Source organism: Oncorhynchus tshawytscha, linkage group LG16 (genome assembly GCF_018296145.1).
Source record: "Oncorhynchus tshawytscha isolate Ot180627B linkage group LG16, Otsh_v2.0, whole genome shotgun sequence".
Classification (NCBI taxonomy): Eukaryota; Metazoa; Chordata; class Actinopteri; order Salmoniformes; family Salmonidae; genus Oncorhynchus; species Oncorhynchus tshawytscha.
The window spans coordinates 38,368,823-38,486,812 of record NC_056444.1 but is presented as its reverse complement, the minus strand read 5'-3'; the positions used below and the strand labels follow the sequence as shown (position 1 = coordinate 38,486,812).

The following is a 117,990-nucleotide window of genomic DNA, read 5'->3' as shown; positions in this document are numbered from 1 at the left end:
GTGTCTCCGAAATGTGCACAGTTCCTAACCTAAGCAATGTCAATGCACTTTTATGAATCAAAGAAGTCTCCCAACTATAAGGTGCTTTTCTTTACTTGCTGTGCCTCGAGGAACTAGAGCAAGCGCACTTGTAGGCTAGTCGTTTCATTTGAAACAATACCCTGCATTCCCGCCATCACACAATTAGTGTTTACGCAATCCAAAAAGGTCCATTGTTAATCGCAATTTGGGTCAGGTGGGCATGATTTGAACTCTTGTTCTATTGCCAACATTGACTAGCTAAATAATCAAATACGATTTACAGCGTTAGACTTTCACAAGGCAATTTAGAGAAACTGATCGTAATTTTGGTGCGCATAGAAAAGAGTTATGGGTGCATTCAGGTGCTTGTGGTCCGGCGAATTTTCTTCACAATAAACAAATTCTCATTCTGTCCAGAACAACCCAGGGTATGACGCCATGCCATATTGTAACTACATCAAACATAAGGATCATAAACGTTGACACTGTATATGACATGAGCTTCATGATTTGGAAATGTTGCTGTAAATAATGTGTTCTCAGTCAATTTACCTGGTAAAATAAGGGTAAAAAAATGTATTTGGAAATGTTAAGTGCCCATTTGGCTGACATCAAAGCGTAGGCTATTATTGGCTCATCAACGTCTCATCTTTCAAAATACATGGAGTAATTTAAAATGTACAGCATTTTCCCCAGTCGGGCAAAATAAAAATGTGTTAAAGTCGGAGAATCATTGCTGAATGATAACATGGATATTCAGCTAGGGGGATATACACTGCACCGGCTAGATAGAACAGCACATTCCGGTAAAACGAGGGGGGAAGGTCTGTGCATATTTGTAAACAACAGCTGGTGCACGAAATCTAAAGAAGTCTCTAGATTTTGCTCGCCTGAAGTTAAGTATCTTATGATAAACTACAGACCACACTATTTGCTAAGAGAGTTTTCATCTGTACTTTTCGTGGTTGATTTACCACCACAGACGAAAGCTGGCACTAAGGCCGCACTCAGTCAGCTGTATAAGGATATAAGCAAACCGGAAACCGCTCAACCAGAGGCGGCGCTCCTAGTGGCCGGAGACACATGTACTCCACATACAGAGACGTGTACAAAGCTCTCCCTCGCCCTCCATTTGGTAAATCTGACCACAATTCTATCCTCCTGATTCCTGGTTACAAGCAAAAATTAAAGCAGGAAGCAATAGTGACTCGGTCAGATGATGCAGATGCTAAACTACAGGACAGTTTTGCTATCACAGACTGGAACATGTTCTGGGATTCTTCCGATGGCATTGAGGAGTACACCACATCAGTCACTAGCTTTATCAATAAGTGCATTGAGAACGTCGTCCCCACAGTGACTGTACGTACATACCCCAACCAGAAGCCATGGATTACAGGCAACATTCGCACTGAGCTAAAGGGTAGAGCTGCTGCTTTCAAGGTATGGGACTCTAACCCGGAAGCTTATAAGAAATCCTGTAATGCCCTCTGACGAACCATCAAACAGGCAAAGCGCCAATACAGGGCTAATATTGAATCGTACTACACCGGCTCCGACGCTCGTCTTATGTGGCAGGGCTTGCAAACTATTACAGCCTACAAAGGGAAGCACAGTCGCGAGCTGCCCAGTGACACAAGTCTACTAGACGAGCTAAATAACTTCTATGCTCGCTTCGAGGCAAGCAACACTGAGGCATGCATGAGAGCATCAGCTGTTCCGGACGACTGTGTGATCACGCCCTCCGTAGCCGACTTGAGTAAGACCTTTAAACAGGTCAGCATTCAGAAGGCCATGGGGCCAGACAGAATACCAGGACGTGTGCTGCGGGCACAGGAAAGGCTGGTAATCGCTCACATCAACATCATTATCCCAGAAACCCTAGACCCACTCCAATTTGCATACCGCCCAAACAGATCCACAGATGATGCAATCTCTATTTTACTCCACACGACCCTTTCCCACCTGGACAACAGGAACACCGTGAGAATGCTATTCATTGACTACAGCTCAACATTAAACACCATAGTACCCTCAAAGCTCATCACTAAGCTAAGGATTCTGGGACTAAACACCTCCCTCTGCAACTGGACTTCCTGACAGGCCGCCCCCAAGTGGTGAGGGTAGGTAGCAACACATCTGCCTCGCTGATCCTCAACACTGGAGCCCCTCAGGAGTGCGTGCTCAGTCCCCTCCTGTATTCCTTGTTCACCCACAACTGCATGGCCAGGCAAGACTCCCAACACCATCATTAAGTTTGCAGACGACACAACAGTGGTAGGCCCGATCACAGGAATACTAACCGATTATAGATACCGATTATTGGAGGACCAAAAAAGCCGATGCCGACCAATCGGCCAATTTTTTTTATTTTATGTATTTGTAATAATGACAATTACAACAATACTGAATGAACACTTATTTTAACTTAATATAATGCATCAATAAAATCTATTTAGCCTCAAGTAAATAATGAAACATGTTCTGTTGACATTTGGTTTAAATAATGCAAAAACAAAGTGTTGGAGAAGAAAGTAAAAGTGCAATATGTTCCATGTAAAATATGTGCCATGTAAGAAAGCTAACGTTTCAGTTCCTTGCTCAGAACATGAGATCATATGAAAGCTAGTGGTTCCTTTTAACATGAGTCTTCGATATTCCCAGGTAAGAAGTTTTAGGTTGTAGTTATTATAGGAATTATAGGACTATTTCCCTCTATACCATTTGTATTTAATTAACCGTTGACTATTGGATGTTCTTATAGTCACTTTAGTATTGCCAGTGTAACAGTATAGCGTCTGTCCCTCTCCTCGCTCCTCCCTGGGCTCGAACCAGCAACACAATGACAACAGCCACCACATCGAAGCAGAGTTACCCATGCAGAGCAAGGGAAACAACCACCCCAAGGCTCAGAGCGAGTAGCGCACGCTAACTAGCCAGCCATTTCTCTTCGGTTACACCAGCCTCATCTCGGGAGTTGATAGGCTTGAAGTCATAAACAGCGCAATGCTTGACGCACAACGAAGAGCTGCTGGTAAAATGCACGAGAGTGCTGTTTGAATGAATGTTTACGTGCCTGCTTCTGCCTACCACCGCTCAGTCAGATACTTAGCTACTTGTATGCTTGTATGCTCAGTCAGATTATATGCAACGCAGGACACGCTAGATAATATCTAGTAATATCATCACGTGTAGTATCACCATGTGTAGTTAACTAGTGATTATGATTGATTGTTTTTTATAAGATAAGTTTAATGCTAGCTAGCAACTTACCTTGGTTTACTGCATTTGCGTAACAGGCAGTCTCCTTGTGGAGTGCAACGAGAGAGAGGCAGGTTGTTATTGCGTTGGACTAGTTAACTGTAGGTTGCAAGATTGAATCCCCCGAGCTGACAAGGTAAAAATCTGTCGTTCAGAACGAGGCAGTTAACCCACCGTTTCTAGGCCATCACTGAAAATAAGAATGTGTTCTTAACTGACTTGCCAAGTTAAATAAAGACGCACCCAAAAATACAGATTTCCGATTGTTATGAAAACATGAAATCGGCCCTAATTAATCGGCCATTCCGATTAATCGGTCGTCCTTTAATGGTTGCATCACTGTCTGGTACGGCTACTAATCGGCCCCCGACCGCAAGGCACTACAGAGTGTACATCACAGCCCAGTACATCACTGGGGCTAAGCTGCCTGCCATCCAGGACCTCTACAACAGGCGGTGTCAGTCATAGACTGTTCTCACTACTACCACATTCCTGAACAGGTAATCAATTGTCTACCGGGACTATTTGCATTGTGTGTGTCCCCCTACCCCTCTTATGCTGTTGCTACTCTCTGTATATCATATATGCATAGTCACTTTAACCATGCCTACATGTACATACATGTACATACTACCTCAATTAGCCTGACTAGCCCGTGCCTGAATATAGCCTCGCAACTGTTATCGCCTTGCTACTGTTATTTTTCACTGTCTTTTTTACTGTTGTTTTTATTTATCTATTTTTCACCCAATACTTGTTTTTACTTAAAAATTGCACTGTTGGCTAGAGCCTGTAAATAAGCATTTATTCGGCGCATGTGACAAAAACTTTGATTTGATTTTCAACGCGGCATTAGGTCACGTGTAGGTCACGTCATCGGTTCTCACGCATGTCTCGCACTGACCTGCGCATGTGCTTGCAAAAGTTGATTTTGACGAAAATGAAAACGTGTCAGCTTGTCACTTTCACGAGGTTGGCGTAATAACATGTTAGACTAATTAAGACATTGTCTCGAACCTAGGTTGTGCCTTTAGATTTCGATACAATTAACAACTAAGGAAGAATCAGCAGTTTGGAATTAATTATATGTAGGCAAATTAATGTAGGCGTACCAATTCCTTCTTGAAATATAACTTATAAATTCCTCATGAGCTTAGTTCAACTGTCATTTTAAATGTAAATGTAAACAAACACTATATTGCCTCAAACATTGAAGGGATTCGATTAAGCTTCCCCGGGTTAAACGGGCTATGTGGTTCGGACGTCATTATAAATACGAATTTGTTCTTAACTGACTTGCCTAGTTAAATAAAGGTTAAATAAAAATAATAATAATATGGCCCGTCACGTGAACGGATGTAGCTGGTGAGGGTGGCGCGTCCTGCTCGAATCGAACGGTAATATGCGCTGCTTGGTCATCTTGTCAACAGTGCAGCATGGTGCATCCTTCAGAAACATACATCTGTTTTCCACAAAATATATGTTAAAATTCAGTGGTGTTAAGTATTTTAAAGTATTTTTACTTAAGTACTTTAAAGTACTACTTAAGTCATTTTGGGGAGTGTCTGTACTTTACTTTTTCTATTTTTGACTACTTTTACTTCACTACATTCCTAATGAAAATAATGCACTTTTTTACCCCATACATTTTCCTTGACACCCAAAAGTACTCGTTACATTTTGAATGCTAAGCAGGACAGGAAAGTGGTCCAATTCACACACTTTTATCAACAGAACATCCTTAGTCGTCCCTACAACCTCTGATCTGGCGAACACACTAAACCACATGCTTCGTTTGTAAATTATGTTGGAATGTTGGTTGCGCGCCTCTGGCTATCCGTAAATAAAAAAATATCAAATAAAATGGTGCCATCTGCTGAACAATTCATAAAAATCGCCAATGGACAATTTACATTGACACCCCTTGTACACTGCTGCTACTTGCTGTTTGTTTGTCACTTCGCCCCCACCTACAGGTACAGATGACCTCAACTAGCCTGTATCCCTGCACACTGACTCGGCACCGGTGCCTCCTGTATGTAACCTCGTTATTGTTATTCTTATTATGTTACTTTTTATTATTACTTTTTATTTTAGCCTACTTGGTAAATATTTTGAGAATGTTTTTTTTGCTATTGGAACCAAGACTTAAAAAATAACTGATGTTGCCACAAGATGGAGGGAAAATTGGCGCATAACTAACGAAATAAAATTATGCTAAATCCAGTATAAACTAGTGTATAGCATTTATTTTACAAGAGACAAAATTAACACCCTACAGCACAAAGGCAGAGTCATGTTTTAAACGCTGTAAACACAATGGAAAAATAAAATGCCATGTCTTATTTAAATATTGAAATAGCACGGGCGACCGAGAAAACCAAATTGATCAAATGTTTAAGGCCAAATTGACAAACAATAATGCAGACACTAGGGATGTGGGTGAGCATGCGGCTCTGGCCAGATGAGATCTAGTCATTGTTTGTGTGCGTCTGTAAATTGTTGTTCATATGTATAGGCTAGTGTATGGAGTAAAAAAAAGCTTACATTCACAGCTATCCATCAGTCACATTTTCGGATTGTTCTGGTCAACAGAACTACACCGAACAGAAATATAAACGCAAAATGCAACAACTTCAACATTTTTACTGCATTACAGTTCATATATAAGGAAATCAGTCAATTTAAATAAATACATTAGGCCCCAATCTATGGTTTTCACATGACTGGGAATACAGATATGCACCTGTTGGTCCCAGATACCTTAAAAAAAAGGTAGGGGTGTAACGGATGTGAAACGGCTAGCTTAGTTAGCGGTTCGCGCTAAATAGCGTTTCAATTGGTGACGTCACTTGCTCTGAGACATTGAAGTAGTAATTCCCCTTGCTCTGCAAGGGCCGCGACTTTTGTGGAGCGATGGGTGACGATGCTTCGAGGGGTGACTGTTGTTGATGTGTGCAGAGGGTCCCTGGTTTGCGCCCGGGTATGGGCGAGGCGACGGTCTAAATCAAATCAAATCAAATTTTATTTGTCACATACACATGGTTAGCAGATGTTAAAGTTATACTGTTCGGACATGGATAAGAAAACCAGTAAGTATCAGGTGTGACCACTATTTGCCTCATGCAGTGCGACACATCTTCACATAGAATTGATCAGGCGGTTGATTGTGGCCTGTGGAATGTTGTCCCACTCCTCTTCAATGGCTGTGCGAAGTTGCTGGATATTGGTGGGAAGTGGAAGACGCTGTTGTACACGTTGATCCAGAGCATCCCAAACGTGCTCAATGGGTGACATGTCTGGTGATTATGCAGGTCATGGAAGAACTGGGACATTTTCAGCTTCTATTGGGTACAGATCCTTGCAACATGGGGCTGTGCATTATCATGCTGAAACATGAGGTGATGCCAACGGATGAATGCCACAACAATGGGCCACAGGAGCTCGTCACGGTATCTCCATGCATTCAAATTGCCATCTATAAAATTCAGTTGTGTTGGTTGTCTATAGATTATGCCCATACCATAATCCCACCGCCGCCATGGGGCACTCGGTTTACAACTTTGACATTATGCTAGGGGAGACCAGGGAACTCAAATAGAAACCACGTAGAAAGCTTTTATTCAATGTGGTTAGCTGCAACAAACACTCAAACTGGACAGTCTTATCTCAATCTCTTCATTCAAAGACTCAATCATGGACACTCTTACTGACAGTTGTGGCTGCTTTGTATGATGTATTGCTGTCTCTACCTTCTTGACCTTTGTGCTGTTGACTTTGCCCAATAATGTGTGTACCATGTTTTTGTGCTACTACCATGTTGTGTTGCTACAATGTTGTTGTCATGTTGTGTTGCTACCATGCTGTGTTGTCATGTTTTGCCGCCTTGTTATGTTGTCGTCTTAGGTCTCTCTTTATGTAGTGTTGTGTTGTCTCTCTTGTTGTGATGTGTGTTTTGTCCTATAAAAATTAAATCCCAGGCCCCCGTCCCCGCAGGAGGACTTTTGCCTTTTGGTAGGCCGTCATTGTACATAAGAATTTGTTCTTAACTGACTTGCGTAGTTAAATAAAGGTTACATAAAATAAAAAAGTAAATAGTGTCTGTCTCTACATGACCAGGAAGTTTTATTGAAATCCATCCATATTTTTATAGTTTAACTTAAAAAAAATTTTTTGACACCTCATTTTAAATTTGTATTATTGACCTGTGAAACGTTCCCCATGTATTTAATCATATATCATTATGTATGTTGTTTGTATAAAATATTATTAATCTAACTCCAATAATCTTTTCATAAATAAGAAAAAGACAAAAGGTGTTACTTTGAGGTCTGAAAACATATTACAAACTTTAATTTATGATTGAAATGTCCCTTTATGCTCAAATCTGGGGCGGCAGATAGCCTCGTGGTTAGAGCATTTGGGCCACTAACCGAAATGTTGCTGGATCGAATCCCCGAGCTGACAAGGTACAAATCTGTTCCCCGGTAGGCCGTAATTGTAAATAAAGAATTTTTTTCTTAACTGTCTTGCCTAGTTAAATTTTTAAAAATTAAATGATATTATTATTATTATTGTTTTTTAATCTCTCTGCCCCATATCTCACCTCAGCAAAAAACGCCTCAAGAGGCTTTGTGGTATAGACTATTGAACACCAGCGCTATCGTGTGGTCAATTGATGCACCTGCCTAGAATTGGACTTAAAATTAAAATGCTTAAAAGTAGCTGCAACACAATTATCAATATTTACTACTATTTATAAATTGATGTTTGACCAAATTCAATGAAAAATATCCTATCAATGACAGAGTCAATGCATGAATTCACAATATTCACATTCAAGTTCACCATAATGCTCTGTATCCGGTATGATGTTCCATCTTGGTTAAACCAGAACAGGCCCAGGCACGGTGGAAGAGTGTCTCCTATACCTGTGCTTTGATTTGTGTACATTTCCTATTTAACCCACACAAGGTCTTCAGTCACATCCAAGTTTTGTGGTTTTAAGCATTTATGGTTATTACAGGATTATATGGTTATTAATTTGTTTAGGCATTTTGTTTAAGGTTTTGATGCTCAATTGTCTATTATGAAGAATAAGATTATTAGATATATAATAGGGCTGGCGCCAGACACAGATTAAGTTTAGTCCTTGACTAAAACACCATTTCAATGGAGATTATCCATTGAGCATGCATTTTCGGCCAAGACTTAAACTGTGTCCAGTTAAACCGTCCCATAGTGATGCACTAAAGTCAAATCTTCTCTCTCTCTTATGAGAAAAAATATATAGGCTATTATATCTTGTGCCAAATTGCCATAAACGTCTACTCTATAGAATCTATTGCGCTCCATGTTCTGATCCTCTTCCTTATTGGCCCTGCTCGCGAGGCTAATTAGATATTGACCGCCACAATGTCCGTAATCACTTTTATTGAGACTGGGTCCCTGGCACCGCACACCATAGAAATAGGAATTCGAATACTTAATTTATTTGATTTAATATGCTATCTATGCCGTAGACGGCCTTGGCTGTGTCAATGTCTTTGAGCCTATGCCTAATGTATTTTCTCACTGGTAGAATTAAAATTATAGCAGTTTTCCCCGTTTTGGCGTCAGCTTCTTAAAAATCATGAAATAGGCTAGTTGAATAATTGTACATTTACCATTAGCCATATCGTAATTTCAATTAGGATAGTATATTTTCCTTGGCATTAGGGCTAATTTAATAAAACATTTAATGAATTGCTTTATGAGGTTCGGTTTAGGCATGTCCTTTAGATCAGGGTTTCCCGAACTCGGTCCTGAGCCCCAGTGCCGTGTATTCATGGATGCCATGGACCCCAGTGGAGTGTATTCATGGACGCCATGGACCCCAGTGGCGTGTATTCATGGTGCCATGGCCCCGAAAAAATGTAAAAACATCAAATAAGTTTCATAAGTTTCCTTTCATTTGCAGGAGGCTGAATTTATCTCACAGGAAAAAGCATCCGAGCAAGTGAAACAGCGCCCCTCTGTCTCTCTACATGAAGGTAGGCCATCTATCTGATGCTATTTTGTTCAACAAATTAACCAATCAGTGTTCCGCTAAACTGAGCGTGCTCAACTGTGAATGGTTCTGGCGCACCAAAACAAGTGTCAAGGGAAACCAGCTTGAATTTGGCGTCACTCCTATCAAATCCCATTGACATTTGCATGTCAACATCACACTTTCAAAATCTTTTTTATTTTTATTTATTTTTCAATTATAAAAAAATATATATTCTCCCCAATTTCATGGTGTCCAATTGGTAGTTACAGTCTTGTCTCATTGGTGCAACTCCTGTACGGACTCGGGAGAGGCGAAGGTCGAGAGCCATGAGTCCTCCGAAACACCACCCAACCAAGCCGGCACTGCTTCTTAACCCGGAAGCCAGCCATACCAATGAGTCGGAGGAAACACCATACACCTGGTGACCGTGCCAGCGTGCATGTGCCCGGCCCGCCACAGGAGTCGCTAGAGCGCGATAGGACTAGGACATCCCTGCCGGCCAAACCCTCCCCTAACCCGGACGACGCTCCTTTCAAAATCTTAGCTAGCAGTCATCATCATGAATCAAGTCGACAATCTACTGACAAATCCTTGTCATATGAAGAGAAATTATCAAGAGAAATTATAGATAAAACTTATCGGTGGTCATCGGCCATGGGACAAACATTATTACAACAAGTTGGAACTCGCAAATTCAACAATGAGGGATTTGGAAGGAATCAGTGGCTAACTGAAGGCATTGCAAAGCAATCACTAGTCTGCTATTCAGTGGAGTGGATGTGTGGTCCAAGTCTGGGTTTAAGGGTCTCTGTTCCAATCATAAAAGCATAAACATTCAACATTGGCCATGCTGTCAATCCAGCATGACTTATGATGCTTTCAAAACAACTGGAAACTTCATTGAATTCAGGACAACTGGGAACTCTGAAAAAAACGAGCTCCGACTGGGAAAATACGTTTTGAACAGTCATCCAACTCGAAATTCAAAGTCAGGAACTTTGGCCTCTTTCTAAAGCTCCAACCTGAAGATCACTAACGTCATGATTAAACCTTGTTTTTCCCAGTTGTCTTGAAAACACCATAAAATCAAGAAAATGCCAGGCTTTGATGACAACATTTTCCCACGAAGGACTGCTGCCCCACTTTCCTGTTCAAGTGAGCATAGCACAACAAGTAGAGTCCAAAAATGTATTGTATGGTGCTGCATACAGTTGAAATCGGAAGTTTACATACACCTTAGCCAAATACATTTAAACTCAGTTTTTCACCATTTCTGACATGTAATCCTAGTAAAAAGTTCCTGTTTCAGGTCAGTTAGGATCACAACTTAATTTTAAGAATGTGAAATGTCAGAATAAAAGTAGAGAAAATTATTTATTTCAGCTTTTATTTCTTTCATCACATTCCCAGTGGGTCAGAAGTTTACATACACTGAATTAGTATTTGGTAGCATTGCCTTTAAATTGTTTAACTTGGTTCAACCATTTCGGGTAGCCTTCCACAAGCTTCCCACAATACGTTGGGTGAATTTTGGCCCATTCCTCCTGACAGAGCTGGTGTAACTGAGTCAGGTCTGTAGGCCTCCTTGCTCGCACATGCTTTCTCAGTTCTGCCCACAAATTTTCTATAGGATTGAGGTCAGGGTTTTGTGATGGCCACTCCAATACCTTGACTTTGTTGTCCTTAAACCATTTTGCGAAAAGTTTGGAAGTATGCTTGGAGTCATTGTCCAATTGGAAGACCCATTTGCGACCAAGCTTTAACTTCCTGCCTGATGTCTTGAGATGTTGCTTCAATATATCCACATAATTTTCCCTGCCTATGATGCCATCTATTCTGTGAAGTGCACCAGTCCCTCCTGCAGCAAAGCACTCCCACAACACGATGCTGCCACCCCCGTGCTTCACGGTTGGGATGGTGTTCTTTGGCTTGCAAGCCTCCCCTTTTTCCTCCAAACATAATATGGTAATTATGGCCAAACAGTTCAATTTCAATTTCAACAGACCAAAGGATATTTCTCCAAAAAGTACAATCTTTGTCCCCATGTGCAGTTGCAAACCGTAGTCTGGCTTTTTTTATGGCGGTTTTGGAGTAGTGGCTTCTTCCTTGCTGAGCGGCCTTTCAGGTTATGTCGATATACTGTAGGACTCGTTTTAATGTGGATATAGATACTTTTGTACCTGTTTCCTCCAGCATCTTCACAAGGTCCTTTGCTGTTGTTCTGGGATTGATTTGCACTTTTCGCACCAAAGTACGTTCATCTCTAGGAGACAGAACGCGTCTCCTTCCTGAGCGGTATGACAGCTGTGTGGTCCCATGATATTTATACTTGCGTACTATTCTACTATTGTTTGTACAGATGAACGTTGTACCTTCAGGTGTTTGGAAATTGCTCCCAAGGATGAACCAGACTTGTGGAGGTCTCAAATTTTTTTTCTGAGGTCTTGGCTGATTTCTTTTGATTTTCCCATGATGTCAAGCAGAGGCACTGAGTTTGAAGGTAGGCCTTGAAATACATCCAGGTACACCTCCAATTGAATCAAATGATGTCAATTAGCCTATCAGAAGTTTCTAAAGCCATGACATCATTTTCTGGAATTTTCCAAGCTGTTTACAGGCACAGTCAACTTAGTGTATGTAAACTTCTGACCCACTGGAATCGTGATACAGTGAATTATAAGTGAAATAATCTGTCTGTAAACAATTGCTGGAAAACTTACTTGTGTCATGCACAAAGTAGATGTCCTAACCGACTTGCCAAAACTATAGTTTGTTAACAAGAAATTTGTGGAGTGTTTGAAAAACAAGTTTTAATGACTCCAACCTAAGTGTTTGTAAACTTCCGACTTCAACTGTAAATTATGTAATATGCCAGGAAGGTATGTATACTGTAGCTAAGAAAATAAAAGTGAATGTTGTGTAGTAAGCTGTTAGTAGCCCATGTGCCTCACCCTAATAATTTGGTCCCTTTTCCCCTCATAATTTAGCCTACTGTTCTGACCAGGTGGTGCACATGCAGCCTGGAGTCTGTTTTAGAGAAATTTCATCATTGAATATTGTAAGAACTTTCATTGTCTGCTTATGTGCACCTTTCTTTATCCTACAGTTCGGACTTGGTGTACAAAGACAATACTGTAAGAACGGCACATGTTATTAATTCTGTCACTGTGCATTTCAAAAGTGCTGAACAAATAGTTGTATTGACTACGTCCATCCTAGCTTGTTCATTAATATCTTAATCGAAATTACGGATAGCCTTTTATGCGCTCGTCCCCTTATGCCATAATTTGTACATCTCAATTGTCAGTAAAAAGCACATTTGTTTAAGCAAGTCAGCCAAATCAGCTATGTTTTTTTAAAAATGCAGTAAGTAAATGAGCCCGAATGAACTGTTTCGCTGCCAGACAAGGTTTCACTGATAGCCAGGTGTAACAGTGTTGGGACTGCTGTTGGGACTCTACTGTTGGGGCAGCTTTATGTAGGCCCTAACAGTTTGTGGGCACCGTTTGTCAACGTTATATTCCAATTAATGTATTGTTTAGTGTTGTGTTGTGTTGTGGCTTTGCTGGCATGCATGTACACAAAAATTGGTGAGTTTTCCTCTCCAAGATATACTTGCTAAAATCGCCACTTACAATAACCCAATACTTTCGTATTCCTTCATAGGCTACACTTCTAACGTGGAAACACTAAACAGTGTTGAGTAATCAACCTTCGTGCAAATTGGCAATTCTCCATTCCCAACTGTTCCCAACATTGATCCCGACCCCTTCGGTCTGATGCAGGAAGTGACAGTGGTATTCACAAACACATGTACGCAGAGCGCGTCAGTTGCAGCTCATATAGGCATACGGATGTTTTACAGTCAGAGTTCACGAGACTATCAATGTGTGTATGAGAACGGAAAAAGCGCGTAGGAGTTGTTCAGTTCAAACGCGGATGAGGTAGCCCAAGCACAAGCATAATTTCCGTACACGCACAGTTTACAACCATAGAGGGTTCACTAAAACATAGCCCAGTGGATTGGGAGTCACATAGGTCAGTAAACGAAGACACGGGCACATTTCCTCGGCTGGGGTGGAAGGTGAGAGCATTTTATCTCTTTATTGCTATCATATTTATCTCACTTTTGACATGAATGCTGTCGTGGGGTGATTATACATTTGGGTTCATTTTGTCAGCGTTAAAAATCCACCTGGCATTTCACTATTGTCAGCGTCGAGAGCCTACTGAGTTGCGCGTAATGCGTTTCAATGTCGCAACCTGGAGAGCGGCGGTCACGACTATAAATGTCGTATGAGTTATTGCCATTCATTCGCAATCTGTGTCAACTTAGTTCAATGTATTAACAGTTCCTATTGTATTTGTTTATTTGTCAGTGCAGCATTGGCAGCAGAAGAGAATGCAATACTACAATGACATGCATTTGATAGAACATTTCAAGGAGGTAGTGGTGAAAACGTATTATTATCATATCTAGAATGACAGGCAGAACGAATGAGAAACGTAATCGTCAATACTTAACAAATGCCATTATAATCCACTAAAGGCTATTAGTAAATATTAAGCATAAAGTATTTTACTATATGCAATGATGTATAGGTGATGCTTTCCTCGTCAATAGAGCACAGTAACGGGTAATTCTGTCATTCAATTACCACCTCAACTTACATATAACCCAAGCTCTGTTGGTTTTAAGTGATCTTGAACTTTCTGGAACTTACTAGAACTGAAGAGTAGTGATATTTATATTGCTCCCCCTAGTGAAGGTATCCTCACAGGTGCTGTTCTAGAGAATTTCTCATTTTCAATTTCTGTTAGATAGGATTTGCCAACACTGCAAACTAACAGTTTGAGGCAAGGCTTATAGCAGATCTTCCCAGAATGTATAGGTTTTTAATGTCTGTTTTACTCAGACTGGGAAGCTCACAGAGGGCATTTTTACTTTCTAACAGTAGTGATAAGTTACTTTGATTAAGTGATAAAACAGTCATTCATTTACAGTCTACTCTGTGATTTTTTGAGTTCTCTGTTAACATGTCGTCTGGTTGTTAACTTTTGGGCACTTAGTTTTACTTTTGGTCACATAACACTTTCAAAATGTCACATACCTCACCTAAACACTCTCATAAGCAATACTTCTAAGAGTAAACTCCCTGAAAGAGAGCACGGCTAAGCTTAAAACGTTAAAATACGGCTTTAAAGGGATAATCTGGTATTCAAACAACAACAAAGTCGGCACCCCGACGCTTTTTTGTCGAGGGGATGACGCTGGAGAAATGTAACCGCTCTCAAATGTATAGACAAAGCTATGAAGGCCCAGTCCTGGCAATTCTGCCGCCCTAGGCAAGGCACAAAAAAAGGAACGCTGCAAAACTAGAATAGTGTAGTTTACACTGTCATTCCGCAATGACATTTGTAGGGCTACTGTTTATTCATGCCACATTGGTTTGGAATGTTTTTTTTTCTCTTCCGAACCCTGGTTCGATTTCCCCCTTAGTTCGTTTGGACTGGTGTGAACACTATCCACACTCACCAAACACAGGAAAAGAACCAGAGGCATGCAGTATTATTGGTTGTTTGACTGCGAGCATTTGATGAAATGCACGCAGCACTATAACTTTATCTCTGAAGCGTTGAGTGAGTAACAGCGTATTTATGAGCACATCCAATGCAGATTAGGGTAGACGGGGGCAATACTGGGGTTATGCAGAATATAGCCTATTCACGTTGCAGTTAGTGGCTAGTACGTTGTTTCCTTCTGCATGTTGTAAGACCAAAGCGAAAGTAATATGAAGTTTGGGACAAGTTATGCATCTTGATCATCATAGATGGCTTTGATGTGAGCATGTTTCTATAATAAACACATTACTTGAATGAACACGTTGTTTTGTTTAGGCATTTTAGTTAATTTGACATTTGGCAATATGAAACCAAACTGACCAAATGGGGGGGATAATACAATTTAACAAATAATCCATCTCTGATTCGAACTAAAACTCAGAACTATGTGCGACAACGCAGTTGCATTGGCTTTAATAGTCCTGATTCCTGTGACTAATAATTTAGTCAATTTAAACTCAATGTCAGCTACCCAACTTGCTCAGGAGTTATCCCGAGCCTATTAGCAATGAGAATCCATGTGTTTACACAGCGGGAAATGAAGATGCAGCTCGTCAAAAAATGAAGATGCAGCTCGTCAAAAAATTGAGGCATACAAACTTGTAATCACTGATTATCATAACAATTTAGTCCACGGGGTGAAACTCAAGGACCGCAGTTGTGAGTAGCCTGGTTTTCCATTCCTTATTGTCCATTTTACTTTCACCTGTTTTTAGGATATGGTCATGTCATATTCACATCAAAGCACTTTTTGTTGTTGTTGACTGAGGGCCAGGTTAAGGTAAATTCACACACTGTGGTGATAGAGGATACAGAGCCTAGCTCAGTGTTTCAATGTCGTTTTTTTTTCACCAAAGAGGCGGCTCCTTGTTATACGCGCCGGTATTCGGCATATCGTTCCTTCCACAGACGTTGGGGCAGTGTTGTCGCTTAGTTCCTTGATTCCGATCTATAGGCTATTCATCAAAGTAGCCTATTTTGCATTGATAACCAAATATAATCTCAGCGACTGTTCAAACAGTAAACCAAACAACAAGAATCCACCCCAAAGGGTATTTTGTTTAGAAGTAATAACTAGTGGTTCCAGGCTATTGTGAAACGGGAGAACCTTCTCTAGCCAATGTGCTTTTTTTTCTCTCTGTGACCAAAACATGACGTTCTATTTTTAGCTGATATGGAAATTAATACACAAGCAGCACATCAAACTTGAGTAATGTTTTAGGTTACACCGGCAAGTATAAGAATATTTGCCAGTGCATATTTTTTAAAATTATAAATCTGATTATTTCACATGGAGATGTGGTAAGCTAAAAAGGCTTTTTATCCAGGCTAAAGCCAGCTAGCCAGGCTACCAGCTAGCTACTACCAGAGAGGAAGAGGCAAAGGGATAACTGGGCCCAAAATCTGTATTCTCTAGCAGGTGTTTTTTAATTTTTTTTTTTTTTAAATTGCTCACCAAGCTAGGAGTTTTTTTTGTGAGTTGGACCGGCAAGGATATCATGTTACCAAAAGGTAACACACAACGGAGTGAATCTTTTAGTAACCTTTACGCTATTTGAGCCGAGAAACTTGCATGATGTAAAAAGTTCCAGTCTCATGACATTGTCATAAATTTGATCTCTAGCCTGTAGGCTACAGAAAATGCCAGTCTTTCTAACATAGGCTATATGATTTATGTTAGATACTTTTTGGACGTAATGTTGGTGTAGCGCCGCAGCGTTGTCTCTCCAACAGTACCCTGGAGAGGTGCGCTGGGCATCAACAAGCTAAATATTTAGCGCCCCTGACTTTGGCAAGGTGGGCACTGCTTATCAGGGGGCGGTATCAGCATCATGCCACTGGATGAGATAAATTGTTTTTGGGAAGAATAATGTGATGTGTTGTTGGATGTGCGTCTTCGTCAATTTAGCTCGGAAAATGCCATACTCGTCAATCTGATGCCCTATGCGGCCGCCTAATCCTGCCCAATGGGCGGTCAGGCTCTGGAACCATCCATGAGATCAAAATGACAATTTTAACTTTTCTTTTAACCATCTAGTGTTTAATAACAATGGAGTAAAACAAGTTTTATATTTTGCATTCTGAAGGGGTAAGACAGTTGAACTAAGCTCATAAGGCAATTATAAGTTAAATTCTTCAAGAATCAAGTCCAGATATGGATGCAACAACCCCAAACACCTCTTTTTAAAAGGGAACCAGTGACAGGAGAGGGCCACCACCTCTGACCAGCACAGGACAGGAGTCCATGAGGATGCCTGAATTCTAGTGGGCTCACAATGACTCACAATTTAAAACACTATGTTTTGTTCCCTATGTCACAGAAACCACATTCTCACTAGAGGCCAGTTATACAAATCAGGTATCTTACATGCAGCCTACATACAGAAGTTATGCATGAATGAACTAAAATGTCTGATGTGTAGTTATTTGCATCCCCCACACTGCTAGACCCGACACGTACCATCCCAGACTAATGTGAATCGAAAACAAATTCGCTAGGCTTATTTCACCTGCATTTTACACAGAGGTAGGCAAATACTTTTTTAGGAAGAGCTAATGATAGTACTCCTCCCTAATTCTGTTGGCTAGGCTTACTTCGCTCTGTTCCCTCTAAATCTGTTTTCAATAGCTGGCAAAGATGTGAGTCATATTTTAGAACCTGCCCCGAGCAATGGGAACTGTTCCAGTAGCCTACTTCTACTACCTCTCGTTTACCAAGGCATTACTGATGAGGTTTGACTTCTTCATACTGACCCTGTACACGCTCGGGTTGTATAACCGATGTACAACGCATTTTACATCACAATGGTTATGATACAACTGATATTCTTGTGACAAACTCTGTTCGATCACTGCTTTGTCAAGTGTGTTGTAACAAAGGGTTGCACATTTTGGGGAATATTCAGAGGTGGAAACTTCCCGTGGAAATATACGGGAATATAGGGGAATTATTGGAAATATATGCATATTAATACCATTTAAATGTAGATGTTTTTTGCATTGGATAAATTTACCATATTATATGGAGACAAACATAAACCTTTTACCTTATCATAAGTAGACATAATTGCAAATTATTAAATCCTTCCAAATGAAAAAAACGTAATAATTTAGTTATGAATTGAACTTTAATTAAATGAGTTGACTCTTCACATGGGATGATTTCACTGAACAACAAAAGAAAGGGACTAATGAATGATCCCCAATGATCCATCGCTTCTCCAAAAACATACATCTGTAAAATGATACTAAAGAAACTAAAAGCTTTGGCTGTCTTCCTCTCAGGCTTCCGTGTCTTCTCCCTGGACCTCCTCAATGTCCACCTTTTGAACATCAGACTCTGAGGCCTCATCACTGTCATTTTCCAACCTGGTTGAGGATGGCTTGTTGTCAGGCTCAAAAAGTCTAAAATGTTCCCGGATGGCCTCCAATTTTTCAACCCTTGTATTGGTCAGCCTGTTGCGTGCTTTGGTGTGTGTGTTCCCAAACAAGAACCAGTTGCGCTCTGAGGCGGCTGATGTTGGTGGGATTTGCAGGATGATGGAGGACACAGGGGAAACAGCCTCAGATCCACAAAGTCCCCTCCACCAGGTGGCTGATGAGATATGTTGGCATGACTGCCATATTGCATCTCCATCCCAAAGCCCTTGCTTGGAAGTGTACTTCGCCAGACTGCCAAGAACCTTGAGACACCACCACCTTGAATGATAGGATATGAAAAGCCAATTGACATTTACTCCTGAGGTACTGACCTGTTGCACCCTCTACGACCACTGTGATTTATTATTAATTATTAATTTATGTATGAACATCTTGGCCATGTTCTGTTATAATCTCTACCCAGCACAGCCAGAAGTGGACTGGCCACCCCTCATAGCCTGGTTCCTCTCTAGGTTTCTTCCTAGGTTCTGGCCTTTCTATGGAGTTTTTCCTAGCCACTGTGCTTCTACACATGCATTGCTTGCTGTTTGGGGTTTTAGGCTGGGTTTCTGTACAGCACTTTGTGACATCAGCTGATGTAAGAAGGGCTTTGTAAATAGATTTGATTGATGACACCATAGGCCTTGTTCATCTCTGCACCAGACAGGATGCTCTTGCCAGCATACTTGGGGTCCAACATGTAACGTAAACTCACTCCATTCCATACAAATGTGCGCAACAGCGCAAACGAGGCTGCAAAGAAAACTAATGGGACTGTAGCGACTGTGTTGACTTCACCATCTGGGGTGGGAACTACGTTTCTATTCAAGCGTTGATCGACATGGCAATGGCTCTATAGTATTGGAGAAAAGTTGAAAAAACGGACCCTCCGTTACATCATGACGTGCCATGCAGTAACGTACAGCGTGCATAAAGCAACGATTTCTGTCTTACAATCTCTCTCCACCAGGTGTAGCACTTCTCTCATCGTTTAAAAACAAGAAATAGACAGTGACGGGGGTAAGGGGGGGATACCTAGTCGTTTTTTGTGTCATCACAGCATGCGATCATGACTCTCAAAGCCGCTATTTACTTCTAAGATCACTTTAGCACCGCCCTAAAAACCCGATTCAAATTCGACACAAACCTTCAAATAGGTATGTAATGACACATTATATAAACTCTTTATTGTGTTTAATTTACATTTTAGAGGCGATAAGGTGATAAGTTGGAGAGATCGAGTGAAAAAAAGCAGTTTTCCCACACGACATCTGTCCTCACTACCACGCATTAGTTTCGCTTCCCCACCCGCCATTTTTAAAAGACCCGATAGAGCTCATTGCCTTCTTGAATAATGCAGAGATGGGCATCATGAAGGTCTCATAATGGAATTTGTTGGAAAGGGGAGAAATTGTGCTTTACAATGGTATTGACATTACAGTTGATCTGGAAGTATTACGTTTTTTGGGCACTAAAATAAAGTCAATTATACGGACCAAGGCAATGTACAAAAGTGAGTGAGTTTACGTTACATTGCGGCGTGGGCTTCAGGCAGAAGTCTTCATGCTTTTTAATGTATTTCAGAACTGCAGTTTCCTCTGCTTGGAGCAAAACAGTGAAGTGGGCAGAGCAGTATAGATTTCTTCTCTTACATCTGCAAGCTGAGTCTGAACATCAGACAGGATGGCATTGTCTCCCTCAATTTGTGCAATGGCTACTGCTATAGGTTTCAGGAGTTTCAGGCTGCTTACCACTCTCTTCCAAAATACATCATCCAGGAGGGTCCTCTTGATGGGGCTGTCCATATCGGCAGACTGTGATATTGCCATTTCTTGGAAAGACTCCCTCCCCTCCAGGAGACTGTCAAACATGATGACAACAACACCCCAACGGGTGTTGCTGGGGTGCTTCAATGTGGTGCTCTTATTCTTCTCACTTTGCTTAGTGAGGTAGATTGTTGCTATAACTTGATGACCCATCACATGCCTAACCATTTCCTTGGCTCTCTTGTAGAGCTTATCAATTGTTTTCAATGCCTTGATGTCCTTGAGGAGCAGATTCAATGCATGAGCAGCACAGCCAATGGGTGTGATGTGAGGGTAGGACTCCTCCCACTTTAGACCAAGCCACCTTCATGTTTCCAGCATTGTCTGTCACCAGTGCAAATACCTTCTAGTCATTTAGGCAGGTTGCCATAGTGTTCTTGGGCACAGAGACTATAGTGGTCTGCTTGAAACATGTTGGTATTACAGACTCAATCAGGGACATGTTGAAAATGTCAGTGAAGACACCTGCCAGTTGGTCAGCACATGCCCGGAGCACACGTCCTGGTAATCCGTCTGGCCCCGTGGCCTTGTGAATGTTGACCTGTTTTAAGGTCTTACTCACGTCGGCTACATAGAGCGTGAAACACAGTCGCCCGGAACAGCTGATGCTCTAATGCATGCCTCAGTGTTTCTTCCCTCGAAGCGAGCATAGAAGTTATTTAGCTCGTCAGGTAGGCTCGTGTACTTGGGCAGCTCACGGCTATGCTTCCCTTTGTAGTCTGTAATAGTTTGCAAGCACTGCCACATAAGACGAGCGTCGGAGCCGGTGTCTTACGATTCAGTCTTATCCCTGTATCGGTGCTTTGCCTGTTTGATGGTTCGTCGGAGGGCATAGCAGGATTTCTTATAAGCTTCCGGGTTAGAGTCCCGCACCTTGAAAGCGGCAGCTCTACCCTTTAGCTCAGTGCGAATGTTGCCTGTAATCCATGGCTTCTGGTTGGAGTATCAATGTGGGGACGATGTCCTCGATGCACTTATTGATAAAGCCAGTGACCTATGTGGTGTACTCCTCATTGTAATCGGAAGAATCCCGGAACATGTTCCAGTCTGTGATAGCACACAGTCATGTAGTTTGGCATCTGCTTCATCTGACCACTTTTTCTATAGACCAAGTTACTAGTGCTCCCTGCTTTAATTTTTGCTTGTAACCAGGAATCAGGAGTATATAATTGTGGTCAGATTTACCAAATGGAGGGCGAGGGAGAGCTTTGCACACGTCTCTGTGTGTGGAGTACAGGTGATCTAGAATTTATTTCCCTCTGGTTGCGCATTTCACATGTTGATAGGAATTAGGTAGAACTGATGTAAGTTTCCCTGCATTAAAGTCTCCTGCCACTAGGAGCGCAGCCTCTGGGAGAGCGGATTCCTGTTTGCTTATTTCCTTATACAGCTGACTGAGTGCGGTTTTAGCGACAGCTTTCGTCTGTGGGGGTAAATAACCAGCCACGAAAAGTATAGATGAGAACTCTCTTGGCCAAAAGTGTGGTCTACAGTTTATCATAAGATACTCTACTTAAGGCGAGCAAAATCTAGAGACTTCCTTAGTTTTTGTGCATCCGCTGTTGTTTACAAATATGCACAGACCTCCCCCCCTCGTCTTAGCGGAGTGTGCTGTTCTATCTAGCCGGTGCAGCGTATATCCTGCTAGCTGAATATCCATGTCATCATTCAGCCACGATTTAGTGAAACATAAGATGTTACAGTTTTTCATGTCCCGTTGGTATGATATTCGTGATCGTACCTCGTCTAGTTTGTCCAATGATTGTACATTGGCGAGTAATCTTGACTAACGGCAGCTTTCCCACTCGCCTTTTCCAGATCCTTACGAGGCACCGTGCTCTGTGTCTTCTGTACCTGCGTTTCATTCTCTTGCTGATAACGGGGATGTCTGCCTTGTCGGGTGTTCTCAGTATATCCTGTGCATCCTGCTTGTTGAATGAAAAATCTTAGTCTAGTAGTGGTGTGGGCTCAATAGCATCTCATTAGTGCAAGATCTTGAGAATCAGCTGTACATGTGATGGAAGAATGTGTTGTGCATGCAGAGGGTTGCAATTCCATTGAAATAAGGATCATTTAACCAAAATATGCCACAAGACCCAGAATTGCCTTATGTGTATCCCACAAAAAAGGTTCAGTGTTATAAGCAAAATATATATATATGCCAAAATTCCCAGGCTTAACTTCCCATGGAAAATTTCTGGAAATTTCCTGGAAAGTTTCCGACCCTTTGCAACCGTAGTTGTATAAATAGGGTATGTATAGTGATATTGATACTAGTATGGGCTTTAGATAGTAATCTGTAGTTGATCCAGTCAAATAGATTTTATGAGCGTGTGGACACACGCCTTTTTTTGACATGCTGGCCCCATGGTGTCCATCCAAACTCAAACAATTAGTTCTCATTTTACCACATTTTAATTTAGAAATCAAATCAAACCTTCTGGGAAGATTGAATATCTTGGCACCCTTGTGTACTCACTGAATCCACATGAAAGATATTTTTAGTTGCTTTCATCATATATCGTCTTCATAAGCTTCCACCTTGAAGTGTAATTTGGCACAGCAGTACTAAAAAATAACTGAGAAATGGTTTTAATCTCGGAAACCCAGAATCAAATCTTGCAAGAGCGCTCTATTTAGGTTCTGGGGGGAGAGGTTTAGATGTTAGACTAGTGCGAGTGGTGGAACCAGGATGGAAATTCTTTGTTAGTTCCCACCTAGCTCTGCTCTGTTTGGATTCATTCTGCTCATCCTATTTACACACTGTATAAACTGTACAGAATATAAGCTTTTTTTTACACTGATATCATGTATGGTCAGTCCTTGCATCGATAGCTCTATCTATGAATTTGAGTGGTTACATTTCTCCAGCCCCATCTGTCTGGGCATTCATAACATATAGGCATTCATAACCTATAGGCATTCATAACATAAAGGTCATTAACAGGTTGTTACACTCACTTGTTGTATTGGGATTTTACTGCAACAGTGTTGTGCTGCCGTTCTGCAGCTCGCTGGTCACCATAGCATCTCCCACCTGTAGCACACGCTCCAGCAGGTATATCTCTCTAGTCACCCCCAAAACCAATTCTTTCTTTGGCCGCCTCTCCTTCCAGTTCTCTGCTGCCAATGACTGGAACGAACTACAAAAATCTCTGAAACTGGAAACACTTATCTCCCTCACTAGCTTTAAGCACCAACTGTCAGAGCAGCTCACAGATGACTGCACCTGTACATAGCCCACCTATAATTTAGCCCAAACAACTACCTCTTTCCCAACTGTATTTCATTTTAATTAATTAATTTATTTTGCTCCTTTGCACCCCATTATTTTTATTTCTACTTTGCACATTCTTCCATTGCAAAACTACCATTCCAGTGTTTTACTTGCTATATTGTATTTACTTTGCCACCATGGCCTTTTTTACCTTTACCTCCCTTCTCACCTCATTTGCTCACATTGTATATAGACTTGTTTATACTGTATTATTAACTGTATGTTTGTTTTACTCCATGTGTAACTCTGTGTCGTTGTATCTGTCGAACTGCTTTGCTTTATCTTGGCCAGGTCGCAATTGTAAATGAGAACTTGTTCTCAACTTGCCTACCTGGTTAAATAAAGGTAAAATAAAATAAAAATAAATAAATATATGGATCAAATATATTTGTCAATTGATAGTAGATGGATGTAATGTAGGATCTGACCTAAACTCGGCAACCAAGAACCAAATCTTGCGTGAGCGCTTGTGCCTCCCTTTCCGCAGATCAAAAGATACCAGGTGTAGGTGCACCCCTGTGAAATAGGAGTGTGGGATTGATGGACCCACATTCATTGCTCAGACACACGCATGCAAGCACAGAGAGTAGTCTGATCCTTTGGCTAGCATTACAAATCTGCCTGAGGGGCATGATGGGGGATGAGGGAGCCTTGGTTCAAGACATTGAGATGATTGTGGAGAAAATGAAAGAGCCAAACAATCATGCATGGATCAGTGTCCATGCCCCGTTTTCTTAAAGTGTCTCAGAGTAGGAGTGCTAATCTACGATCAGGTCGTCCCTGTCCATGCAATCTGATTTGATCATGACCTAAAAGGCAACACTGATCCTATATCCGCATTCCCATGATAAAACACTTCATGAACAAGGGCTCTGCTCTCAGCTGTGAATGTGTGCCTTGAGCACGACTGTCTTATTCACGATCTAGTTCTATTGGAAGGGAGCGAGGGAGCGGGACAGAAAGACAAGAGAGATTCATTATATTTCTATCACTGTTTATCAACGCTTGCTCAAACGGTCTGCTTTTTAATTCCTGGAACATTCTTGACCTTTTCACTGTCCACAACTAATTCCCAATCGAAACCCCAGTGGTGTGTGAGCCTTCATCTGAGAGAGGAACCGTCATCTGTCTGTTGCCATGTCTCTCTCTCACTCACTCTCACGCCAGAACAGAAAAGGGCACAGAGGCTATTAATAGCAAACAAACAGGATACAACTGGACTACTAGAGGAACTGGTAACTGATCGCTCTACAAAGTTGATTTCATTGTTTATCAGTTTGTTTATGTAGTTAAGAAGGCATTATTTGACAAATATAATTCATTTATCAGTTTGTTTTAAATCTGGGCTTGGGCCCATGTGTGATTGACGTTTAGTAATAAATATAGTTGACATGGCTAAATTAGCTTTGAACATGTATAGGACTTTCGTTGGTCGCTTTTTGTCCGTCTATCTTTGGACAACATGGGCTGCACAACGGTTTCAGGTTTAGTTGAGGACGAGGGCTGATTTGACCCATCGTTAGTGGAGTGGAATCATGAGCTGTGTTTGAAAACTCATACTATCCGCACTAACCATACTTTTTGTGACGTGAATTGAGTATGGACATAGTTAGTATGCCAGAAGTTCCCAGATGTTGTACTAAATTCACCAAAATACAAAGTATACAAGCAGTGGACACTATCGCTGTAGTTTTAGGGCCCATAATGCAATTCTTCAGAAAATGGGCATGGTTTCACAACGTTTTCTTATTTGAAGAAAATGACGGAAAATATGCATCTGAAGTCCGACGAAAGCAGATAAAATTCATTGTTTTAACTAATTATGACATGTTAAGAATATGTTGAGCAATGTAATGACTTTTCAAATAAGTTACACGTTATGTTGGCTGACAATTTTTTTTTACCTATGCTATCCTTACGAACCGCATAGCATTAAAGCAGTATGTAATAGAGGTTGACCGATTATGATTTTTCAAAAAGCCGATACTGATTAATCGGCCGATTTGTTTTACTTGTAATAATGACAATTACAACAATACTGAATGAACACTTATTTTAACTGAATATAATACATCAATAAAATCAATTTAGCCTCAAATAAATAATGAAACATGTTCAATTTGGTTTAAATCATTCAAAAACAAAGTGTTGGAGAAGAAAGTAAGAGTGCAATATGTGCCATGTAAGAAAGCTAACGTTTAAGTGAGATATATGAGAACATATGAAAGCTGGTGGTTCCTTTTAACATGAGTCTTCAATATTCCCAGGTAAGAAGTTTTAAATTGTAGTTATTATAGGAATTATAGGACTATTTCTCTCTATACCATTTGTATTTCATTAACCTTTGACTATGGGATGTTCTTATAGGCACTTTAGTATTGCCAGTGTAACAGTATAGCTTCCGTCCCTCTCCTCGCTCCTCCCTGGGCTCGAACCAGAAACACAACGACAACAGCAACCCTCAAAGCAGCGTTACCCATGCAGAGCAAGGGGAACAGCCACTCCAAGTCTCAGAGCGAGTGACGTTTGAAACACTATTAGCGCGCACCCTGCTAACTAGCTAGCCATTTCACATCGGTTACACAAGCTTAATCTCGGGAGTTGATAGGCTTGAAGTCATAAACAGCGCAATGCTTGACGCACAACGAAGAACTGCCGGCAAAACACACGAAAGCGCTGCCTACCACCACTCAGTCAGACTGCTCTATCAAATCATAGACTTAGTTATAACATAATAACACCCAGAAATGCGAGCCTTAGGTCATTAATATGGTCGAATCCGGAAACTGTCATCTCGAAAACAAGACGTTTATTCTTTCAGTGAAATACGGAACCGTTCCGTATTTTATCTAAGGGGTGGCATCCATTAGTCTAAATATTCCTGTTACATTGCACAACCTTCAATGTTATGTCATAATTATGTAAAATTCTGGCAAATTAGGCGACCCAAACTGTTGCATATACACTGACTCTGCGTGCAATGAACGAAGTGACACAATTTCACCTGGTTAATATTGCCTGCTAACCTGGATTTCTTTTAGCTAAATATGCAGGTTTAAAAATATATACTTCTGTGTATTGATTTTAAGAAAGGCATTTATGTTCATGATTAGGTACCCATTGGAGCAACGATACGCACCGCATCGATTATGTGCAACGCAGGACAAGCTAGATAAACTAGTAATATCATCAACCATGTGTAGTTAACTAGTGATTATGATTGATTGATTGATAGTTTTTATAAGATAAGTTTAATGCTAGCTAGCAACTTACCGTGGCTTCTTACTGCATTCATGTAACAGGCAGGCTCCTCGTGGAGTGCAATGAGAGGCAGGTGGTCAGAGCGTTGGACTAGCAAACTGTACGGTTGCAAGATTGAATCCCCCGAGCTGACAAGTGGAAAATCTGTCGGTCTGCCCCTGAACGAGGCAGTTAACCCACTGTTCCTAGCCCGTCATTGAAAATAAAAATGTGTTCTTAACTGACTTGCCTAGTTAAATAAAGATTAAATAAAGGTGTAAAAAAAAAGTTGGGCCAAATCGGTGTCCAAAAATATCGATTTCCGATTGTTATGAAAACTTGAAATCGGCCCTAATTAATCGGCCATTCTGATTAATCGGTCGACCTCTAGTATGTAACGTTACCGGTATGTTGGCTAGTTGCTTAATGTTAGTTGGCTACGAATACATCGAACTTGCCAGGCAGTATATTAACTAACTACCCAATATTTATTGACTTGATTATTCTCATACTTGATTATTCTCATAGTGGTATAGTCGTGGTGCGTTTTAATGGACATTGTTAATTGTGGCTATATACTACGATTTCAGAGCACTCTCACGCAGAATAACTAATAAATTTACGAACGCTCAACACCAGTTGAATATGGTCAGGGTCAGTAAACGTTGGCAAAAAAATGCCTAATTCAATTGTTGCCAGCAGCACAGTCAGTCACCAACTCTCTGGATAACATGAAAACAGCCAAACCAGCTCTGGTAGGGCGTGTAAAATGGTCAGAGTGAGGTGTTCTCTCATTTTGTTTCTGGAAGTAGCTAGCCAATGTTAGCCAGTTAGCTTGGGTGCTTGACTGCAGTTGAACGCTCGGATCAACCCTACTCCTCGGCCATAGCGTCCAGTGTGTGCGCTCTGAACACTCTGAGAGCGAAACTGTCACGTTCTGACCTTAGTTCCTTTGTTATGTCTTTGTTTTAGTTTGGTCAGGGCGTGAGTTGGGGTGGGTAGTTTATGTTCATTTTTCTATGTTGCGTTTATGTGTTTGGCCTGGTATGGTTCTCAATCAGAGGCAGGTGTCGTTTGTTGTCTCTGATTGAGAATCATACATAGGTAGCCTTTTCCCACCTGTGTTTTGTGGGTGATTATTTTTCAGTGTCAGTGTTTGTTCCACACAGGACTGTTTCGTTCGTTTAGTTTATTCACGTTGTTATTTTGTATTTCAGTGTTCAGGCAAATAAACATCATGAACACGAACCACGCTGTGCATTGTTCCGATATTTCCTACTCCTCCTTAGACGAGGAGGACCACGATCGTTACAGAAACACTCTGAATTTACGAAGAGACAATCTGACAACGCTCTGGATTTACGAATGCCCAGAGCACACTCTGGCACTCCAGATTGAATTTACGAACACACCCGAAATTGTCAAATGTCTAGTCATTTGTTATGCTAACAAGCTAGCAAGAGGTTGCATAGCAACCGCATCAACTTAGACGGTAGACGGGCGAAGCGCTAGTATGCTCAAGTGAAACGATACTGTCAGTTTACAGTATACTAAAATTAACTAATAGAATGTAGTGTACACTATGTCAGTATGCATATTTGAACACAGCTATGGTGTTTTGTAGTCATATATATATATTTTTTATTTTTCTTAATTACAATGACAGCCTACCCCGACCAATCCCTATCCCGGGACAATGCTGGGCCAATTGTGCGCCTCCCTATGGGACTCCCAATCACGGCCGGTTGTGATACAGCCCAGGATCGAACCAGGGTCTGTAGTGACGCCTCTAGCACTGAGATGCAGTGCTTCAGACGGTTGCGCCACTCGGGAGCAGTTAGTGGAGACATGTCAAGTTTGTTTTAAGATCATTTGCTGGCCATTGTACAGCATAGAGCTTCTCCCAGCGTAGATTAATCTGGAAACATCTGTGTCTCGCTCTTGTTCTCTCTCTAGGGAGTCATTTTGGGAGGCACACTAGAGCATAGCGCTGTGCCTCAGGTCTGTTCTCACTGCTCAGTGTCCATCTACCATTGGGAAAGGGAAAAGAGGGATACCTAGTCAGTTGTACAACTAAATGCCTTCAACTGAATCAGAGAGGTGCGGGGGGCTGCCTTAATCGACATGCACGTCTTCGGCGCCCGGGCAACAGTGGGTTAACTGCCTTGGGATCTGCTGTCTAAGGGACTTGCTGTCTAAGGGATGCATAGAAACCCTAACACCATGATTTAAGATACCTCTGTCTGTTAGTACATTGTCTCTGCTGAACAGCCTCATGGCTACCAGTAGGTAAGCACCTTAAGCTATTGACATTTTGTGGTGATCTTGCTCAATAGGGCGTGTGCCATTTTGATGACTGGCCATTTTACTGCGGTATTGTATTCGCTCTCGCTCTCTCTCTCTCTCCTAATCTCTCTATCTCTATATGTCCTGTTCACTGCTTCTCTCACTCTTTGTCTTTCTTTCTTTCTTTCTTTCTTTCTTTCTTTCTTTCTTTCTTTCTTTCTTTCTTTTTCTTTTTCTTTCTTTCTTTCTTTCTTTCTCAACACTCCCTCTGTAATTAATCAATACACTTTTAAACATTGTATGTGATTTCAAAATACACAGGGAATACCAGCCCTATTCACATAATGACTCCTAATTAGACTTAATGATTAGGTGTTGAACAATGTGAGGCCACAGTCATGAAATCAAGGAGATTTCTTCCTGTGTTGTGTGACGGATTTCCTTCAGCACTCTCTACTGTTAGATAGAGGGGGCGAATGTATCAAGCATTTTAGAGTTGGAGTCCTAGGATCAGGTTCCCTCTGTGTGTGTAATCTTATTCATTGTGATCTAAAAGGCAAAAATGATCCTAGATCAGCACTCCTACTCTGAGACGCATGATAAACACAGCCCATAATTTTAAGTGGTTTTAATGGGCGTTTTCCATTTTGATTTGTTTTATACTTAACCAAACTAGGACTAGACTAACATTGAAGTTGTCCAATATATAGAATTTTTCCTTTATATAGCACTGTAGCAATTTATCATTATAGGATCCATACCATATGTGGATTCATACCAGTATACCTTAAAAGGCAATATATTACCCAGCTCTAACACTAGGTATACATTATGTATGCTCTAGTCTATACAGTACCAGTCAAAAGTTTGAACACCTACTCATCGAAGGGTTTTTCTTTATTTTTACTATTTTCTACATTGTAGAATAATAGTGAAGACATCAAAACTATGAAATAACACATGTAGTAATCAAAACAAGTGTTAAATAGCCACCCTTTGCCTTCATGACAGCTTTGCACACTCTTGGCATTCTCTCAATCAGCTTCATGAGGTAGTCACCTAGAATGCATTTCAATTAACAGTTTTGCCTTGTAAAAAGTTAATTTGTGGAATTTCTTTCCTTGATGCGTTTGAGCCAATCAGTTGTAGGGGTGGTATACAGAAGATAGCCCTATTTGGGAAAATACCAAGTCCATATTATAGCAAGAACAGCTCAAATAAGCAAAGAGAAATGACAGTCCTTCGTTACTTTAAGACATAACAGACAGTCAATCCGGGAAATTTCAAGAACTTTGAAAGTTTCTTCAAGTGCAGTTGCAAAAACCACCAAGAGCTATGATGAAACTGGCTCTCATGAGGACCACCACAGGAAAGGAATACCAAGAGTTACCTCTGCTGCAGAGGATCTGTTCATTAGAGTTAACTGCACCTCAGAAATTCAGCCCAAATAAATGCTTCACAGAGTTCAAGTAAGACACATCACAACATCAACTGTTCAGAGGAGGGAATCAGGCCTTCATGGTTGAATTGCTGCAAAGAAATCACTAAAGGCCAATAAACATGAGCAATGGACATTAGACCGATGGAAATCTGTTCTTTGGTCCGAGTCCAAATTTGAGATTTTTGGTTCCAACCGCATTGTCTTTCTGAGACACATAGCATGTGAACGGATGATCTCCGCATGTGTGGTTCCCACCATGAAGCATGGAGGAGGAGGTGTGATGGTGTGGGGGTTCTTTGCTGGTGACACTGTTGTTGATTTATTTAGAATTCAAGGCAAACTTAACCAGCATAGCTACCACAGTATTCTGAAGCGATATGCCATCCCAACTGGTTTGCACTTAGTGGGACTATCATTTGTTTTTCACCAGGACAATGACCCAACACACCTCCAGGCTGTGTAAGGGCTATATGACCAAGAAGGAGAGTGATGGAGTGCTGCATCAGATGACCTGGCCTCCACAATCACCCGACTTCAACCGAATTTAGATGGTTTGGGATGAGTTGGACCGCAGAGTGAATAAAAAGCAGCCAACAAGTGCTCATCATATGTGGGAACTCCTTCAAGATAGTTGGAAAAGCATTCCAGGTGAAGCTGGTTGAGAGAATGCCAAGAGTGTGCAAAGCTGTCATCAAGGAAAATGGTGGCTACTTTGAAGAATATTAATTATATTTTGATTTGTTTAACACTTTTTTGGTTACTACGTGACTCCATATGTGTTATTTCATAGTTTTGATGTCTTCACTATTATTCTACAATGTAGAAAACAGTAAAAATAAAGAAAAACCCTTGAATAAATAGGTGTGTCCAAACTTTTGATTAGTACTGTACGTGCTAGGAATACATTATGTATGCTCTAGTCTCTACACGCTAGAAGATCTCTTATCTGTGCTGTTATGCGAGTGAGATTCCATCTACTACTCCTTTCTGAGGTTGCCAGGTTGGTGAAATTCGCAGAAGATGCTGAGAATACCATCTCCTCTGTGGTATGAGCTGCCAGGTCCAGGCCAGGCAAAACCTCCATGTGGTCTGCATTTTAATTCATCAACTATTTATGTATATTTGTTCCACTTCATTTAAAATCACTTCTACTCCACATCTGATTCTATAGTCTCACATGCTTGGAATGCGGACACACACATATATACACACACACACACAGTTTTCTGTGGAATCAACCTGTTATAAAAATGATTTAATTAATTTTCATAGTAGATGTAATAGATAAACTCGTTTATTTTCAGCAAACTTAACGTGTAAATATTTGTATGAACATAACAAGATTCAACAACTGATACAAAAACTGACATGTTACTAACAGAAACAGAATAATGTGTCCCTGAACAAAGTCAAAATCAAAAGTAACAGTCAGTATCTGGTGTGGCCACCAGCCTCATTAAATACTGCAGTGCATCTCCTCCTCATGGACTGCACCAGATTTTCCAGTTGTTGCTGTGAGATGTTACCCCACTTTTCCACCAAGGCACCTGCAAGTTCCCGGACATTTCTTGGGGGAATGGCCCTAGCCCTCACCCTCCGATCCAACAGGTCCCAGACGTGCTCAATGGAATTGAGATCCGGGCTCGTCGCTGGCCATGGCAGAACACTGACATTCCTCTCTTGCAGGAAATCATGCACAGAACGAGCAGTATGACTGGTGGCATTGTCATGCTGGAAGGGTCATGTCAGGATGAGCCTGCAGGAAGGGTACCACATGAGGGAGGAGGATGTCTTTCCTGTAACGCACAGCGTTGAGATTGCCTGCAATAACAACAAGCTCAGTCCGATGATGCTGTGACACACCACCCCAGACCATGACGGACCCTCCACCTCCAAATCGCTCCCGCTCCAGAGTACAGGCCTCGGTGTAACGCTCATTCCTTTGACGATAAACTCAAATCCGACCATCACCCCTGGTGAGACCAAACCGCGACTCGTCAGTGAAGAGCACTTTTTGCAAGTCCTGTCTGGTCCAGCGACAGTGGGTTTGTGCCCATTGGCGACGTTGTTGCCGGTGATGTCTGGTGAGAACCTGCCTTTTAACAGGCCTACAAGCCCTCAGTCCAGCCTCTCTCAGCCTATTGGACAGTCTGAGCACTGATGGAGGGATTGTGCGTTCCTGGTATAACTCGGGCAGTTGTTGTTCCCATCCTGTACCTGTCCCGCAGGTGTGATGTTCGGATGTACCGATCCTGTGCAGGTGTTGTTACACATGGTCTGCCACTGCGAGGACGATCAGCTGTCTGTCCTGTAGCGCTGTATTAGGCGTCTCACAGTACGGACATTGCAATGCATTGCCCTGGCCACATCTGCAGTCCTCATGCCTCCTTGCAGCATGTCTAAGGCACGTTAATGCAGATGAGCAGGGACCCTGGGCATCTTTCTTTTGGTGTTTTTCAGAGTCAGTAGAACGGCCTCTTTAGTGTCCTAGGTTTTCATAACTGTGATCTTAATTGCCTACCGTCTGTAAGCTGTTAGTGTCTTAACGACCGTTCCACAGGTGGATGGTCATTAATTGGTTATGGTTAATTTAACAAGTATGGGAATCAGTGTTTTAATCCTTTACAATGAAGATCTGTGAAGTTATTTGGATTTTTACAAATTATCTTTGAAAGATACGGTCCTGAAAAAGGGACGTTTCTTTTTTTTGCCGAGTCTATGTTAATTGCCTTGTAATTGGGCTGTTAAGTAATAAAGATTGCATAGTGTTGCTGGGGTGAGAGTGGGGGTTGATGGTGTGGTGATGGAGTGATGTTGACACTGAAAATTGATAGGGGAAGACAACGGCTTACTCTGGAGTTTATTCTCTTTTCAAAGTTGCCTCTCACCGGGCCATATTAACCAGGGATGAAATGGAAGACTTGTATCGGATGGAAGTATATTTGATTCTGGACATGTTTTGCCAGTTGCTCCAGGCTGCTTATGATATAAAGTCATGCTTATGAAAAGGGGTTACTTGGGTGTTATGGCTGTGGCTTCAGTTCTTAATTTGTCCTTCCCTAAGCAATTTTGAACGTTCAACCTTACTTTTAGCAGGTTATCCACTATACCTCATCTTTATGGGAATATTAGAGCTAATGTTAGCTTCAGTCCCGTCCGCCGCTCATCGCTTTCTCTCCCTTAAGAGGGCTCTATTTTCAGGGCAGTTGATTACTTTGTTTAGCTTTGCCACACTGTGAAATACCCCTGTCCCTCCCCCCGTCTTCTAGCCCTTTTGGGCCAGAGGGGAGGTTTCTTAGCTGTCGCACATGGCTGCATCTGTCATGGGCCCACTTTGCTGTGCTTTCCTCCTCCTTGAGTTCCTCCACATTGTATTTAGACCATGCTCTGCTCCCTCTGCAGAGCGACGGCTAAAGACTGCTGACCTAGAAGGAGCCACAGAGAGAAACAGCCATGACAGAATATTACCAGATCTTAGGGGTCCAGAGAAACACGTCGGCGGAGGACATTAAAAAAGCGTGAGTACCCCGGCATGTTGACGTTAGTAACGTGTGACACTCCGAAGGATGTAGTAGACTAATTATAGAAACGGAGTAGAAACCGATAGAGTGCTAACTGCAAGGCTTTCGAAAGTTTCCACTCTGCGCACTCTTCTTGTAAGCTTGCGGTCACACACACACACACACACACACACACACCCTCTGATCAATGTTCCCTATTGTCATTAGAGAACTGATGAGTCTTGTGCGTATTGTTGTTTTGCCAATAATATGTTGTGAATGACTGACACACACACACACTTTTAAAACGGCATCATGATTGTGAGAGTATGATCTGCCCATTAGTGCTGCTAGGCTTGTGGAATCTAAGGTATGCTCGGTTTTTAGGGTTTGGCTGAACATAAAACTAACTCAATTGTGAAGAATGTTTTTCCCCTATACTACTGTTTTTTTCCCCAGTTTTAGTGTTGACGACAAGGTAAAACAACCATCTTAGTCACTAAATGAATTGAGTAGTGGTAACTTAAACACAATCAGTCATACTAATTCAGTGTTTTTACTTTCATTGTTAGTGCTGACTGTCCTACATTTGACCTTTTGACTAGATAGATACCACCCCAGATAAAGGTCAAAAGGTTAGGTAAATTGTTTAACAACATCTCTCTGATTCAGTTGATACTCTTACCACTGGGCTGCCCACTTCTAACTCCAGTGCCGTCAAAAACTGGATTTTTTTCCTGTATTTTATATGTATTTACACACTGAGCTTGGAATAACACTGTGAAATTGTGAAAATGCACTTTTAGTGTCAGAGCTGTTTGAAAAGACCGCCGGAAATTCCAACCTGTTTTTGTGGGATGGCGTTTTGGCCTGCCTAGTGAAATCAATAGACCAATATGAGAGTTCCAAACCAATTTCAGCTAGTTTTCAATTTCCCCCTCCCCAATCAGACCACTCCCAGACTTTTTTTGGACCATTTTCATTGAAAACAATCACAGTAAGTTACTTAAAAGAGTTGCATATGACCTTTTTTTATTAACTCAATTATTATTGATCGCATACACCACCATTGGATAAGATCAATGAAAACCACAGTTGGCACCTCTGTGATAGTTACTCACACAATGAACTGAAGTAGCTTGCAAACAGTAGCTCTTCTGAGAAATCTTACATGTACAGGAAAAGCACTGAAGGATTTGTAGATAGTGCATTCGAAAGTATTCAGACCCCTTGACTTTTTCCCACATTTTGTTACGTTACAATCCATTCCATTCTAAAATGGATTAAACAATTGTTTTCCCTCATCAATCTATCTACACTCAATACCCCATGATGATTAAGCAAAAACATTTTTTGTTTTTTAATTGTTGCAAATGTATAAAACAACTATATGTATTCAGACCCTTTACTCCGTACTTTGTTGAAGCACCTTTGGCAGCGATTACAGCCTCGAGTCTTCTTGGGTATGACGCTACAAGTTTGGCACACCTGTATTTGGGGAGTTTCTCACATTATTCTCTGCAGATCCTCTCAAGCTGAACAGCTTGAGAACCTCTGAACAGCTATTTTCAGGTCTCTCCAGAGATGTTCGATGGGGTTCAACTCCAGGCTCTGGATGGGCCACTCAAGGACATCGAGACTTGTCCCATATCCACTCCTGCATTGTCTTGGCTGTGTGCTTAGGGTTGTTGTCCTGTTGGAAGGTGAACCTTTGCTCAAGTCTGAGGTCATGAGCGCTCTGGAGCAGGTTTTCATCAAGGATCTCTCTGTCCTTTCCCTCGATCCTGACTAGTCTCCCAGTCACTACTGCTGACATCCCCACAGCATGATGCTGCCACCACCATGCTTCACCGTAGCGATGGTGCCAGGTTTTTTCCAGACTTGATGCTTGGTGTTCAGGCCGAAGAGTTCATTCTTGCTTTCATCAGACCAGAGAATCCTGTTTCTGAGAGTCTTTAGGTGCGTTTTGGCAAACACCAAGTGGGGTGTCATGAGCCTTTTTACTGAGGAGTGGTTTCTGTCTGGCCACTACCATAAAGGCCTGATTGGTGGAGTGCTGCATAGATGGTTGTCCTTCTGTAAGTTTCTCCCATCTCCACAGAGGAGCTCTGTCAGAGTGACCATCTGCTTCTTGGTCACCTCCCTGACTAAGGCCCTTCTCCCCCGATTGCTCAGTTTGGCCTGGCGGCCAGCTCTAGGACGAGTCTTGATGGTTCCAAACTTCTTCCATTTAAGAATAATGGAGACCACTGTGTTCTTGGGGGACCTTCAATGCTGCAGTACCCTTCCCCAGATCTGTGCCTCGACACAATCCTACCTCAGGGCTCTACGGACAATTCCTTCGACCTCATGGCTTGGTTTTTGCTCTGACATGCACTGTCAACTTTGGGACCTTATATAGACATGTATGAGCCTTTTTCCAAATCTTGTTCAATCAATTAAATTTACCACAGGTAGACTCCAATCAAGTTGTAGAAACATCTCATGGATGATCAATGGAAATTTGATGGACTTGGAAATGGGATGCTCAATTTCAAGTCTCATAGCAAAGGGTCAAAATACTTATGTAAAGAAGGTATTTATTATAGAGTATTGTGTGTAGACTGTTTTGTCTAAATTAACCTTAGTGCCTGGACATGTGATGATGTTGCTAAAGTAGTCAAAAATCTAATAGAAAACAACGTTGCTAGCCTTATCATGTTGTCAAATGTATTTTAGAGAGATGGCAATATCATCAAAAATAGCAATGCTAACGTTAGCTAGCTAAAATCCGGTGGCCTCCCTTCAATTATAGCTAGATAGCTAACGTTACACTGCATCTAAAGTCAATCTGGCAACATCGAAATGACAAAAGGTTTTCCTACTAATTATCCTTTTGAATGTCATAGTATTTCCAATCCACTCTAATGCTCTTTTGAAATCTTAGTCAGCGCTCATTGACAATGCATTGAGTAGAACGCTCAGTCAGGCATAAGTTCAAAACGAACGTTAAAAACAATATTGTGACGAAACATGCAACCCATGAATCCAGCCCTAGAGATGACCTCTGAGTCTGGCCCATCCTCTGTTCCTCTGTGTGGCTGTGTGTCTATTGGGCTCTGATCAAAAGTTGTATACTATAAATGGGACAGAGATGCTGTCCCTTGCAGGAAGGGTTTAGTCAGAGAGAATTGCTGATTCAGCACAAACCTCTGTACTGTGCTGTCCTGGACTGCAGAGCCATGGAGTTTACACTGCCTCCCTGAAGTCTCCAACTTCAGTGATTTTTGCAATTCGTTCCAGTCATTGGCAGCAGAGAACTGGAAGGAAAGGCAGCCAAAGGAGGTTTTGTCTTTGGGGATGACTAGTGAAATATACCTGCTGGAGCGTGTGCTACGGGTGGGTGTTGCTATGGTGACCAGTGAGCTGAGATAAGGCAGAGCTTTACCTAGCAAAGACTTATAGATGACCTGGAGCCAGTGGGTTTGGTGACGAATATGTAGCGTGGACCAGCCAACGAGAGCATACAGGTCGAAATGGTGGGTGGTATATGGGGCTTTGGTGACAAAACGGATGGCACTGTGATACACTGCATCCAGTTTGCTGAGTAGAGTGTTGAAGGCTATTTTGTAAATGGCATCGCCGAAGTCAAGGATCGGCAGGATAGTCAGTTTTACGAGGGTATGTTTGGCAGCATAAGTGAAGGAGGATTTGTTGCGAAATAGGAAGCTGATTCTAGATTTAATTTTGGATTGGAGATGCTTAATGTGAGTCTGGAAGGAGAGTTTACAGTCTAGCCAGACACATAGGTATTTATAGTTGTCCACATATTCTAAGTCAGAACCGTCCAGAGTAGTGACGCTAGGCGGGCGGGAGGGCAGGTGCAGGCAGCGATCGGTTGAAGAGCATGCATTTAGTTTTACTAGCGTTTTAAGAGCAGTTGGAGGCCACAGAAGGAGTGTTGTATGGCATTGAAGCTTGTTTGGAGGTTTGTTAACAGTGTCCAAAGAAGAGCCAGATGTATACAGAATGGTGTCGTCTGCATAGAGGTGGATCAAAGAATCACCCTCAGCAAGAGCGAAATCATTGATAAATAAAGACAAAAGAGTCATCCCGAGAATTGAAGGTCCGGACAACAGGCCCTCAGAGTTCAGCGTGTCAAATCGATCTGAGAAGTAGTTAGTGAACCAGGCAAGGCAGTCATTAGAGAAACCAAGGCTGTTGAGTCTGCCGATAAGATTTAGGTGATTGGCAGAGTTGAAGGCCTTGGCCAGTTCGATGAAGACGGCTGCACAGTGCTGTTTTTTATCGATGGTGGTTATGATATCGTTTAGGACCTTGAGCGTGGCTGAGGTGCACCCGTGACCAGCTCAGAAACCGGATTGCATAGCGGAGAATGTATGGTGGGATTCGAGATGGTCAGTTATTAACAACTTCCGGCGCCGACAGAGATGGCCGCCTCACTTCGCATTCCTAGGAAACTATGCAGTATTTTGTTTTTTTATGTGTTATTTCTTACATTGTTACCCCAGGTAATCGTAGGTTTTATTACATACAGTCGGGAGAAACTATTGGATATAATAGCAACGTCAACTCACCAACATTACGACCAGGAATACGACTTTCCCGAAGCGGATCCTCTGTTTTGCCCACCACCCAGGACAATGGATCGGATCCCAGCCGGCGACCCAAAACAACGATGCCGTAGAAGGGGCAGACGGAGCAGTCTTCTGGTCAGGCTCTGTAGATGGGCACATTGCGCACAGCTCCCGAGCATACTACTCGCCAATGTCCAGTCTCTTGACAACAAGGTAGACGAAATCTGAGCTAGGGTAGCCTTCCAGAGAGACATCAGAGACTGTAACGTTCTATGTTTCATAGAAACATGGCTTACTAGAGACACGCTATCGGAGTCGTTACAGCCAGCTGGTTTCTTCACGCATCGCACTGACAAAAACAAGCATCTTTCTGGTAAGAAGAAGGGCGGGGGTGTATGCCTTATGATTAACGAGATGTGGTGTGATCATAACAACATACAGGAACTCAAGGCCTTCTGTTCACATGACCTAGAATTCCTCACAATCAAATGCCAACCAAATCATCTGCATAGAGAATTCTCTTCGATTATAATCACAGCCGCACATATCCCCCCCCCCCCAAGCAGACACATCGATGGCCCTGAACAAACTTCATTTGACTTCATTTGCATTTATTGTAGCTGGGGATTTTAACTAAGGCTAATCTGAAAACAAGGCTCCCTAAATTCTATCAGCATATCGATTGTGCAACCAGGGCTGGCAAAATACTAGATCATTGTTATTCTAACTGCCGCGACGCAAATAAGGTCCCGCAGCCCGCCCTACTTTAGGAAAAGCTGACCACACTCCATTTTGTTGCTCCCTGCCTATAGACAGAAACTAAAACAGGAAGCTCCCGCGTTCAAGTCTGTTCAACGCTGGTCCTACCAATCGTATTCCACTCTTCAAGATTGCTTCGATCACGTGGACCGGGATATGTTCCGCATTGCGGCGAACAACAACATTGATGTATACGCTGATTCAGTGAGCGGGTTTATTAGCAAGTGCATCGGCGATGTCGTACCCACAGCGTCTATTAAAACATTCCCAAACCAGAAACCGTGGATTGATGGCAGCATTCGCGCAAAACTGAAAGCGTGAACCACTGCTTTTAATCAGGCCAAGGTGACCGGAAACATGACCGAATACACACAGTGTAGCTATTCCCTCTGCAAGGCAATCAAACAAGCTAATCGTCAGTATAGAGACAAAGTAGAGTCGCAATTCAACGGCTCGGACATGAGAGGTATGTGGCAGGGTCTACAATCAATCACGGACTGTAAAAGGACAACCAGCCCCATCGTGGACCAGGATGTCTTGCTCCCAGACAGACGAAACTTCTTTGCTCGCTTTGAGGACACTACAGTGCCACTGACACGGCCTGCTACCAAAACCTGCGGGCTCTCCTCCGCTGCAGCCAATGTGAACAAAACATTTAAACGTGTCAACCCTCGCAAGGCTGCAGGCCCAGACGGCATCCCCAGCCATGTCCTCAGAGCATGCGCAGACTAGCTGGCTGGTGTGTTTACGGACATATTCAATCAACCCTTATCCCAGTCTGCTGTCCCCACATGCTTCAAGAGGGCCACCATTGTTCCTGTTCCCAAGAAAGCTAAGGTAACTGAGCTAAATGACTACCGCCCCGTAGCTTTCACTTCCGTCATCATGAAGTGCTTTGAGAGACTAGTCAAGGACCATATCACCTCCACCCTATCTGACACACTAGACCCACTCCGATTTGCATAACGCCCCAACAGGTCCACAGACGACACAATCGCAATCACACTGCACACTGCCCTAACCCATCTGGACAAGAGGAATACCTATGTGAGAATGCTGTTCATCGACTACAGCTCAATATTTAACACCATAGTACCCTCTAAACTTGTCATCAAGCTCAAGACCCTAGGTCTCAACCCCGCCCTGTGCAACTGGGTCCTGGACTTGCTGACGGGCCGCCCCCAGGTGGTGAGGGTAGGTAACAACATCTCCAGCCCGCTGATACTCAACACTGGGGCCCCACAAGGGTGTGTTCTCAGCCCTCTCCTGTACTCCCTGTTCACCCACGACTGCGTGGTCATGCACTCCTCCAACTCAATCATCAAGTTTGCAGACGACACTACAGTGGTAGGCTTGATTACCAACAACGACGAGACGGCCTACGGGGAGGAGGTGAGGGTCCTTGGAGTGTGGTGTTAGGAAAATAACCTCACACTCAACGTCAACAAAACAAAGGAGATGACCGGGGACTTCAGGAAACAGCAGAGGGCGCACCCCCCTATCCACATCGACGGGACAGTAGTGGAGAGGGTAGAAAGTTTTAAGTTCCTCGGCGTACACATCACGGACAAACTGAAATGGTCCGCCCCCACACAAACAGTGTGGTGAAGAAGGTGCAACAGCGCCTCTTCAACCTCAGGAGGCTGAAGAAATTTGGCTTGTCACCAAAAACACAAACTTTTACAGATGCACAATCGAGAGCATCCTGTCGGGCTGTATCACTGCCTGGTAAGGCAACTGCTCCGCCCCTCTGGCTCTCCAGAGGGTAGTGAGGTTTGCACAACGCATCACCGGGGGCAAACTACCTTCCCTCCAGGACACCTACACCACCCAATGTCACAGGAAGTCCAAAAATATCATATAGCTGCGGGGGGTGCAGAGCTGTTGGCTGCGGTTGGAGTAGCCAGGTGGAAAGCGTGGTCAGCCGTAGAGAAAGGAGGTGCTCTTATTCTCCATGGACTTTACAGTGTCCCAAAACTTTTTGGAGTTAGTGCTGCAGGATACAAATTTCTGTTTGAAAAAGCTAACCTTTGCTTTCCTAACTGCCTGTGTATATTGGTTCCTAACTTCCCTGAAAAGTTGCATACCGCGGGTACTATTCGAAGCTAGTGCAGTGCACCACAGGATGTTTTTGTGCTGGTCAAGGGCATTCAAGTCTGGAGTGAACCAAGGGCTATATCTGTTCTTAGTTCTACATTTTTTGAAAGGGGCATGCTTATTTAAGATGGTGAAGAAGGCACTTTTGAAGAACAACCCTGTAAGCAGTTAACAAGGTATTACAGCAACCCATGCTTTGGTTTTGTTTACCTGGCCACTGATTCAAATGCTAACTTTTTTGTTGTTGCATTTGTGGCACAAATCCAATGCATGTCAATGGTACCTATATTAGCATTTCCTCACTTCATATCCAAATCATCTATAGGTAATGTCATTGAGTTGCACAATACCTTTTTAGATGCTTCAGGATGATTTGGACATGATGTGTGAAAATGCTAATATAGATACCATTTAACTTGCGGATGTGTGCCTCACATGCTGAAAAGTTTTAGCATTTGAAACAGTGGACAACAAAACCAGTGCATGGATTGCTGTTATGCCTTGTCCATCGACTGAGGAAACCAGAAATAAATCATCTAGAACAACACCATCTAATGGTCAACCTACTAATAGCAGAATGTAGGATGGGACATAAACATAACTTAAATGACTAATTTCTCTGAACAGGAACCCCCGCACCCCACCCCACCCCCACCACCAAATTCACTGGGAATTCATTACATAGGATGAAGACCAATACTCCGAGCTGGATCTCCATACTACTTGGCAGACATAGAGAACTGATACTATATTCTTGTGGGGTTGGCGTGGCGTGTCCGTGGAAGGTTTCTTTAATTTATTTGGATTTGTCATGTCTGACTCATTGGATGTTGGGTACTATATTTATTGAATATTAAATTAATCCTATACATTTTAAAATAGCCCAATCAATTAGTAATCAATTAGCTTAGTTTCTCAGAGATCAATTTGTTTTACAAAATAATGTTACAGGAATGCTTATCTTAAATGTTTCTAACAACAGGAAAGAAATTCAATCGGAGATGGTGGGTGTCAAACCTCTTACTTGTGCTTTTTTAGGTGTATGACCAATGTGAGTCTTTCTGTGTGTAGATGATGATGTAATATAGTAGTGCTGAGCGATTAACTGAAATTTCGGTTATTTTTCATTTTGGCCGACGTCGGTTAAATTATTTGAATTCCATTGTAGTAGGGAGTTGTAGTTTCTAACAGTCCAATATTCTACATAGCTTAGCACATAACACGTTGTAATTAACTACAATGACCATAATTCATTGCGCATCTACTTTCCCGGTCTGTGTTTATTTTACGACTGCTACTACGGGAAGAGAGAAGAGTGCGCGATCGTGAGGTGATAAAGAGAGCAGCTGTTGTATTTCTACCTGAAATACATTTGTCAGGGATGGGCAACTTTGATGGGGGTGGGGGCCACAAAAAAAACAGAACTCATCATGAGCTGCGTTGCCACATCTATTACCTCCCCTGTTTTTAAAGCAAGTTTGCTGCAATTATACACATTTTGCCAAGGGGTGGAGAGAAGAATTTTCCCATGGGGCAGAGAGAAGTGTGCAGTTTCACAGCTAATTTCCTCCAATTCTACACATTTGGCCATAGGAGGCAAATGTTTACAGTTGAATAAAGCTGATGATCGATGGGCCCCACCCGGGCTGTAATTCGACCATGTTACTACAAGTTTAGATAGTCTAGCAGCCAGCTAATTTACCGATCTAAAACCATTTTAGCGTACATGGGCTAATGGAGTGACTGCTGATGCACAACCAAATTTGTAAATTGCACCTTGTGTATTCTAACTCTCAACTGTAAGCCAGCACCAGTTGCCCATCACTGATCTAACTGATTTGATAGTTGGTATTCAGCAGTCATAAAAGTATACCTTATTTTCTTTGAAGAACTACAAAATAGGGATTTTGCCAGACAGCATATGCACCAGCTCTACAGAGATGAGATGATTTCGAATGAAAACATAGTCATCAGATAAAACAAATGTAATATACACAACTGAAATATTGAATTTAATGGTTAAGCAGTAATGCACAGTCATTACCATCTTGGGAAATGTATTAATAGTTTTACTCTGTTACAGCATTCAACCCACATAACGCATAGTGCATATCAAATGATCGAAATCGAAAACCGTGATTACTTTTAAATAATCGAACCAAAATTGAACCGATCTCAAAAGGCACTAGTCGCTCAGCACTATAATGTAGAGTGCATGTATTTCTGCCATACTGTAGGTACAGAAAGCTAGCACTCAAGTGGCATCCAGACAAGAACCCTGACAACAAGGAGGACGCAGAGAGAAAGTTCAAAGAGCTTTCAGAAGCCTATGAGGTCCTGTCAGACGGTAAGAGCCCCCCCCCCCACACACAGTTTAAATGCTAAAATAAAATCAAAAGCTATCGTACATGTCCGGCATCACGGATACCAATACCACATCCGGTTGTAAAATAAAATAAAAAATATCAAGACATTTTATGGAGAAATGCTCACTGCTAATATAATAATGAGTGATTGCGACTTGTTATGATCTGGTGTCTAGAAATGTATGCTAGCTAGGTACACATAAGTGGTGTCTTTCTGCTATACACATTGTATTGCATGTGTCCGAGGTGACCTATTTTAAGAAATGCCATTAGTTTGTGTCGAGAAAGTTTAAAGATCTTTGATAGGAAGATGAGCGATTGAAAAGGGGCGGCAGGTAGCCTAGTGGTTAGAGCATTGGGCCTAGTGGTTAGAGCATTGATAGTAACTGAAAGGTTGCAGCGTTCTATCACGTGACACTACATCTACAATTTTAATTGGCTAATGCTTAACCTTGAACTTAAACGTTTTCTAATGTTTGCAAGTATGGCCCTTAGTTGTCACACAAACATATGATCAGTCACGTGTTGCTGCCAGATAGTGAACACACATCACTGTCTTGTTTGTTTGTCCAGAAAGGACCTGTTTGTCTGTCTGTTTCAGGACCAAAAATTATGAAATGTACTTGAGGTAGTGTGTGCCCCAAACGGCACCCTATTTACGATGTAGTGCACTACTTTTGATCAGGGCTCTGGTCAAATGTAGTGCACTGCATAGGGACTAGGGTGCCGTTTTGGACACCGTTATAGGCCTGAGAGCACAACGGACAACTGTAATGTCTTGATTTAGTTGTTCCTGTTATGTACTGTTCACCCGGCAACAGCAGCTAAAACCAGACCAGAAATTGTTATGTCAGGGCTGTTTGAGCTGTGGAGCACACACACTTCAACTTTCCTCTTTTGGTTCTTGTACAAGCCTTTGAGTAGTCTCTCTTGTTGTCATTCGGCTTGTTTCGTCTATCAAGTTCTGGGGTGGTAATTTAGGACTTTTATGGAAATGGCCTTGAACTTGGGCAGCGACGCTCTGTCCACTAACTCCCATGGCTTGTCAGCACTGTGCACCCTCCAATGTCTTACTATGGCTCTTCCCAGCATTTAATCCCCCTTTTTCTTATTTTCCTTATTTTCCTTTTCACTAGCAAACAAGAGGAACCTGTATGACCAATATGGTAAAGAAGGCCTAACAGGAAGCGGAGGGCGAGGAGGTAAACATTGAACATTACTCCTTGACGTTTTGATAGGCTTATCTAGGAGATATGGAGGTTATAAATGAATATAAAAGGACAGTATTTTATGATATGACACAATGTCTGAAATACCACATAAAGCAAACATGCCAAGGAGATGTGTATTTTCTTCTACCAATGTACAGCTCTATGGGGTCAACTTCAGTGTTTTACCATAAATCTGACAGGGCAATTACCGACCTCTCTTTTTTTGTTGTTGGGGGGGGGGGTGTGTCTGACTTTCAACTAAGCCATTACTGCGAGGCATTAGCTGTCAACTAAGTGTCATGCTACCGTCATAGTGCCCTTGAATAATTGAACTATGTTCAGATCGCCGTGTGCGCTTGTATGACCAGGAATATGTTGCTTTACCATCGCTCAATAACTCTTGTTGGAAATGTAGTTGATGATTCTGTCTCTTTCTCCCAGGAGGGCATTATCACAACGCAGATCACTTCGGTGGTGGGTTCACATTCCGTAATCCAGAGGACGTCTTCAGGGAATTCTTCGGGGGACGAGATCCATTTGCAGATTTCTTCGGTAAGTCTCTCCACTGAGGCCAGAGTGAGCGAGTGTGAGCAAGAGACCTCACTATGGCTTGAATAACTGAAGCAGGCATTGAGATTAAGTTTATCAACGGCTTTCTCAAGCGGTCTGCTTTTTAATTCCTGGCACATTCCTGACCTTTTCGCTGTCAGATGCCCACAACTAATTGCAGTTTTAAACCCCTGTGGACATGCTACTAATTGTGCACACATCTAGGTCAGCCTAGCTGGCTGGATAAGAGAGATTGGGCTGTTTGCTGCTCTGCCTGAGTGTTATATAGACGATATATATATATATATATATATATATATATATATATATAAAGTATAGTAGATTCGGCTATTTCATCCACACCTTTTGCTGACAAGTTTATAAAATTGAGTATGCAGCCATGCAATCTCCATAGACAAATAAATGACCTTACTGAAGAGCTCCGTGACGTCATAGGATGCCATCTTTCCAACCAGTCAGTTTGTAAAATTTCTGCCCTGCTAGAGCTGCCCCTGTCAACTGTAAGTGCTATTATTGAAATGGAAACTTCTAGGAGCAACAACGGCTCAGCTGCAAAGTGGTTGGCCACACAAGCACAAAGAATGGGACTGGCGAAGGCTGAAGCGCGTAGCTCTTAAAAATCGCTTGTCTTCTGTTGCAACACTCACTATCGAGTTCCACACTGCTTCTAGAAGCAACGTCAGCACATGAACGGTTCGTCGGGAGCTTCATGAAATGGGCATCCATGGGCAAGCAGCCGCACACAAGCCTAAGTTCACCATGTACAATGCCAAGCATTGGCTTAAGTGGCGTAAAGCTCGCCGCCATTGTACTATGGAGCAGTGGAAACGCATTCTCTGGAGTGATGAATCATGCTTCACCATCTGGCAGACGGACGGACGGATCTGGGTTTGACGGATGCCAGGAGAACACTACCTGACCAAATGCAGAGTGTCAACTGTAAAGTTTGGCGGAGAAGGAATAATGGTCTGGGGCTGTTTGTCATGGGTCTTGCTAGGCCCCTTATTTCCAATGAAGGGAGATCTTAACGCTACACCATACAATGACCTTCTAGACGATTCTGTGCTTCCAACTTTGTGGCAACAGTTTGGGGAAGACCCTTTCCTGTTTCAGCATGACAATGCCCCCATGCACAAAGCGAGGTCCATACAGAAATGGTTTGTCGAGATTGGGGTGGAAGATCTTGATTTGCCTGCACAGAGCCCTGACCTCAACCCGATCGAACACCTTTAGGATGAATTGGAACACTGCGAGCCAGGCCTTATTGCCCAACATCAGTGCCCGACCTCAATAATGCTCTTGTGGCTGAATGGAAGCAAGTCCCCACAGCAATGTTCCAACATCTAGTGGAAAGCCTTCCCAGAAGAGTGGAGGCTATTATAGCAGCAAAGGGGGGGACCAACTCCATATTAATGCCCATGTCATGATTCAGGGGAAGGTGAGGTAGCCTGGACCCTTGATTAGATACACACATACCCATACATTTTAGCCTAACTGTGGGGTAGCCTGACTCTCAGGACTGTGCTCAGAGTGCCCTCTAGCCTAACTTTGTAGTAGCCTGGGTGTGACTCAGGACGTTAGCAGTCAGTTGACCCTTCCTGTATGTTATTAGTCTTAGCAGGATCCCAGGCTGCTGCTGACAGACTGACCCAGCACCAGCTGGCATAATGACAGCCAACCATACAATAACCACACCTCTGGCTACAGGCTGGGTACTGTATAGCCATAGGCTTTAGTTTCAAATGTAAACCCCCATTGCATCCTTTTAGAGTCCCTTTCCAAGCACAGACTGGAGAGCATGGATGTTCTGGGTTCAAGTTTTACGAGCAGACAGGGACACCTACCTGAGCCAGGACCGTAGTAGTGTTCTGTGCCATCAGCCTACTATCCTCTTACTGAAAGCATTGAGGACATGCTGTCTGATGCTGGACACTGCCATCATGGGAGTAAACAGCAACAGCTGTCCTCTGCACTCAGTCTGTGCTTGCATCCAAACTGGCACCCTATTTTCTACAGAGTGCACTACTTTTGCCCCAAAACTATATAGGCCCTGGTCAAAAGTAGTGTGCTTTAAAGGGAATATGGTGCCATTTGGGACGCAACCTGTGTTTGAAAGATACACTGGGCATTTATACTCTGTAGAGTCATGATACATGGAAATGCAAACATCAACGTGGAAGTGTTTGCCTTTTCCTCAGATACAGGAAAAGCATCCAGCCTTTTCTAGTCTTATTTGTCAGAGCCATTTGTGTTTATGAAAGCGTTTCATCTTGTTAATTTAAACCAGGATGTTTTAACATGCACTTCCCGGACACTCATAAACCACACGCATTTGAGTGTTATTGTAACCTCCTCACCTCACATGTTTCATATGTTTACACACACACACACACACACACACACACACACACACACACACACACACACACACACACACACACACACACACACACACACACACACACACACACACACACACACACGTGTCTGCTGCTATTGCAACTGCTGCCAAGTTGTTTTTAATACGGAAGCTATTTTTGAAAGCATTACGGCTGAATGATGTAGGCTGTCCTATCCGTCCATTTTCTGAGGCTCGCCTCCATATTTAGAGCTCTGAACCGCAGATGCCTCGCAGTCATTTGTTATAAATAAGTATAAATCAAGGGACAACAAGATAAGAAGATGGGCCTGGAGGTTCAAGGGCTTTAATCCTAGATCTTAAATTATGTTAAGGTAAATCCCATTAGAAACATCTTCCAGATTTGGGTGAGCTTGGGATGGGCTGGCATTCTCCTTAAGGTCCATAGGAGTATCAATTCAGTGTGCAGGATGCAACTCTAGAGAAGTCGTCAACTAAACTATATCCTCTTCCTAACATGTCTAAGATATTAAACCACAATATCAAATAGATGGTCTGTGTGAACTGTGGAGATCGAAACATCTAACTGAAAGACATTACTCCTATTACTCTTACGTTCACAACACATATTCAAGAATTTACTTTTGTAATTGCAAACGTTTTATTTAATTGACTGTTTTTCTGAATGTAAATACCTTCCTAGAATAATTCCGGATCACAGCTCATTGTCCTTCACCTTAAACTCAAACCTCCAATGCCAATAGCAAAGACATGGCGATTCAACACAATGTTACATTGAGATAAGGAGTTTACCTCATATCTCAACACAGACATGATTTAGGAAATAAATGTAGCCAATGAAGTATGCCCAACTGTTGTCTGGGTAGCTCTTAAACATACATGAGCAGTTGCATCGTGTCTTACTCTTCACATAAGAAAAGACCCATAAAAAAAAATTAAAAAAATACTAGAAGAAGAAAATCCATGACATAGAAATGTTGACACCCTTCAACAGTTGAGCACCTTGAAGCTTGAACATAACACACAGTAAACCCCCGTTCTGCAGAGATTGCTGCTTTGAAATCCAAGCAACAATATGTTGAGCAAGGTGAAAGGTGAAAGGGAAAAGGTCCATACAGGTCATACAGAAATGGTCATACAGAAATGGTTTGTCGAGCTCGGTGTGGAAGAACTTGACTGGCCTGCATCGAACACCTTTGGGATGAATTGGAACGCCGACTGCTAGCCAGGCCTAATTGCCCAACGTCAGTGCCCGACCTCACTAATGGTCTTATGGCTGAAGGGATGCAAGTCCCTGCAGCAATGCTCCGACATCTCGTGGAAAGCCTTCCCAGAAGAGTGCATTACCACGTTTTATGTATTTATTGCAGGTCTTGTCAGTTTCAATTCCATCCAACTTTTTAAATAAAATAAATGGCCTGCTCTCTAACTTTGTTTGGAATGGAAAGGCCGAGTCAAGTTGACTGTTAACACTTACCCTATAAAACTGGAGGTCTTGGACTACCTCATATGAAGATGTATTACTGGGCTGCGCAACTGTGTTCACTTAAACAATGGGACAGCAGACTATCCTTGTGCATCCTTGAGGAGTATCAAAGCCATACATTTAATACCGTTTGAAAATACTAAAATACTGTATATTCACTACTTCGGGTCTAAGTCGTTGAAGGAAAGAAAAAAAAGACAATCCAATGATTCTCAATTCCATTTGCATTAGGGAAAATGTACATACATTCATGAGGTGGAAAGAACCAATATCGCCAGCCACCCTTATTTGGAATAACCACATCTTACAGACAACATTTTAATGACAAGACCTTTAAGTCCTGGGCCTTCATTTATCAATGTTGTGTAGAAAAGCTTCTAAATTAAAATTTAGAATGTTCGCAAGTACAAAAAAGTTGGAATTCATCATTTGTTCGTACGCTTGATTTACACACACCTGTAAGTATTTTGCCTTGATAAATCAGACACGTTCTAAAACACTGTGCTCGTGCACGTGAAGTCTCATTTACATAAAGAACCACCCTAAATGACCATTTATGGTCACAAACCTTCCCTTTAAAGCTGCAAGAAATGTCACTCATTTCTGTCCGCCAACATGTAGAAGACAAAGTGGGGGAAAAAACTTTTTGATCACTGACGTGGAAGCAAAACAAGCCATACTTTTTGGAGCCTTCAGCAATGGCTTGACAAATAAGATACTTTTTTTTTCTTGGGAGCAGGTTAGAGCTGTGGTAAATTCTGCCTTATCTGAGTGCAGAACAGTAAATTAAATGAAATGAAGAAATGGTTTGATTTTAAAACGTATGCAAAAAGAATGGTAATGATGATCCACAAAAGGGATATAAGTGCAACAGGAGGAGTGACTCTTCACTGTCTGCTATGGACCAGCGCATTGGCAACATAATTGCAGAGGTGTCTGGCATAATTTGTGAGGGTGATACTGAGGACCCTCTCCCAGACACACCAACTGATGGTAAGTCAAGCTTTATTTTCGCAACCATATTCAGACACGGACCACATCTAAATATTTTTTTTATTGAAAATGAAATATAATATGTATGTGTGTGTGACAAAATGAATGTAACAAAACATTAAATCTTGACAGATGTGGGTGATTTTCCTGACCCCTCATCCCCAGGCCTACCAGAAGGGTGTCCTCTTTGGCGAGCACTTCTGCTGCGCCGCATGTTTTGACTGATGCAGTCCTGAAACAACAAGAAGAGATCAACACATCAATTCTTGGACTCCAACAGCAGCTGGAGGATGTATGCAAATGGCCTGAGAGCGAGCGAGAGAGAGAGAAATCAATAATTGAAGGAACCTGTTGATTGTGTCAAACATGTGAGACTAATTCTGGTGCAATGTAAACGTGTTTTACTTGCTGATTTGATTACAATATTTGGTAGAACAGATACCGCTGTATGATGTTGACTCTGGTCCTCAGTGCCAGGGCCATGGGTGGTAGGAAACTTTCAGTGGAATGCCATTTTTGATTGTAATGTTGTGGAGCACACTGCAAACCTAAAAAGGTATATGCACATTGTATTACATTCACGTAATGGCATTTGACTGAATGTCATTTGAGAGGCAAACCTTGCTAGGCAGGTATTGCAGTGTGCCTCCTTTCCCAGACAAGCACATCCAACGCCCTTTCAGCAGGCCTACGGTGCTCTCTGCTGTTGTTCTTGTTCGTGCGTGATCTTGGTTGTACCTTGCCTCTTGTTGGTTTGAGGGGTTGGTGAGGGGAGTCAACAGCCATGTTTTCAATGGGTAGCCCCGGTCTTCTGCGGTTATGAACACAACATTCCTATTTTGTTTCCCAGTAGAGGTCTAACATGGCAAATAAAACCCTGTGAATAAAACATCCCTTACCAATAATCTGTCCATCCTCAACAGCTCCTTCCTGGAGGTTAAGGCCGACTGAACTGTTCTGCACAATGAATGAATCGTGTCCCACCTGGCCATTTGGCCACTACATTCAACAAAGCCGAATGTGAGTCACAGATGACCTGCACATTGACAGAATGGAAACCTTTTCTGTCGACGACGTTGAACTCGTTCAATGATGGTGCTTTACTTGCGATTTGGGTGCAGTCAATTGCTCCAATGACATTGTGAAATCCAGCTATGGTATGGAAATCCCTTTTCACTCTGGCCTGCTGCACAGCAGTGTATGGAAACTGTATGTATTGTGGGGTCAATGAAATAATGCCATGAATGACTGCAGGCAATATTCAGCTCATGGTTGGTTGTGAAATGCCAGACTGATCCGCAATCTCCCGTTGGAATGTTCGAGTGGCCAGAAATCCCAGGGTGGAGAGGACTTGGGTATGCCCCGGGATGGCATTGGTGCGTCTCGTCTCCCTTTCTAATACTGGAGAGAGTTGGTTGCAGATATAAAATCAAATATGATTGGGAAAACTAAAATCTAATAAGTCAAGCCTCACCCTCAGCAAAGAAAATCTGCATGTTCATTGAAAACACGCTCTCTGCTTAATGCAGCTTGTGCCAGATCCTCCAGCAATGCAACATTTGCCATTTTGGACAAGTCACAATGCCTCAGTGTTGCCTTTTTATATTATTTAACTGGTTTAAGTTGCCTCCAACCGTACATTCCACTCTTTCTCATTTCCTTAATTATTCAATTAGGCTTAAATGGTTTCATGTTTATGAAATCAATAGCACCCTGAGAAAACTATTAGTAGCTTAAGTATCAATAAAAGAAATGAATAAATGAATATGAATGAATAAACTATAACTATCTTTTTTCTTCATATTTTATGATTTGGTCCAGTATGTCAATCCTTTCTCTATCTGGTGGATGGTATCATTAGCAGTTTGACTTTCCTACCACAATGTGCTGTGCGTACGCACGGTCAGAGCTGTGCTTCAATTTCCGCACATTCTCAAGTATAAGTACCAATGAATAAATCCCACACCTTGCTTAGAAAGGATCGCACGCATGGTTTTACAAACATTTCTGTTCATATGCCACATTGATGACATTGACAACATCTTGAATATTTAACATGCGTACTATGACGTATCTCCACTGTCCTTCAATCAATTACAATACATATTTGGATTATCCGAGGCTGATTTTTATTTCCCTACAACTCAGAAATCGTATTCAACCACTTCAACTGGATATGGATGAACCTAAGGCATCTAGCATAGAAAAAAATACTGGAAGAAGCTGCTATGCCAAAGAAGTTGATGGCCAAGTTAAATCAACGGCTGATTTGAAGCTCTACCTGATGGTTCTGAACCTGCAAGGAAACAATGGGAAACAGATCTGAAGGAAGAAATTGAGGAGAACCATTGATCACAGATATGTGAAAATGTTCATACCTGATCCTACAACCTAAGACATAAACTACTGCATTTCATCGGACTTACTACACTCCTGCCAGAATGCACCCAGAAATGTCACATCTCTGTTGGAGATGCACAAAGGAACTCTATTACAGTGCCTTCAGGAAGTATTCACACCCTTTACTTTTCCCACATTTTGTTGTGTTATAGCTTGAATTTAAAATGGATTAAATACACACAATAATCCATAATGTCTAAGTGGAATTATGTTTTAAAAATTGTTTACAAAAAATGTAAAGCTGAAATAGCTTGAGTCAATAAGTATTCAACCCCTTTTTATGGCAAACCTAAATAAGTTCAGGAGTAAAAATGGGTTTAACAAGTCACATAATAAATTGCATCGACTCACTGTGTGCAACAATAGTGTTGAACATGATTTTGGAATGATTACCTCATCTCAATCAATACACCCAGTGTATTGATACTACAACGATACAGGCATCCTTCCTAACTCAGTTGCCAGAAAGGATTTCACCATTCGGCCAATGGTGACTTTAAAACAGTTAGTTTAATGGCTGTGATGGGAGAACTGAGGATGTATCTGTAGTTACTCCGCAATATTAACGTAATTGACCGAGCGAAAAAGGTACAGCATTTTTATTCTCCAAAACATCCTGTTTGCAACAAGGCACTAAAATAGTGGCAAAGCAATTCACTTTCTGTCCTAAATACAATTTGTTATTTGTAGGTACTTCTTAAGTAAATACCTGCAGTCAACTTGTGCAACAACTAGCTCACGCTAGTTCCCCAGAACAGTTGAGCCAGTCACGTGTTTGTTTGTAAAAAGCGGGAGAAAGCGGGAGCAGGTGAGTCTAACTGTGTATTGACAGGGGTCACGTTTCATATTGAAAGTCAATCGTTTTTTTTGTTTGTTGCTTCAATAGAGTGATCAGAGACGTGCAACTATAGTTTTCCTTCACGGAAAATATATTAGTGCAACACAATCAGCTGACAGCAGGAGTGCAACGCTATTTGCCTGGCAGTCACACGTTAATGAGCTTACAATGAAAAAGCAAGATGTCTTTTGCAAAAAAAATGCGTGGCCATCATCTTTCTAATGTTTATCACAAAGAATGTAGCCAGCTACATGTCCCAATGTTTTGCTTAAAGTGAATTTAGCATTTTACCTGAGAAAAGTAGGCTGAACTTTGAATGTTTCTTCAAGTGCAGTCGTAAAAACCATCAAGCGCTATGATGAAACTGGCTCTCATGAGCACTGCCACAGGAAAGGAAGACCCAGAGTTGCCTCTTTTATTAGAGCTAACTCTACCTTAGATTGCAGCCCAAATAAATGCTTCACAGAGTTCAAGTAACAGACTCATCTCGACATCAACCGTTCAGAGGAGACAGTGTGAATCAAGCCTCCATGGTCGAATTGCTGCAAAGAAACATTACTAAAGGACACCAAGAAGAAGAGACTTCCTTGCGCCGAGAAATACGAGCAATGGACATTAGACTGGTGGAAATCTGTCCCACTATCATTTGTTTTTTTTTAACAGGACAGTGACCCAACACACCTCCAGGCTGTGTAAGGGTTATTTTGACCAAGAAGGAGAGTGATGGAGTGCTGCATCAGATGCCCTAGCGTCCACAATCCCCCGACTTGAACCCAATTGTTATGGTTTGGGATGAGTTGGACCACAGAGTGAAGGAAAAGCTGCCAACCAGTGCTCAGCGTATGTGGGAACTCCTTCAAGACTGTTTCTCGCATGGAATAGCCTTTAATTTCTCAGAACAAGAATAGACTGACGAGTTTCAGAATAAAGTTCTTTGTTTCTAGCCATTTTGAGCTTGTAATTGAACTCACAAATGCTGATGCTCCAGATACTCAACTAGTCTAAAGAAGGCCAGTTTTATTGCTTATTTTATTCAGAACAACAGATTTCAGCTCTGCAAACATAATTGCAAAAGGGTTTTCTAAGCCTTTTTAAAATGATAAACTTGGATTAGCGTGCCATTGGAACACAGGAGTGATGGTTGCTGATAATGGCCGTCTGTACGCCTATGTAGATGTTCCATAACAAATCAGCCGTATCCAGCTACAATAGTCATTTACAACAATATCTACACTGTATTTCTGATCAATTTGATGTTTATTTTAATGGACAAAACATTTTCTTTCAAAAACGAGGACATTTCTGCGTGACCCGAAACATTTGAACGGTGGTGTATGTGCTATCATTTAATTTATGTCTAGGTATTTATATCCATCCATCTCGATTTATGTCTGTTGGGAAATGTAAACATTGGTGATCAATATCAGAGAAAGTTTTGCAATCTAGGTCTAATTACTGCTAAACAAATCTAGAGCCATCAATTTGAACACCTCATCCATCATCAATAACAAACTGGAGGGGGGAGGGAGATGTGTGTTGACGTGTGTGATATTAAACTTGACTGAGTTCTGTTTATAAAAAATGCATCTGCACCTATTCTTTATGCTGTGCACTACTTTTGGGCTGATAGACATATGCTCTGGTGACAGTAGGGCACTAATATATATATATATATTTATATATATATATATATATCCATCCATCCATCCATCCATCCATCCATCCATTTGGGATTCACACCCAGTTCCATTAGCAGTGGAGACCTCCTGCAATGGTGGGGGGTCGGGACATTGTGGTTGGGGTCACTCCATTTGATATGAAGAGATGGTTAGAGAGAGGCTTTATGGAGAGCTTCCATCTGGGTTTAATATGTCTTTAAGGGCTGAGGGGAGAGTGAGAGTCCTCAGGGTCCTCATGCATATACAATCCAATTGTTAAAACAAATTATGAAAATGACATTGTGGTGGATTGGAGAGTGGACGCAGGTGGGGATTATTCTATCTAACTGGAAGGGCAGGTTTTTTTTCCCGGCTCTCACGTCTGCCGCTATGGGAGGGAGGATCTCCCATGTAACTACTGCACATGTGAGACCTGCGTGCAAGAAACTCTTAACATGTTAAGGCTAGCACAAACCGCTAAATGATGTGAGAATAGCGTGTTACTATAAATCATTGGTTGATTAAGCCCGGTTGAAAAATGTACCCAAAACCCAGACATTTCCTTCCAAAAAGTCCATAGGTTAATGCACTTTAACCTTTAGGGGCACAGACATCAGTGAATAAGCCAACTCAGTTAATACACTGAACAAAAATATAAAAGCTACATATAAAGTGTTGGTCCCATGTTTCATGAGCTGAAATAAAAGATCCCAGAAATGTTCCATACGCACAAAAATCTTATTTCTCTCAGCTTTTAAATAGGCCACTCTAAAATTGTGCAGTTTTGTCACACAACACAATGCCACAGATGTCTCAAGTTTGGAGGGAGCGTGCAATTGGCATGCTGACTGCAGGAATGTCCACCAGAGTTGTTTCCAGATAATTTAATGTTCATTTCTCTACCGATGTCATTTTAGATGTATTTAGATGGGCCTATGTCTTTTTGTATGCTCATGGATCTCAGTTTTTAACTATTTGTAATTAACTTGAACTTGACTTAAGGTGTTGTCATTGTCTGTCCCCAATCCCCAGTGGACGATGACTTCTTCGGCGGGGGTCAAAGGCAGCGAGGGGTGAGCCGGAGCAGGACCGGGGGACCCTTCTTCCACGGTTTCGGGGGCTTCCCCCCCTTCGGGGCAGGCTTTCCAGTGTTTGATTCAGGTGGGCCTCCCCTGCAGCACGGTAATACTCTATTTCAAATATGCGTCTCCCAAAACTCTGGTTAAGCTTATCTTCCTCCTCATGGAAATCGTTACATAACATAAATCTCACTGCATATTCTAAAACGTGCTATTTCGATCAAATAATAAGCTTCATTTTGAGGTCAACATTTGCGAGTAAAAGCAAAGCAAAGGAAAATGGCGGGGTGTTTGTGTTATGGGTGTGATCTTGAGTGTGTGGGCCAAATCAAAGTTTTATTTGTCATATGCACAGATTAAGTCGTGTGTGTGTGTGCGTGTGCGTGTGTGTGTGTTTCACTCCTAGGTTTCACTTCGCTGGGGCATATGGGTGGAGGGGGCTTTGCCACGTTCTCCTCTTCATCTTTTGGGGGTAGCGGAGGAGGAGGAGGGGGGATGGGCAACATGCGCTCAGTATCCACCTCCACCAAGTTCATCAACGGCAGAAGAATCACCACAAAGCGGTACAGCACAGCTAGTCAGTCAATGTAATCAATTGTGTCACTGACTTGTTCTTGTCTTCATTCTGTGACCTGGGGATAGTTTCCTCAAAATAAAAGCAAACATGATTTTTCTAGGCCGTTGTCCTTTTCACTTTGGCTGTAGTCAATTCACCAAGACAGTTTTGAATATTGAAGAATTGTGTAACACTTAATAATGTACCCTTTGTAAACCCTTTAAAGTATTTCCAAAAACAGATATGTATGATTAAAATAACTCTCGTCTTTTATCCTAACTCTGCTTTGTCTCCTGCAGGATTGTGGAGAATGGCCAGGAGAGGGTAGAGGTGGAGGAGGACGGTCAGTTGAAGTCTCTAACCGTCAACGGTAAGGAGCAGCGTCTAAGACTGGATAACAAGTGATAACCTCTGCACAACGTTTGAAATACTCACACCTGACCTGGAAACAAACCAAACTAACTCAGCGTGACGATGCTGCTCAGGGTCGCAATCTTGGTTTCTCTCCTCTCTCTCCCCTGTTGACATTCGTAGTTCACGTGTAGTTCACAGCGAGGAAATGTGTTCTCATCTTAGTTTAGCCGCTGGAGCGAGGGACGATCACTGTATTTATTCCAGCTTTACCTTTTCGGGACCATTCTCTTACTAGGACCAATGTGTATGACTTTTTTTTTGCTGTACTGATTTTGCTGTATTAGAGTTTTTCTGTGGGTGGACTTCTTTACCTTTTAGTTCTAGAAGTCAGGGGCACAATGAGATGTACATTTGGACGGCTTTGCGTTTGTGCATTTAAAAAAAAAAAAAGTTATTAACTGTCAAATGATCTCAGCTTTAACCCTTTGCCTAGTTAAAAGAAAATGGAACATCTCTCTAACCTGTACACCGTTTTTCATGTTCATGAGCTTCAGATGACCCATTTTAGACACCTACTAAATGTGTATAGTATTAATGTGAACTTGTTTTTGCTTTTGTCTTTGTTTGTTTTTGAATACAAGTGTTGTTTTTTTTCAGCATGATTGCCAATGACAAGGCTGTTCAAGTTCGTCACCAACTGTTCCATCAGTTCATCATAAACCCTAAACAAGAGACTAAATATACAGTGCCTTGCAAAGGTATTCAGACACCTAGGATTTCTTCACTTGTTTTGTGTTACAAAATGGGATTGGATTTAATTGTCATTTTTTTTGTCAACAATATACACAACATACTCTGTCAAAGTGGAAGAAACAATGACTTACATTTTTTTTTCTTTAACATTAACAATATAAAATAATAAAATATAGTCGTTGCATAAGTATTCAGCCTCGTTCAGGAGTCAAATTTGGTTTAACAAATCACATAAAAAGTTACCGTGAGGTCCCTTACAGACAAACCACATGTTTCACATGTCACGTGGAATCATTTGGATCACATATGGATTCACATATGGATTCACATATGGATTCACATATGGATTCACATTTTCACGTGAGATTTCACATGTGATGCCCTGCAAACCAAAATGGGTCGTTATAATACACACACAGCGCTTTTAACTTACATTAACTTACAACATTTGAGCACGTGAAAACCCAGCTGTCAAATGTCATTTAGAATATTTTACTTTTGAAGTGCATCATTTACATGAATTTTCAAGTTAAACAGTCACAGTCCGCTGCAGGTTTTATCTAGTTCCCGGTTTGTTCCAGGGACATCCCCAAGGACATTCTTAGAACATTGTGTCACGGTCCCCTGGAGGTTTTATCTAGTTCCCGGTTTGTTCCAGGGACATCCCCAAGGACATTCTCAGAACATTGTGTCACGGTCCCCTGGAGGTTTTATCTAGTTCCCGGGTGTGTTCCAGGGACATCCACAAGGACATTCTTAGAACATTGTGTCACAGTCCCCTGAAGGTTTTTGTCTAGTCGCAGTGATCGTGTGTTCACGTGAAATTCATGTGTTTTTTTCCCATAAGGGGTCCACCAGTCAAGTATTGAATTTCAAGCACAGATTCAACAACAAAGACCAGGGAGCTTTTCAAACGGGTAGTGATTAGTAGACGGGTAACAATATTGAATCAGACATTGAATATCTATTTCAAGTATGACCTAGTTAATAATAATTATGCCGTGTGTTATGCATTTAACCACTCAGACACCTAAAAAAAAATAGCCATCCTTCTGAACTGAGTTGCAGGACAGGAATGGGACTGCTCAGGGATGTTAAGGGGGGCATTGGTGATTTTTAAAGAGCTACAGAGCTCAGTGGCTGCGATGGGAGAGAACTGAGGGTGGATCAACAACATTGTAGTGACTCCACAATAAGGACCTAAATGACAGAGTCATAATAAGAACACAAATATACAAAATATTCCAAAACATGCATTTTGTATGCAACAAGACACTAAAGTAATACAGAGAAAAAAAAGTGGCAAAGGAATACATGTTTGGGGCAAACACATCACTGAGTAACTGCCTCCTTATTTTCAAGCATGGTGTGGCTGCATCATGGTATAGGTATGATTTAACATGTGAAAGTACTGGGTTTTTCAGGATAAAATTAAATGGGATCAGCACAAGGAAAATCCTAGAGCAAAATCTGCTTCAGTCTGCTTTACACCAGACACATTGGAAGAGGAATTCACCTTTCAGCAGGACCAATAACCTACAACACAAGGCCAAATCTACACTGGAGTTGCTTACCAAGAAGACAGTGAATGTTCCTAAGTGGCAGAGTTAGTATTCCAAGCAGATCTAAATCAAAACTATGGCAAGACTAGAAAATTTGCTCTCAGGCCATGACCCCCAAAATTGACTGAGCTTGAAGAATTTTTAAAAGAATAATAGGCAACTATTACACAATCCAGGTGTGCAAAGCTCTTAGAGACTTACCCAAGAAGACTTACCCGTAATGATTGCTGCCAAAGGTGTTTCTAACATGTATGGACTCAGGGAGCTGAATACTTATGCAACTACTATATTTTAGTTATACATTTTTTTATGAATCTTTAAAACATTGTTTTTCCAATGTCAATTTTAAATCCATTTTAGTACCACTTTGTAAAACAATGAAATGTGAAGAAATCCAAGTGGTCTGAATACTTTTGCAAAGCTGTGTGTGTGTGTGTGTGTACTGTGTGTGTGTGTACTGTCTGTGTGTGTGTGTGTACTTCGTGTGTACTGTCTGTGTGTGTGTGTGTGTGTGTGTGTGTGTGTGTGTGTGTGTGTGTGTGTGTGTGTGTGTGTGTGTGTGTGTGTGTGTGTGTGTTTTTATACACTACCGGTCAAAAGTTTTAGAACACCTACTCATTCAAGGATTTTTCTTTTCTTTTTACTATTTTCTACATTGTAGAATAATAGTGAAGACAACCAAACTATGAAATAACACACATGGAATCAAGTAGTAACCAAAAGAGTGTTAAACAAATCAAAATATATTTTTATTTGATATTTTTCAAATATCCACCCTTTGCCTTGATGACAGCTTTGCACATCCTTGGCTTTCTCTCAACCAGCTTCATGAGGAAGTCACCTGGAATGCATTGCAATTAACAGGTGTGTCTTCTTTAAAGGTAATTTGTGGAATTTCTTTCCTTCTTAATCCGTTTGAGCCAATCAGCTGTGTTGTGGGACTGTCATTTGTTTTTCAACAGGGCAGTGACCCAGCACACTTCCAGGCTGTCTAAGGGCTATTTTACCAAGAAGAAGAATAGTGTGGCTATTTGAAGAATCTCAAATACAAAATATATTTGTTTAACCTCTCTGGGATATGTGGGACTTTAGCGTCCCACCTGGCCAAAAGCCAGGGAAAATGCAGAGCGCCAAATTCAAATAAACTTTAATTAAATCATTAAATCACACATGCAAACACACATGCAAGATAGCAAATTAAAGCTACACTTGTTGTAAATCCAGCCAACATGTCCGATTTCAAAAAGGCTTTTCGGCGAAAGCAAACGATGCTATTATCTGTGGATAGCACCTCCGTAAACAAAGAGAGAAACCATGTTTCAACCCTGCAGGCACGACACAAAACGCAGAAATAAAAATATAATTCACGCCTTACTTTTGACGAGTTTCTTTTGTTGGCACTCCAATATGTCCCATAAACATCAGAAATTGTCCTTTTGTTCAATTAATTCCGTCGATATATATCCAAAGATGTCCATTTATTTGGCGCAATGTGACTTGCGCAACGTGACTACAAAATATCTCAAAAGTTACCTGTAACCTTTGCAAAAACATTTCAAACTACTTTTGTAATACAACTTTAGGTATTTTTTAACGCAAATAATCAATAGAATTGAAGATGGGATGATCTGTGTTCAACATCGGAGGAAAACAAACTGTAGCTAGCTTTCTGGTCATGTGCCTCTATCTAACAGTACACTACAAGTGACCCTCGTTCTGAACAGGGCTACTTCTTCATTACACAAAGGAAAAACCTCAACCAATTTCTAAAGACTGGTGACATCCAGTGGAAGCGGTAGGAACTGCAAGAAGGTCCCTTAGAAATCTGGATTCCCAATGAAAACCCATTGAAAAGAGAGTGACCTCAAAAAAAATCAATCTGAATGGTTTGTCCTTGGGGTTTCGCCTGTTAAATAAGTTATGTTATACATGATTCAAACAGTTTTAGAAACTATCCAGACTACTAATACTATGCATATTTTATCTTCTGGGGATGAGTAGCAGGCAGTTGAATTTGGGCATGCATTTCATCCGGACGTGAAAATACTGCCCGTCACCAAGACGTTAACACTTTTTTGGTTACTACATGATTCCATATGTGTTATTTCATAGTTTTGATGACTTCACAGTTATTCTACAATGTAGAAAATAGTATAAATAAAGAATGCTCTTGAATGAGTAGGTGTTCAAAAACTTTTGACCGGTAGTGTATATGGACCGAATACAGGGAATTTTGGGTAAAAATAATTATAAAGCTTGACCATTTTTTTAAAGGTCTGTCGCAGTCACAATGAGTGTGATGATTCTGTTTGGCTTGAGTGACACTTTCACAGCCGCCCCAACACCCACTTCCACAAACTGTGTGTACTTGCTTGATGTCACCTGCTTCACACCAACACACAGAGAAAAAGGAAACCACACTTGCTGCTTTTCAATGAAACTCACACACTAATCATCACATCATACTCACAAGTGTTCATTTTAACCTACTAATAAAATACTTTTTCTGCTATGCTATTCGATTACACCTGCATTCTTACAGTGGTCCATTGTGTCATTCATTCAGTGATAGCTGTCTCTTCATGGACTATCATGATTTGTAATATGGAATTATTAGCTAGCTTCAACGTAAGATACAAGTATGGCAGTGTTAGCTGCCTTTAATCAAGAATGGAGTTAATCTCAACAACAGGTATGCATTCTCACACACACACATACACACACCCATCTTGAATCCATTAAGCTGTGTCCCATGTTTTTGAAGACCTCACTTGCCCTTCCTGTCTTCTCCTGTGTTGATGATGCATTTGCTTAGAGAATGGGAGTCATACACATGCTCACCTCCGTTTCCCCAGCCTTCACAGAACAGTGTTTGTGTCCCAAATGGCACCCCATTCCCTATAAAGTGCACTAAATAAGGAATAGGGTGTCATTTGTGATGTAACCGGGGTTGATGTAGCACTGGGCTGATGTGTTATCTTCAGATGCCGTGCATCCGTGCCACTGTCTGAAACTGGTGGCACAGATGGTGGTAGACTAGCAGCAGTGAGCAGAAGGGGTTACAGCTGTTTATTATGCCCTGGCCTGCGGCAGAAGGTGAAGTGCGTGTTTGTTCAGGGGCAGAACGACCGATTTTTACCTTGTCAGCTCGGGGATTCAATCTTGCAACCTTTAAGTTACTAGGCCAACGCTCGAACCACTAGATTACCCTGCCGCCCCAAAAGGAGGTTAGTTGATTTACACAAGCTTCGGGTGCATTTTTTTTAGAGTAGTTACATGATCGGCGAAAGCTGTCACTGTTTAGCAACAAGAAAGCAGAAAGAACAGGTCCCTCATAGCAGTTTACCATCCGGTTTGTTTTGTGTAAGAACCCTTATCCTCAAAGGAAATGTTTCTAAAATGAAGAAATAATACACAGGCCTACTCCTTATCTAACATTTTCTGTGGTATTTTTGCACATTGTAGTGAAACGTTTTGTAACAGAAGCGTTTCTTATTGGACAAGCTCAGGTAGTCGCTTCGTTTGTCCGTTTTCTTGCATTTGGTGCCTAGTGAATACAACCCTGCATTTTACGACATTGGCTTACTTGCACTGTAGCTACATTTTGTCCTTCCCTCAGCTGTGGCAGCCATTTCTCCCACACTCTGCAGCTCTAGACTTTTTTTTCCTTCTCACCTGGAGGTTGATTGAAGCGGTGGAGTAGTGCAGTTGACACTGTGGCTCTGTCCTTGTGGCTGGGTGACCTGTGTGTGTGTGTGTGTGTGTGTGTGTGTGTGTGTGTGTGTGTGTGTGTGTGTGTGTGTGTGTGTGTGTGTGTGTGTGTGTGTGTGTGTGTGTGTGTGTGTGTGTGTGTGTGTGTGTGTGTGTGTGTGTGAGATATGCTGACGAGTGGAGGACATTAGCAAACCCTCCACTGTGGTAGAGCTGCCGGTGTGCATAGAATCAGGCCCCAGGCTCAGTACCGGAATTATCACATCACTGTTGTTTAAAACGCTAACAATTACTGATAAGGCCTGTCATTCAATTGAGTTTGGCTATTACACATTTTCCCTCAGTGGGAAAAATTATATATTTAATGTCAGAAAAGCAGCTTGAATTTTGTCTTTTTGCATTTTAATAACTGCTTGAGCCAGGGGCAAATTACAGCTTTGGTATGAAAACGTAATCATAATTAATGTAGGGCTTGAATTTAGAGATTTTCTCAAGTGGGTAAGAAGTATTTTTTTCCATGGTGCAATAGCTCCTCCTGCTGACTGAAATCTGCCATTGCATATCTTTGTTAAACTCAATAGAGCAGTGTTTTTTCCCCTTATATTATTAATAATTGAAAATACATTTATTACAAATGAATTATGTATGTTGTATACAACACATGTTGAAAGGCCTAAAGGCAAGCCTGAAGACTGAGTGTAGCCCAAACCTTCCTCTCTCGCTGTGTTGTAGAATGTGTCTGGCACCAGGTGGCACTGTCTCTACATTAACAGGAGATGATGACATCACTCTGTTCTTTTCTACCTTCTTCAGGTCAACTGTTTTGTTCTTTTATACTTGTATTACTTGACTGCAGCAAACAACTTGTATTTGGTTAACGTACGGTAAAAATGTATTCCAGCTTAGTAACAGGTAGGCTATTTTATTTTTTTGGTGCTTTTTAAATACCCTGGACCAAAGTCAAAATCACACTGAACTACACACTCTGTAACCCAAATGTCTGACATGGCAGTATATATTATTTCATCATCTTAAGGGTGTGTATGCATTATTAAGGTAGATTCTAGGGCACGTGTCAAATTCCACTCAATTTCCTATATAGTGTACTACTCTCTGCATGAGTCTCACTTTGTGGTGACTAGCCCTACTGGTTTAAATACCATAACTAGGTGGAATGAGTGATGACATAATACTACTATCCATGTCTCAACCCACAAGCCACTTTATGGACAAGTTGCCAGCACGTCCTTGAGCCCAGGAGGATTCTATTGGTCTTGCAGTTGGTCATGCTGTTAACTTCCTCAAAGCTAAAAATGTGAAAAATGAACACCAGTAAGCTTTTATGATTGAAAACTGAAAGGTTGGATGATTTTGAACGCTCAGGTGGATCTCATGCTCATCCATCACTAATGACAGATCATGTTTTGATTTCCTGTCCCGGAGACACAAAATGGCTTCCTGGTTGCAGTAGGCGGCATCCTGTTTGAATTGCATTCCGCCCCGACTGTCCCCGCTGCCGGCTGCTTTATGAAAGATTGAGGAGATGGAAGCGAACACTGGAAATAACCCAGCTGTTGCCTAACCCTGTTTAAACAAAGGCAGAGACATTGCCTACATCGCAAATAGCATCCTATTCCCTATAGGGTGTACTATTATACAGGGAATAGGGTACCATTTTGCGACCTAGTCACTATATGTGTGTTCAGCAGTGGTGTCACCTCAGCAGGTCACTGCTGCTGTCTGTCTGTCCAGGATATATATTAAAACATGAGGTGGGAGAAACTATGGGGGGGGGTGTGCAGACTTTTGCATTGATAAAAGTAGATTACGTTGATGGGGGTGGGAGGTTGAAGCCCAAACAACGGTGTTAAATCAAATCCAGGCCTACGTAAGGTTTGGCCAACGCACATGAGATTTCAATTGTGTTTCTCTCTGAGAATAGCAGTGAGTGGTTTGTTTACACGTGTGTGTGATATTTTGTAGCTAAAGCTGTGTCAGCCTATTCATGATGAACGACAAAAAATGCCCTATTACCAGGCTATACAAAATCAAATACGAGTGTAATTTAATTGTATGTTAACTCTGTAAGACACCCTGCACAATCAATAAACCAACAGCATCCTCTAGGCCTACACCTTCTCTCCCAGACTCGTGGATAGAACATTTGGAGTGTAGCATAAGGTAACCAGTCCATCCAGTGTATATAATAATACAGTCCACACTCAAAGGTGATTACTAGAATTTGTTTAATGTTAGAGTATAGGCTAGAGCTAGACCAATTATGTACCAAATACATCTAAAGTGTTTTTTTTTTGGTTTTCTGCCGTGCACGATATGCGGTAGACTGTTTATTGTATAATGACACAATCATTATTTTAATCCTGTTTTTTTTAAATGTTTTGTCTCATATACAGTTGAAGTCGGAAGTTGACGTACACTTAGGTTGGAGTCATTAAGAAAACTCGTTTTTCAACCACTCCATACATTTCTTGTTAACAAACTATAGTTTTGGCAAGTCGGTTAGGACATCTACATTGTGCATGACACAAGTCATTTTTCCAATAATTGTTAACAGACAGATTATTTAATTTATAATTCACTGTACCACAATTCCAGTGGGTCAGAAGTTCACTAAGTTGACTGTGCCTTTAACTTCTTGGCACACCCATCCCGTTAGCGGGATCATTTTCGTCAACATCCGCTGAATTGCAGAGCTCCAAATTCAAATTAAATTACTAAAAATATTTAAGTTTCATGAAATCACAAGTGCAATATAACACAGTTTAGTTTGTTGTTAATCCACCTGGCGTGTCAGATTTCAAAGAAGCTTTACAGCAAAAGCTATCCAAGCGTTTATGCTAGGACATCTCTCTCAGCAGACAAAACATTACAAACAGCTAGCAGCAAAGTAGATTGGTCACGAAAGTCAGAAAAGCAATCAAATGAATCACTTACCTTTGATGATCTTCGGATGTTTGCACTCAAGAGACTCCCAGTTACACAATAAATGTTCCTTTTGTTCCATAAAGATTATTTTTATATCCAAAAACCATTTGGTTGGCGCGTTTTGTCCAGAAATCCACAGGCTCGTGCAGGTCATGACGAGCAGACGAAAATTCCAAATAGTATCCGTAAAGTTCGTAGAAACCTTTTTTATCATCATCCTCAGATTGTTTTACAATAAATAATCGATAATATTTCAACCGTAACTTTTTCAATAGGAGAGAGAGAGAGAAAATGTCTGCTCCAAGCTGTTGCGCATGCAAAACTCTCCTGGCACCCAGCCATCCACTGATGCGATGTGATCGTTCTCGCTCATTTGTCAGAATAAAAGCCTGAAACTATGTCTAAAGACTGTTCACACCATGTGGAAGCCATAGGGAAAGGAATCTGGTTGATATCCCTTTAAATGGAGGGAAGGCATGCAATGGAACAGAGAGGTTTCAGGAAAAACAGCACTTCCTGGTTGGATTTTCCTCAGGTTTTCACCTGTAATATCAGTTCTGTTATACTCTTTAGAGTGTTTTCTATCCTAATCTGATTCTATGCAATTCTATGCATATTCTAGATTCTGAGCCTGAGAAATAGGCAGCTTCATTTGGGTATGTTTTTCATCCAAACAGCAAAATACTGCCCCCTAAACTCAACAAGTTAAACAGCTTGGAAAATTCCATAAAATGATGTCATGGCTTTAGAAGCTTCTGATAGGCTAATTGACATCATTTGAGTCAATTGGAGGTGTACCTGTGGATGTATTTCAAGGCCTACCTTCAAATTCAGTGCCTCTTTGCATGACATCATGGTAAAATCAAAAGAAATCAGCGAAGACCACAGAAAAAAGTCTGGTTCATCCTTGGGAGCAATTTCTAAACGCCTGACGGTACCATGGTCATCTGTACCAACAACAGTACACAAGTATAAACACCATGGGACCACACAGCTGTCATACCGCTCAGGAAGGAGACGCGTTCCGTCTCCTAGAGATGAACGTACTTTGGTGCGAAAAGTGCAAATCAATCCCAGAACATCAGCAAAGGACCTTGTGAAGATGCTGGAGGAAACATTAAACATTATCAACATTAAAACGAGTCCTATATCGACATAACCTGAAAGGCCGCTCAGCAAGGAAGAAGCGACTGCTCCAAAACCTGCCATAAAAAAGCCAGACTATGGTTTGCAACTGCACATGGGGACAAATATCGTACTTTTTGGAGAAATGTCCTCTGGTCTGATGAAACAAAAATAGAACCGTTTGGCCATAATGACAATCATTATGTTTGAAGGAAAAAGGGGGAGGCTTGCAAGCCGAAGAACACCATCCCAACCGTGAAGCACGAGGGTGGCAGCATCATGTAGTGGGGGTGCTTTGCTGCAGGAGGGGCTGGTGCACTTCGCAAAATAGATGGCTTCATGAGGTAGGAAAATGATGTGGATATATTGAAGCAACATCTCAAGACATCAGTCAGGATGTTAAAAGCTTGGTCGCAAATGAGTCTTCCAAATGGACAATGACTCCAACCATACTTCCAAAGTTGTGGCAAAATGGCTTAAGGACAACAAAGTCCAGGTATTGGAGTGGCCATCACAAAGCCCTGACCTCAATCCCATAGAACATTTGTGGGCATTACTGAAAAAGTGTGTGTGAGCAAGGAGGCCGACAAACCTGACTCAGTTACACCAGCTCTGTCAGGAGGAATGGGCCATAATTCACCCAATTTATTGTGGGAAGCTTGTAGAAGGCTACCCAAAACGTTTGACCCAAGTTAAGCAATTTAAAGGCTGTGCTACCAAATATTAATTGAGTGTATGTAAACTTCTTACCCACTGCGAATGTGATGAAATAAATAAAAGCTGAAATAAATCATTCTTCTATTATTCTGACATTTCACATTCTTAAAGTAAAGTGGTGATCCTCATCTGACCTAAGACAGGGAATTTTTACTAGGATTAAATGTCAGGAATTGTGAAAAACTGAGTTTAAATGTATTTGGCTAAGGTGTATGTAAACGTCCAACTTCATCTGTATCGGTGTATGCTTTGCAGAAGCTCTAATATGTGTATGGATGTTTTGACTGAATCGTCGCCTTAGAGAGCGCTGTCCATTTTCGTTGTGTTAGGCTTTTGAAGCAACATCCACGATGATCATGTTCCACTCCGTTTCAACCTGTTAAACTTTTTCCTGCAAATTTATCAATCACAGTGAGGTGAGTTTTTAAAGCAAAATGCTGTTTTGATGACAGGTTTTGTGATCTGGTTTGTCAGAGTGGATGTCAGAGTGGTTAGAGGGACAACAGAGAGCTGAGTACCAAGCCATTAGGACCTGATGATCGTCACCGAGTTGGGTACTAGCAACACATAACCAGAGTGCATGAGAGGAGAATACCGTGACTCAACGGTCATGTGGAATTTTACTGCGGTCATGACTCATGACTGCCAGTGTGGCGGTAATACGGTCACTGCAACAGCTCTAGACAGCACATGAGATTGGTTTAAATTGTGTTTCTCTCTGAGAATAGCAATGACTGGTTTATTTCTATGTTTTTGCAGGTGTTTGTGTGTGTGTGCACACGGTGTGTGTGCGCGCACGGTGTGTGTGTGCATGTGCTGTGTGTGTGTGTCAGGTGTTGTTGTCAGTCAAACAGCCTATAAATAGACCTGTACACACAGGACTGAAACAAAACAAATGACAGGCACCCTTCAGACAATAGCTCTAAATGTATGCATGGAGAAGAGGGAACGTCTGCTCTGTAGTACCAATTAAGCCTTTGATCTCGGAAATAAAAGGCAGCCTTTATAAGTATTATAAGAGCTCATTGTCGTCATTGTTCTTTGATATTGCTTTGCTGGAAATCATTAAATGATAATGGAATACACTGCTCTGTGGTGCGGGAGTCTTATCGCAGAGGTAACCACCTCCATAATACAATCAAATGTTGATCCACAGAACAGGGACAATGTTGACAATGTGCTGCACAGCCTTGGATTCTCACAAGGTAACATGCAATTACGCTCCATTTCTCCAACGCAAAACTGATTAGATCTTCAGGCAGTCTGCAAAAGGGAATAATCACTTGGATTAGTGGTCTTTCAAAGCTGGAAGGAGCCAGGGGAAGGCCTGTAAACCACCAGTTGTGTTTGTTATTCCACCCAGGGGGATTATCACTCTGTGGTGTCAATCCTCCATTTGGGAAGTGGACTTTGGCATCTGATTTGTTTGGCAGCATTTAAAAGACTATTGCGCCGGCTGGCCAATCGCAACATAGACCGCAAATTTGCCAGGGTCTCAATTGCTGACTTCATGGTAATAAGAAGTCTATTCATCCAGTTGAAAACTGCATCTCAAATGTAACCCTATTCCCTAGGTAGTGCACTACTTCTGATTAGGGCTTGGTCAAAAGTAATGCACGATACAGGGAATAGGGTGCCTTTTGAGAGAAAGACAGTCTCACCGTGCTGCTTCTTTTGTCTCAGACGAGGCTTATTACAGCCTGAGTGAGGACTGGCTTTTTTCTTTCTGCTATGTCCGCAAATGGGATACGATTTGGAGCTGGATAACTATGGAAATGGCGCTTCAACAACTACTTAGATTGAATAATTAGTGAGAGAGAGAGAGAGAGGTCCTCCAAGGCAGTTTTTTTCCAATGCAGTTTATATCCAGTGCAGGTCTCTGGCCTGCTCTTATTCCAAGCAAGTTGGAATAAGCGCGTCGCCCCGAAGCACATCCACTGGTTTGATATGTCACTCTAATGACACGTGATTTGTTAAAGGCTTGACTGTTGGACATGATGGAAGGGTGATGGAGGGGGTTTGAAAGCTGGTGCAAATCTCTCGCTGAAGGAAAACCGGTTCGGCACGAGAGAGCATCTGGCTCCTTTATTCTCTACCCCCCGTAATTACAAAACACAATGGCGACAAAATCAGCCCGTATAATCTCAATGCATAATACGTCTCCCCTCTTCCCATATACGCTGCCACTAATTCAATATAAATGTAAATTACCAAGGGAAAATTTTTTATTTACATGACTAATCACAATAAAACAAACCCACATGAAATATGAATGAAGTCTATGGTTGCGGTATGAAAGGCTTGCTGCAGCCAGAGGGGATGTTTGAAGATATTTGTGTTTTATCCTCTTTTTGTTTTTCTGGCACAGCTACAGAGGTTCGACTCACACTTATGTCCTCTGTAGACGACATGTCATGAGAGGAGCTTTCTTGTTCTCACTTTGATTGTATTCTTTGTGTCAAGGATGTCAAAATGGTACTTAAACATCTCTATTCTGACCAGTCCCTATTCAACGAGCACAAAAGATGATGCCTATAATTGTGCTGTGTGATTAATACTGGTCAACACTCAGGCTTCATTTTGCGACATAAAGGAGATGCTCCCTCCCCACAATCATAATTCAAAGGTATAAAATGGATTGGACAGCTCAGATTCATCCACTTCTCCATGGGTGGCCTTTTCTGGTCTGATTCTCCCATATAATCAAATTGCCCTTCATGGGGAAAAAACTCGGAGTCAGAGCTGGGACTGTCATTCCCCTATCTCTACAAAGTAAAGGTAGTTTTAGGTTTCCAGATGTGTGTTCTGTTTGTGTAGCACATGGGGATGTGTGAAACTTCATCCTCAGCCTGAAGTGTTGACACTTGCGCACCGAATAGTTAACTTTCGATGCCACCGGCTCCTTAGACGCTTCTGAAAGGAGGTTACGTGTGCTTGTAAGACAGAAGTCCTGGGTTGGAGCCTCGGTGTGAGTCGAATCAGGAGAAAGTGGTACTCAATAAGTAAGCAGAGTAACGTCCTTTAACTAAACTGACTACCCCCACAGGTCTGGAAGAAGAGGACTGGCGACAGACCGCTTTCCCTGGTCCCCACTCCCACCAACGCTACCTGAGGAACACCTCACAGAGCCCCCTGGAGGAAGACGAGGAGTGCGGGCTACAGAGCCTGGGACTCGCCAGAGGTGTGTCCCCCAACCTAGTGTTCTCTCCTGGGGAGAAAACGTCTGCTGTGTGGAGGCCGCATAGAGAGACCCAGGAACAGGCCGGTTGTGAAATGTTTTGATGCAAATTTGCCTACATAAAGGTCATTGGTGTCTGTGAGCTGTGAGCTGTCTAGAGACTAAGGACAGGTGTTCTAGAGTAGACTGTAAAGCACTTTGTTATAACTGCTGATGCACAAAGGGCTTATCAAGTACATTTGAACAGTGGTGGAAAAAGTACCCAACTGTCGTACTTGAATAAAAGTTAAGATACCTTAATAGAAAATGACTCAAGTGAAAGACACTCAGTGAAATACTACTTGAGTAAAAGTCTAAAAGTATTTGTTTTTAAATATGCGTATCAAAGTAAGTACAAATCATTTTTTATTATTTATGAAGCAAACCAGATGTCCCCATTTTCTTGTTTTTTCAATTTACGGATAGCACACTTACACGAGTGAGTCCACCAGATCAGAGGCAGTAGGGATGACCAGGGATGTTCTCTTGAGAAGTTTGTGAATTGGACCATTTTCCTTTCCTGCTAAGAATTCAAAATCTAATAAGTACTCTGGGTGTCAGGGAAAATGTATAGAGTAACAAGAATGTACATTATTTTCATTAAGAATGTAATGAAGTCGAAGTCAAAGTTGTCAAAAATATAAATAGTACAGATACTGTACCTCCAAAAAGTACTTAAGTAGTACTTTAAAGTATTTTTACTGAAGTACTTTACACCACAGCATTTTAAATTTGAATAAGACATTTTCAAGAGGTTTGTAATAACTACGGATTCTGCTGAGGCTGAAAGGGACAAATATTTATATTTAATTCAAACTTTTACGTTGTGGATAAATTTAGAACAGCAGTCTCTCAAGTTGTCGACTGTAAACTACACGTACGGGGGTGTTTGTTTCGTATGGATTCATCAACGGCCGCTAAGCTTTGTTTAAAGACGAGCTAACACCTTAATAATGCCGGCTAATTGGTTGCTGTTGTAGCGGGTGGCTAAACAAAGGGCCAGTGACAAAGGCAGCAATGTTTGACTGGTTGAGTTCAACATTGAGGGGAATGAGTTCATTAGAGGGCTCTGTTGTTCTGCAGTGTAATGACTCCGGGTCAAAGGTCATCCTCTGTTTTCCCTCCAGGGATCACGGGGTCAAACACGAAAGCCCTGCAATTATCTCACACACACACTGACACACAGGGGTTTTAATGAGGCCTCCATTGTTGTTGGGGGTGGACTGAGGGTGGATTTGAGAAAATTCAGTTTTTAAGATAAGCAGAGTTTGTAATTTTACTAGGGCATTGTTTAAGCTTTGCCTGATGAGTTATAATGCCAATAATTAAGGTTTGAGGAAAAAAATCTAGAAGTGTGGATATACATTCCGCTGAGGTATGTAAGCATGCAATTTTCTGTAGATTATTACCCAATAGAATATTGTCGTTTGCCCTCCCTGTCATTTGACAACCATTTTTCCGTAGGACACATGGACACTAAGAGGAAGAAATATCCTTGGAGACAGGAGGCGGAGCTCAAAAAGAAGAGAACACCTCGATTGGCTACTCGAATTGGTGCCTTGTTCTAAAGCACCGCCTTTTGACTGCCCTTCCCTGTACGTGTCACCCGGAGGGGAAGAGCATCAGTAGATGTGACATTAACACGACTCATCCGTAGGGATACTAAAATCAGGAAACTTTCCCAAAATTCCCAGGTTTTTCCTCAAATTCCAGTTCCAGGATTCCTGGAATCAAGAGGGACTGAGAATGACATTTCTGGGAAAAAGTTACAGGAATTTTGCAAACCTACTTAACCATCTACATTGATCATGCCAGCCCACCACCACCACCCCATCACTGTGCCAGGTCTCCCCTTCTCTATCAACTACTCAGCGCAAGCAGCACATCTTATTAGATGTCTTTTATGGAAGACATTAGACTCTCTCAAGATCTGTTTCTCTACCAACAGTTCCTCTGTTTTCTCCTCATGGCTTTATTAGTTATTAGTTTATTTATCATCCCCCCCCGCCCAGATGTCAGTAGAGAGGAGCAGTTCTGTTTTTCATTATTTTGCATTCATCACAAATAGATGGTTGGCCCGGAAAATAATTGGTCTCCTCACAATGGAATGCTCAATATATTTCATCAAACATACTTTCCGAAAGGTTTCTAGTTCGTTTTTTTTATTTTAAAGGGATCTGAAGGGTCGAAGTAAATCGAACGGGCGTGAATTGTCTGGAAGAGCCTGCGACAGTAGTGTAATGATGTCAGAGACGCTGATGGCCATTTTAGGTATAGGTGGGTCTTGAAACCTTAATTATAGAAATGATTTACGTGAATTTGGGTGAACTGTCTCTTTAGAGACCAATATGAGGTTAGATAGAGAGAGAAGTGTCCAGAGAGATCACAGAACTTGGCTTCAAGAGCAAAAAGGAAAGAAGAAGATGGAGTTGCAAAAGCACTGGGTGTATAAAGCACTTTGTGACACCTGCTGATGTAAAACAGGGGCTTTATAAAATGCATCTGATTGATGCAGAAAACACACCGGAATATACTGTAGCTTTTGTCTGCGCCGAGGGAAATATTCTTGCTATCTACACCAAAGAGAATAGTAATAGCAAAGTAAGACTTGCTGTATTGGGGCAGTCTCTCACCCCTTCATGTACAATAGCTACCCCCCCCCCCCAATGGCATCGCTCTACTGTAATCTGAATTGTGCCCGTATAACTGCATGTGGTCGTCTCCCTTTCTAGCCTCTCACAAAGGCTTGTCACTTGTTTTTTTTACGTTTCACTGCTTTGGTTGGGATGGAAACCTCGGATGGAAGTCCCAGTGTTGAACATGTTTATGTCTTTCATAACTATTTTATCAGATTTTTTTTGGTTTGTTTGGTTAGTTTATTGTCAATTTGCTTTTATTCATGCCCAATGCCAGGGGAGAAGGAAGGACTTTCATTTTCTGTAAACATCCACCAGTAAAGCTTCAACAGATAATGGTTATGGTGGTTGTGTGGTTTTTGAGGGATATATGACACATTATCCTTTAATAAAGATAGAAGGCACTACGTTTCAAAGGTAGTGAAATAATGGACTATCATCTGTTGAATCCTTTCTCTCTCATATTGAATCCCCTTCTCTCTCACATTGAATACATTCTCTCATTGTGAACATTTTGATGGCATCTGAAATGCTGCTGTCAATGGCCTTGTATTCATTGTGCTACATGTATACTGTAGTTGTATAATTATGAATTGTATGCATTATTTTGTGACCTGGTCTAAGCGGAAAAACATTTCAAGCATCACTAGCTTTTCAAGAATATTGCAATTTAAACGCGTTGATTAGAAAAAAAACATTCAGACTTCAAAATAACCTATGTTTGTTCAACACCTTATTCTTCTAGGTTAATTCAACGTCTGTATTCTAGGTTGCTTCAAATTCAAGGGAAAGTTCAATCGAAAAAAAAAGGTCTAAATTGGGCAGCATAAACAGAGCAGAATAAACCAGTGAAATCCTCGGTTGTGTCCCAAATTGCACCCGATCCCTATATAGTGCAATACTTTTGACCAGGGGCATTTGGGGAATATGATGTGGGGAATATGGGATAGGGTGCCATTTGGGATGCTGCCTTCTTTTGAAACTGCACACCTTCCTTCATTGAAAAGACCTCTTCAGAACAGCTCTGGATTAGGCTGTCATTGGCAGAGCTGTGAAGGCGGCGACAGCGACATTCTCTGTGTGAATGTCTACAGTGTGTTGTATTATTCATGGGCTAAGAAACATGCACATGACCTACAGAGTAATTTGGCCCTTGTTCCTAGGAACCAGGCTCCAGTCTCTAAGGGTTTAATTAAAGACTGTGGAGGCAGTGGCCCATCTCCATCCATTGCCTTTCATTTCATCTGCTGATCCAACTTTTCCGCAGCCTTAGCCTTCATTTAAACACCAAATGCATCCCAAATGGCACCCTATTCCCTATATAGTACGCTACTTTTGATAAGTAAATCAGGTGAGCCTGATTTACTTAACAAACACCACATCTCAATAGGCGGTACAGGTGTCCTCTGACATGGCACAAATAAGGGGGGGGAGGGGGGTTAATTTACTCTATTGTCAAAGACATCAGAAGGCACTGTCAGACCAACTCCTATAAGATCCTACTCCATGAAGTTTTCCTGACATTTTGTTACCCTTAGGGCGAGACTGATCCGTGGACGGACACCAGATTAGAACGGATACATGTTGGTCCGTGGTCTGTGCATGTGTGGGGTGTGTTACGTAAACCGCGTGGGGGTAGGTACTGTAATTAGCTAAATGATAGTTACGTATCCGTCGGCCCGTCAACATTTCAATGGATGAAAATTGTGTGCATCTCCGCAGCATCTCCGCTGACAGTCAATGTTCTACTCCCATTGAGAAACCATTGAAAATCATGGTTATGGAACAAATCAACAGGCCAATCTGGCCTCGCCCTTAAGTGTGTGTAAATTACTGTTTTTATACGTGGGGGTTTTGTTTTTCAACAGGAAAAGTGAAAACAATTTGTTGGAGTACGTCTTTGAACACAGATGCTCCCCGAGTTATTTGGAGATTCTCCTCCTGACTAGGAAGTTGTCACCTATCTTCCATCCCCAGAAAGGGACTGAACAACTTCCAGTGAGTAGTGTAGTGCCCATTCAAAAAAGACGATCATGACTTATTTTTCTGTAACAGATCCATCAACTTTGCTCTGAATTGATAAGTAAAACAACGGGTACTGTAAATGCGTCGTGATTTTGTCCAAAAATATTTTCATTCAAAACCAAATTTTTGGGGTTATTGTTTAGAGTGATAGACTTTCATTCTGTGCTGTTATAATTTCCAAACGTTTTTTTTCAGGCACTTGAATATTGGGCTTGTTGTTAGACTGAATATAGTTTTTTAATTGCCTTGGATTGGATTCATTCAAAAAGAACATGAATGGGAAATATTGCATCGCTGAAGCTTCCTCGTTTCTTTTGCGCTTAATTGCTTTGATGAATAAAATGCACTTTATTCCCCCTGTATGTATCAAAGGTTTGTATTAGGACAGCCTCGGAAGCTGGTCACATCGTGTCACGCCCTGGTCTTAGTATTTTGTGTTTTCTTTATTTATTTGGTCAGGCCAGGGTGTGACCATGGGTTTATTTTGTGGTGTGTTTGTGTATTGGGGTTTTTCGTAGGTTTTGGGATTGTGGCTTAGTGGGGTGTTGTAGCAAAGTCTATGGTTGCCTGAGGCGGTTCTCAATCAGAGGCAGGTGATTCTCGTTGTCTCTGATTGGGAACCATATTTAGGCAGCCATATTCTTTGAGTGTTTCGTGGGTGATTGTTCCTGTCTCTGTGTTAGTTTGCACCAGTTTAGGCTGTTTCGGTTTTCACGTACGTTTATTGTTTTTGTATTGATCGTGTTTCTTCGTCATTAAACATGTATCGTATTAACCACGCTGCATTTTGGTCCGACTCTCTTTCGACGGAAGACAACCGTGACACATCGTTTATTTTCTGCGTACCATATTTCAATTACAAATCAAAAACGTTCATGCAAAATATATTGTATAAATTGCAAATTTTCATTTCAAAATCAAGCTTTCTAAATTACTTGTGGCTGTAGATTTCATCATACGCACAAATCCGCGCGCACAAACGTTTTATGAATGAGGCCCCTGTATTGCTCCATCTGGATCGCCATGAAGTGAAATTGAATAGTGTACTGTATTTGTACACAGTACCTGAGTGACATACAGAGGCACATGCCAAAATGGATTCGAGTAGCCCTTTCCTGCAGTTAAATAACCTAGTGGACTCATGGATGGAATATTATTCATATATTTCATAATTACTAAACAGACGATTGGTGTTTCTATGTCAAGTGGTGTGATGTAATATTGGGATGCAAACTCAACATGTAATACATTTCAACTCTATAGGGGTGGCAGGTAGCCTAGTGGTTAGAGCGTTGGCCCAGTAACTGAGAGGTTGCTGGATTGAATCCCGAGCTGACAAGGTAAAAATGTATAATTCTGCCACTGAACAAGGCAGTTAACCCATTGTTCCCCGGTAGGCCGTCGTTGTAAATAAGAATTTGTTCTTAACTGGCTTGACTAGTTAAATTAAATATATATATATATATATTTATATATATATATATCTGACAAGGTACAGGTTTCCTCTTCTTTTTAAAGCCCATAACCATGTGTGTGAGGTGCCTTCGGAAAGTATTCAGACGCCTTGACTTTTTCCACATTTTGTTACGTTTGTTACGCCTTATTCTTTATATTCTTTTGTTACGCCTTATTCTTTATATTCTTTTGTTACGCCTTATTCTTTATATTCTTTTGTTACGCCTTATTCTTTATATTCTTTTGTTACGCCTTATTCTTTATATTCTTTTGTTACGCCTTGTTACGCCTTATTCTTTATATTCTTTTGTTACGCCTTATTCTTTATATTCTTTTGTTACGCCTTATTCTTTTGTTACGCCTTATTCTTTATATTCTTTTGTTACGCCTTATTCTTTATATTCTTTTGTTACGCCTTATTCTTTATATTATTTTGTTACGCCTTAATATTTCTGATTAATTTCTCCCCTCAACCTACAAACAATACCCCACAATGACAAAGAAAAAACAGGTTTAAAAAAAACAGAAATATCAAAGTGACATAATTATTCAGAACCTTTAACACAGTACTTTGCTGAAGCGCCTTTGGCAGCGATTACAGCATCAAGTCTTCATGGATATGATGTAACAATACACCAGTATTTGAGGAGTTTCTGCAGAGATGGTTGTCCGTCTGGAAGGTTCTCCTATTTCCACAGAGAAACTCTAGATCTCTGTCAGAGTGACCATCAGGTTCTTGGTCACATCCCTGACCAAGGCCTTTCTCCGCCGATTGCCCAGTTTGGCTGGTCGGCCAGCTCTACGGAGAGCCTTGGTGGTTCCACACTTCTGGAGGCTACTGTGTTCTTGGGGACCTTCAAAGCTGCAGAAATGCTTTTGGTACCCTTCCCCAGATCTGTGCCTCGACACAATCCTGTCTCGGAGCTCATGGCTTGCTATTTGCTCTGACATGCACTGTCAATTGTGGGACCTTATGTAGACAGGTGTGTGCCTTTCCAAATCATGTCCAATCAATTGAATTTACCACAGGTGGACTCCAATCAAGTTGTAGAAATATCTCACGGACAATCAATGGAAACAATTTTGAGTCTCATAGCAAAGTGTCTGAATACTTATGTAAATAAGGTATTTCTATTTTTTGCTTTGTTTTTTTAAATACATTTGTTAAATGATCTAAAAAAAACAGTTTTCGCTTTGTCATTATGGTGTATACTTTCTGAATACTTTCCGAAGGCACTATATACTCTGGTTCCAAATTAGATATGTTTAAGACTACCAAGAAACGCTCAGTAAACTGCAGTAAACGGTTAAATGGCACGGTCAGTTACTACATTGCCTTGCAAAAGTATTCATCTCCTTTGGTGTTTATCCTATTTTGTTGCATTACAACCCGTAATTTAAATTGATTTTTATTTGGACATACACAAAATAGTCCAAATTGGTGAAATGAAATGAAAAAAATAACTTGTTATAAAAAGCTGAAACTGGTGAGTGCATATGTATTCACCCCCTTTGCAATGAAGCCGCTAAATAAGATCTGGTGCAACCAATTACCTTCAGAAGTCACATAATTAGTTAGTTTGCACACAGGTGGACTTTATTTAAGTGTCATATGATCTGTCACATGATCTCATTATACCTGTTCTGAATGGCTCCAGAGTCTGCAACACCACTAAGCAACGGGAACCACGAAGCAAGCGGCACCATGAAGACCAAGGAGTTTTCCAAACAGGCCAGGGACAAAGTTGTGGAGAAGTAATTGGGTAATAAAAAAATATCCAAAACTTTGAACAGCCCACGGAGCACCATTATATCGATTATTAGAATATGGAAAGAATATGGCACCACAACAAACCTGCCAAGAGAGGGCCGCCCACCAAAACTCACAGACCAGTCAAGGAGGGCATTAATCAGAGAAGTAACAAAGAGACCAAAGATAACCCTGGAGCTGCAAAGCTCCACAGTGGAGATTGGAGTATCTGTCCATAGGACCACTTTAAGCCATACACTCCACAGAGCTGTGCTTTATGGAAGAGTGGCCAAAAAAAGCCATTGCTTGAAGAAAAGAATAAGCAAACACGTTTGGTGTTCACCAAAAAGCATGTGGGAGACTCCCCAAACATATGGAAGAAGGTACTCTGGTCAGATGAGATTAAAATTGAGCTTTTTTGGCCATCAAGGAAATACTATGTCTGGCGCAAACCCAACACCGTTCATCACCCCGAGAACCCCATGATGTTTTTCATCCACAGGGACTGGGAAACTGGTCAGAATTGAAGGAATGATGGATGGCGCTAAATACAGGGAAATTCTTGAGGGAAACCTGTTTCAGTCTTCCAGAGATTTGAGACTGGGATGGAGGTTCACCTTCCAGCAGAACAATCACCCTAAGCATACTGCTAAAGCAACACTCAAGTGGTTTAAGGGGAAACATCTAAATGTCTTGGAATGGCCTAGTCAAAGCCCAGACCTCAATCCAATTGAGAATCTGTGGTATGACATAAAGATTGCTGTACACCAGCGGAACCCCTCCAACTTGAAGGAGCTGGAGCAGTTTTACCTTGAAGAATGGGCAAGAATCCCAGAGGCTAGATGTGCCAAGCTTATAGAGACATACCCCAAGAGACTTGCAGCTGTAATTGCTGCAAACAGGTGGGTCTACAAAGTATTGACTTTGGGGGGATGAATAGTTATGCATGCTTCAAGTTTTCAGTTTTTTTGTCTTATTTCTTGTTTAAATAAAAAAAATATTTCACATCTTCAAAGTGATATGCATTTTGTGTAAATTAAATGATACAAACCCCAACCAAAATCTATTTTAATTCCAGGTTGTAAGGCAACAAATGAGGAAAAATGCCAAGGGGGGTGAATACTTTCGCAAGCCACTGTAAGTCCTCAGTTGATTTCAATTGGTGGACTTTTCAACTTCTTCCCCTTCAAATTTCAACAACCTTGGAATTTCCCCCAACTTCTGATTTCTGACTGTACTGTGTGCATTTATGCCCTGGTTCATTGTTAGTTTGTTTGCCTGTGTTGTTTGTAATTGCATTAGCGGTATTTATGATTCTGAGTCTCAGGAACGTAAAGGGAATCTACGTCTGTCTGAGGAACGCCCCCAGTGCTGTCTCTGTGTACTGGAGGGATCAGTGGAGACAATCTGGGTTTTACACTGATTCACTTTGAGAATAGGAATAAGCTCAGGGTTTCTTCAAATGTAGTGTGAATGAAGAGAAGGAAGTTTGGAGGACAGAGGGACTGGAGGCTGAGGAGCAATCACTCCCTCTATGTCCCAAATGGGCACCATATGCTCTACATTATTTTTGACCAGACTGACAAACATTTGACCAGACTTTTGACTGCTGAAAAGTAGTGCACTATATAGGGAATAGGGTGCCATTTGGGACCCATGCTCTGAGTGAGAATAACAAATAACAAGTAAGTATTGAAAAGGAAATGCATTGTAATATCGAGTGTGATCAACATGAACATGACTAATTTGAGGTAGGCATTTTCATTCATGTTAATGTTGATAGGCCTACATTTTGTGATTAGCTGACGTATTGCATGTACCTTGTCCTTCGAAAAAATATGCATATACTCTAGCTATGAATCTAATTATCCTCCTATGTATATTTCCTATCAGCCTGACAGGAAAACCCAGACAGATATAGAATCACTAGAACAGGGAGTGAACCTCTTGAAGGTACACTCTAAATGGCTGACAGTCCACAAATTATGGCATCAAATCAAATCAAGTGTTATTTGTCACATGCGCTGAATTCAACAGGTGTAGTAGACCTTACAGTGAAATGCTTACCACTGTAAGCCCTTAACCAACAACACAGTTTTAAGAAAAATAAGTGTTAAGTAAAAAAATACAAGTAAAAATAACATAGTTAAAGAGCAGCAGTAAAATAACAGTAGCGAGGCTATATACATGGTGTACTGGTACAGAATCAATGTGTGGGGGCACCGTCGAGGTAATCGAGGTAATATGTACATGTAGGTAAAGTTAAAGTGACTATCCATAGATAATAAACAGAGAGTAGCAGCAGCATAAAAGATAGAGGAGGGGGGGGGGGACAATGCAAATAGTCTGGGAAGCCATTTGATTAGCTCTTCAGGAGTCTTTTGGCTTGGGGGTAGAAGCTGTTCAGAAGCCTTTTGGACCTGGACTTGGCGCTCCGGTACCGCTTGCCGTGCGGTAGCAGAGAGAACAGTCTATGATTAGGGTGACTGGAGCCTTTGACAATTATTAAGGCCTTCCGCTGACACCGCCTGGTATAGAGGTCCTGGATGGCAGCAAGCTTGTCCCCAGTGGTGTACTGGGCCGTACACACTACCCTCTGTAGTGCCTTGCGGTCGGAGGCTGAGCAATTGCCATACCAGGCAGTGATGCCTCCAGTCAGATCATGGACTTGAATAGGGATTACCATTCTACTGATTCTATTTATGTGGTCCCAGACACACCATTCTATGGCCGTCTGACCAGTTGTTAGAGGAAACACAAAATATTTTCCCTCTGCCCCCCTGTACCCATTGGCTCAATTTGGATCAGCCATCAAAGTTCCTGATAGGCTGCAGCAGAGAGTCATTCCTGTTGCTAGGATCCTGTTGCTAGGTTCATTGCCATCTCAGGCAGCCCAGCAGGAAACATGCAATGAATCATGGATGGTTGATTTCTCTCTGGCCCCGTTTATACAGTGCCTTCAGAAAGTATTCATACCCCTTGACTTAGTCCACATTTTGTTGTCTTACAGCCTGAATTAAACATGGATTCAATATATGTTATTTTTTCACCCATCTACACACAATACAAAGTGAAAACATGTTTTAATAAGACGTTTTTGTTTACTTTTTCAAAAGTTATGAGTCAATCATTTGTAGAAGCATCTTACAGCTCTTTTTGGGCAAGACTCTAAGAGCTTTGCACACAAAATTCTCCAAAGTCTGTCAAATTGATTATTGACGTTCACTAGACAGCCTTTTCATAGTCTTGCCATAGATTTTCAAGACGATTTAAGTAAAAACTTTAACGAGGCCACTCAGGAACATTCACTGTCATCTTGGTAAGCAACTCCAGTGTAGATTTGGACTTGTGTTTTAGGTTGTTGTCTTGCTGAAAGGTCAATTAGTCAATCAGTGTCTGATGGAAAGCAGACTGAACCACGTTTTCCTCTAGGATTTTGCCTGTGCTTATAGCTGTTTTCCTTATTTTTATCCTAAAACCTCCCTAGTCCTTGCCAATGACAAGCATACCCATAACATGCTACAGCCACCAAAATGCTTGAAAATATGAAGTGTAACTCAGTGATGTTGTGTTGTATTTTACCTAAACATAATGCTTTGTATTCAGGACAAAACTGTTTTAAAATCACCTTTGGCCTCATGGTGAAATACCTGCGCATTTCCCTTTCTTTCCGGCAACTGACTTTTTAAACACATCTATCAATTGGTGCCCTTCTTGCCAGGAATTGGAAAAACCTGCCTGGGCTTTGTGGTTGAATCGGTGCTGGAAATTCACTACTCGATTGAGGGACCTTACACTTATTTGTATGTGTGGGGTACATAAACTCAGCAAAAAAGAAACGTCCCTTTTTCCAAATAACTTTACGGATCCTCATTGTAAAGGGTTAAAACACTGTATCCCATGCTTGTTCAATGAACCATAAACAATTCATGAACATGCACCTGTGGAACGGTCGTTAAGACACTAACAGCTTACAGACTGTAGGCAATTGGGGTCACAGTTATGAAAACTTAGGACAGTAATGAAGACTTAGGACACGAAAGAGGCATTTCTACTGACCCTGAAAAACACCAAAAGAAAGATGCCCAGAGTCCCTGCTCATCTATGTGAACGTGCTGCAAGAAGGCATGAGTACTGCAGATGTGGCCAGGGAAATAAATTGCAATGTATGTACTGTGAGATGCCTAAAACAGAGCTACAGGGAGACAGGATGGACAGCTGATCATTCTCACAGTGGCAGACCACGTGTAACAACACCTGCACAGGATTGGTACATTCGAACATCCTGTACCTGTCCCACAGGTGTGATGACAACAACAACTGCCCGAGTTACACCAGGAACGTACAATCCCTCCATCAGTGCTCAGACTGTCCGCAATAGGCTAAGAGAGGCTGGACTGAGGGCTTGTAGGCCTGTTTTAAGGCAGGACCTCACCAGACATCACCGGCAACAACGTCACCTATGGGCACAAACCCACCGTCGATGGACCAGACAGGACTAGCAAAAAGTGCTCTTCACTGATGAGTCGCGGTTTTGTCTCACCAGGGGTGCTTGTCGGATTTGATTTGATTTGGATCTCTTTTAGTCCCCATTTGGACTAATCTTCCAAGAGTCCTTAAACATTCAAATACAATTTATAATACAAACACACTTTCACATATAACACACTATTACAAACATACATAATACTAGCATAATGACCCAATAAATACTCAATCTAAAAAGATATTGATTCTTCATCTACTATAATCCCACATCATTTCTATGTACTATATTTAAATTGTTTTAAAATAATGTTTACATTTATATATTGAAAGGTTTCTAGTTTGCTCAGTTAATTTATTCAATTTCTTTATTGCTCTAAATCTAAATGTTCTTTTGCCTATTTCTCTTTTCTGTCTGGATAACACAGATGGTGGACAATCTATTCCTAGTATTTACGGAATGTCTATCTCTTACCAACTGAATACCGTTTATCGTTGAAGGAATGAGAGTTACAGAGAGGCCTGTACTCTGGAGCGTGATCGATTTGGAGGTGGAGGGTCCGTCATGGTCTGGGGCAGTGTGTCACAGCATCATTGGACTGAGATTGTTGTCATTGCAGGCAATCTCAACGCTGTGCGTTACAGGGAAGACATCCTCCTCCCTCATGTGGTACCCTTCCTGCAGGCTCATCCTGACATGACCCTCCAACATGACAATGCCAGCAGCCATACCGCTCGTTCTGTGTGTGATTTCTTGCAAGACAGGAATGTCAGTGTTCTGCCATGGCCAGCAAAGAGTCCATATCTCAATCCCATTGAGCACGTCTGATACCTGTTGGATCGGAGGGTGAGGGCTAGGGCCAGGGCCATTCACCCCACAGAAATGTCCGGGAACTTGCAGGTGCCTTGGTGGAAGAGTGGGGTAACATCTCACAGCAAGAACTGGCAAATCTGGGGCAGTCCACGAGAAGGAGATGCACTGCAGTAGTTAATGCAGCTGGTGGCCACACCAAATACTGACTGTTACTTTTGATTTTGACCTCCCCTTTGTTCAGGGACACATTATTCCATTTCTGTTAGTCACATGGCTGGACATGTTAAATTTATGTCTCAGTTGTTGAATCTTGTTATGTTCATACAAATATTTACACATGTTAAGTTTGCTGAAATAAACGCAGTTGACAGAGAGAGGACGTTTCTTTTTTTGCTGAGTTTAGATGTGGTAGTCATTTGAAAATCATGTTAACCACTGTTATTGAACACAGATGGGGTTGCATACTTATTGATTGATGCATACTTAACAATTTGATTAATTTTTTTCCCCCAAACAAAATTCCACTTTGACGTTATGGGATATTCAGGCTGTAACATAGCCAAAAGGGGTGTGAATATTTTCTGAAGGTACTCTTTTAATATGCGTCCTCTGTCCTGAGCTTGTCCACATTATGACTGTGCCCACATTTTTTGACAGGTGTAGACAATTAAAAGACATTGTGATCTGATTGGATCTTCCTGACCACCTCTGGAGGTCGTCAGACACACAGCGCAGACAGATCTGGACAGTGAAAACATTTTAATCATCATTATCCCGCCCTCTACAGTCATTGACAGGTGGTGCCATTGACTTATTTCATCAATATGTGTCTTCAAAATTATTATTATTATTATTATTTTAAGAATATCAGGAAATCTGGTCACAATGAGGACACAGTGGGTGGATGAGATAGATATTTTACTAGTGTGTGTAGACACAATGGCTACAATGTGGGCACAATCAGAATGTGCATAAGATCAGGACCAAGGTCGCATGTTAGCCCCAGGTACAAACGAGGCTTCTGAGCAGCCTACTATGTATCGCAGGTGCTACCTCTCAACCCCCTCACCATCCCCTCCCCCTCCAATGTGAGGGTTCATTAAAAATCTAAGTTTGGAATCAGGAGGCTGGCATTTCGCATAGTCAATGGTTGCCACAGCTGTGACTGGCGGAATATTGATGTACATTGTTATGCATATGAGAAGAACAAAGGTCATGATCAGTTATTTGTTCAGGAAAGGCATGGGGGACTCACTGTGACCCCGAATGACAAATGGCATGCGTACAAGACAAGCCAGAGATATAGCCTCACCCCCTGAAAGGAGAGAAAAGGATCTAGGGTGCATCCCAAATGACACCGTATTCTCTAATATAGTGCACAATATTTGACCAGGGTCCAAAGGGCTCTGGTCAAAAGAAGTGCACTACATAGGGAATGTATTTGGGACACCAGCTTTTAAGTACACTGCCTTTCTCACACTGAGGAGAGGTGCCTGAGCTTCAGACTTAGACCGGACTTGATGCAGAACCTTCATCCTGACCTAACACATTCTCTTGGTGTAGTTGAAGTTTCACACTGTGCACCAGTCTTTGCTTTGCTCTCCCGGAGTAACTTTTGGTACTCATTATTCATATGGTTTACTTCCTGGTGCCAGAAAAATCCTTATTTAATGTTAATCTCAATATTCATCATCAATACATATTTTCAGAATATCAACCTACCACTGTCTCTGCAACTGCTTTGTCTTTGACAGTATTGGGAATACCATTGAGCACAAATACTAAACACTGTTTTTGATATAATTTGACTCTTTTAGCAGCGTTAAAAACATTTAGGTGCTGCCTGACAACAGAAATATCTAACCCCAGTTATTGTTCCTCATGGTACAGTATTGCTATCGTTTGGTTTAGAAAACTCATGAAACTGCCTCTTTAAAATGCACCAAAGGTCGTCCATCTTGGTGAAAACGTGCGCCGTGTGACAACAATCGCTGTGGGCATTTTTAATATCATGTTATTAAATTGTGCAACGTAAACACAGGTCTGTATTAGGTAGGGTGGAACACATGGTCTACTTCCCAAATGGCACCATATTCCCTTTATAGTGCACTACTTTTCACCAGGGCCATGGGGAATAGGTTGTCATTTGGGACACAACATATTTCTTTTTTCCAATGAATCAGGTTCCAGTTGGGTAATCTTTTGGTCCTATGAAAAGTCTGCAGCTGCTTTCTATAAAAAAGTAAACACTTAAACTGTTCATATGGAGCAGTTGTCGCATATGGGTCATTCTACAAAAATGGTGGCTTTCCTGTCCCGGCCTTATTCACAAGGAAAAACACTTCAAAGTGTGAGATAATGACCCCCTAATTTATTTAAATGTTTTAATTGAAGTGTTTTTATTATTAATAAAACATATGTAAGACAGTTATATTGCAAACAATGTGTTTTTATATATTGTAGTCCACTGTCAGTACCGTGAAATTGGCTTGTCCCTCGGGTCAGGAGTCATGGTTTAGTGACATATTTTGAGTTAAAAATATATTTTTCTCCCTTTAAATGTCATAGTACAAAGGAAAGTAATATAGTTATTTAGTGGACTACTTAAAAAAGCTAAAATATCAATTAAATATTACAAATAACAAATTACAAGTAATAGCTGTTCCTCAATTTCATGTCACTGGTGATAAAATGTATAAAAACCACCACTTTGAAAAATTCAACATCTTTGCCAAATTCTTCCTGGGTCAAAGGTTCGTTGGAGACGGGACTGTTTTGAAAAGCGCCCTCAACAATTACATTCAAAAATACTAATTAGCATTTTATTACTGTTTCAATATTGTCATTACATAAAATGGGTTTCCTTTTGATAAATATGGAAAAATGCTGCTGAAAAGCAAAGACTCTACAGACAGTGCAGGGATGCTTACACACACCGCAGAGAAGCCTACCTTAAAAAACACCATACTTACTGAAAGCATTTAGAGAGTCAAAAAAGAAAGCGAAGGATCTCATAGAGAGGGAAAAAAGACAGGAGTGAAGGAAATGGCGGGTCAGACAGAAAAAACACAACAGTGTTGACGACAGTGTTGACCCCCCTCCCCCATCCACTCCAGACAGTGAACCCATTACTGCATGGTCAGAATTAAGACAATGTGTCTGTAGGAAGACATATGTACTCTTTATCTACAGAGTTACTTAAAGGGATAGTTCAACTAAATTACAAAATTACATTTTGGTTTCCTTACCTGGTATGCAGTCTATGGACAAAGTATGACAGCACGCCATACTTTTGTTTACCTGGCTACTGTTTCAAATGCTAATTATTTTGCATTTGTGGCATAAAACCAAAGCATTAATTGCTGTCATACCTTGTCCATAGACTGCTTACACAGTAAGGAAACCAATATGTCATATTGTAATTCAGATGAACTATCCCTTTAAGTAGGCCTACACAATATTTGTCACATGGCACAAGAATGTACATATACTGTTTTAACAACTATGTAGTTTTGTGGATAGGCGTGGAAGAGTAGTATTTCATGTTTGTATTATGTTGCATGTATCTTACACTGGAAATCGAATGCAATTATATATTACATCTTTACAGACAACACATCTGTTGTGTTATGAAAGACACATTTCAGTCAATAGGCTTCGTCTTTTGTTCTTAATCTTTGGCCAATAACCCTCATTTTATTGTTCATATTACATCAATCCATTTTATGAAATCTGAAATAATTTGTAATTAAGCATATTACTAATAAATTGATCAAATATGTTTGAAATAATCGTATGTTTGTCATTGGTTTTACATTGTGTCACTGGTGTTACATTGTATCACTGGTGTTACATTGTGTCACTGGTGTTACATTGTGTCACTAGTGTTACATTGCGCCACTGGTGTTACATTGCGCCACTGGTGTTACATTGCGTCACTGGTGTTACATTGTGTCACTAGTGTTACATTGCGCCACTGGTGTTACATTGCGTCACTGGTGTTACATTGCCCCACTGGTGTTACTGTATGGCATATTGGTGTTCTGGCATCAGAGTTGCCCAATTTAATTGAGTATAGTTTTTGTATCGACCTAACTGTTGCTACATTCATTAGTAAACATTTTAAGGATATGATCATTCAATTTTGATGAATCAACCTCAATTATTTCTAACGTTACAAAAAAACAATAGTATAAATGGAAAAATGTCAGACAATAAAACTTTACACATGCATGTTTAATGTAAATTATTACTAATCCAAACAAAAAAATGTAAAAATATGTTGAGCTGTCATTTATGCTGGGGGTTAATTAAGGGGTTAATTATTATCTGACTATAAGTTTTGATAAAAAAACATAAAAAAATAATGACAAATTCGTAAAAGTTGTCTGTTCAATAAGCAACCGTTTTCATAGAATGATCCATGTACAGTGGAGATTAGCCACAGAGGGTGAGAAGGTGTAAAAGTGTTAATTGACATAAAGAGATGACAGGCAATATGGGCCTTCTACTATAATGTCAACATGCTGCAAAATAGTAGGGTGAGCAGAAGGCCAGACATGTTTTCTCCAATATCTGTTTTTACATGTAGGCCTACTGAACCTGATCCTTTTCAATTATGTGTACTGTATATCTTTCTATCTCTTCCTAATCATTGGATATTTATCAACCCTCTGTAAAGATGTGAAATGCTCAAACTCCCACTGATCATATATCTATAGCATAACATACACTGAGTGTACAAAACATTTGGAACACCTTCCTAATATTGAGTTGCACCTCCTTTTGCCCTCAGAACAGCCTCAAATTGTCTGGGCGTGGACTACAAGGTGTCAAAAGCGTTGGGCCACAGGGATACTGGCTCATGCTTCCCACAGTTGTGTCAAGTTGGCTGGATGTCCTTTGGGTGGTGGACCATTCTCGATACAGAGGGGGAAATGTTGAGCGTGAAAAACCCAGCAGCGTCGCAGTTCAAAGGCACTTAAATGCACTTCAATGTAGAAATCATTAAGAACACCTTGCCAGTTCACCCTCTGAATGGCACACATACACAATCCATGTCTGAATTGTCTCAAGGCTTAAAAATCCTTCCTTAACCTGTCTCCTCCCCTTCATCAGCACCGATTTGAGTTAACAGGTGACATGAAGGGTTCATAGCTGGATTCATCTGGTCAGTCTATGTCATGGAAAGAGCAATTGTCCTTAATGCCCATAACAGTTTAAGACCTGTCTAAGCCGGGGGGGTGGGGGGGTTCTACTAAGCTACATGGAATTGTTTTAAGAAGGTCGTACTAAGGGTCATTTAGCTATTTGATTTGGAATTTGTAATGTTTTGTACCCTTTAGCCCTTTAAATTTTTTTAAAAAATCCATCCAATCCATTGCCTCTCTAAATGTATTCTTTAAAATGTAGTTGTATATCTAACGATGTTGTGACACATTTTGATGGCGGCGTCCTTCTCATTTTTAATTATGCAAAGGAGGCGGCTCCTCTGCCAAGCAGAAGAAAGCAATCTTAGTATGCAAATGGCTACGGTCCCACTGGAGTGCGCAGATTAGATGTGTGTTGATAAACTCACTTATGATGAGTGACAGTGAGCAACATTGGGGTCGCGCTGGTCAGTCACGCAGCCACCGCTGATAAAAACACACAGAGGCAAAGTGCCAGGAGTTTCCCAGATGCATGATGGGACAGTGATGAAACTGTAAAATGTCAGTGTCACACTTGTTTGCCCGTTAACAACCGGGGAGGGAAGAGGTGTGTGTGTGTGTGCACGCGTGTGTGTGCGTGTGTGTGCGTATGTGTGCGTGTGTGCGCGTGTGTGTCACTAATGAGCAGAGATATCCACCATGATTGAAGGCTTGCCTTTTTATCCCACCAGATGTTGTGCTGCTTAAAATCTCATCGCACTCTTTTTTTTCTCCTAACTGTTAAAAGTCTATTAGCTATTCCCCAAAAACCTCTTAAACTCCAATTTTACAGCCATGTCCCAGGTGTCATATTCCAAGGGGAAAACACACATCTGACTTGAATTGATGGGTTAAAACCTTAACCTGAGACTGAACCTTAGACTTGAGTCAACACACCTGACCTGATAGACCATACCTCTTCATAATAATGATCAACCCTCTAGAGTTGAGTGGATCAGTTCGAGCTGCTCATCATCTCTCCAGAACAGCATCATTCAGAGCAATAAACACAAGCATTTCACTAACACCTGCAATAACATCTGCTAAATATGTGCAGGTGACCAATAAAATTTGATTTGATTAATAGTCAAAGTCTCAGTCTCCCACCCACCAAGGCAAAGAAGACTAAATTGGAAACGGCCTTATCCCCGTTGAGCCGTTGGTGACAGTGACACTGTCTGTGTGCATAGAGGGGGTACATATGGGCTGCGTCTCCTTTTCTTGTTGCTGGCGTATCCCTCCCCTGACAGCTCGTATAACTGGGGCGGAGAACAGGCTTACTGCCGCTATTCTGCATTCCTCAGACCTCATTATCATCATAGATGTGCAGATGAGCTGCCACGGCCATCCATAGCACCATCCACAGATCCATGACAGGATTTAAAGTACACAGCACTAATCAGCTTAGAAATGACTGTATGGAAACCATAATTACACATATTTAATTGCTTATCATCCGAAGGATACAATTTTATTAGAAAATGTATTCATGGTAATTGCTTTCTCCTGCTGTCGCTTACCTAGTGGGTTCCAATGCCTTTTGCTACTCTGTCATCTCTCCTTTGGGAGGATGAATACGTTTCAAGTAGTTAAATATTACAAAATTAAAAAGTGCATAGCTTTTTTAATGACCATTGGTTTAACCAAGTGACTAGGGATTTTAACGTTTCCAGATAGCTAGGATGCTTCCTCTAGTCTAGCGTGACAGCTCCATCGGACTCAACTATCTGGCATTTGTTTGTACTTTCACAACGTGGTCCGTCCATGAGAATGACAGGTCCTGGTCCAAGGGTACAGAAATGGAAGGAATGAGTGATGTCAAATGGGAAAATGTATCTGTCCCAGCAACAACGTTAAATATTGAAGCTTTCCTCAAGTGCATGGCTCACTCAGACCCCAAACGAGCAGCTTGAAAACCCAATTATCCTCTGATAATAGTGCAGGTCCCTAAGACACAGACCAAACCCTGAACGACGAGTGGACCTTTTCAGTCTCAGACCTTTTAAATTGCACTTAAAATGCTCTTACAATCCACTCTGTTACAGGTATTGACATGTTGAATTCACCGAGCTGTCTGTTTGAACCTACTGGCACACAGCTCGGACACCCATGCATACCCCACAAGACATGCCACCAGAGGTCTCTTCACAGTCCCCAGGTCCAGAATAGACGCACAGTACTACATAGTGCCACGGCTACATGAAACTCTATTCCACATCAGGTAACTGATACAAGCAGTAGAATCAGATTTATTTTAAACGATAACAACACACCTTATGGAACAGCGGGGACTGTGAAGAGATGCAAACACAGGCACAGACACATGCACACACACATGATAACATACGCACTATACACACATGTACACATGGATTTTGTGTTGTAAATATGTGGTAGTAGAGTCGAGGCCTGAGGGCACACACTTAATGTGTTCTAAAATCTGTTGTGGATGTATTGTAATGTAATTGAAATAATATTGTATAAACTGCCTTATTTTAGCTGGACGCCAGGATGATTAGCTGCCTTGACAGCAGCTAATGGGGATCCGTAAAAAATACAAATAAACTAAGCCCAAGGGGGTGAGGTATATGGCCAATATACCACAGCTAAGGGCTGTTCATACGCATAATGCATCGCGAGGTGCCTGGATACAGCCCTTAGTCGTGGTATATTGGCCATATACCACAAATCCCTGAGGTGCCTTATTGCTATTATAAATTGTTTACCAACTTAATTAGAGCAGTAAAAATACATGTTTTTCATACCTGTGGCACAGTCAGCATTCAGGGCTCAAACCACCCAGTTTAAAATCTGTAACAACCCACCCTTTTAATGTTCTCACGTGCTCTCCTCTCCTCTGACTCCCAACCACTACTTCGTTTTAATTACTGCTAACTCTCAATCCCTTAATACACTTGTAAATTCATGGTCACATTTGTGTGCTGGTCTTAGCAAACTCAATACTTCCCCAATCAATAGGGCCTCTGTGTGCATCTACGTTGGCGTATTGCTCTGGACTTCATTACTAGGTTGGTGTTGGTTTGGTTGAATTACAAGGTGCAACGTCAAATTCCCCATCGTGGGTGGAATCCGATTGGCCAGGCTAGGTAGTTTTAGATGTGATTATCGCAGTGAAAGGAGAGTTTTCAACTATACAACTTACTCAGCTGTTCAAGCAGCTGCTTCGTGGCTGTGAATCATAGAGGTGGGTTGTTGTTACAGAACCAAACACCTGCTGATCAATGGATGAGTAACACAACGAGCTTACAAACATGCCACTTGGCCATGGAGAGCATACGGAAATCCCAAGTGTTTACTGGGAGCTGGCTGGGATGCTTTCCAGGATTTCCCCCCCCCCCCCAAAGAAAAAGGGCCTGGTGTTGTTGAGAATGAATGGGGAGAAAATTGCTGAGGCAGTCTCTCATGTCTATCCAAGGCCCTGATAACTTTGATCTTCTTCACAAACGAATAAGGTTTTTAACTAGTTTGCGCTGCTGGGCAATATCCTTGTCCCTCGTTCACTTTCTTCTTCTGTCTGTCTGGTAGAAATGCTGATCCTGAGTAAACTGCTCCAATATGAATAGTTATGCACAAGTGTACGGCAATGACTTGTGCTCAACAACTTTTAGAAACTGAAAAGTGCTATGACAACTTAGGAAGTAAAGATGATCAAGTGCACTGCTCTCGGTGCAAGAGGCTACACAAACCTGATGTGAGATTGAAATGAAGACAATCAAGGGCCTCCTGGGTGGCGCAGTGGTCTAGCTGTGCCACCAGAGATTCTGGGTTCGAGCCCAGGCTCTGTCGCAGCGGCACACAGTTGGCCCAGCGTCGTCTGTGTTAGGGAGGGTTTGGCCGGCAGGGATATCCTTGTCTCATTGCGCACTAGCGACTCCTGTGTCGGGCGCAGTACACTCTGACCAGATTGCCAGGTGTACAGTGTTCCTCCGACACATTGGTGCGGCTGGCTTCTGGGTTGGATGTGCATTATGTCAAGAAGCAGTGAGGTCGGGTTAGGTTTCGGAGGATGCATGGCTCTCGACCTTTGCCTCTCCCGAGTCCGTACGGGAGTTGCAGCGATGAGACAAGACTGTAACTACTACCAATTCGATACCACGAAATTGGGGAGAAAAAAAGGGGTAAAAAAGAAATGAAGACAATCTGACTGCTGCCCAGAAATGTCTCTCCTGGTATTACCCTCTAATGTAAATCACTGGGCTGATTATCTGTTTCATTGCCTGCCCTGTCTCTCAACTGACAAAAGGCGGTGAGCCAATCATTTCATCTGTCCAGGCATGGAGTTCTAAAAAATATCACTGCTTTCTTCACGTGGGTTAAGCCTATTGAAGACCTTCAGGTGGATGCGTTGCAAAATAAAACTGCAGGAGAATTCATCTGCGTGTGGGTATCCATCTTTATTTCAGGCATGGCATTCAGTCAATGATCACCCTCTGGTAAAAGAAGCTGGCTTTTATTCAGCTGATCAAATGCCATTGGTACTTCTTCCTTTTAATGTTTTCTAAAGAGCTACAGTAGTGGACCAATTGACAGACAAATGTCTGGTCAACCGTTCCATGGTTTATTATCAATCTGATAGAATTTTGTTTCCACACAAAATATATCATTTTCATTAACAAGTTCAGTAAACATTTTAATAGCACAACAAGCTTCCAATAATGTATATTCTATACATGGACTTCACCTGTACACATGAGTCACAATATTCTGTCGATAAAGAGGACAAAACAAACATATTAACAATGCCAATATAATTCAGGTTAATCATATCACATCATATTGTTAATATCTATATTGCTCACTCTACACTGAGTGTACAAAACATGAAGAACACCTGCTCTTTCCATGACATAGACTAACCAGGTGAAAGCTATGATCCCTTATTCATGTCACTTGTTGAATCCACTTCAATCAAGTGTAGATGAAGGGGAGGAGACAGCTTAGTTAAAGAAGGATTTTTATGCCTTGAGATAATTGAGACATGGATTGTGTATGTTTGTCATTCAGAGGGTAACTGGGCAAAACAACTCAATATTAGGCAGGTCTTCTTAATGTTTTGTACACTTATTGTATTTATAATCATTACATTTCAGTGATTTTAAATATTAACGGTATTAAATTAATATACATAACAATGTACATAACAATGTACATAACAAACAAAAGCAGTCTGCACAAGAGAACAACTAAGACCTAGATTAAATCAGATCAAGCACTAACCGGCGATTGCAGACACCCACATAGCGGATGTTTTGGCTGTGTCGGAGGTTGAATTGCCTTGGAGCCGTGAAATCGATGTGCAGCTGCTCTAAGTCATTGTCATGAAGCCACACCCGCCCCAATCGTGTTATAAGTTCACAACGAGACATTGTCGGCTATATAGAAATAATGATGATCGAATTGAAAAATCATTCAACAAAATAACATCTCACATTCAAGGGTTCGAACTGCATGGCTGCATGGGATTTCTGTTCATGCGACTGCGCAGCCAATGGCATTGTCCGCTTTAGGTATAATGCCGGGAGCTGCTTGTGGATTTGACAGCTCTTAACGCAGTTCCACCTCCGACACAGTCAAAACAACTGCTATGCGGATATTGGCTAAAGCGTATCTGACTAAATCGAGCCTCACATACAGGCCCTGTTTAAACACTTCCTTCCTACTTCAAGTTATCACAGATATGAATCGGTTGGATTGGGGGAAAGCAATAGGGTGGTGGTACAGCCAGAAGAGGACTGGCCACTCCTTCGGAGCCTGGTTCCTTTAGGTTACTTCCTAGGTTCCTTCCTTTCTAGGGAATTCTTCGAGGGGTGGGTACACTACCGGTCCAAAGTTTTAGAACACCTACTCTTTCAAGGGTTTTTCTTTATTTTTTTATATTTTCTACATTGTAGAATAATAGTGAAGACGTCAAAACTATGAGATAACACACATGGAATCATGTAGTCACCAAAAACAAAGTGTTAAACAAATCAAAATAGATTTTATATTTTATATTCTTCAAATAGCCACTTTGCATTGATGACAGCTTTGCACACTCTTGGCATTCTCTCAATCAGCTTCATGAGGTAGTCACCTGGAATGCATTTCAATTAACAGGTGTGCCTTTTTAAAAGTTAATAGGTGGAATTTCTTAATGCATTTGAGCCAATCAGTTGTGTTGTGACAAGGTAGGGGGGGTATACGGAAGACAGCCCAATTTGGTAAAAGTCCATAGCTGTTCTTGCCATAAAGTCCATATTATGGCAAGAACAGCTCAAATAAGCAAAGAGAAATGACAGTCCATCATTACTTTAAGACATGAAGGTCAGTCAATCAGGAAAATTTCAAGAACTTTAAAGTTTCTTCAAGTGCAGTCACAAAAACCATCAAGCGCTACGATGAAACTGACTTTCATGAGGACCGCCACAGGAAAGGAAGACCCAGTTACCTCTGTTGCAGAGGATAAGTTCATTAGAGTTACTATCCACAGAAATTGCAGCTCAAATAAATGCTTTACAGAGTTCATGTAACAGACACATCTCAACATCAACTGTTCAGAGGAGACTGAGTGAATCAGGCCTTCATGGTCGAATCGCTGCAAAGAAACCACTACTAAAGGACACCAATAAGAAGAAGAGACTAGCTTGGGCCAAGAAACACATGCAATGAACATTAGACCGGTGGAAATTTCTCCTTTTGTCCGGAGTCCAAATTATAGATTTTTGATTACAACTGCCGTGTCTTTGTGAGACGCGGTGTGGTGAACGGATTATCTCCACATGTGTAGTTCCCACCGTAAAGCATGGATGAGGAGGTGTTATCGCGTGTGGGTGCTTTGCTGGTGACACTGTCTGTGATTTATTTAGAATTCAAGGCACTCTTAACCGGCATGGCTACCACAGCATTCTGCAGCGATACGCCATCCCATCTGGTTTGGGCTTATGGGACTATAATTTGTTTTTCAAAAGGATAATGACCGAACATACCTCCAGGCTGTGTAAGTGCTATTTTACCAAGAAGGAGAGTGACGGAGTGCTGCATCAGTTGACCTGGCCTCCACAATCACCCGACTTCAACCAAATTGAGATGATTTGGGAAAAGTCGGAGCGCAGAGTGAAGGAAAAGCAGCCAACAAGTGTTCAGGATGTGTGGGAACTCCTTCAAGACTGTTAGAAAAGCATTCCAGGTGGAGCAGGTTGAGAGAATGACAAGTGTGCAAAGCTGTCATCGAGGCAAAGGCTGGCTACTTTGAAGAATCTCAAATATAAAATATATTTAGATTTGTTTAACACTTTTTTGGTTACTACATGATTCCATATGTGTTATTCTACAATTCTACAATGTAGAAAATAGTAAAAATAAAGAAAAACCCCTTGAATGAGTAGGTGTTCTAAACGTTTGACCGGTAGTGTATATCACTTACAGATTCTCAAGGAAGGAAGGATACATTTCGAATGTATTTGAACAGGGCCATAGAATGTGGTTCAGAACTTTAATAGTAAAGATCACTTCGACATTGTTCTTTGAAGCATCTTCTCTATATACAGGACACAGATGTTCAGGCCTTGAATACAATATCATATTCTTCACACATCAATAACCAATTATCTGATTCTTAGTATAATAGATTATTCAGATCACAAAGAGAGAGAGAGAACACACGTGACTTTGTCTAGCTATCTGTAAGTGGCACTGGAACACAACTGCAAAAAGAATACATCACACTTAAGAAGACCAGGTCGGTCAAGTATCTGGCACAACATTCATAAGTATTCCAAGAGCGAGAATCAGAGGAGAGAGAAACAAGAGAAGATAGGTATGTATGTCCCAAATGGCACCACCCTATTCCCTACATAGTGTACCACTTTTGACCAGACCCTTATGGGCCCTGTTCAAAAGTAGCGCACTGCGTAGGGATTAGGGTGCCATTTGGGACAAAAGCGAGATGACAGACTTGAGTGGGCAGAAAAAACATGTGTTTAGACAGCGAGATGTGGCACGGTGTGGGGCGGCGTCGAGTTTCACTGTGGAAGTGCTTTAAGGATGGCATTCACCTCCTCTGCTACGGCTGTCAGCGCAAGCTCAAACTGCTCCTGTGGAGAGAGAGAGGGAGAGAGAGTTGTTCAGTGGCTGGTTTATAACTACCTCTTGTCCAGTGTGTAAAGGTTTACGACTGTCAGTGAGTCATATCGTAGTGACACTTTGTCTAATGCCCCCTTGTTGTGTTGTGGCTACAGAGACAATGGAGGGAGCAGTTGTGCCCTTCTCCGAGCTCCCTCTCTGACTGTGTGAGGGAAGTCAGTGCCACTGTAGACCCAACCAGGGATGTCTTTAAAAAAAGCTTCTAAAGGCCTAGATTCAATCACATCCATGCTAGCCGACACCCGCATAGCTGATGTTCTGGCAGCGGAACTGCGTCAGAGGTGTCAAATGCACAAGCGGCTCCCGGCGTTATACCTATCACTGGACGTTGCCATTGGACGCACCAAGTCACATGTCAAAATTCCATGTAGCCATGTTGCAAGTTTGAACAATGGCATGTGTGATGTAATCTACACCTCGATTATGCTGATATAAATGCTGATTATTTCATTTTTGTTATTTATTTGAGTATCATTATTTCTATATAGCTTACACTTTCCCGTTCGGAACGTACGTGTTTGGAACGGGTGTGGCTTCTAGACAATGACCACAAGAGCAGCTGCTCACTGATTTGACAGCTTCAGTGCAGTTACACCTCCGACACCTCCAAAACACCAGCTACACAGGTGTTGGCTAGCGCGGGTTAGCGCTGGTTAGCGCTTGAACTGATTGAATCTAGGCCTAAGTCAACTCTTCTCTCAAGTGTGTGTTTGTGTGTGTGTGTGTGTTTGTGTGTGACTCACTCTGCTCCTGAAGAGCACAACAGGGCCGGTCGATTTTCACCCTGAAGACCTACTGTTTCACATTCCACACCTCAACTCTCATTCAGCCTGCAGGCGCTAAAATAAACTTACTGAAGAGAGGTAGGCGTTCACAAGAATCTGGCTTTAGAATTGTCAACACCAAACATGCCACATTTTCGCCTCGGGTAAAATAAAATCTATACTGAGGAGTTCTTTACAACAAGTAATGTCGACAGTTTTTTGTTGCTCAGGTTGTTCCTATTTTTTATGTCTTTATACAGGACCTTTAATAGCTGTAGTTAATTTAAAAAATAGATAGACGCCGCTTCGCCTATCGCAGATCTCAGCTTTAAGGTGCATTATGGTGGCATTAGGAAGAGGGTTTTACATTTCCACCACCGGAGGGAGTCAAACCTCTGTCTTCACCACAAAGTTACAGGATGCTTGCTTGAGCATAGAGTAAGTATTGTCTATTGGTATGACAAAAAGTGTAACGCTGTAATATCTGACACTTCTATCTACGTGTAAGACCAGAACAGCTAATGTTGTATATATTGTACAGCTAAAAGTTGTCCTAAATCCTACCATCTCCAATTTATGCTCTTCATGAAACAGTGAGGCACCACATCAATAATATTGCTAGTTCTCTGATGTAATTTAATTTGCCCTTAGATGTTTTAGTAAAAGACTTTAAACATTTATTTTTGCCAAAATGAAAACTTCCCTAACTAGCTCCAATCAGAGACCTGAGTCACTGGTAAATGGGATTCAGGGAAAGCTGGATTAAATCAATATAATTTACATAAATAAAACATTCAGGAAGTCTCCAGTCTTTTAGTAAACAACTTTCACAAATGTCATATGTCCTAATTTTGCACTGAGTTTGCCTTAATTGATATTCCGGAGCTCAATGCGTCTGTCTTAAAAGACACAAAAGCTTTCGCTGCCCATCATAATAATTCAGTGTTCATAAATGAGAGACTATTGTCTGTTTAAATACAGAAATTCTCCAGAGAACCCACTTGATTGTAATGAGACGTTTCAAACCTCCCTCGCTAAAATGAGTTAAATTATTTGAGTTAAGAACAGGGGAATTGGAGTTAAGAGGCTTCTCTAAATTCCAGAGGCAAACAAGAATTACATGAGTTTAGTAAGTTGCAAAAGGCCAACCACTTACATCCGCTTGGAGATCTAAAACTCTGAGGGCTCAGGGCTGGTTTCCCAGACAGAAAATAAGCCTAGCCCTGGACTAAATAGCTCTTTCAATGGAGAATCTCCATTGAGCATGCTTTTTAATCCAGAACTAGGCATTTATATATGTCAGGGAAACCAGCCCTCGGTGTTTGTGGACATAAACCTCCTCGTTTGTGATTTGGAATATGAACTGACTGAGTATAATTCAAAATAGCTCCTCCAGTAAAGAAATGGTTTTGATCATTTCAAGCAACCTATAAAATCGCTTGATCATTTCGAGCAACCTATGAAATCGCTTGATCATTTCATTTCCCGTAAGGCTCATGTCATTATGCGCTTACCCGTGAACTAGATGCACCTCTGTGTGAATGACATGAACCACCCCCCCACTCCCCCCTCCTTCTCCCGCTCAGAGCTAGGGACCTTACCTTTGTCTGGACCATGCCGGCTCTTTGGTCTCTCAAGTGCTCCAGGGTAGCGGCAATATCAATCTCTTTAGCACCTGCAACAGACCGCAAATTGGACTGAGTTCAAAGCAGCAGATTAATCCAGCTCACATCTGTCAATCTCCTTTCTACCGGCTCCCTTTGGAACGGCACAGTGATTGAAAATTATTACATTCATCCCTCGAAAGACTTGGCCAGGAGCCACTGACTGTTTTCACTAGAATAATGTATGCATGGAGATATTTCTGGAGCAGGGAACCTTGTACAATGAATGATGCAATCAAAGAAACTGAGCACCGCTTAAATTGGAACCATGCATTGTAGTAGCAGCACTACACTATGCCCAACTGTGATTCAAGTTTTCAGAAGCTTAAATTCTGATATATCTTAGAGAATCAGATTTCAGAATGATGTGTGCAAAATCAAGCCAATTTAATGTACTTCGTATGATTTTGAAAAAAAAAAAAAAAAATTCTGGATGTGATGTAGTTCACCTTCCATGTGCATTTAATTACGTTGTGTCATTTTAAAACTCAGCAAGTTATGTGAGCTATGGGATGTTATGTCTGAGTAACAAACATAGTGGTAGCAACTAGCAGTGAACACTGGTTTGAAAATCTCCTTTCACCTTTAGCTCGAATGACTTCAACAACCAGACTGTTGTTGGAGTTTCTAATAAATGGCGAGTTGGAGGGGCTCATTTGAGATTTAATCCCCCTAAAATAAATAGAGAGAGGGAGAGAAATCCTCAAGCCCTTAGAGACTTTTTGAAAAAGGGGAGAGAGGGGAGGGAGGAAAGGGACCGGTTAAGGCAGCTGGACTCCCAGCTCAAAGTGCTCCAATACTTTCATGTTTCAGAAGTGTTGGATTCTCAAGTTTAGGAGGGGAGAATCTCCTCAAACAAGAAAAAAGGCTTTGGAGTGAAATTCTCATTCTTGTGTACAATTCACACTCTGGAGTAAAGAAGAAGACGAAGAAGAGGGGGAGGAAGAAGAAGCAGAATGTGGGATTTTATGTCTGGGCCTCTGGGCTTTTCATTCTGTTTGGAAACACAAGGCCTCACACTCCTCAAGAGCAGATGAGCCTCACACCAGACAAAGATGGAAAGGCCACTCATACTCTGGGTTGCTCATTGCTCAACATAACAAAAACCTGTAGGTCTGGCCCCAGCCAGTGTTTTCCACACGTACATAGAGTAGCCAGCCAAATAGAAAAGTAGCCAACCAGGCACCCCCAGGCTGGGAGGGTCCGGTGGGGTATTTATTTCTCTCCAGAAGTGTAGCTCTATTTTGATGGCCTCTGGTACATTCTAATGCCTTGATGCCTTGTTTTGGATATCGTCTACAGTAGGTCTAGGCTTATATGATCAGGACCATTTTCTAAGTAAGAGAACATTACAACCATTTTTAAACCTGTCTTCTTTAAATTGTTATTTACAGTTTTACTGCAAGATATGAATTGTCACAAATTATGTACTTTATTAAACAGAAAAATTAAGTAAATAACCAACATTATTTTGGAAAATGTATTAAAGGTTACATTGAAAAAATAAAAGGGCTATATCAGGGTCAAGAATGATAACTTTCTGATTTGACATAGCCTATTTTTTATTTTTTTTAATTTTATTTTTACAATTATCATTAGGTAGGGACCTATAAAATCTGTTTAATGTTTTGCCCGAGTACGTTTTGTTCTTTCCCAAATTCTGTTTTCTCCGTTTAGTTTTTCCAGGTTTCCATTTTTCCCTGTTTTTTAAATTCAGGTTTTCGGTCTCAAAATCACATTTGTACATAGAAAAACCACAAAACTGGATGTTCTAAGTCCACAGCAATGCTTAAACCACATCAGCAGACCACTTTTGAGCTCTGGAAAATGTTTGAGAAATGTAGATTTTTGAGTGTAAGTTAAAACCCTTTAATTCAGGTGTGCACCTAGCAAGAGGCTGTTGTTTAGCAGTGTTTTCTTGTGCACATGTGATGGTAGAGTTTGCAAAACAAATACCCACAGTAATGATGAAAATAATCATGATATCATTCTGCCAGGTACATTTCACTGATAAAGTTTTTGGGAAAGCCTATCAATCTACCAGAATACTGTTTCGTTAGCATAATCGTTAACGGCTACACAAAGTGATAAACACACACACACACACACACACACACACACACACACACACACACACACACACACACACACACACACACACACACACACACACACACACACACACACACACACACACACACACACACACACACACACACACACACACACACACACACACACACACACACACGGGGCATTATCATTGCCTCTTCAGAAAGTTGCAGGAAAAATGAATCACTGATGCATTCTGTTCATGTCTTATGATAAACTTGGGCTAATTAATTAATTTTCTAATTAATTGATTCCCTACTAAGGTCAATACATTTTTGAATATTGTTGAAATCCATTTTAATGCCTGGATTCCGTGAGGGCACTTATTATCATATTTGGACCAAAATGAGGCTCTCCACTATGTATTGTTCCTTCAGTGATGATTCCCCATCTTCAACTAATGTTTTCATAATTGATCTGCAGATAATCGCCAGAAAGCCTAGGTCTACCAGCAGCCTATGCAAATTAGGGAGCCAAATGAATGGCTCTCTCACCGATACGATTCGGTAGGCAAGACTGACTGACGAGATGAGAGTCACTCAATTAGCGTCACTGTCTGGCAAGCCCCTACATCCTAGGAAATCCTTTGGTTTATTTGTCCCGACGCGATAACATGGACATATAACAACGTTGCATGATTTATGAATGGCAAAGGGATATAGGAGATCGGACTAGTGAGTTTGAACTTTGAAATGAAAAGTAGCCTAGTTAATATGAAGTGTAGAAGGTAACTGACTGTTTAGTCGATGGCCGCCACTAATGGAACACACTGCATCCCGAGTCCCATCCCCAGGCCAAACCCCTAGCACAAACCTCTAGCCCAGGCCCCAGACCAGGGATGTGTGTGACAGCCCGAGAAAGACTTCCATCAAGCAGAACCATGTTACCCTGTCTCTGCCCTTTGATGTCCCATTAAGACCAAAGTTACCGAGCAGGGCGCCAAAGTCAAGGAGCAGGGGGAAGGGGAGGACAGGGTCAGAGCCAGATGTACAGATGACCTGTCCTGATAGGGGTGGGAAGGCAGGGGGCTTCTATGTCTCAGCCTCCAGTATTTATGCTGCAGTAGTTTATGTGTCGGGGGGCAAGGGTCAGTTTGTTATATCTGGAGTACTTCTCCTGTCCTATTCGGTGTCCTGTGTGAATTTAAGTGTGCTCTCTCTAATTCTCTCTTTCTCTCTTTCTTTCTCTCTCTCGGAGGACCTGAGCCCTAGGACCATGCCTCAGGACTACCTGACATGATGACTCCTTGCTGTCCCCAGTCCACCTGGCCGTGCTGCTGCTCCAGTTTCAACTGTTCTGCCTTATTATTATTGGACCATGCTGGTCATTTATGGACATTTGAACATCTTGGCCATGTTCTGTAATAATCTCCACCCGGCACAGCAAGAAGAGGACTGGCCACCCCACATAGCCTGGTTCCTCTCTAGGTTTCTTCCTAGGTTTTGGCCTTTCTAGGGAGTTTTTCCTAGCCACCGTGCTTCTACACCTGCATTGCTTGCTGTTTGGGGTTTTAGGCTGGGTTTCTGTACAGCACTTTGAGATATCAGTTGATGTACAAAGGGCTATATAAATACATTTGATTTGATTTTTGATTTGATTTTGATTCTATTGTATACGTTTCCTGAGTTATTTCCGATTATGCAATACCGAGCCTTGTGTAGTATACTGTATGCGCTCAACGTTCTGAAAACATATTCAAAGGTGGTTGTGTGAGTTCATGTCGATTAGTATACCAATATTTGCATCTTGTGAAAAACCAAATTAAGATGGAATATATACATTATAATTGAAATAAATTAACTTGCCCTTCACAGGGAAATGAATTTGACATTGATGATGTCAGTTGAAAAAATGTACCTTTTTAAAATGAAATTACAAAAAAAAATACATATGTGAATGTTATTAGTATCAATGCTATTTCTCACCCCCTCTCTCTCTGTCTCATCCTCTCTCTCCCTCTCTCTCTCTCTCTCTCTCTGTTTCTCTCTCCCTCACCCCCTCCCTCCCACCCTCCCTCTCTCTACATCACTCTCTCTCTCTCTCCTTCCTTCTGAAGAGCCCTCCCAGAGTAACAGCAGAGGCCTACTCAGTTACCCTCCAATGCATCCCAAGACCTTTGGCTGAAAATGGAGGCTTTCTGTCGTTGCCATGGTAACATCACCACACAAGCAGAAAAGAGTGCGAGACGGAGAGGCCCATCGACTCCTACCTTTAGCCATCCTATTGAGGACCATGTCAATCAGGATGTACGTTCCGCTTCGGCCAGCCCCGTCACTGCAAAGCAACCAGAGAGGAGAAGACACTCATTAGTGAGCCAGAAAAAGAACACAAGGCAGCTTTGCTCAATACCACAGTTAGTGTCTGCCTCTTACGTGAAAACAAATAGGCCTAGCTCATTTAGATTTTCTTGCATTATAACTGTAAAGTCTGAGGAAAATACAAATGATAAGAAGAGCGTTAACCGAGCATTTAAAAAGTAAAATATATTATTGTATAAGCACACACAAGTAATAGCAGGTATTTTTTACAAGATGTTAAATGAAAGATAATAGGACATTAATAAAAGCTTGAATAACCCTAGAGTACAAAGCTGTTATCAACACACAAATATTTGTGCAAAATTAAGAATTCGATTTTTTAAACGTTTTTAAAATAACGTGTGTGGGTGTACACACGCACGTGTGGTCCAAATACTTTAGAGGACTGATTTGGAACTGATGTTATAAGGGACAAAAGCTTTTAAAAGCAGCAGCGTGAGCCTGCAGCAGGCAGGCACCTCAGGAGCAGAGGGGAGGTGAAGAGGCCAGAGGCCATTAGCAGAGCAGCTTTGGAGATCCTGCTTTTCCATTCCACCAGCGATAGCTGCATGAAAAGCCTCTCTTTGAGCCCGCCGGGCATTCAATCTGTCTGCATGTTAATTGCAAACAAGGCGTGCACCATCTCTCCAATAAAGGCAAAGCCAATAAAAGAGGAGAGAGAGCGAGCAGCGTGAGGCGTGAGGAGCGCCACTGTTTCATTATTCCACTGCTTCTCATCTAGAGACTAGAGACCTCTATGGCCAGACAGACAAATGGACGGACGGACAGACAGATCCTCTCCATGCATGACTGAACACTACTCACTATTAAAAATACAGAGGCAAATACCTGCCATATTAAATAACGAGTGGAACTTCACTAACTAAAGAAAAAAAAAATTTACAATATGATTTCCATAAGGACACATTTGTATGGTCAGTGATTATGATCAGAAAAAATATATATCCATAATTTAGGTACTGTAAGTGTGACTAAAGGCCGTCCACATGCTTCCCAGCCTAAACAGTTCGGTAGAGTTCGTGCATGTATTATGATGACATTTCGTAAAGTTTTTGTTCGTTTTGGACTTTGGTGAGTTTTTTTCCGGCTGTTTCGACACAACATTTCTTCTGGAGGCAAGCCGAAGTTCAGAGCTAAAGTCTACGCCTCTTTGTTGGTCATTGGTCAACAGTAGCGATTCTTCAATAAAGTCTTTGTTGTCATTGAACAAGAGATGACTCATTTTCATGCACATTGTTTCATAAAAAAAATACAGCACCAAACATCAAAATGAATCATCTTTGATTATTTTGAGGATGACTACGCCGTCTCAAAATGGACAAACTTTACATTTTTTTTCCAAACAAAGGTCTTTAAGGGAGTATGCGAGCAGTCGAACTGAGGCATGCTGATGCCTTGAACTGTGTCTTCCTTCTCAGTCTGTCATGTATTGTTACTGACATCTACACAGCATGTGCATCGTTACAAGGTTATAATTATTAGTATAGTAGTATACTTGCCTGCAGTGGACAATTATTGGACAAGACCGACCCCGGTAGCACTTGTTAACCTTTCTGTAATAAAAGAAGCATCTGCTTTAATATCACACTTCACGACAATAGGGGTAAAAACATGAAGCACTTTGAAATGTATCAATGTGGGCAAAACATCTGCTCAACTTTGCTAGAGTACACTATAACATTTGATAAAAGTCATATAGCATCAATTTAAATATGTGGATGACTCGCAAAAAAAGGGTCACATACTGTGTAGGCTGCTTACTGTATTTCACTGATCTGGACAAATTCAGTTTATACATTTAGAGGCAGCTGTTTTTCTCAGATCATTTTGCTTATGCATTCTGTACTCTATATACCAACAAAAAAAACAACAAATGAAACAAAATGTCCGTAATGCTTAAACCTTTGGAGTCCCGTTGTCAATCCTCCCCCCCAAAAATGTCAAGTCCATGTTGAACAACGAGAATGAATGAAGCACCATTTAAAACACCATATTGTGACATGTATTTTTACTGCCATGATGGATCCGGTGGCGAGATATCGTGATCTGCGACGCATTAACCTTGCCCAATTATGAACGCTACACACCACAGGCACACAGTGGGGGCCAACAAGCCGTCTACACCAAGACGTTGCCATGGAAACTATCGACTACATTGGTCTATATCATAGGTGATTTAGACAAGAAGTTCCAAAAGAAAACGGATACATCTGAACATTTTTCTCTAACCCTACACAGGAATATTATTTGCCCTCGTATCATTTAATATACAGTCATTAGTGACACACTAGCACTGTATGTCATTTCACATGTCATCTTCGTGAGCTAACATTTATAAACAAACCATATTCCAAATAATTCCAGATTTTAAAAGGAACATCTAAATGAATGAGAAATACACACTTTTTAATGAGACTCGGAAAGATTTGTTTGCGAAAGAAAAAATGTTAAACAAAGTAGGGTGAAAAGAAAATGCATTTTTACAGGTAATTCATCAAATGAACCCGGCATTTTGAGTAGTTTGAGTGATCTGAGTAGGTGGGAGGTATCGTGCAAACCTAAAGGGGAAGGAAATTGAGGGGAGGAGTGGAAAGAGAGATTGTGTGCACAGGCTTGGCTGAAGAGACACAGTTTCCAATGATCACTTTTGTGACTATGCAACTGGACTCATATTACTAGCTGCAACATCACAAAAATGACACTGGCAACCGCTAATTTCATAGTTGGCCAAAACCGCTACATGACTGGCGTATTGAGTGTCACATGTGGAATCTGAGCCTCAGACTCACCCAGGAAACCAACATCTTAACCATTAGTCCTAGTGGAATTTCCCTCTGTGGCTGAGGATGACACTGATTTTGAAGTAGTATGCAGGAAAACCTCATCATGAGAGCGTGAGTCCGACTCACGTCAGCTACATGAGGCTGTAGTGTTCTGTAGTGAGAGCGCTGGATATTAAATAACCTCAAGTGTGACTGCAATTACCCTTTTGCATGGTGAGCTCTCTCTAACCTGCAGAACCTCTACAATTAGAGGGCTTGCAACATACTGGTTTAAATTGTGACATATTCTCATTTGGAGTGGGATTTCCCATTCCTTTCAGGCTGTTTCCCTGGGGGTCTCTTCTGTCAGTGCACATCAGATGAAGAACAGGGAGGAGAGGTTAGGCAGTCATTGGCTTTCCCTTCGATTCACCCAGGTTTTTTAGCTCGACATGTCCCATTTAATTGGCTGTTTGAATTATTTTTTTTTTCAAGCCATGCCATGCGGACGGTTCATTTGCTGCCTTGCATGAGCAGGGGAGAAATAGCCCTACGATCAATTAAGCGTTGCTCGATCACACCGACAGTGTCATTGTATTTTGTTACACCAGAAGTACACTCAACTCCAATGAAACACTGTGTTTGCCTTGCAGCATTGCGTTGCAGAGGCAGTTGCAGTGTGTTCTGTGTGGGGGATACGTTGGATTTATCAAACGTATGCATCAAACTGTATCCGTAGACGGCTTGACAGAAATGGTAGCAGAAGGTGAATGTTGAACTTTTGTTGCCCACCTATCCAGATGACGCTGCGTACCATTTTGAGCAATGACACTGTTGGTGTGATCGAGGCGTTATACAAACCCATTCTCTACAGGAGTTAAAGGGAACAGAGCAGCAGAGAGAACAGGTAGACAGGTGAAAGGATGGCAGCAAAAAAAGGATAGTTATCGCAAGCTAATACTTAAAGGGATACTTCTGGATTTTGGTAAAGAGGCCCTTTTCTTCCCAAGAATCAGATGAACTCAAAGATAAAAAAATGTTTTGTCTCTGTTTGCAGTTTGAAGAAATTTTCTAACTAGTGCATTTGCTAACTAGCGCTAGCGCAATGACTGGAAGTCTATCTGCTAGCATGGTAGCAGATACCATAGACTTCCAGTCATTGCGCTAACACTAGCTAGCATTGGCTCGCGAAACTACTTCCTTCATACTGGACGCAGAGACATAAAAATTATATCCATGAGTTCATCTGACTCTGGGGAGTAGATAAATGGCCTCATTGCCAAAATCCAGATGTATCCCTTTAAGGTTACAAAATTCTGGTAACTTTACCAAACTTCCTAGGTTTTCCAGGAATATGCAGGAATTCCGGAATCCTCTAACTTGGATTTCTGGAAAACCTGGGAATTTTGGGAAAGTTACCAGAATTTTTGCAGTCCTAGGTCAAAGAGGACATAGAATGACGATCAGACAGAGACGGTGGCTTACCTACGGAAGTCCAGCAGTGTCCTGGCTGAGTCAGGGATGCTGTGGTCTACCCAGGAAAGGAAGTGGAACTGCGTGACAGTGCGTGTCTCGTTGGTCTGCAAGTTCTTCAGGTAGAAACTCCTGACCAGGAAGTCCTCACACCAGATGTGTTCTGACACCAGGTTCACCTGCAGACACAAGAGATGGGAGTGAGAATCATAGAAATAAAATCACTAAAATGGGCTTAGAACCTCTGGCCAGCATCACCACTTATAGTATATCAATTACTCTACATGAACTCTTTCTGAGTGATACCCCTGAACCAAATCAACTACAAGCAGATATGTGGAAGGACAGTAGTGTTACCAAATGAATGAAAATAAAGATTAATAATATATTAAACAAATAAAGAACACATCCTAAACAAAGATAATTGCTTTACCTCATAAACATGGTAGACATTGGAGCCCTCGTCTGGCCAGTACTGTTGACACTGTTTCACTCCATTTTCAGACAGGGGCGTTAGCATGACGATGACCACGCAGCCACTCTCCCACACCATCTGAAGACACAAGAGAACATAGGAGGGCTTCAATCTAGTCATATTAACAAAGACAGGGCACTCATACAGTAGAAGTTAATATAATATGAATAAATACAGAAGGAGTTAACAGAGTAGGAGTTAATACAGTGAGAGTTAATACAGTAGGAGTTAATACAGTAGGAGTTAATGCAGTATGAGTTAATACAGTATGAGTTAATACAGTGAGAGTTAATACAGTAGGAGTTAATACAGTAGGAGTTAATGCAGTATGAGTTAATACAGTATGAGTTAATGCAGTATGAGTTAATACAGTATGAGTTAATGCAGTAGGAGTTAATGCAGTAGGAGTTAATACAGTGAGAGTTAATGCAGTATGAGTTAATGCAGTAAGAGTTAATGCAGTAGGAGTTAATGCAGTAGGAGTTAATACAGTGAGAGTTAATGCAGTATGAGTTAATGCAGTATGAGTTAATACAGTGAGATTTAATACAGTATGAGTTAATGCAGTAAGAGTTAATGCAGTAGGAGTTAATGCAGTAGGAGTTAATACAGTGAGAGTTAATGCAGTATGAGTTAATGCAGTATGAGTTAATACAGTGAGATTTAATACAGTATGAGTTAATGCAGTAAGAGTTAATGCAGTAGGAGTTAATGCAGTAGGAGTTAATACAGTGAGAGTTAATGCAGTATGAGTTAATGCAGTATGAGTTAATACAGTGAGATTTAATACAGTGAGAGTTAATGCAGTATGAGTTAATGCAGTAGGAGTTAATACAGTGAGAGTTAATACAGTATGAGTTAATGCAGTAAGAGTTAATGCAGTAGGAGTTAATACAGTATGAGTTAATACAGTAGGAGTTAATACAGTGAGAGTTAATGCAGTATGAGTTAATGCAGTAGGAGTTAATACAGTGAGAGTTAATACAGTATGAGTTAATACAGTATGAGTTAATGCAGTAAGAGTTAATACAGTAGGAGTTAATGCAGTATGAGTTAATACAGTATGAGTTAATACAGTGAGAGTTAATACAGTAGGAGTTAATACAGTAGGAGTTAATGCAGTATGAGTTAATGCAGTATGAGTTAATGCAGTATGAGTTAATACAGTATGAGTTAATGCAGTAGGAGTTAATACAGTGAGAGTTAATGCAGTATGAGTTAATGCAGTATGAGTTAATACAGTGAGATTTAATACAGTGAGAGTTAATGCAGTATGAGTTAATGCAGTATGATTCAATGCAGTAGGAGTTAATACAGTGAGAGTTAATGCAGTATGAGTTAATGCAGTATGAGTTAATGCAGTATGACTTAATGCAGTATGGGTTAATGCAGTATGAGTTAATGCAGTATGAGTTAATACAGTGAGAGTTAATACAGTGAGAGTTAATGCAGTATGATTCAATGCAGTATAAGTTAATGCAGTAGGAGTTAATGCAGTAGGAGTTAATGCAGTGGTAGTTAATGCAGTAAGAGTTAATACAGTAGGAGTTAATTCAGTAGGAGTTAATACAGCAACACAGAAAGGTCCCACAGGACTTTGGCAGCACATTAAGAAATGTATAATGATGTGTTGTGATTAATTGATGTTCCTACATCTCTATTTTCCCCTGCTTTCAACAAACAAAGTCAATGTTAGCCATTCAGCAACATAGATACATTATTATACACTGTACAGGATTGTGTGACCGATCGTTATTGGTCTGTACCGCCACCAACGTGTGATCAGTTGAGCTGCACAACTACTGTATTGTAGATCAGATGATGTCACACAGTGCCTCCCATGTGCCCCTGGCTCTCTCCGCCATCTGAGCTAGCTCAACTGATCCGCTCCATTTCATCTGATTATCTTATCAAAATCTAATGGTCCTTGGACGATAGAAAGGCCCAGCGCGGCCATTAGGAAAATGAGGAAGAAACACTGGTTTTATGAGAGCAATAAAAACACAATGGACCTGCCTATAAACTAATGGCATACCTCTGTGATTCAGCCCAGCGGTGTCATTACAAGCCAACTGTGCCCACGTCTAGCCACGTTAGTTATCAGTACGTACCAAAGAAGAGGTGTCAAATGAAATAATCCTGTTTTACTAATTTACAAATACTGCCAGAAAGAATAAACAAATAAGCTCAATGTAGACTTTTTATTTAATTCACTTCTGAAGTAATTTAGTCACTAGACATCCCCTCTCCATTATTGAGCACACAACCAGAGAAGAAAACGAGAGAACCAAGTCAAGGTCCCTGTTTGGGAGCTCTTTGAAACTTCATGGTGATTGGCTTATTTCCTGAACTCTAAAGAGAGAGCGAGAGCGAGCAGAGGGGGCGAGGCCCTGGTGGAGCTGAGGTAATGGCTGGGGACAGAGGGAGGAAAGAAATGTGGAAGGCTGGGTATACGGAGGGATGGAAGGAGGGAGGGGAGGATTAGAGAGAGACTTTCCGAGTACTGCAGGAGCCCACTGCGGATTAGACAGACCAATTTGCATATTTTTCTGTTAGTTTATTTGTAAAGAGTTTTTAAGTGCATTCAAGGCCAATGTAACTATATTTAAAGTTGAAAGAAGCATTACTTATTGCTATCCTTTCAAGGCCATCACTCTGGACATACTGTTGTTTTAATTGTCAATTATTTTAAAGTTGAGATAAGATAGTTTTAGAGTCAACTAAGACAAATATTCAGCTGCAAATTGTTCATTTTAATTTTGATAATGGATATGTTGTTTACTCACTTTATGAAATGACAACAAAGAAAACAAACAAGCAAATCAAACATTTTCTTATTAAGGCGTTTACAAATGTTCCATTAAAGAGAAGTGACAGCACATTAATAAAATGCATTAACAATCATCTCTTCTAAAACTGACTCGTCAATAACGAAAAACATTCCTTCTGTGTGGCACGACAGGTATACAGACTCCATGACGAAATGTACAGTGCATTCGGAAAGTATTCAGACCCCTTCACTTTTTCCACATTTTGTTACGTTTACAGCCTTCATCTAAAATGGATTAAATTACTTTTTTCCTCATCAATCTACACACAATACCCATAACGACAAAGCAAAAACAGGTTTTAGAAATGTTTGCAAATGCATTAAAAATAGAAAACAGATATACCGTATTTACATAAGTATTTAGACACTTTGCTATGAGACTCGAAATTGAGCTCAGGTGAATCCTGTTTCAATTGTTAATTCTTGAGATGATTCAACAACTTGATTGTAGATTAATTGGACATAGTCCGTAGTCTGGCTTTTTTATGGCGGTTTTGGAGCAGTGGCTTCTTCCTTGCTGAGCTGCCTTTCAGGTTATGTCAATATAGGACTCGTTTTACTGTGGATATAGATACTTTTGTATCCGTTTCCTCCAGCATCTTCACAAGGTCCTTTGCTGTTGTTCTGGGATTGATTTGCACTTTTCGCATCAAAGTACGTTCATCTCTAGGAGACAGAACACGTCTCCTTCCTGAGCGGTATGACGGCTGCGTGGTCCCATGGTGTTTATACTTGCGTACTATTGCTTGTACAGATGGACGTGGTACCTTCAGGCGTTTGGAAATTGCTCCCAAGGATGAACCAGACTTGTGGAGGTCTACAATTGTTTTTCTGAGGTGTTGGCTGATTTATTTTGATTTTCCCATGATGTCAAGCAAAAAAGCACTGAGTTTGAAGGTAGGCCTTGAAATACATCCACAGGTACACCTCCAATTGACTAAAATTATTTCAATTAGCCTATCAGAAGCTTCTTGAGCCATGACATCATTTTCTGGAATTTTCCAAGCTGTTTAAATGCACAGTCAACTTAGTGTATGTAAACTTCTGGCCCACTGGAATTGTGATGCAGTGAATTATAATTTAAATAATCTATCTGTAAACAATTTTTGAAAAAATTACTTGTGTCATGCACAAAGTAGATGTCCTAACCGACTTGCCAAAACTATAGTTTGTTAACAAGAAATTTGTGGAGTGGTTGAAAAACAAGTTTTCTTAATGACTCCAACCTAAGGGTATGTAAACTTCCGACTTAAAGGTGCCAGCTGGTCTGTGTCTGCGTCTCCAATGGCACCCTATTCCCTACATAGTGCAGTACTTTTGGTCTCGGACCATAGGGCTATGATCAAAGGTAATGTACTATGAAGGGAATAGGGTGCCATTTGGGATGCATCTCTGTGTCACGTTCTGACCTTTATTTCCTTTGTTTTGTCATTATTTAGTATGGTCAGGGCGTGAGTTGGGTGGGCAGTCTATGTTTGTTTTTCTATGTTTTGGGGCATTTCTATGTTTCGGCCTAGTATGGTTCTCAATCAGAGGCAGGTGTCATTAGTTGTCTCTGATTGAGAATCATACTTAGGTAGCCTGGGTTGCACTGTTTGTTTGTGGGTGATTGTCTATGTTAGTGGCCTGTGTCAGCACAGGTCTATTTTGTAGCTTCACGGTCGTCATTTGTTTATTGTTTTGTATGCAGTGTCAGTACTTTCTTTATTAAAGATTTACCATGGACACTTACCACGCCGCATTTTGGTCCGACTCTCCTTTCCGCCTATCCTCTTCGGAAGAAGAGGAGGAAGACCGTGACACTCTGGTCCATGATAACATGTTACATATGCAGCAATGCCACAGCTGATACATTAACTTGACTGTATGGGAGTGATGATCCTCCCTAATGACTTGGGTGCTTTCACACTAATGCATATTAACACCATTTGGCAACCCGGCATACGTCTGAGGCAGCAAAGCATTGCCGGGTTGCCAGGTCTAAATGGCAAGCTGGAAAATCGCCCTTGTAGTCATATTCACAGTGGTGAAAGCTACTGTTATGTATCATAATGCAACAAACTTTGTTACACGAGGGCAATCATAATAATTTACAGCAAAAGAAAACAATCCTGCAGTAATCCTACATTTGATAGTTTCATTTTCGTGGCGGAAAAGAGCACAGATCTGCGCAAAAAAATACTTCATTATAATCTTGTTAAATGATCTCCTCTTATATAAATATACACATAGTTGAAGAAAAGTTTCCAATGTAATCATGCTACCAGTTTCTAATGAAGTTCACTGTGTTATTTTTAATTTTATTTTTACAAATGTCAAACACTCTCACAAACAAATACTGATCGTTAGTTCATGATTGGTTGTGCTTTACCTGCCAGAAGTCAGCCACGGTGGAGGGTAGAGGGCCTTGTGAAGCGATGTACATGGGGTTCCTCGGGTCATGGTCCATCTTGAAGAAGAGGGGAAGGAAAAGAGTTTATTATTATTATAAATTGTATAAAAGGGACAAGAACATACGGCCTGGTCGCGTCCCAAATAGCACCCTACTCCCTATATAGTGCACTACTTTTGACCAGAGCACATGGGGCAAATAGGGTGTCATTTGGGATACAACCTGTGTCTTCAGTTAGAGCATCAACACAAGAGTAAAAGCATTTCCATTCATCTATCGGTAGTGCTCCCGCCTTTTCTCCTCGATGGCTGTCCAGGTTTTCTTGCTCACTTCTTCACTCAAGCCATCCACTCCTCTCTCTCCTCCCTCTCTTACTTCCCCCCTCTTTATCCTCCAGGCATGGTTATTCTTTAATGCTTCTGATTAAAGGAAGCTCATGTGTAAAGGAAATGACATCGCCTCTCCAACATATTATTGATGATAGTCAGAGAATGTCACTGAGGCCTTTAGAAGAGGGGATAGGGGTGTCTCCGAGGGTTGGGCTAGTGTTTGTGTGTTCTGTATGTGTGTGAGTGTGTGGGTGTGTGTCCATGTGTGCGCACCCGTGTGTGTTGAGCGTTGGCATGCAGAACCCAGTGATACAGAGGGCTGAGGAAAGGATAAAAGCAGATCTGCAATTTCCCCTGAAGCTTTATTTTTTATTAAAGACAAGGGGCTTGATACCAGCTCTACATCCAGCTCCACAGAACAAGACGCTGGCCTTCCCTCTCTGTCTATTCATATTAGTCTGAGAAAGGCAATGAACAAAGGGGAACAAATATCCAGGCAAATCGCTCAAGATGAACTTCGAAATTGGACATCTGTCCATGTCCCGAGGACGTCGGGAAATGCCTTCAAAACTGGCCACTAGGGGCTATTACTATCAAACAGGCCTTGGTTTTGCTAGGGCGATGTGGATGGGGGTGGCGGATTGGCGTTAACCCATAGTGCTGAGCGATTAGTGCTTTTTGAGGGCGGTTCGGTTTTTCAATTAAAAAAAAACATTTAATGCATTATGAAATAATGACATTACAATGATTTTTAGAGCTTTTTAATGGAAATTCCAAAGCCAACAATAGGGAACATTCTATGAAATAATAGAATATTTCAGTTGGGAATATTACTTTGGTTTTATTTGATGACTTTATTATTTTTCATTCGTTAAAGTCTTAAAGTCATGATCTCATCTCACTCAGGCAGATGCAGTCAGCCAGCCAAACCATCTAATGTTATCTATGTGCTCCCCATACTGTACTGTCTTTAGTCATCCTATTCAGCTAGCCTGCCTAAGTATGCTGCAGAGCTGTCTGACAAACTAATGTGACTAGTTCTTCAAGGTAGATAAGGCGAATTGTCTCTGTCCCGCTCGTCGTTGTGTTGCGTACATTCCTCGCTCATGCAGTCTATGCAGTCTGTGTGTATCTAACATAACGTAACAGGCGTAAAAATGCATCTTTCCAGAGATCTGTATATAATGATGAGATGCTCATGTCTCTGTGCTAACAATGGGAGTCGTTGTCCCAAAGGCAGGAAAGCAGGCAACAAGCTTAGGTCCAAAATAAGCCCATAGAAACACATTGGGTTTATTTTGGACAGATTTTGGCAAGAGTGAAACCTTGTGCTTCGCCTCTTCCTCCCTGATCCGTCTCTATCCAAGATTGAAAATACAGGATTATGGTTACCTATGTTGAATATTTGCTAATGAAAACTACAACTCGGCCCAGCATCCCACATAGTTCTTGACTTGATTTATCTCTGAAAATATTTGACTTCACTCTAGACTAACGGCGCATTGAGCTAAAAATGGAATTCAATTAATTGAACCAACGTTGGTCAATTAGTTGTTTAATAACCGATAACCCCTGAAATGACAGTTAATCACTCAGCACTATAATTCCATGATTCCGGATACGAAGGTCGCGTGTTCAATCCCAGTGGTAGACTTTTTTTTGCCCTATCCAAAACCTTAACCTTTGGAGAAACAAAACAATGCTGAGCAGGAGGAGTCAACCCAGGGTGTCAAAACACTTCAAGATTTGATTGGAGCAACTACGAAATTTGACACTTGGAGAAACTTAAAACAGTGAGATCTTTTTGTAAATATCAGATATTGCAAGCCAAATTGCAAATGAAATATTATTTGAAAGGAGAAGCAGAATAGAAAAGACATAAGTAAACCATTTGGAATTCAGCCATTTTGTTACACTCAGACAAAGCCATTTTTTTCCTTACGGAAGAGATGTAGAAATTCAGTGTAATGAAGGGGTGCAACAGAATTTGTATTCTCCAAATAAACGCAAGTTGACGTTTATTGTCATGAGTCTTGTCCTGGAGGCAGAACTGACCTATTTCCCTTAGATAGGCTAAATGCAAAGTAAAAAATTGGCTAGTGTAAAATTGATAGATGTTTTACTTTTTTTAGGGTTAGGCATTAGGGTTAGCAGTGTGGGTTTATTGCTAGCACTTCACTTTATTGGGTCCCATTTTGTAATGCGCAAAAAAAAAACAGTTTTTGCTGTATTTTCGGTATTACGGGATATTCTGATATTCCAGTTCTGTTTTCCGTAAAAAGAATCATAGCCTTTTTATGTTCTCTTCAGTGTTTTTATACTGCAAAGGTTCATAATACAACACATTCATGCAATAGTCTTGCATTGCAATTTGAGATAAGCATCTATCTCGTAATAGGGAGAAGAAGACAGGGATGAAACCTTTGTGTTGCCCAGAGATCAGTCCTGAATCTCCAACGGATGACACTCCAGTGAGTGACATCCACATCCATTACTATGGAAATGGATGCAATCGTGCAGCACAACCCTTATGGTTACAGGGAGCCATTTCAGGCTGGAGCAATTACAGAGAGGTGCACTACTTTTAACCAGGGTCCATAGGGCTCTGGTCAAAAGTAGTAAACTATATAAGGAATAGGGTGTAATTTTGGGATGCAACCAGATAATAATACCAGGATGTGCTAAGAGACACAGTAGATTGCCTTGTCTTTAATGGCCGTCTTCTCTTCCTTTTATGAACTTCTTTCTTGAGGAGATATCAGAGTGGTTTTATTAGCACAGACTAGGGGAGATGATTATAGAGGTTGAACTAAATCCCAATAACCTTTAGTACAGATGTGCAGCATGAGATATAGAAGAGTATAGCTGCACAAACTCAACACACTTCCATAATATAAAGCTAGCTAACATAGTCCATCAAAGCACGCCTGGCTTTACACATATATTTATAAAACCACCTGGAATTCCCGTTGCCTCACCATGTTATTCAAAATGGCATTTCTGGAGAAGAGCTAAAGAAATGAATGCACTTTTCCACTCTATTAGGTAGCAGCGCTTTGTTAGCATCACACTCTCTCCTGCCTAGTTGAAATTCT

The 117,990-nt window shown here is 41.3% G+C and overlaps 2 protein-coding genes across 12 annotated transcripts in view; one reads left to right on the top strand and one right to left on the bottom strand.

The window, feature by feature from the left end:
• Positions 1-9,260: 9,260 nt before the first annotated feature.
• On the top strand, positions 9,261-74,254 carry LOC112215628 (dnaJ homolog subfamily B member 6). 11 transcript variants are annotated; one of them, XM_042299144.1, is made up of 10 exons: positions 9,261-9,314; positions 33,828-33,943; positions 43,596-43,705; positions 44,861-44,926; positions 45,377-45,487; positions 56,293-56,442; positions 56,746-56,902; positions 57,195-57,265; positions 71,110-71,244; positions 72,745-74,254. In XM_042299144.1, the coding sequence occupies exons 2-10, from the start codon at positions 33,879-33,881 to the stop codon at positions 72,846-72,848; spliced, it is 969 nt and encodes a 322-aa protein (XP_042155078.1). In that variant the 5' UTR covers positions 9,261-9,314; positions 33,828-33,878; the 3' UTR covers positions 72,849-74,254. The 11 variants fall into 11 exon arrangements, with proteins under 11 accessions (XP_042155078.1, XP_024230577.1, XP_024230575.1 ...); XM_024374809.2 differs by lacking the exon at positions 9,261-9,314 and adding an exon at positions 13,149-13,397 and having other exon boundaries at positions 56,293-56,421; XM_024374807.2 differs by lacking the exon at positions 9,261-9,314 and adding an exon at positions 13,150-13,397.
• A 22,727-nt stretch (positions 74,255-96,981) lies between these two features.
• Positions 96,982-117,990, bottom strand: part of LOC112215143 (receptor-type tyrosine-protein phosphatase N2-like) — a 268,831-nt gene continuing 247,822 nt past the window's right edge. The window contains exons 16-22 of the mRNA XM_024374097.2: positions 114,546-114,623; positions 109,303-109,422; positions 108,882-109,048; positions 106,134-106,187; positions 104,526-104,590; positions 100,142-100,215; positions 96,982-97,727 (exon numbers count right to left, since the gene is read on the bottom strand). Coding sequence (XP_024229865.2) covers positions 97,656-97,727; positions 100,142-100,215; positions 104,526-104,590; positions 106,134-106,187; positions 108,882-109,048; positions 109,303-109,422; positions 114,546-114,623 — 630 coding nt within the window. The 3' untranslated portion in view covers positions 96,982-97,655. The remainder of the gene's footprint in view (positions 97,728-100,141; positions 100,216-104,525; positions 104,591-106,133; positions 106,188-108,881; positions 109,049-109,302; positions 109,423-114,545; positions 114,624-117,990) is intronic.

Excerpts from the sequence above, each read along its gene's own strand:
- LOC112215628 (XM_042299144.1), top strand. The coding sequence starts at position 33,879 with ATGACAGAATATTACCAGATCTTAGGGGTCCAGAGAAACACGTCGGCG. Across the intron at positions 45,488-56,292 it reads TCCATTTGCAGATTTCTTCG|TGGACGATGACTTCTTCGGC; the intron begins GTAAGTCTCTCC and ends CCCAATCCCCAG. Across the intron at positions 57,266-71,109 it reads GAAGTCTCTAACCGTCAACG|GTCTGGAAGAAGAGGACTGG; the intron begins GTAAGGAGCAGC and ends CTACCCCCACAG.